We start from the raw sequence: 144,179 nt of genomic DNA, 5'->3' as shown, positions 1-144,179 counted from the left end.
TGTTTCCACACACAGGTATTGGGGAAGGAAAAACATACCGTCCAGGACGCCAATCTCCCTTGCTCCTCGGCGGCTGGTTAAATAGGGCATCAGCATTTACCGTGGGCACTTTACCCACCCCACCCATTTCAGCAAGCAGGGGAACATGGTATTAAGGGAGGATATAGACGGTTATCACCCCATAATTCCTCATTTCTCCTAGAAATTTGCTCATTTTCCACCCAGTTCCACAATCGGGGAAAAATGCTGCAGCTCTTTCTGTTGAGGATGTTAACTGGGGCTGGTTTCTGGTCTCTGGGTAAATCAGGACCTCAAGCAGGTACAGACCTGTCACTCACAGGTGTAGAATGTCTAATGGCTGCTTCATGTGCGGTCAGAGAATAGGGTGACCGGACGTCGCAGTTTTGTCGGGACCAGTCCCGTATTTTCTGTAAGTACTCGGGGGTCCTGACAATTTCCTCAAATTTGTTGAAACGTTGGCTTTCCCCTTTTTGGGCAAACTTTCAATGTTGCCGATGGGGACACGGTGGAGACAAAATGCTAATTGAGCTGGAATATAAACTGAGAAGGTACAGCCAGGCTTGAGACACACACACACACACACACACACACACACTGGGTTGATCGACAGCTGTGTCCCATGGAGACACCCCCAGACAGAGAGAGAGGTCCAGGAGTTCTCACAAGGTCTTTCCAGGCCACTCTCCCGGATGTAGTGTGGACGGCATCTCTTAGCAACCATGCCCTTGCTGATTTTGGAGGATGTGTGGCAGGTGCTTCAGTTCCAAACAGAAGTGCTCAAAGAGGTGGCCAGGGAAAAACAGCTCGGTGCTACACTGCAGTGGGGTATATCTCACATCACCTTAATGTGAAACTCAATATCACCAAGAATTAGGGAATGTGTCCTGGATTTGACTGGTCGCCCAGTTGACGGGTGACCTTCTTGTTTGTCCGTATTGAGTCCGATGGCTGGTGCACTTTGAGCAGAAGTGCGTACATATTTACATCTTGCCAAAAAAACCTCTTCACACAGTTAGCAGTTACGGCCTTGAAATCACTGCCTGGGAGTGTGGCCGATGCAGCTTCGAGCGAGGCATCCAAGAGGGCACTAGATGGTTATTGGAAAAGAAGCAATCTGCAGAGCTACGGGGAGAAGGCAGGAGAATAGCTCTGGGCGAAATGCTGATTCGGAGGGCCGGTGCAGCCACGATGGGCTGAATGGCCTCATTCTGCGCCATAACAATTCTGCGATTTTAAAAATAACTTTGGGGGCTATGTCGCCCCTGAAAAATGGGTGCTACTCGGCCCAATTTGTAGACCTTTCATTTTATCACTTGACAATGTTAGTTGATGTAAAATAATGAAATACTTTCCCATTTTGGACTACATTCTAGGCTATTACTGGGATGGCAATAGACAATCACTTACTGGGACTGCGGGAGATGGCAAAGGAACTGCAAATGGATTCACCTAAAGTGTTCACTGATAAAACATACCTGATGAGCAACCATTTTGCCCTCTCCACCAGCCAGGTCAGTATCTAAGCATCATTGTGCTAAGATTCCTCAATTTGTTTGTATTGGTTAAGTAAGAGTGTAAAAGAGGAATACCTCATTGTCAATGCAGGTTAGAATTCTGTGTCCTATGCCATGGAATGAAAGGGCACAAACCTCCACACAATCTCTTTTCCAGTATTGCGTTGTTGGGAGGCTAACAGCTTCCACGGAAATGAAAATGAAAAATGAAATGAAAATCGCTTATTGTCACAAGGAGGCTTCAAGTGGAGTTACTGGGAAAAGTCGCCACATTCCGGTGCCTGTTCAGGGAGGCTGGTATGGGAACTGAATGAGGGAGGGGAAGGTTGAAAGGCAAATCACACTGGGCATTCTCATGCACTTGTTGCCCATCCCCTCATTGGCCGTGAGGGGGCAGTTGAGCCAACCTCATTGCTGCTGTGGGTCTGGAGTCACATGTAGGCCAGACTAGGTAAAGACGGCAGATTTCCTTCCCTGAAGGACATTAGTGAACCAGATGGGTTTTTGCGACAATCGACCATGGTTTTATGGTCAGCATTAGACTGATAATTCCATATTTTTATTGAATTCAAATTTCACAATCTGCAGTGGTGGGATTCGAACCTTGGTTCCCAGAGGTGTGGCGACTAGGGGCTTTTCACAGTAACTTCATTAAAGCCTACTTGTGACAATAAGCGATTATTATTATTACTAATAGTAAACTGCTTTCAAATTCTTGAAAGGCATCAATTGAGGTTTAAAGAGCAGTGACATATGATGTAAGACGGTGTCGTCCCTTTCTACCAGTCGGTCATACATGTCGCTACCGTTCCCTTTCTCTAGGATACTTGCGTCCAGTAGGTCTTCCAGTAGTGTCTGTCGTGGCGGTTGTGGGTACGTCCTTGTCTCCTTTCGTAGGAAGTTTTTGAGCTGCAGGTACCGTAGCTCGTTCCCCCCAGCTAGCCGAAATTTCTCTGTCAGTTCGTCCAGTGTAACTTTAATAAAATTTAAACGACAACCTTTATGCTCCCCTCTGTTCCAAGAGCCAGTTACATAACTGGTCAAATAAGTATTGCCACTATTAATCTGAGTCATGTTGAACTCTTCACAATAATTGCACCTTTATGTTATTATACTGTCTTCTTTTGTTCCTCTAACTATTCCGTTTCCAGGAAAGGACTGTGTTATTTTAGGGAGAGGATTATTGAAAAACTAGTCTATTAAGCAAGTCTATCTTGTCAAGGACATCTATGCATGGTATATGATGGAAATTTGCCATAGCAGTATTAATGGGACAAAGTCACACAGTTGTGTGTGTACAATTGTGCAGGGACAGCATAAAGGTTGTCGTTTAAATTTTATTAAAGTTACACTGGACGAACTGACAGAGAGATTTCGGCTAGCTGGGGGGAACGAGCTACGGTACCTGCAGCTCAAAAACTTCCTACGAAAGGAGACAAGGACGTACCCACAACCGCCACGACAGACACTACTGGAAGACCTACTGGACGCAAGTATCCTAGAGAAAGGGAACGGTAGCGACATGTATGACCGACTGGTAGAAAGGGACGACACCGTACTGGACGCAACAAGAATGAAATGGGAGGATGACCTGGGGATTGAGATAGGGTGGGGACTCTGGAGCGAAGCACTGCATAGGGTCAACTCCACCTCCATGTGCGCAAGGCTCAGCCTGACGCAACTAAAAGTGGTACATAGAGCCCACTTAACAAGAAACCGTATGAGTAGGTTCTTCCCAGAGGTGGAGGACAGATGTGAACGGTGCCAAAGAGGCCCGGCCAACCACGCCCACATGTTCTGGTCTTGCCCCAGACTTGTGGAGTACTGGACAGCCTTCTTCGAGGCTATGTCCAAAGTGGTGGGGGTGAGGGTGGAGCCATGCCCGATAGTGGCGGTCTTCGGGGTTTCAGACCAGCCAGATCTATTCCTGGGGAGGAGGGCGGACGCCCTTGCCTTTGCCTCCCTGATCGCCCGCCGTAGAATCCTGTTTGGCTGGCGGTCAGCAGCACCGCCCAGAACTGCAGACTGGCTGTCCGACCTCTCGGAATCTCTCCAAATGGAGAAAATCAAATTCGCCATCCGAGGGTCAGACGACGGCTTCCGCAGAACGTGGGAGCCACTCATGCAATTGTTCCGGGACCTGTTTGTGGCCAACGTACAAGAGGAAGAATAGTCGGGTGGGCAAGAATCAGGGGAAAATGGACGGGAATCGGGGGAAGGTAGCCCGGGGGAGGGGGGGGGAGGGTTACAGGTTCGTTATGGGGGTTTGATGGCTAGCTAAGGCCCAAAACCAAACTGTAAATAAATGCCTATAAACATGTGCCTCGGCCATATTGGGGAATGTAAAATATGTATGCAGGCTAAAGGGGGCGGCCACAGTTGTTATTATGAAGATGCTTACCTGTAAATATACATGTTAATTTTTGCGTGTTTTTTTTCTCTAATAATTTGTAATTTGTCGGATATAAAATATGAAAACTCAATAAAAAAACATTTAAAAAAAAAATTTTTTAAATTAAAGTTAAATAATACCCGCGTTCCGAGAGTGTGGGGCAGATAAAGATAGCGAGGCTCTGCTTACCCAATTAAGCCGCCCGCATCATAGTGCAGCATCACTAAGTCCTGCCTTTTGCTGTCCTACAGGTAACGACTACATCAGAAACCTTCCTGTTTTATGGTGCTGTGGTTCCAGATGGCTATGGTGTTTCCTACAATGTGCACTTGGACCAAATCATCTTCTGCATTTCCTGCTTCAACGATTGCAAAGAGACCTCTGCTGCTATGTTCGCAAACGCCGTGGAGAAGAGCTTTCGAGAGATGAAGGACCTGTGTGCAAAGTGCAACGCCAAAGCCAAGCAAAGTTTCACGGGAAACGCAACACAGAAAGTTCAAAATGGGAGGAAATCTTGCCATTAAAAGTTCTCACACTCTGGTTGGACTATGAAATGCACAAATGGTCATTTTTCTATGCAATGCATTAGCATACTCTCATCAGTCTCAATCCATTTGGAGCTTGTAAGGGATCTGATGACACATCAACTTGTTACTGTTCATACATTATGTCTGAAAAGATTATAAACGAGTCAAATTATAACATTCGCTCTACCGTAATTGTATGTTTAAACCATGGAAAATTGAAAACGTTATATGTGCTGCATAACAATCCTGAATAGATGGTCTGCCAAACATAGGATTATTAGTGATGTAATTAAATCTGTGCCATCTGACTCTCATCTCTGTATCATTTATGTAACACATGAAGAGAATGTATTTTGTTTATTGACGAGCTTGCTTTGTGCTGTTGTGGTAACATAATTATAAAAGGTAGAGAACTGAATAACTTTGGCAACCATACCATTTGAATCACATTGAACATAAAATATTTATTTTACGGCCATTTGTTTTTCATGTAAATTGCAAAGTCGCTGTGCCAAAAATGTTGTGTTCCTTGGAGAATATGAGCTTAACTATAAATGTTTCACATGTTTTGGTGTGAGTTCTGCTGGGTGTATTCCTGTACAAGCTATTGTAGCAATAGGATGTAAAACTATAACCCCTGGTGCTGTCACAGCCCTGGCTGCATTCTCACAGTTTCCTTATGGGGTCAAGACATGCCCTGTGTTTCGTTCTGTAAATAATTATGGTGGTGTATAATTGCTGTATAGTGTACCTATATGCCAATCAGATGAAACTATTTTTGTTTAAAAGTCAGAATTGTTGCACTTCTGCTCTTATTTATATATAAATTATGATTATGCAACAAACGGAGCATATTTTACAGACCATCATAGGAAAGTCAAATATATATGTATAGTGAGAACAGTCCAAGAATTATTTATTGTACATAGATACATCTTGTAGAGAAGTAAGGAGATGCAGAGGTGACTCTGGTATTTCATGTTGGAAACTGATAAGAAAAATCTATGTATTTTGCAACGTATGTTATGTTCAGACTGTGTGTTTCTGTCTGAAATGTGAATTAGTGCGAGTGTTATTAACTTTATGCTCATTGTCCTTTGCAAAATCTTGCCTGTAACACTGCCTCTACAGACAGGGTGCTTAAAAGTTGGTGCCAGTGATCAAGTGAAGAGAAAACTATCATGGACAATTGTGTGGTCTTGTTCAATAAAATATTTAATGTGGAAACAGTGAGCTTATTATAATTCCATGCATAACGACTTGTGCTGATCCTGTGTGTTGAAACCTTGTGTATCTCCGTCTCCGAGTAAGCCAGTAATCTGCTAGATGCTAGATGCCGAGCCTTAAAGCATTACCAAAAATAAAGTGTTACTCTCGTACGAGTGACAAACATAAAAATAACAATGTCATAAAAAAACTACAGAACAGTCCTCGTGTTCATCATATATTTTTGTTCCTGAATCCTGATTACATATTTTTAACATTTTGGATATGAAACGTCTTAGTTATGAAGGAAACCTGAAAAATTCTAAGCTTTTTCCGAACTGGAAAAGGGAGATATAAGTGGAAGATACAAGAGAGGCTTTCATAATGATGAAAGACGTTGACAGGGTAAAATGTGAAAGATTGTTTCCACCAGTTGACCACAGGCATTCAAGTGGAAAGGATGTAACCCATTTAGTGAAGAAATTAAGGTGTTAATTAAATTAAATGGAAGTTGAGAAACTAAAGTACACTATGCTGCATTTAAACGGGTACCAAGAAGCTGGTGAAAAATACTACACAGAAGCGTAGGAATTCATAAGAACCTTGAATCCCTTACTGTTGCGAAATTTGACGATAAGAAAGGGCCATCAAAAATTTATATAAGGACAACTAAAATAATGATTGATATGTCTTAATTTTAAAAAATTGCCCTTGAGGCCTGAAATGGACAAAGTCAGCCTGTTTTAATGAACCACAGAGACAAAGCCCATGTCTTAAAAAAAGCCAACACAGAGTCAAAAACAGTGATATAGGTCAGTCATCCTTTGGACACAAAAGGTGGGCTTTATCTTTAACTTCCCTGAATGGTAAAGTAAAAGATACCCTGAATAAATTATACTGGATTGTGAGTATAATATTCTTCAAATCAATATTTGTTTGAATATCTAATTATTAATTAAGGTGAATTTAATGAAAAATGAAAATCGCTTATTGTCACGAGTAGGCTTCAATGAAGTTACTGTGAAAAGCCCCTAGTCGCCACATTCCGGCGCCTGTCTGGGGAGGCTGGTACGGGACACTGTATGTACAGTTAGCAATCATGCTTTAATCATCTTTGATTGATTATGGCTAACACATTATTAAGGGAATGCAGTGTTGAATATTTACTTGTCTTTGAACAGTCAATTTCTGTACAATAAATATTCTTAAGCAAGTCCAAAGGTGTGCATATTAGGTGGATCAGCCATGCTAAATTGCCCCTTAGTGTCCAAAGGATAGGTGGGGTTACGGGGATTGGGTTTAGCTTGGGTGATCTTATGGAGGATTGGTGCAGACTTGATGGGCTGAATGGTCTCCTTCTGCACTTTATGGGTTCTATATCTATAATAAGTATTAAAGAGTTGTAGTCTAATATTTGTATCTTCATGAGCCTTTTTATAGATAACCAAATCCTAGAATTCTTGAGTTAGGATTCCAAATGCTGACATTGGTAAACATAAAAAGTTGTTTCTACTATAATACACCTGTAGATATATTCTATCCTGAGATAATTTTGCTAGTTTGAAAACTGCTAGGAAGGAGGATATTTAATTGCGGGGCCCAATCTATAGCTGACAAAATAAACTAACTTCCTTTAATGATCTGGCATTTCCCTTAGTTGAGGGTTTAAGCAAATAATAAGTCTGACTGCTTAGGTTGGGGTGTAAAGATAGTAGAACCATTAACACAAGTGGTTATCACTAGAAAGGTGAAGGAATACATTTATTCATAGAAGTTGAACTGTCACAAATGACTACTGATAAAGCAATTGGATGAGCATTTGAAGATGAAGACAATGAACAGAACAGGGAGATAATAGTAGAGAGCTAGAATGACCTCCTACTGTGCTATAAATTCTGCACTTCCTTTTATAGTCAATATAATCAAAGGTTTGATTGTTGCATTCTTGATGAGTTGACTTTTGCTTAATTTAAAACGCCGATTAAATCTAGATTTTTATTTTTGTCCAAAAGTGCAGCTTCGGAACAAGTATGTGCAAATTTATGTGGCAGGTTGTGAGATTAAACGTCACTCCTGATTGATCAGAGTGGAGTAAGATAAAAATGATTTTGCCGTAAATCCACTAACAGAGAGCATTGTAAAGTAGGACTGGAAAAGCAAAGTGGCACATTACATTTCTTCATTTGCCACCACTAAAACCATCTTTCTAATCTCTGTATCAGTGCATTCACTGATAACCAGGAGAGGTTTAAACAGCATAGAGAAGGCTTTGCGAAAGTCCAACTGAAATTCAGCTGTCAGGGAGAATCATTGACTGGAAAGGACCCACATTCGGAGAAGAGTGACAGATTAGTCTGTGCGGAGAATTGTCAAAGCCAACTAAAATATCAGGAGTGCAGAGAAGTGGGAGATTCCAATGTCATTTTCACTGAGAGAAACTGTTCTGAATTAATAAGCTTCATGTATTCAAATCACATCATAAAACAACCCACAAAGAACAGGCGTTGATTTTTCTTTTGAATTCCCACATATTATGGTTCAAGAAAATATATTTTGCAAATTGTCACACAGCAGTGATACGCTCTTAAATCGTTCTATTCAGCCTTAGAATTGGAATTTATTGTGATTCATACCTGCAAGTGGATTTCAGCATGAGCTTCAGCTGCCATTGAGCATGCTTTGTATTTTATTAACATTGTAAAATATATTATAAAAATAATATAGTTGTTAGGAAGCAAGGCTGTGATTGAATCTCAGCATCCAGGTGACACCTATAAACAATTCCAGTTTCGCTCTCAAGGCTTGTGTCACCTAAGAGCTGTGTCAAAATTACAGCCTTATTATTCACTTTCAAACAGCTATAATTCTGGTCCAGTTTCAAGTTACAGGCCCAGTCTTTGTCATCCAATAAATAAATACAAAATTCAGGTGATGGTAAATAGAAGGTATTGCAGAAACATGAAGAAATAAACATATATACCTTAACATTTTTATATAATCTTAGCACAAAATAAAATCTCATACACGATTCTTATTTTTATACAATCTCCCAGGGTCATTTTGTAGTTTGGAATGTCCCTTTTGCACCACAGGATACTTAAAAGAAAAATCTCAAAGTTCTCTGGAAATTCCTCAGTATATACGTTCTACAGCAGCCGAATATCAGTTAGCTTTTACTCAGTTACAAAGCCTGTTTGTGTTCTAGTCACCCATGTTTGCAGTCAGCTCTTCACCAAGCTTTCAGGAACTGGTTTAGCAGTTCCTCGTTAATATAATGCTTAGTATCTCTGCCAGTCACGCAGGAAACCGAGGTTCAATTCCCCGACGGGGAGCTTTGTAGCTGTTCAGAAGCTGCACTGGCATCAGGGGCTGCACGGTAGCTCCCTGGCGCTGTGAAGTGATAGTGCTAACCACTGGTGTGAGGGGGGGTGGGGACCACTGGTGTGAGGGGGGATGGGGACCACTGGAGTGAGGGTGACATGGAGTGAGGGAGGGCACTGGAGTGAGGGGGTGAAGGGGGCACTGGAGTGAGGGGGTGAAGGGGGCACTGAAGTGAGGGGGTCACTGGAGTGAGGAGGGACACTGGAGTGAGGAGGTGAAGGGGGCACTGGAGTGAGGGGGTGAAGGGGGCACTGGAGTGAGGGGGTGAAGGGAACACTGGAGTGAGGCGGGACACTGGAGTGAGGGGGTGGATAACTGGAGTGAGGGGGTGGATAACTGGAGTGAGGGATGAGGGGACAGTGGAGTGAGGGGGGTCAGTGTAGTGGTGGGGGGGTCAGTGGAGTGGGGGGATCAGTGTAGTGGGGGGTTCAGTGGAGTGGGGGGATCAGTGTAGTGGGGGGTGTGTAGTAGGGGTGTTCAGTGGAGTGGGGGGGGTCAGTGGAGTGGGGGGGTTAGTGGAGTGGGGGGGGTCAGCGGAGTGGGGGGGGTCAGTGGAGTGGGGGTCAGTGGAGTGGGGGGTCAGTGGAGTGGGAGGGGGGGTCAGTGGAGTGGGTGGGGTCAGTGGAGTGGGGGGTCAGTGGAGTGGGGGGGTCAGTGGAGGGGGGGTGGTCAGTGGAGTGGGGGTTCAGTGGAGTGGGGGTGGTCAGTGGAGTGGGGGTGGTCAGTGGAGTGAGGGGAGCAGCAGAGTGGGAGGGGTCAGTGGAGTGGGTGGGGGGGTCAGTGGAGTGGGGGGGTCAGTGGAGTGGAGTGGGGGGGTCAGTGGAGTGGGGGGGGGGGGTCAGTGGAGTGGGGGGGGGGGGGTCAGTGGAGTGGGGGGGGTCAGTGGAGTGGGGGGGGGGGTCAGTGGAGTGGGGGGGGGGGGGGGTCAGTGGAGTGGGGGGGGTCAGTGGAGTGGGGGGGGGGGGGGGAGTGGGGGGGGGGGGGGGGGGGGTAGGGGGTCAGACTGACGAGCGGAAGTTTCGCGACTTTTTCTCGATCCCGGTGATTTCACTTCCTTGGCAACCAGTCGGTGTTGTGGTGGCACCGGGCGGGCTGTCCACAGGACCGGAGCTCGGAGCGGGGGTGGGGGCAGTGCCGGCTCCGGGGGTCTGGATGCCGCAGGCCGCCTTGGTGACCATTCGCTATGGTCCCTATGAATCGTGCGGGGTTGTGAATTACAGGAGCAGCCGGCTGCAGGGGCTGCAGGGTAAGAGGGAGCAGACCCAGCAACCCCCCCCCAACACCCCACTCTACCCCAACCCCCAACACCCAACACCCCCCTCTACCCCAACCCACCATCCCCCCAACACCCCCCTCTACCCCAACCCACCATCCCCCCAACACCCCTCTCTACCCCAACACCCCCTCTAACCCCAACCCACCATCCCCCCAACACCCCCCTCTACCCCAACACCCCCCTCTACCCCAACCCACCATCCCCCCAACACCCCCCTCTACCCCAACCCACCATCCCCCCCTCTACCCCAACCCACCATCCCCCCAACACCCCCCTCTACCCCAACCCACCATCCCCCAACACCCCCCTCTACCCCAACCCACCATCCCCCCAACACCCCCCTACCCCGAACCCACCCCCCTCTACCCCACACCCACCATCCCCCCAACTCCCTCCCAACACCCCCAAACTGTCCCCCCAAACAAACTCCCCCTCTCTCCCCCAAACTCCCCCTCTCCCCCCAACTCCCCCCCAACCCCAAACCCATCCCAATCCCCAACACCCCTTGCCCCCCAGACTCCCACCCCAACACCCCCAAACTCCCCCTCTCCCCCCAAAACTGCCCTCTCCCCCCAAAACTCCCCCTCTCCCCAAACACCCCTCTCCCCCCAAAACTCCCCCTCTCCCCCCCAAACTCCCCGTCTCCCCCCCAAACTCCCCCTCTCCCCCCCAAACTCCCCCTCTCCCCCCAAAACTGCCCGTCTCCCCCCAAAACTCCCCCTCTCCCCAAACACCCTCTCCCCCCAAAACTCCGCTCACCTCTCATCCCCCCCCAAACTCCCCGTCTCCCCCCCCAAACTCCCCCTCTCCCCCCAAACAACTCCCCCTCTCCCCCCCAAACTTCCCCCTCTCCCCCAAACTCCCCCCCTCCCCCCCAAACTCCCCCTCTCCCCCCCAAACTCTCCCTCTCCCCCCAAACTCCCCTCGCCCCCCAAACTCCCCCTCTCCCCCCAACTCCCCCTCTCTCCCCAAACTCCCCCTCTCTCCCTAACCCCCCTCTCCCTCCCAAACTCCCCCCTCCCCCAAACCCCCCCCAAACCCCCCTCTTCCCCCCCCAAACCTCCTCTCTTCCCCCCCAACCCCCCTCTTCCCCCCAACTCCCCCTCTCTCCCCCCACAAACTCCCCCCTCTCTCCCCACAAACTCCCCCTCTACCCACCAAACTCCCACTCTCTACCCCCCAAAGTCCCACTCTCTCCCCCAACTCCCCCTCTCTCCCCCCAAACTCCCCCTCTCGTCCACCCCAAACTCCCCTCTCCCCCCCAAACTCCCCCTCTCCCCCCAAACTCCCCCCTCCTCTCCCCCCCAATTCCCCCTCTCTCCACCCCCAAACTCCCCCTCTCCCCCCCAAAACTCCCCCTCTCCCCCCCCAAACTCCCCCTCTCTCCACCCCCAAACTCCCCCTCTCCCCCAATCTCCCCCTCTCCCCCAATCTCCCCCCTCTCCCCCCAAACTCCCCCTCTCCCCCCCCCAAAACTCCCCCTCTCTCCCCCCACAAACTCCCCCTCTCTCCCCCACAAACTCCCCCTCTCCCACCAAACTCCCACTCTCTACCCCCCAAAGTCCCCCTCTCTCCCCCAAACTCCCCCTCTCTCCCCCCAAACTCCCCCTCTCTCCACCCCCAAACTCCCCCTCTCCCCCCCCAAACTCCCCCTCTCCCCCCCAAACTCCCCCTCTCTCCCCCCCAAATTCCCCCTCTCTCCACCCCCAAACTCCCCCTCTCCACCCCCAAACTCCCCCTCTCTCACCCACAAACTCCCCCTCTCCCCCAATCTCCCCCTCTCCCCCCAAACTCCCCCTCTCCCCCAAACTCCCCCTCTCCCCCCAAACTCCCCCTCTCCCCCCACCTCCCCCTCTCCCCCCAAACTCCCCTCTCCCCCCAAACTCCCTCTCTCCCCCCCCAAACTCCCTCTCCTCCCCCAAACACCCCCGCTCCCCCCACAAACTCCCCTCTCCCCCCACAAACTCCCCTCTCCCCACCCCTACTCCCCCTCTCTCCCCCCCTCGAACTCCCCCTCTCCCCCCCGAACTCCCCCTCTCTCCCCCCAAACTCCCCCCTCTCTCCCCCCCCAAACTCCCCCTCTCTCCCCCCCAAACTCCCCCTCTCTCCCCCCCAAACTCCCCCTCTCTCCCCCCAAACTCCCCCTCTCTCCACCCCCAAACTCCCCCTCTCCCCCCCAAACTCCCCCACTCCCCCCCCAAACTCCCCCTCTCCCCCCCAAACTCCCCCTCTCCCCCCCAAACTCCCCCTCTCCCCCCAAACTCCCCCGCTCCCCCCAAACCCCCCGTTGTCCCCCAAACCCCCCATTGCAGCGCTGGGGAATAATGAAATTATACTCTCCCTCTTGGTTAGCCCGCTCTTACAGCACTGAGTCCTTCATAGAATAGAATTGTTGAATTCTACAGTGCTGAGAGACGCCATTCAACCCATCAAGACACTTCGAAAGACCACCCTACCTGGACCCCATCCCCCGCCCTGTAACCCCACTCTTAGGTGGCAATGCATCATGGCCAATCCACCCAACCTGCACATCTTTGGACTGTGCGAGGAAACCGGAGCACCCGGAGGAAACCCACGCAGGCTCGGAGTGAATGAGCAAACTCCACAAGGACAGTGACTCGGGGCTGGGATCGAACCCAGGTCCTCAGCGCCGTGAGGCAGCAGTGCTAACCACTGCACCACTGTGCAGCCCCCATTCTCTGAATTATGAGTCAGTGTAATCTGGAACGCACTCTCTGAATTAAGAATTATTATTTGCAGGGATTCACTCAGAGTACAGTTTGAAAGTCGCTGTTGAGGGTGTCATGGCTGACAGATATTGCCCAGGGCTTTGGGGCCCTTTCTGCCTGTGGAATCTTTCGGCCTCGCCTAACCATTGCAGCGGTTCCCCCGGCAACGTGGCCAGATTGTAACACAAATGCTTTCGGCAGTACTGGAAGATCCTCCCGGTGGCCAGTGAGAAATCGCCTCTGGCGCCGGAGACCCACCGTGGCCGGGGGGTGGTGGGAGTGGTGGGCCGGGGGGGGAACTATTGTGTCAAATGGTGATGCTGCCAGGACTGTGGGGATGCATTGTACCACTTGAGCCCTGAAGCCAGTTAAAGGGACACCTAATTCAGAAAAAGTTTGAACCAAACTATTTTTGCTGGCTGTGCATTATACAGTGACAAATCACATTGTGAAAATCACCGCATTAATTGTCCCCCCTGTCATCTTTGAACGACTGCTTTTCAGATGCGGGAAACATAATTCTTAATTAATCATCCATTGTTGCTCTGAATACGTTAAGAGTGACAAATATGCCTAGATGGTAGATTCTCTCCCCAGCGGAACATTTCAAAATTGATCCAAAAGCTCCTGTGATTATTTTTTTCTCACTGTGGAGTATATTTATTATTTATAGTTTCACATTTTGCCATCAATGTTTTGAATTGATCAATACTGGGATAACTCGCCCAGGCCCTGAACCACTAGGCCACAAAGAAACAACCAGTTTTTATAGTTACTTTGCTGCCAGCAGATATATTGAATTCAATTTTACAATTTAAATTGGTGATCTCTAGTTAGTTAGTCCTGTACCGTTCCCACGAGACCACCACATTAAGAGTGAGGTGATAATCTTGGGCTTGGGTGAAGCACTCTTGCTTCTTGGTTGGAAGGGTCTGGGTTTGATCCACTCCAGAGACTTGAGGGCGCTCTTGAACTGGACAGAAACAGAATCCCATTTCAGGCACAGTGCCGAGAAAGACCCCGCTATTTAATTGCCGTTTTTTTGTTGCATCTTCGAGGAATGCATCACCGAGACCAGACTTTACGTCATTTCCTGCACTGACGAAAGTCACTTTCACAGTAACTTCATTGAAGCCTACTCGTGACAATAAGCGATTTTCATTTTTCATTTCATTTGACGAGCAAATGATCGGGGCTTCATTTTGAAATGCCGCCCCGATCTTTTGACCCCCCCCCTCTGCCACCCCACCATGGCTCCCAGACCTCCCTAGTACACCCACCTTACCTCTTACAGGGTCCTCGAGCCCAACCCACCCCCAACCTACAGCTTAAGGGCAAGGCAGCCCGGGTCCTGATCCCTGGAACGGGCAACCATGGCACCCGGGCACCTTGGCACTGCCAGTATGGCACCCTGACAGTGCCTCTTCGAGCCTGGCATTGCCACCCTGGCAACATCTCACGAGACTAAACGGCCTTGTTGGGACTCCAAGTCGGGTGTGACAAGGCCATTAAATTGGGTGCGCTCCATTGTTGTGGATGCCACCTTTGAGGACCAGTGTCCTTTCTCAGGTGGGTATAAAAGATCCCACGTGTGTTTCCCCTGGGCCAATATCTATACCTTAGCCAACATTATTTCAACAACTTCTCTGAGCACGCATCTCATTGCTTTTCTCAGGACCTTGCTGTGAGCAATTTGGCTTTCTAGCTGAATACTTCCGCTAATTTTTTTATATAGAACAGTACAGCACAGAACAGGCCCTTCGGCCCTCAATGTTGTGCCGAGCCATGATCACCCTACTCAACCCACGTATCCACCCTATACCCGTAACCCCCCACACCATTAACCTTACTTTTTTTTTTTTTTTTATTAGGACACTACGGGCAATTTAGCATGGCCAATCCACCTAACCCGCACATCTTTGGACTGTGGGAGGAAACCGGAGCACCCGGAGGAAACCCACGCACACAGGGGGAGGACATTAATTAAGTTCCAAATGTCAATGCCACTGAGGCTTAATTTATTGTTGCTTTTAATTGAAAAGTCAGCGCTAAAATCCTGAAAGCCTCTGTGCTCCAGAACCTCGTTTTATCGATCAATATCTTGCCTGTCTATAGTTTGTAAGTTACTCTCTCACGTTTGATTTGATGTCATTTTTACTCAGTTGAAATTAATGACATTTAAATTCTGTATATTTGGGTGTATCAGGTTTTAAAAAGGTTGTGTGGGAGAATGCTACTCATCAAAGATCAGTTGAGGGCGATTGACAGAGATGAGCCTGTTCCTCAATATTTGGGACTTTTTGGGGCGTATGGTGGTAATTCTAACCCAGCCCACCTGTTGGTAAACACAAGGGATTGGGTACAAAACTGTTTAAATTTTAATCTCTATTGAAGCCAATTGAATTTGGTTAATATTACTTGCAGGAGCTCACATTAAAGTATTCAGTTCTCAAATGAAAGCGTTACATAGTTTAAGAGCACATAATACCCAGTAATCAATGATCCTGCATGGCGTGAGACCGGACCACAGTTCTCAGTTCTGATCGCCATCTGTCTTTGGCAGCCTGGGAGGAGCTGGGTAAAAATTGGACGAATTAAGGATTAATTATTTCTTCTCTTCCACCTTTTCCCTGACATTAGTGGCTTTTCTGCTTGCTTTCTTTCTTCCCTCAACATTCACTCCTGGCTGAGCCCAGGTCAGGGTATTGCAGTTTATCACTCTTACATTTTTGTATCAAGATTTTAAAATTACAATTGATTGCTGTTTTATACAAAGGGTAGCCTGAAGCGTAATTGTTGGTTGTGTGATGGATGTTCTCCAAACCCTCAAAGAAAGAAATAAGATTTCATGGCATTTTATCCCCTCTCATTTTTGAAGCTATGCTGGAGGCCAATGGTCATCGTTGGATTCTGGAACAATTTCTCGACTGGAATACGGTGGAGCTTATTGTGAAAGGAGAGTCCGTCTTCAAGTGTAACATAAAAGATCTTGATTTTGGTAACCAATTATCAAATTTATTTTATACATAACATTATGGGAAACTTAGACTAACAATTATTTAATGGGATGTGGGCATCGCTGGCGAGGCCAATATTTTTATTGCCCATTCCTAATTGCCCTTGAGAAGGCTGCGGTGAGCCGCTTTCTTGAACCGCTGCAGTCTATGTGGTGTAGGTACACCCACAGTGCTGTTAGGGTTGGGGTTTCATGCTTAACATTCTGTGTTCAGTGAACTAGCGGTGAATTATACCAACTAGGCCAATGAATAAAACCATTTATTTGGAATCGTTAGACATTTGAGTGTGAACTTTGTGATGTGATGGTGTGGTTTTTCCAGCCCTGTCACTATTGGGTCTGAAGAGGCATCTTATCGGTATCTACAACTTAACCTTATCACAGCGGCTCCTGTCTTCAATTATGAGGCTTTGATGCTACTGTTTGTGATGTTCTTTGTTTGTTTAAATTAATATTATTAAGGTTGTAGTGTTGCTACAAAGAACATGCAGAATTTGTACAAAATCAAAGTCAATTTATTTATACTACGCTATAAATTGTGAATTCTTAAGTATGCCGAAAAAGCTAAGTATTAGATCAAATAGCTACAACTACTGAAAATCACGACTGTCTCCAACCCTCGCGTCCTAACTCACTCCAAGAGCACGTAGACCACCATGTGGGTTAACAGATGTGCTCTTACTCCATCTAGTGGCTGGATGCTATAATCACACACTATTCTATATGATCATTCATATATACAAAGATGATATACGATATACACAATGATGATATACTAGATATCATTACACTGTTGATTGTTTTAATTTCGGCTCCGATGCTTGACTGTTGGACATGTACTTAAGATTTTTTTAATTTGTGAAATATTGCTGGAGTGCAGTATGTAACACGGTGCACTTAAAAAGTACTTTTGCCTGCGTTCCTCCATATATTACAGCTATTGTCCTGCAATTGAATGTGTGAAAAATGGAGCTCAAAAAAATATTGTATATTTCTTTAACAGGCGGTGTCTTTGCAGGAGTGTTGTAATTAATAGCACAAACTTGCATCCTTTTAAGCCAAATCAGATTTCAGTTTAATCCCAAAGTGCCTTTCCTTCATCAATCAAGCACTGGGTACGCGAGTGAAAACGCTAAGGTCAGAGGGATGTTGAAGTGTCTTACCGCTTCAATACCTCATTATTATAATTGAACCAAAGTTTTAAGTGGCTCCTTCTGATCACTGCTGTCCTTTGAATATGAGCCCATTGATTTTAATTTGATGCTGCAATTCTCCTGCTGTGTTTATAGAGGCTGTTTGACCAAACAACTTTGAGAATGTGACCAAACCAATCCAAAATGCTCACCTTTCTGTTATGAGATAATTTAAATGACGATATGTTTAAAGTCACGAGCCTGATATACCTACCCTGGCACCTCCTCATGACAGCTTGTGTAAATCAACCTGATGTTCACATTCCAGTTTCATTACTGTTATTGACCGTTGGAATATACGCTGCTTGTACGAAGAAATATTTTCTGTGCCAGTTTACCAACACGCAAACTTAGATATAGATTTCATAGAATCCCTGCAGTTCAGAAGGAGGCCATTCCGCCCATCGAGTGTGCACCAACCCTCTGAAAGAGCAGCCCGCCTAGGCAGACTCCCCTGCCCTAGCCCTGTAACCCCACCTAACCTACACATTCTTGAACACTAAGGGTCAATTTAGCATGGCCAATCCACCTAACCTGCACATCTTTGGACTGTGGGAGGAAACCGGAGCACCCGGAGGAAACGCATTCAAACACGTGGAGAAAGTGCAAACTCCACACACAGTTACCTGAGGGCGGAATTGAACCCGGGTCCCTGGTGCTGTGAGGCAGCAGTGTTAACCACTGTGTCACCTTGCCGCCCAATCATTTCATGGTCATCATTAGACTTTTAATTCCAAATTTTTATTGAATTCAAATTCCATTAGCTACCCTGGTGGGATTCGAACCCGGCCCCCCAGAGCATTGCCCTGTGTCTTTGGAATACTAGCCCAATGAAAATACCATTATGCCTCCCATTGTTTGAACATCTACGTGAAATTTGACACTTTCTCTCATCCTTCTTCATGGTTCAGGCGTTTTCCCCATTTTCCATCTGGAAAGAAATTGCTGGCCTCTTTTTAGGATGCAGCGTTCCAGAGTGCTGCCAAATTAATTGTTCCAAAGTTGCACTATATTCTAAACCAATCATATTTGAATGCAGCAGAACTGGCTACAGAAAAATGAGTAACTAATGCTCCGGACATCACAATCTTACTCCTCGCCATATGTTCACTGAGTCTGGGTTCAATTCAGGTTAAGTGGAATCCTGCATTGTAAACGTGGAAGAGTAAAAATCCCTGAATAATGTGGAACATTGACAACTATATTACAGAGTATATCAGGGACACATCAGGGTATCACAATGATGTTTTTCCAAGTGGCCAGCATTTATATGATACCTTTCACCTGCACCAAGTGTCTCAAAGCACCTTACAGCCAATGCAGCATTTTGTTTTTGAAGTGAGGTCACTTTGGTGGAATTTTATGGTCCCTCCCACAGGTGGGATTTTCCAGTCCGCCCGAAGTCAATGGACTTTTGAATGGCTTATTGCATTTTCCAGCCCCGCCCTTTCAACGCCAGGCAGGGGAGTGAGAACCTCCAATCTCTCAATGAAGAACGCCGTGCGTTCAGAGGAGAGGGTGATTGCAGTGCTTTTTCCCTATATGTGCTCCTCCATTGTACTGACCCAGGGAGTGCAAATCCTCCGGAAACTTTGCCAGATTTCCACGTAACTCCCGCTGGACATCCGGCACCTTCCACCCGGTGGACGGCTCCAGTGGCTCGATATCTTCCTGTGCCTCAGCACCTTCTTGGTCTCCACTCCTCCGATTGACAGGGAATGGGCACCCTCTGTCTCTGACAGCTGCTCAGGTGAATGGACATACTTCCCCCAATATGCGTATTTGTGCCAACAGGCTCCACCTCACCGAGTTGCCAGTGTCTAACGTGGTGCGAGGGGCAGAGCGACAGTGCGACACTGCAACACCTGAAGGACTCTCCTTCTCCAATGTTATTGGTGAACTGTCCAGATCCTCTATTGCTCTGGACGATGATCCACCTTATGGATGAAAAACAGCAATGAATGTACACGAGCATTAAGGAGGAAGTGACTGCTGCTAAATTCTGCACATGGGCATGATTCCAACAATGGAGGAACACAGAGGAACATAACCCTGTGTTCCTTACCCCGATCCCTCTATTTCTAAAGCTGTCCCCCCTTCCCCCATCAAAAGTCTACCCTTATCCCCCTCAAAAATTCCGGCCTCTCCTTAACCAGCAGATCTCGTATGCTGCTCGCATGTCAACTCAACCATCTGTTTGGCTATGTTCCAGTCACTCTCCTTCCTCTTCACCTGCGAAGACAGCAGCACCTTCACAAGTCCCTTTTTCTCTATGGCAGAAGTTTCCAAGCTCCTCTCCTGCATCACTGGTCCATGTGCCCAACACATTGCAGGACTTCTTCCTTCTAGGCGTACCTGCCATCCTTTCTAGTCGTGAACAGCCTTGTTGGCACAAGCCTCCTCTGCATCTGGAGCTCATCGTGTAGCACCTTCCAATCCCACCAAATGCACGTCCACACAGATACATTCATTCAGATGTAAAGGGACTTCCTCACTCACCCTTGCAGGGCGGAGGAGATCATTCTCCCTCTTCTGACACTACAGCCAAGCCCGCCACACGATCCTATGGCTGCTCAGTATCGCCGCCCCCTCTGTCTGGGCTTCCTGGGTGAGATGTTGAGGTTTCCTCTTGTCATCCCCTGTCCTTCACTGACTGCCTACAGAATGCTCCGTAAGCAGTCGGCCGAGAGACGAGGGGCTGTTTGTGCGCATCGCCACTTGCTTGGCTTTGTCCTCTGGTCGCCGCGCCGCCCAAATCCCTTCGCACGTTGGCCTGTCCCTGCTGCAGGATAGCAGAGATTTCCTGCCTCTGAAGAGCGCCCGGCCCTCCACCAAGTCCCAAATCTGTTCCCTCGGCCTTGCCACCGTCCTTCCGGGTGTCCTTCAAACCCCCTGCCCACAGGTGGCTTCATGGAGCAGCCGACCCTTGTTCCAGCCCCTCCCCCTCTGCCACCCCCAAAAGCAGTGGCTCCCCTCATTAAGTGATTACCCTGGCCAGCTGCTAATTAGCCAGCCAGAGAGTAATTGCTGTCATCGTCGGGTGGGGTGCTTACATCTCTGTCCGGATCTGCCAGTCTGTCACGTACGCCAAGAGACAAAATTCAGGCCCCTGCGTGGGACTTGGACAGTGTTTATGGACATTAAACATTGAGGCCCAGGGATTCTTACGGAGACCAGCAGCAGGGCCAAGGCAAAATTAGCCAATCAGACCCAGGCTGCTTACTGGTTGCGGGAGTAATGGGTGTTTGGGAGACAGCCGGTCAGTCAGATTGACCAACAGTTTGTGGCCCAGGGGTTAAGGTTAGTCCAGGAGGAGGCACACTCAGGAGCTGGGCAGGCAGTTGCCAGCAGCAGCTGTACAAGATGAAGGCAGCCACCACGAAGGAGAGCATCACCTTCCAGATACCAGCTTCATTTTGGCACACTGGGCTGAATCGCTGGCTTTTAAAGCAGACCAGGGCAGGCCAGCAGCGGGGGGTTCAATTTCCGTACTGGCCTCCCCGAACAGGCGCCAGAATGTGGCAACTAGGGGCTTTTCACAGTAACTTCATTTGAAGCCTACTTGTGACAATAAGCGATTTTCATTTCATTCCGACAAACCCAGCGTTTGAGAGCGAATCTGTGCCGTCAGCTGTATGTGAGCCTCACTGACTGACTCCTCGGGAAACACCAAGAGCTTCAACAGCATTTCAGCTCTAGTTGCCTGTATTGAAATTGAGTCCTGAGGATTTAATCATGGGACCTGTCTGACGCAATTATTGATTCCTGATGATTTGAGATGAATCGATACCAGCAAAGACAGTCATTACCCCTCTGTGATTGTCATTTCAACAATCTGTGCTTCATTCCCGCCCCCTCCCTGTGCACAGCCAGATGCAGTCCCTTAATAACACTGAAGGCTCTCAGTGCTTAGGACAAGAATATTGGAAGAATTAACGTGGAGTGAGAACACAAGGCGAACAGCAAAGTAACTGGGTGGGCTGATAATGTGGCCAGGGTATGGACGGCCCCACACTCTGTGGGAGATTCTATCAGGCTGCCTTCCAGAGGAAAACCATAAATCTAACAGTTAACAGCAATACCTCTTTTCAGGACAGACTGCCTTGCTAAGTGCCAATCAGGTGCCTAACTGGACAGTGTCGGGACTTCCTCAGCATCAAGGAGCTTAGGGGCCAAAGTCTCACCCACTGAGAGCATCCAGACAATCAGAGGCCAGCAGCTCAATTGAATGGCAGTGCCATTGGGAGGCAGTGGCTACTGCTGGGATGACATCCGATCAAGTTGTGATATCATCATTGGATCCCAGGCCATGAGAGATTGATGGGGTTTGCGGGGGGTGGGGGGGGGGGGGGGGGAGCAGAGGGGTGGAAACAAGTTGAGGCATGGCTCTTATTGGGCCCCCTAAGTTTGGGTGGATTGGCCATGCTAAATTGGCCATGCTAAATTGCTCCTTGGTGTTCAAAGATGTGCCGGTGAGGTGGATTGGCCATGATTAATGCACGGGGTTACAGGGATAGAGTGAGGGAGTGGGCCTAGGTAGGGTGCTCTTTCGGAAGGTCGGTGCTGACATGAAGGGCCGAATGGCCTCCTTCTGCACTGTAGGGATTCTATGGATTCCTTTCTGATGCTAGATTCCTTGATCAGGGGGAGTGGGCACCACACTTCCTTTGAAAGAGGGGTACCCACTCCCCCACCCACTCTGGAGTTCACAAACAGCCCCGCACTGTTTATACCAGCAGCAACAGGGTGAGGTCCTTCAGTGGGCATTCGTTTCCCACTGAAGGGCCTGAATTGGAGTGGGAAGGCCGTCCACCAACTTCCTGTCCCAGGTTTAATTGGGGATAACGCTGTTTGTACATTTCAGGCCACCATCTCATCAGACAGAATCGTGCATCCCCCACTGCCACAATACACACCACAGGGAAGGGCATTAAATTCTATAGAGTGTAGTTCAGGCAGCATGAGCACGATTGAAAAGGACATGAGAGTACCGTGCTGGGCACATTTAACCGGATGTTTCCCGATGATTGCAGGGCCGAGAATGACCCCACTATTAAATGGGATTCTGCTTCATTTCCGGGCCTCGGCAAGGAACGCTTCACCGAGGCCGCACTTAGTTCCATTTCCTGTACTAACGAGCTGCACTCAACAGTGCAGGAAGAGATTGGGGTGCCAGCCTTGCAGTGCCACCTGCTGGGCACTCTGGCATTGCCAGCATGGCACCTGGGTGGCAATGCCAGGGTGCCAGGCTGGCAATGCCATGGTACTCAAATGGCATTGGTGTGCCATGGTACCACCCTGCCCATAGCCCGAACACTCAGTGGCCCCCAATTACCAGGGAGAGCAGCGCTAAGCGGCACTCACACGAGGCCTCTAAGGTGTGGGCCTTAGATCCCAAGGCTTGGGTAACTCTAGCGCAAGCATATTCAAGTGAGCCTAACTGAATACTTGAATATGCAAATCAGGATCCCGCCCACTGTGGGCACGATCCAGATTACGACGCCTCGCAAGATCTCATGAGTCATGACGAGGCCGTTAATTCTTGTTATTGGCCTCTTGCGAGTCGGGTGCGTCAAGGCCGGTTGATCGCGGCCCATATCTTTCAGCTCCTAAATGAAACCAGGGAACTTGTGTAAAGGCCCAAATTATTAGGAACACATCAGGTATATTATTATGCATAGTGCGTGTAAAGTCAGGAGTAGATCTGACCATCGCGCAGTGCTAAGAACCGTGCATGATTATCCGGATAACTCCGACTCGGCACCCGCCACAAAGCCTGATTTAGGTCTCTCTTGCAATTCACCCATTGAGCCTCGCTCCGCACCGGACACAATGTGGTGGTAGAATCGCACCCAAAGCCGATCATGTGCCAGTGCTTTGATCGCGGATCTCTCCAGGAACTTGTCTTTTTGGCGGAACAGTGCATCAGTGATGACAAGCTGGTGTCCGTGCATTTGGTGAGCAGGAGAATCCCATTGGAGTTGCAATTCCCAACTCTTTCCTTTCCGGATTTGGGAGTCCTTTCCAACCTTGGCGTTGAAAATCCCAAGGAGGATGATCTTATTGTCCCTCGGAATGCTGAAGAGTATGGTGTCCAGGGTGGAGTAGAAGCCTCCTTTGGTCTCATCATTGGCATCACGGGTTGGGGCGTAGGCACGCATGACCATTGGCTAATGGTTCCTGGCATGCTGTAGAGGGAGTGTCATGAGGCGCTCGTTGATGCCGACAGGGAGCTCTGAGAGTGGGTGGACAAGTCTGTTCTTGATAGTGAATCCAATTCCATACATCCCAGACTGATTCTCAGGTTTTCTTCTCCAGAGGAAGGTGTAACCACCACCATCTTCCCTCAGCTGTCCTTCGCCTACTCTTCGGGTCTCTTGCAGGGCAGCAACGTCAATACTGAAGTTTCGAGTTCGCAGGAAACAAGAGCAGTTCCCCATTCTGGTCCATTGTTTTGCTCAATATCCATAAGGGTTTGTACATTTCAGATTCCGAAATTGAGTTTAACTTTGATTTTCTGATCGCGTGTTGATGGGCCTGCTCGATGGGGTTTTCCAGCCAGGTTGGAGACAGAACTGACTAATTTTAGGGCACCTTTTCTCGCCCTTTCCCCACGCAGGGTGAGTAGAGCGGATCCTGAAGAGAGCTGCCTAGTGGTGAAGAAATTTGCCAAAATAATCTCCTGTTCCTATTTCAAAAGCGAGACAACGGAATCAAGCTCCATCGCCTGTGTGCCGGTCCGAAGCTAGAACTTCCAGATCTCGTAGTCCTGAACCCTTCACCTCTCACTGATGGCCGCAAGGCTTGTCTGTGTGGGGGGTTGTGCTGGTTTCCTCTAGGTAGATACCTGGTGCGGGACGTCTTTTAATGTGGCTTTGCAGTCACTCATCAGCAGTCACACAGTCCATGACAGAGGGTAGGGCCAGTTCCAATGGCAAGGGAACCTCGATGACTGGAGATCTCCCGACTGCTACAGCCTTCATCCGCCATTCCAGCCGTTGCTACCATATGTGTATCTTCTGGCAGATCCGCTGTTGAAGACTTGTTTTGGATTACGCTTTGGCTGGTTCCTCACCTCCGACCGTACAATCATGGGTGACCCTGTCAGGGGTTTAAGACTCCCGACGGCATTGCTCTTGGGATCAATGGAATGTTCAAGCCCCTCCACCCCGACAAGGTGGCAATCCAAGGAAAGGCATGAAATAATGCTTTCTAACCATATCACTCTTTCAGAAAGGGCCTGTGGACATTGGTTTCACTGGGTTGTCTGTGGTAATCCTGTGGAGGGGAGGTTTAATAGGGGGAAAAGGAAGAAATGGAAGGTATACACCTCTGACAGTTCAGTTATGCAGCCAAGTGGATCAGTTAAGAACAATCACCCTCCTATTTGCTAATTTGAATATTAGATACCATCTAAATTAGATACCATCATAGTTTAAAAACTAGCATTAGACCGTTCAGGAGAAATGTTTGGAAGATTGTCTTCACTCAAAGGGTGGAAGAGGTTTGGAACTCTCTCCCACAAACAGCAGTTGAAGCTCGAACAATTATTAAATTTAGAGATAGATTTTTGTTAAGCAAAGATATTAAGGGATATGGGTCAAAGGCAGGTATATGGAGTTAGCCCACAGATCAGCCATGATCTCATTAAATGGCAGGACAGGCTCGAGGGGCTGAATGGCCTACTCCTGTTCCCATATTCCTATAAATTTATGCAAATACATACTTACCTGCAGTATTCATACAACTGGAAAAATACATACATAATATACAGAAGAAAATGTACTGATCTTGGCTTTCAGATGTCCAGTAACACTTTTAGGATTTAAAAATTAAAAGTAAAAGGTTTATTAAGCAGAAGAAAAGACAAGTTCAGCACACAAGATTCCAATTACATAGTTAAAATTAGTCTTACAAAACATTCCCTGCAAAAGATGTCCTACTTCAGGCCCACAAGTAAATACCTTCCAGGCAACTTGCCCTTGTAGATCTTGAACTATAAAAACCTAGTCATAATACCCAAGACAAAGGGTGGGATTCTCCGCCGGTGGGATTCTGCATTTTGCCAGCGCCCAGGAGTTTCCTGACGGCGTGGGGCTGCCCCACAATGGGAAACCCCATTGACTGGCCGGCGTAACGGAGAATCCTGCCGGCGGGTCGAGGCAGAAATGTGGCGCGGAGGGGCAGAGACTCCAGCCCAAAGTTTCTGTCGCTTTAATAAGGTATACCACGCAACCTCTCACACCCACTTCCACTGTCGCTTTAATAAGGTATACCACGCAACCTCTCACACCCACTTCCACTGTCACTTTAATAAGGTATACCACGCAACCTCTCACACCCACTTCCACTGTGGCTTTAATAAGGTATACCACGCAACCTCTCACACCCACTTCCACTCTCGCTTTAATAAGGTATACCGCCCAACCTCTCACACCCACTTCCACTGTCGCTTTAATAAGGTATACCGCCCAACCTCTCACACCCACTTCCACTGTCGCTTTAATAAGGTATACCACGCAACCTCTCACACCCACTTCCACTGTCGCTTTAATAAGGTATACCACACAACCTCTCACACCCACTTCCACTGTCGCTTTAATAAGGTATACCGCCCAACCTCTCACACCCACTTCCACTGTGGCTTTAATAAGGTATACCACACAACCTCTCACACCCACTTCCACTGTCGCTTTAATAAGGTATACCACACAACCTCTCACACTCACTTCCACTGTCGCTTTAATAAGGTATACCACACAACCTCTCACACCCACTCCTACTGTCGCTTTAATAAGGTATACCACGCAACCTCTCACACCCACTTCCACTGTCGCTTTAATAAGGTATACCACACAACCTCTCACACCCACTTCTACTGTCGCTTTAATAAGCTATACCACACAACCTCTCACACCCACTTCCACTGTTGCTTTAATAAGGTATACCACACAACCTCTCACACCCACTTCTACTGTCGCTTTAATAAGGTATACCACACAACCTCTCACACCCACTTCCACTGTCGCTTTAATAAGGTATACCGCCCAACCTCTCACACCCACTTCCACTGTCGCTTTAATAAGGTATACCACACAACCTCTCACACCCACTTCCACTGTCGCTTTAATAAGGTATACCACGCAACCTCTCACACCCACTTCCACTGTCGCTTTAATAAGGTATACCGCACAACCTCTCACACCCACTTCCACTCTGGCTTTAATAAGGTATACCACACAACCTCTCACACCCACTTCCACTGTGGCTTTAATAAGGTATACCACACAACCTCTCACACTCACTTCCACTGTCGCTTTAATAAGGTATACCACACAATCTCTCACACTCACTTCCACTGTCGCTTTAATAAGGTATACCGTACAATCTCTCACACCCACTTCCACTGTGGCTTTAATAAGGTATACCACACAACCTCTCACACCCACTTCCACTGTCGCTTTAATAAGGTATACCGCACAATCTCTCACACCCACTTCCACTGTGGCTTTAATAAGGTATACCACACAACCTCTCACACCCACTTCCACTGTCGCTTTAATAAGGTATACCACGCAACCTCTCACACCCACTTCCACTGTCGCTTTAATAAGGTATACCGCCCAACCTCTCACACCCACCTCCACTGTGGCTTTAATAAGGTATACCACACAACCTCTCACACTCACGTCCACTGTGGCTTTAATAAGGTATACCACACAATCTCTCACACCCACTTCCACTGTCGCTTTAATAAGGTATACCACACAACCTCTCACACCCACTTCCACTGTCGCTTTAATAAGGTATACCACACAACCTCTCACACCCACTTCCACTGTCGCTTTAATAAGGTATACCACACAACCTCTCACACCCACTTCCACTGTCGCTTTAATAAGGTATACCACGCAACCTCTCACACTCACTTCCACTGTCGCTTTAATAAGGTATACCACACAACCTCTCACACCCACTTCCACTGTGGCTTTAATAAGGTATACCACGCAACCTCTCACACCCACTTCCACTGTCGCTTTAATAAGGTATACCACACAACCTCTCACACCCACTTCCACTGTGGAAATCTAAGAAGCCTTCAGAAAGAAGGTTGCTTTTTTGTAGCCCAAGACTTTGTTGGCTGATTCAAACTGCACATCTCCTCCCACCCCATTCCAGGAGGCCTTCTTGAAACAGCCAATAAAAAAATAAACTCAATATCTGTCCTGAAATATACTTTTTTCCCTTTCATCTTCGATTCCATTGTCCTCAGCACTTCTTTGAACCCAACTTTTCCAAAACATAAAATGTTTTCATGTTTTCCTACTTTTGGATCAAATAAAATGTATTAACTTTCCCTTGTTTCAAATGCACAAACCTAACAATATATATAAAGTATATATTAATACTTTGAGCAGAAATAATATTATTTAAAATAAATCAAACTGCAGTAGATGATCAACAGGAGAGGCAACGTCGCTTGAGAAAAACAGCGGTAATGTTTTGGTAGGTGATAGCTATTGATGTCATCATTGACCTGAAACGTTAACTCTGTTTCTCTCCACAGATGACGCATGCCCTATTGAGTATTTCTGACATTTGCTGTTTTTAATTTCAAATTTCCAGCATCTGCAATATTTTGCTTCTGTTCCAGATTATCTAAAACAGTTTCTCCAGTATTTTTTTTAAAAAATGGTTCAAAGTCCAATTTTCCACTGCTTTTTCATCTGCTTTTATTTTTCAGGAGGTGATGGAAAGCTGGACCCAATATGCAAGGAAGCAGTGAAGGCAGTGAGGGATGCTTACTGACCGGTTGACGAATTGCCACTGTAGTTTGTATCCCCACTTCCTTCCAGTGGGATGAAATATGGTTTCCAGTTATCTCATTTTCTGACGTGTGTTAATGATGTGGACCCTTCTCTGGGGATTAGCAGGAAATTGCTGAAATCTATACCAGCCTAATTCAACAGCTGCTCCTTTTGTTGTTTAGAAATCTTAGTAGAATTAAATAAAATCTTTTCATGCATATACTATAGTCACATCATTCTTCAACATCCTGAGTGCAGCTACATCTGTGCAGTTCTAGCTCACTGCAATCACAGATAAAGTAGGTAGAAAGGTGTCATTTTTTTTGGCATTAAACAAGTCTTGCATTTATATGGTGCCTTTAACACGATAAAATGTTCCAAAACACTTCACAGGGATGTTTTCAAGGAAGATTTGACACCAAGCAGCATTTGGCGCAATTTAGGGCAGGTGTCCAGATATTGGTCAGAGGTAGGTTTTTAAAAATGCCTTCGAGGAGAGATCACAGAATGGTACAGCACAGAAGAGGCCCTTCGGCCCATCGAGTCTGCACCGCCGCATGAAAAACACCTGACCTGCCTGCCTAATCCCATTTGCCAGCATTTTCCCAAAGCCCTGAATGTTACGACGTGCCAAGTGCTCATCCAGGTACTTTTTTAAATGATGTGGAGATGCCGGCGTTGGACTGGGGTGAGCTCAGTAAGAAGTCTTACAGCACCAGGTTAAAGTCCACCAGGTTTGTTTCAAATCACTAGCTTTCGGAGCGCAGCTCCTTCATCAGGTGAATGAAGAAGGAGCCATTCACCTGAGGAAGGAGCAGTGCTCCGAAAGCTAGTGATTTGAACCAAACTTGTTGGACTTTAACCTGGTGTTGTAAGACTTCTTACTGTACTTTTTAAAGGATGTGAGGCAACCTGCCTCTACCACTGGGAGGAATCCAGAGATTACAACGCGAGAGGCCCTGCTTTTCAGTCTACTACCTAACTCCCTGAATTCTTGATGCAAGATCTCATCCCTTTTTCTACCTATGTCATTGGTACCACCAATAGGCAGGCGTAAGAGGGACTTCCAGAACTTAGAACTCAGCATCTTGGAGGCACAGCCACCAAGGATTAGAACAGCACAGGGTTATAGTGTGGAAAGGGAGCAACAGGACCAGCGTAGCAGTGAAGTAAGAATGAGAACTATCACAGCACCATGACATGTTTCTGACTTTCTACTGGGGAGACACTCTCTGCTCAGAAGCTTTGAAAGGCTGGGCAGGTGGGTTGTGTAAATCACAGGTCTGAAACCTCCTATGGCTCCCTGTATTCGGAAGCAGCTGCATAGACAGCAATAGAATCTGCTTTTACTGCAGGGAAAGCAAGATATGCTGAAGCATTGCAATTCGTAAACAAGTGCTATCCCACCTGGATCCTTCTGGACTGCGGTGGAGATGGAAGGAGGCAGATGTTAAATTGCTCTCAGTGCGACAGGACCTGGGTTCCAGCGAGTGGCTGAGTATTTCCTCATTCAGTTGAATAATTTATTGGAAATTAAGTGGAGGGTTCAGAATTTGAAGTGGGGGGAATATAAAGAGGGTTCAATGTTTGCAAGAAGCTAGCCATTATGCAGACTGCTATATAAGTGTTGTATACTGCTGAAACAAAGTGAAAATACTACAATACAATTAGATAGACCCTATATCTCCTTCACACGATCAGTTATTTTATTAAATTGTTCCATTTTGAGATACTCACTGCTCACAACAATTTAGAGCAATTTTTTTTTTTTTGAATCATGGCCATGACACATGGTCACGATTCATCAGCTCTCTGATACATTGCGTTTCAGAATTGCAGAATTGTTACATCACACCCTTGGGTGGGAGCTAAGAACATCAGACTTGAAGAAATGGGTTTCCTCTCAGCCAGTTACAGAGCTTATTCCAATTTTCCAGTTCAAGGAATAAACAACATTGAGATGGGGAGCAATGAAGGGTGTGATTTACATTAAAAGAGCGCAATTTTTATTTTGACTTTGGACTTAACTACTACGTATAGTCTGCTTCTCATTCAGCCAATTCAGCTTATTCCACCCTACACTGGCTATTGGCAACATGAGATAAGCTTCATTGGAGGTTATGTTACAACCCCAGTTGATGTTATAGCTGGACAGAAAGATCCGAGAATGGAACACTGGCTCAAAAGACTGTAATCTTTACTTTTTCTTCTATAAAATGTTGAGGAATAGAATCACAAGACTACTAATTAGTTAAAACAACAAGAAAAATACATTTATTAAACATGAAAAGTTGGATTATTATGCGATACTCCTTAACTGCCCCTTATCTTCAAAAAATACACACAGATTTTAAGATTAATACAGATTACAAAGCACATTTTAGGTTACAATGCTCCCATTAAGTCCCTTTTAAGCACACTGATTGGCTGTGGTCCAATACACACTCTGCTCTGAACCCAAGTTAATTTTCTATAGATTTCTCCTCAGAATCCCCCCAGATGATTGCCACATGAGAGTTTCTAAAATACACTCTCAAAAACATGCTTTAAATCAGGGGTGGGCAAACTACGGCCCACCAAGATCAAGTCATAAAAAAAAAAAAAATTTTATTTTTATTTTTTAATTTTAAGGTTAATGGGGGAGCCTGTTGGGTTACTGGTACAGGGTGGATACGTTGACTTGAGTAGGGTGATCATTGCTCAGCACAACATGTGTTTCATGTGAAGTTTCTACTTTAAAATATTAATTAATAAAAATTAATTGCTTTTTTTTCTTTAAACTGAGTTACTTTGTTTTTCAAATAAATGTGTTTCATGTAAAGTTTCTACTTTAAAATATTAATTAATAAAAAGTAATTGCTTTTTTTTCTTTAAAAACCTTTTATTTTGGCTATTTTAAATATTAATTATTTTACTTAATATACTATGCGGCCCTTTAAAATTGTGAATTTCTGAATGTGGCCCTTGCACGGAAAAGTTTGTCCACCCCTGCTTTAAAATCTTCTCAATAATAATGCTTTCCCTCAGCGGTTTTCATTCCAAACCAGTCCAGGTTTTCCAAATGGCACTTTGAAACAAAGCTCCCACTCCATTTTTAACAATGAATCCAGTCCAGGATTTTACACCAACCCTTTTTAGGATTCCCTTGTCATGATAGCTGTACAAACTGCTCACAATTGCTTTAATTCTCAATTCTCAGACTGTATTGAAATGACTGCAAACACCTACCTCTGAAGTCTACTGTCACATTTTAAATATATTTACTACAATTGCCTCTTTAAATCAGAACACTTTGATTACTCTGCCTTGAATTCTTCTGAACGACATCTTGGTCTCTGTTATCTTAACTTCAGGTGTCTTAAACGTTCTTTCTGTCACAATTCCCTGGTTATCTGGGTGGTATCTTGTTCCATAGGAAGCTTGCATCTTCACAACTCCCTTGTCCTGTCTAGCTTCTCCTGACACAGTTGAAAGCTGTTCATTCCCCAGTGTCCTGTTTCCTGAAAAGTCGCCTCCTGTTGCTAAGCAACGACTTGCTTCTATTCACTCTTCACGCCGTAACCCTCTCTAAGCACAATAGAATTGCAATTGGAATTGAAACCAACCCCCACACATACAAACACCTTTCTACAGCATGAATCTAACTATAGGTTTTACCCTTCAGTCACAAAAATCTTAAATAAATTAAACCCACTTAAAACTATGCCTTATTTCTAAAGTTTACCAATACAAATATAAATTCCTTAAAACTACCTTTGTTTTCCTAACAATTGGCTAATCATGTGGATATCCTACACCAACAAGGAGCATTTGGTGATGGAAGGCAGTTCAAGAGATCAATGGAAGATCCCAATTCCAATATCTTAGAAGAGAATCCAGTACTGCACTTTGAGACCTATTCCACCTGAATTCAATTTGTTTAAACAGCAGCACATTGAAAAAAAAAATCCCATGTAAGATACTGTGATAACCTTCACGAGGACAACGGGGGATCACTGATTGATCTTCCCCGCGGGCTCCGTAGAATACGGGTTCCCATGATGAGCAGGTGGAGGCCGGCCCAGCTGAGGCTCATCAGCAACACTTTTAAATGGAGCTCCAAGACCCGAATAGGCACTTCCCGATAGTCCTGGGCTGGCAACTTGTTCTGTGTGCTGTGGTAGTGGCTTTGTTTCCAGTTTTAAAAAAAACAGTTTGGCCATTCATTCCGCACCTCCTGGAATTATTACACTGGCGATGAGGATCAAGCACTGGGTTCTGAGGAGCCTCATCGAAACCCTCTGGCTGCAACTCTGTAAGAAAAACAGCAAAAATAAAAACTGTAAAATGCCTTTGTTTGGGAAGCTCAAGTCTTATGATGTGGTCGTGAAGGACTGGCTCCAGTATGTCGAATGCATTCTTCCATGCCAACGGCATAAAAGGACATGACAGACATAAAGTAATCCTTTCAACAGTGTGCGGGCCCTTGATGTTCAGCCTTATTAAGCGTTTAACTTATTCTGTATCCACTGACACTGAAATGTTCAACGAGCTTGTGGATCCTGTAAAGAACCATTACGTCCCAAATCTGGCCATAATCCTCCAACGTTACCAATTCAACACGGCTGGGAGGACCTCTGGGGAAACCAGTGTCAGAATTCCTGACTAGATTAAGGAAGCAGGCTGAACACTGCGAATTTGGCCCATCCTTGACCGAGATGCTACGCAACCGGCTAGTATGTGGGACCAATAATGTCACGGTATGAAAAGAATTGTTTGCAGAATTCAGCTTAGACCTCAAAAGGGTCTAGAATTAACGCTATCCTTGGAGAAAGCCAGGAAAGGGGCCCAAGAACTCCAAGGGGTGTTGGACAGTGGCATTTACAGGGTGGTGGGGACAGGAGGGGGATTGGGGGGCGACCAACAAAGCCAGCATTCCCAACAAAGGCTCCGAATCGCCTCACCCACAACCAACTGAATATTCAGCTAGGACATTCTGGCATCTCAAAAAATAGCCGGATAGCCCTCGAATTACTAGGGAAGCCTTTCCTGACTGTAGGCCAAAGATCACAACCCAGACAAGGCTGCCAGAATCAGTAGATCAGCAGTACGAAATTCCCCCTCCCTTACCAAACGCCAAAGCTACCTCAGGCACTGGCCTTGCAAGTCTATTAGCCCGTAGAGGATGGCATGATGCAGCTAAACTGCATCATCACCACTAAGGTTGCTCGGATAAAGAAAACACTCTTGGTCAGTGGCCATTCTGTAGAAATGGTGGTGGATAAGGGAGCTGCCGTCTCCATCATCAGGGAACAGACCTTCCGGTATCTCTGGATGGCCACTTTGCCCCAGGCCTCCGAGACAGCAGGGCCAGGTTGGCCTCATATACAGGGGAACCTTTGAAGATTATGGGGACCACTATGACCCCAGTTAGTAGCAGCAGACAGCCCGACCCCTGCTCATTGTTGTACAAGGGTCAGGACCCAGCCTCTGGGGCAGAGAATGGCTCCAGAGAATCCCTCTGAACTGTCCACACATGTTTAAACTAGGAACTGGTGGTCTGTATGAGGTCATTGGCAAATACCCGAGGTATTCCAACAAGGCCTTGGTAGAATAAAGGGAGCAAGGGCAAAGATTCTTTGTGGATTCTGATGTCCTCCCGTATGCTTCACTTACCAAAGTAGGGACCAAAGTCTCACGGTTAGAGAGCCTCAGGATAATATGACCAGTGCAGTTTGCAGAGTGGGCTGCACCAGTAGTCCCTGTCCTCAAGCCCGACCGAGCCTTGCAGGGTCTATAGACTAACGGGTAATAAAGCCTCACATTTAGATTGGTATCCCTTGCCACACATTAAAGATCTATGTGCCAAACTAACATGGGGGTCAAACATTTAGCAAACTAGATATGAGCTATGCCTATATCCCGCTAGAACTAGACACGTCTTAACAGGAATTACATGAAGATTAACACCTAGAGGGGTTTAGATAAATATAATCGCCTGCCCTTCGGAGTCTTGCCGACATGCACCATTTACAGTGCGCGATGGAGAACATTCTCCAAGGGCTACAGAAGGTGGCATTATACTTAGACAACATACTAATCACAGGAGCCACAGAAAAAGAACACCTCGCAAATCTGGAGGAGGTTTTAAGATGGTTTTCTGATGCAGGTGTCCATCACAAATGAGGAAAATGTGTGCTCCAGGCAGGCGGTTATTGAGTTGATATAAAGGCCTACATCCCGTGGAGGATAAAGTTAAGGACATCAAAGAGGCACCGACCCCAGGAAATACAACAGAATTAAAATCTTTCCTAAGTCTCATCAAGTAGGATGGGAAATTGATCCCAAACTTGGCCACTTCATTGTCACCCCTGCTCACATTGTTAAAAAAATAGAAGACATGGTTGTGACAGGATGAAAATAAAGCAGAAGTTACTATCATTAAACATCCCGGGTCATTAAGACCCCGAGAGAAAACTTGTTTGGACATGTGATGTCTCTCCATATGGAGTAGTCTTTCCTGTCGATGGGACGATGACACAGAAAGAGCTAAAGCATATGCATCCAGAACCTTGGCGGATGCGAAAAGACGCTATTCTCAGATCGAAAAGGAGGAATGGCCTGTTATTTTTGGGGTGAAGAAATTCCACCCATATGTCCATGGCTGACGTTTCACAATCGTAACAGACCATAAACCCCTGCTAGGCCTTTTTAAGGAGGATAAAGGTATTCCCCCCCTTTGCCTCAGCTAGGATTCAACGTTTGGCATTATTGTTAGTGACCTATGAATGCCCTCTTGAGTACTGTCCAGGAACACACATTGCCAACGTGGATGCCCTGAGTTTCCCCCAGCTGCCTGCAATCTTCGCCTCTCTGTGGTATTGGAAGAAGCCATTATGATCTTGAATTTCCTGGATACCTTGCCAGTATCCACGATGCAGATTGATCTGTGGACCCAGAAGGAGCCAACACTGGCAAAATTGCGCCATATGATCCTCAGTGGTGAAATCAGAGGGCATCCCACGGATGGCATGGAGCCCTTCCTCACTAAACCACAAGGGCAGAGTGATGAAGATGGCATCATCCTGTGGGGAGCCCAGGTAGCCGTCCCCCACCCAGGTCAGCACCCAATCCTGAAGGAATTACACAATGGACACCTCAGGGTATCCAAGATGAAAATTCTCACAAGGGCCCATGGTGGCCCAGACTCAATACAGACACCGGGAATCTGGTGAAGCAGCGTTCCTTGTTCCAGGAGAACCGGAAGCTCCCACCTTTAGCCTCTTTACACCCATGGGAATGTCCAGGAAGACCATGGGAATGGGTGCATACGGACTCCGCTGGTCCTTTCTTGGGATCGATATTCCTTATTGTGGTCGATGCTCACTCAAAATGGTTAGAAGTACTTCATATTTCTTCCACAACTTCCGATGCAACAATAGGAAACTCCAGCAAAGTTTCTGAAGCCACAGCATACCATAGGACCTTGCATCCGATAACGGTACCCCCTTTACCAGTTAGGGAATTTCAGGCAATCATGAAGTTGAACGGCATTAAACACATCCGAATGGCGCCGTATCATGCATCGTCCAATGGCCTGGCCAAATGGGCAGTTCAAACCAGAATGAAGAAACAGTCTGCTGGTTCCCTGGATCCAAAATTGGCCCAATTCCTCTTTGATTATAGAACTACGCCTCACATGACGACCGGGAGTCGCACCAGTGGAATTGTTAATGGGACAATAACCGCGTACGAGGCTCAGGCTGCTGTTTCCCAACTTGGGGGGAAGGTGGAGTCAAAGCAGGAAACCCAAAAAAGGAACTATGACATCAAAAGACCTGAATGGACCTTCAAAACAGGAGGTGCCGTCTATGTGCGGAACTCTGGAGATGACTCCCAATGGATCCCAGGAAGACTGGTCCGGCTTCTTACAAAGTCAATGTCCAAGAAAAGGCTGTGAGAAAACACCTGGATCGCCTGAGAAGCAGGAAACCCACTCCAGCGGAGATGATTTCAACAGAGACGATGTCTTCGACGCCTGTTACGACTTCCTCCAGCAGGTCAGCTCAGACTATGGGGGACCTGAGAATCGTTTCCCCCACACCACCCCCTGCCAATGGAGATTTGGAGTCCAAAACTCTGGGGCTGGTTTAGCACAGGGCTAAATCGCTGGCTTTGAAAGCAGACCAAGCGAGACCAGCAGCACGGTTCAATTCCCGTACCAGCCTCCCCAAACAGGCGCCGGAATGTGGCGACTGGGGGTTTTTCACAGTAGCTTCATTTGAAGCCTTCTTGTGACACTAAGCGTTTTTCATTTCATTCAAATGGAGTCTGTGGAGATTGATCCTCCAATGGAGGTCAGCATCAAAGATGAGCTTCTCCTTCGGCACTCAACACAAAAACAATGATCCCCATCTCCTTCACAACCCCCCCCCCCCCCCCCCCAATCCAGCTTCACCTGCCTTCAGCCTGAGGTCTTGTGCCCACCGATGAAAGAGGCCTCATTGCTGCGGGAGTGAGAGATGTCATAATATACATCCATGTACATGATGGAGTGCAGACAGGCAGTGATTGACACACAGGATGACCAGTGAACACACAGAACACAGCAGACAATCACCAGACAGGACACGACCACTATAAAGCCAGAGGGCACTAGTTTTCCTGCTCTCTTTCGGGATGCAGCCTCTGAGACAGTCAGAGCCCGTGAGCAGCAACTAGAACAAACACCATGTGGTAGTAAGATAGTCTGGTCAGGTTAGCCTCAAGTCAGCATAGTGTCAACCCACAGTTTAAAGTATGTATTATAGTTAAGTGTTCAATAAAATCGAGTTGCATTTCTTCAAGTGTTGGAAGCCTGTCTCTCTCACCGCTGCAGTAAACGCAGTCGCCGCAGACCCAGCATACCCAACACATCAAGGGGATGATTCGGACTCAAGGGGGGGAGGGATGTGATAACCCTCACAAGGGTCCTGGGGTGGGACTCGATCACGGAGCTTTTTGCTCAGAGGCAGATGCACTGCCCACTGGGCCACGAGACCTCCTGCACACACTGACTGAAACTTAAAGATTGGAAATGAGGTAAGAGCAGTTAAAATGACACTGGCCAACCTGTAACAGTTCACCAGAATTACCATAAAACAGGCCAAATGGACCAGATCAACCAGCAATCCCTGCTAAAGCTGCATATGGATGAATGCTTCTTGGAGAGCAGCCTGAGTCGAAACAATTAGGGCCACAAAAATTAAGCGATCCACCGCAGCAGTGAAGGACAATTGCAGCATCTCGGGCTGAATGCTGTGGGACAGGCAATTCAAGCTCCACCTGGTACTCGAAAAGAACAGCAAATATTGCATTTCATCGGGTCGCCACATCCCAGCCAAATTCAATTTTGGCTCCCACTCGGAGCGGCCAGATTCTCATTCACAGCAATCTATTGATGGAAAGTGATAGCAGATGTTAATCCGAGCAGTGATTACATTGGAGACTCGAATTGGCTCAGAATCCTCATATAGCACAAGATCAAGCACAGCAGATGGTCCCAAACCCACCCTGAAAGGGCTTTGTCACATTTCCCTGGCCAGTGACGCCCACTTACACTGCTTTGATTCTTTTCATCCAAGTTTCCAACATCAATAATAAACCAGGTGAAATTAAACCGACTCAGCCCCCCCCCCCCCCCCCCCCCCCCACCCCCTGGTGATGCAGCAGGAACTCCAGGGCCAATGTACATGAGGCTGGTCATCAGTGCCAAGCACGGAACAAGTTGGAACAGGATCTCGTATCTGTCAGCAGCTGGACCCGTGCACAACACTGGCACGCACAACCAATACAGATGTTGGATTTCGCAGTCTACAGGAAAGGTCAGTGAACCTTCGTAAGTGAACAAATGCCCAATTAAAAATGCTCTGTGATGGCGATAAAGAAAACACCAAGATGCATCTGTTATAATATTTGAGACATCACTGAAATGATTCAGAAATTGTTTAGAGCCATGGATTGGAATTCCTAAAGTGCAGAAAGAGGCCATTCGGCCCATCTTTGAACGTCAGGGGAAAAAGGTTAGATTCTCTCTCTTGGTGGATTGTTTGGCTCTTGTGTGGTGTGAATGTTACTTGCCACTTATCAGCCCAAATCTGAATGTTAGACAGGTCTTGTTGCACATGGACACAGACTGTTCGAGCATCTGAGGACTTTCAAGTGATATTTAACACTGTGCAATCATCAGGGAACATGCCCACTTCTGACCTTATGATGGAGGAAATGTCATTGATGAGGCAGCTGAAGATGTTTGGGCCTAGGGCACTGCCCTGAGGTCCTCCTGCAACAATGTCCTGGGCTGAGAGGATTTGCCCCCAACAAGCACAATCATCTCCGCTTGAGCCAGGTCTGACTGCAACCAGCGGAGAGTTTTCCCCGATTCCCATTGACTTCAGTTTTGCTTGGGCTCCTTGATGCCGTACTCGGTCAGCTGCTGCCTAGATGTCAACGGCACCTCAACTCTTGAATTCAGCTCCTTTGTCTATTTTTGGAGCAGGGCTGAAATAAGGTCTGACAAAGAATGACCTCCATAAGAAATACAAAGAATTGCAGCGACAGACTGACCCTTTTGGCTGCTCCAGACCTTGGGATACAACAATCGAGGCTGGGTTGCAAAATTCTTCAACTTTGGTGGGCCTGGCTCTAGGACTCTACGGTCAAACTTTCAGCCCAATCACGGCTACAGGATAGAGAGTTGTGGAATGCAAATTCTCCACCAATTTTTCTCTGGTCTTGGATGTTTGTGTCCTCTGTGGCAGGAAGACTGGATGGTGCAGTTATTCGATCACCTTAAATGGTAACGCATATATTAACTTCATTATCCCTTGGATTAACATGAATGTGTGATACAGCAATACTACATTATAGTCAATTTATGTATTGACGTGCGTGACGGGGGAGATGATCTTTTGTTAATTGTGTTACATATGATGGGTTTGGTGTCAGGAGAAGGTATGTTGAGGGGAGGGGGGTTTGATGTGGGGGTGTTTGAGGCCCAGTGGGTGCATGAGGTAAAAGTTGTTGGAACATTTGGACAATGGAGAAAGATTGCGATTTATTTTCAATTTATTTTTACGCAGGGTTCAGTCATAGAACCCCTACAGTGCAGGAGCCCACCATTTGGCCCATCGAGTCTGCACCGACCCTATGAAAGAGCACCCTACGTGGGCCCTCTCCCCCGCCCAAGCCCCATCTAACAAAGGGGCAATTTCTCATGGCCAAGCCACCTAACCGGCACATCTTTGGACTGTGTGAGGAAACCGGAGCACCCGGACGAAACCCACGCAGGCACGGAGAAAATGTACAAACTCCAGGTCCCTGGCACTGTGAGGCAGCAGTGCTAACCACTGTGCTGCCGTGCTGTTCAGTCAAAACATACCTTCCTATAACGCCTTTGGAAAAACTCAGAATTGTGGCCATCAAGGTCTAACAAGTTGTTCTCAACCTTCCCCAGGGCTTGGGAAAAGCCGACTGCACACTTTCATGGCTGGCAAACTGCACAGCTGACCCATGTGTGACTACTGCCCCAGCCCGTTTTGTCTTTTCACATTGGGTCGGGTTTGCAGCGCAGTTTGCCAGCTGCAAACCAGAGCGGGCGGAATGTGGTTGCCGCTCAGTTCTCCAACACTATATCCAAACTCCCAACATTGTTGAAAAGCCCCTTAAATCTCACCCCCTTCATCTCTCTGTCTATCCCACGCCCATATCTGTTTATCAGATGACCCATGCCCCCTCCTATGCCCCCATGTATTCTCCATGCCCCCTCTATGACCTCTCTGTATCCTCCATATCTACACCCCCATTTAATAACATCCTCCAGATACTTGATACTGAGAGAAAAAAATGTATTCTGCCCTGTGGGGAAAAAACTTGCGATCCAATCACCTTGTGCCAACAAACCACATCAAAGGCACAATCTGTTATTGCAACTTCTTGAAACTGTCATCCACTGTCAGATCAATGGAACACGTAGGCCTGAAACTCACCCTCCGTGCCGGCAGGTTTTTAGATGGGATGCTCTTGCACCAACTTGGCCCCTAAAACAGTCAACTATTGGCGACTTAAGGACCGTTTCCCGCCCAGCCTCAACTTCGAGGAAAATTGGGTTTTTGCTCCACTAAATAAGTGCGCCTGTTGATGCACTGACACATGCCTCTGAACCCTGAGAGAAATCCAGCTTGTCGCTCCCGTTTTGTTGTGTTGGCTTCAAGAAGCTTTAGATCAAATAAATTAATCACATTCCATTAGCCTCACTTTGTGTTTACAGTTCAATAACCTTACTTGATCTTAAATGCTCAACATTGAAGGCTCACAAACATGTATTGAGCAGGCCCATCTCAGGGACAACAACACATTTTAAGTTTTGAGGAGCGTGGCTTTTCCTTAAAAATTCAAGCATCTATCCCATCCACATTTTAAACTGTCCTAGGATATTAGCATTCGAAACACACAAATGCTAAGTTCACAAGTCTTTTTCCCTCAGTGATTGGAATATAGAACAACTTTCCCTCTGATTTTATGCATTGTTTTCCTACACGAAAGGCAAAGAGGTACCAGATGTATTCATTAGATTATCCATTCTCTTTCATGGCCCTTTTCAACAAAATATGGATCTTGAATATTTAATCTTCATCCGTTTAATTGCAACATGATATATTTAATACATGGAGAATGACAGATGGTTAGGAGTTTATTACAAGGTTGTTGCATGCTTATGGGGTTATAATGACATGAAAAAGGACAGTGAAACTAGAACAGTTTACTCTCACTTGAATCACTGTTTATTGCATCGAGTGAACCTGCAACTCTTTTATTTTTATGCAGATAAATATGATACTTCTGCTCAGCGCTCACACCTTAATTTTCAACATCAATACAGTAATATTTTCTTGTCTGGTTCATGTCACAGCAGGGAAAGGTGTTTATTATTTACAAGAATAATGAATTGATAGAAAAGGAAATGTTTAGCTGCGATGATCATTCTCTGTTTTACACGCATATGTTTTGCACAATAATTGACCCACAATCTAGTTACACATACATCAATCAACTAGTTAAAACAGTAAGCACTGGATGTTATTGTAAAGTGTGTATTAAAAAGGTAACTCAAGTCCATGGGGATGCACAAAATCTACGTGGCACACTTTAATCTTGATGTTTTTGAGCCAGCGAAATTTGAAATTCCTTTTGAATGAATTAAACCTACTGCCGTTTTGACCACATTATCACCATGCAGGTCATTAAACTGGCTCTACGAAAATGACTGTCTAGACAGTGCTGTCAAGTGTTACAAGACAAGAGGAGTCGAAAGGCAGTCACTCGTCTCTTCCTTTTTTCCGCTCCTGTTGTCCTCCTCCAACTAGAAAAATGCAAGCAGTCAAATGTAGTCATCAATGTGCTGTGGCATGTGTCGAGATGGTCGTTTATGAGCAATCGGCCTCTCATATCACAAGAGGGGACACATTAAATAGCTGTCAACAGAATTCTAATTCGCGCCTCCGAGGTGACCAAAACAAAACAATTCCCCAGATCCTCCCAGACAGTCGTTCAAAAAAGAAACAAGTTTGACACTGTCGGTACACGTTCAACGTTTTTGAAAAATTCAAGCGAAGAAACCTGATGTGTTAATTGAGATTTGGGGCATGTGTGTGCACCCGCAATAGTATGGGAGCGTCTGTTGCGGCATAATTAGGAATAAATTACTTAAATGGATAACGGAACAGCAGCAATAGCATCTCGCCCCCCCCCCCCCCCCCAACTCCTCCCCCCTTTGTTATAAAATGGAATTGAAGATTAGTGCTTTGAATTTTCTGGGAAAATTCCATGCAGCAATATTTTCACAAGTTTGACCCAACTTTATTCCATACTGGTTTGCTATGGCTTAGGTTTCAAGATTTGAGGGCGACAGTGGTTAGCACAGTTGCTTCACAGCTCCAGGGTCCCAGGTTCGATTCCCGGTTTGGGTCACTGTCTGTGCGGAGTCTGCACGTTCTCCCCATGTCTGCGTGGGTTTCCTCCGGGTGCTCCGGTTTCCTCCCACAGTCCAAAGATGTGCAGGTTAGGTGGATTGGCTGTGCTAAATTGCCCTTAGTGTCCAAAAAGGTTGGGTGGGGTTACTGGATTTTGGCGATAGGGTAGCGGTGTGGGCTTGGGTGCTCTGTCCAAAGGCATGGTGCAGACCCGATGGGCCGAATGGACTGTAAATTCTAAACACTATTTTAAAAAAAACAGGAATTTTACTTTAGGCAGAGTGTAAATGGAAAACGCCAATCCACTGTACATCTTCATTGCATTGTTTCACTGATTTTAACTCTTGGTTAGAATTATCACTTAAGTTGCCAAACATTTTCCCCACTCATTTAGTAGTTTCAGCAACCTGTTAAACCTCATTCATTCTGATATTCAATGTTGCAATCCAGCTTCAGCAATCAAATTAGCAGTGATGCCTATTTATACTTCATTTTGCCAACATTTGAATGGATGCGGAACATGCTGGCTATAAAACACACAATGGGTGGGCACGTGAATATTTATTTACTTGTTGTCATGCGGAGATGGCTGACAACACAGGAGTGGGAGAAGCAGTAAATAACAGGGTTATGAAACATATTCGATACATCTTAAACAACCACTTATCCGCGCAAGTCTACTGTCAGTGCACACTCAAGCATATCTGGGTAACTGCGGCTGAGGACACTGTTAAATAATCAACTCCTTGGGGGAAACAATGATTATCATAGAATCATAGAATTTTCAGTGCAGAGGGAGGCCATTTGGCCCATTGAGTCTGCACTGGCCCTTGCAAAGAGCACCCTACTTAAGCCCACACCTCCTCCCCATTCCCGTAACCCAGTAACCCCAGCTAACAATTTTGGACACTAAAGGACAATTTCGCACGGCCAATCCACCTAACCTGCACGTCTTTGGACTATTTCAATTATTTCAATAAACAATTGAAGAAACAATATTTACTGACCCAAGAGTCCTGAACACTAGAATAACCTTTTCATTTACTAAAAAAACTCTTCAAAGTTGCCTAAGATATAAAACCAACAAAACATTGGCCGGAATTTCTTCGGCCATTGGAATTCTCTTTTACCGCTGGCAGTGCACCCCCTCCATGGGTTTCCCGGTGGCGTGGGGGTGGCTTCAATGGGAAATCCCATCGACAAATTGCGGGAGGAGAGAAACACGCGGCTGGGGGAACGGAGAATCCAGCCCACATTATAAAATATTACCTCCATAATGTGTTGAGTTAATTCAAATTTTAAAAAACCCAATCTATTTACAAAGGAGATGTGCATCTTCACCTTTACAACTCATGGCCTGATGTAAGTACCTTGAGGTTTTGACAAATCTAGAGGACAGGATTCTCTGGTACGGGATTTGGCTGAGCTCCCAATTCTCAGTTCTCGCTCGCAGTGAGGCAGACTCACAACGGAGAATCCCCGGCCCTTGTTAATTTGTGGTGCACTTGCATTTCTCTTGATGTAATGTATTAATGGTGATGATTGACCTCGTAAGTTTCAAAATGGTTATTTTCACTTTGTTCCAGCTTTCAGCCAGTTTGACTGATTACATTTGCACCTTTGGTTATAAAGTTGTGTCAGACGGCTCGCTGTGTCATGATATACAGACAAGCAGCTAATGGACACAGAGAACAGGACATGACCAATAAGCAGGCAGGACACTCAGGGGTGGGATCTGACTATAAATGACACGAGGCACTCACACTCCGCCTCTTTCCACTGATGAACATCTGGAGAGTCAGTCAAGGATGTTGTTACAATCTCACACCTCCACCACGTGGCTAAGAGCTAGTCTGGTTCAGTCAGACAGAGTAACCCAGGGGTGGGCAAACTTTTCCGTGCAAGGGCCACATTCAGAAATTCACAATTTTAAAGGGCCGCATAGTATATTAAGTAAAATAATTAATATTTAAAATAGCCAAAATAAAAGGTTTTTAAAGAAAAAAAAAGCAATTAATTGTTATTAATTAATATTTTAAAGTAGAAACTTCACATGAAACACATGTTGTGCCGAGCAATGATCACCCTACTCAAGTCAACGTATCCACCCTATACCAGTAACCCAACAGCCCCCCCATATTAACCTTAAAATTAAAAAAAGAATTTAAAAAAATTTTTTTTTTTTTTTTTTTAATGACTTGACTTGGTGGGCCGCATAAAGACCTTTGGCGGGCCGCATGCGGCCCACGGGCCATAGTTTTCCCACCCCTGGAGTAACCACACTTAAGTTAGCAGAGAGTCGAACTCACAGAGAACTGTGCTAACTGTGCCATTAGTTCAATAAACCTGATTGAACTAACTCCAAGGTCTGGAGTATCTTTTTGATTTATGCTGCATCCAGTTGCAGCCAGTGTTATACCAGTGTACCTAACACGACACGCCGATTGTATATAATCGCGTGTTTACTGGTCTTCAAGTGGCGGACATTAACTGGGAATGTCCCTCTTCTGAGATATAAAGTGGCAGGCTGACAAAGTGATTGCTGTATTGGAAATGCGCCATAGTTGAGGTGCCAATAAAATCTTAAAAGTGTATATAAATCAGATTTCAATTCTACCCTTCAGTGCCTGGCCCTGCTGACAGAACTGCTGATTGTGAGAAACTGCAATGATGCTTTAAACGTGTCGTTAAAAAATACTTATTTCTGAATTGTTGATTAACTTGGCCACTGATGGTAGAGGAAGGTGCAGCAGATATTATAACATGTCAGGACTCTTAAAACATAAAAATGGTTGATTTTCTGATCTGAAATCCACTTCACTCTGGCATTTTAGGATCAGTGAGGAGTCTCAATTATAGCTCACTTATGACCTTTATTTTGACATTCTTTTCTTCAATTCAAATCTTGACATTTAAACTTACTTCCAGGGAGGGCATTAGAAAGAAGTGTTTCTTGTTAGTCAATTGTATTAGTGTCCGAATAAGAGACGTTAAAGCTGACTGCAAAGTCCACAGACACATCAACTCCAGACTTTCTATGTTGATTTGGTCGACCCATAAAACAGGCAAACTGAATTGAAGCATTTGGCAACATTACTGTTGCAATGCGAACGTCTGGGAGTGCAAGCTATTGATTGCAGAGTTAGGGGGCAGGATTCTCTGTTGGCCGAGGTCAAAATCATAATCAGCGAGCGGGCGGAGAATTGATTCTGACGCTGGAATTGGGTCTGGCGCTGATTTGACGCCAGTTTGCGATTCTCCGCCCTCTCCAAACCAGCATAATAGGTACGCGTGCTGTACATAGTTGCAATGCTGTTGGCTCGGGGGACTGGTGCGGTGTGGACAGGGTGGCCAGGATATGGGCTATGGTGTTACGGTGGGTGGCAGGTTAGCTTACGTGCATGGCTAGGGCCATGTTGTGCGCTGCGACCGATGCAGCTCGGCCGTGCACATGCCCAGCCCGGAACCTGGCCATTCCCTGGCCATTCTCAACGCGATCAGCAGGCATTTCACACGGCGCCAGTGCTAGCCCTTCACCGGTACCGGGATAGGTGAGGGGGTTCACGCTAATTTTTGTGACGTGAACCTCCCATGGATTCTCCGTTCGAGCCAGCACTTGGCCGCAGGAACGGGAATCTCGCCCAGGAAGTTGCACGAAAGACTAGCTTAAAGGTTTACTCACCTTTCTGAGGCAAAGGTTTTTTCTGAATGATACATTATTATTCAGTTAGAATCATAGAATTTACAGTGCAGAAGGAGGACATTCGGCCCATGAGGCTGCACTATCCCTTGGAAAGAGCACCCTACCCAACCCCACACTCCACCCTATCCCCATAACCCAGTAACCCCGCCTAACCTTTTGGAAACTAAGGGGCAATATAGCATGGCCAATCCACCTAACCTGCACATCTTTGGAATTTGGGAGTCACCCGAGACCGGAATCGAACCCAGTTCCCTAGTGCTGTGAGACAACAATGCTAACCACTGTGCCACCCCTGGCTGGCCTTAAAGCATTTTTTTTGGCAAAACATACAAGTAGCCTAAAATTAAGACTCAGGTTACATATTCAACATGAGTGAGATACAATTGAAATATCTTACAACTGGACACATTTAAATGAGCTGAGAAAAATGTGGGGAGGTCTTGTGGCACATTAGTTATGTCCCTACCTCTGTATTCCAAGTCCCACTTCAGGGCCCGTTGGCCTTGGAAGGTGCATTCATAACGTGGTTTCAAACAGGTTGATTATCAACTTGCAAATTTTTCCAACACCTGATGGCAGGAGGCAAGAGTGGGCGAGTTTCCTGGTCAGTCATATTGCAGAAGGCAATGGCAAACCATGTAATACTTTGCGAAGCATAATTATGTAGCAATCCAGTGGAAGTTCATGGTAGCCAATGTCCTCTTAGGGTGTGTGTAAGAGCCAGGAAAAGTAACCACAAAGGAACGATAATGGATACAAACAAAAAGGATTCAATAAATTACTCTATACACTGGCTACTTCCGGAAGGGTCTCCCGTACCTGCTCCACATTCGTGCCGGGCTATTTATGTCCCAGTGTACCCCAAGTTAGCCCCACCCCCTCATTGGGGGCTATCATACTCAGGTGAGTTCACGGGGAATCTGATGGTACAGACCCCATGGCCTTGCGTCAGGTTATATCACCCCCCCTCTCCCCAAGTCCAGCGCGTCATTCATTCTGATGCTTGTAGGGGCTAGTTCCTTCGCTTGGGACTGCCTCTAGGGCGTTCGTTGCGCCAGGTCCGGTGGCGTACAATGTGTTTGTGAGCGGCGTTTTTGGGTCGATCGCCTGAGCAGTGCACTGGGGGGGTCACTGGATCTGCGGTGACCTTGGTCAGTTGAGCCTCCATGCCGAACTCTGGGTCTGAGGTGTCAGTGTCCTGCATTTCAAAATCATGGAGCATGTCACCCTTGAGGGGCACCAACAGCGGTTGTGTTGGAGGAAGAGGTACCACCAGTTATGGAAGCTCCGGGCAGTCTGCGTGGAGCTCTGAGGTGGTTGCGTGTCTGTTTGACTTTTTTTTTAAAACTCGTTAATGGATCATGGACATCATTGGCTGGGCCAGCATTTATTGCCCATCCTTAATTGTCCTTAAGGGAACAGTTAAGAGTCAACCACATAGCTGTGGGTCTGGAGCCACATGTAGGCCAGACAAGGTATGGATGGCAGATTTCCTTCCCTAAAGGAACATTAGTGAACCAGGTGTATTTTTCCAACAATTGACAATGGTCATCATTAGACTTTTAATTACAGATATTTTATTGAATTTAAATTCCATCAACTGCCGTGGTGGTATTCGAACCTGGGTCTCCAGGTCATTATCTTGGGCCTCTGGATTATTAATCTAGCAACAATACCACTGCCTTCCGCTCCCCTGACTCCTTCCCTTGTGCCTCTACCGAGGAGCAGACAGGTCCCGACTGCTGGATCATAACCCCTGGCATCCATGATGCCCCATCTTCAAAATTCCATGCATTAAACCGTGTCGCCCATGGCAAACTCACGCATCGGTCTCATTTGCCTCGAGTTGGGAGGGGAGGGGAGGGGGGGGGGGTGCCTGAGTGTTGGGGTCCTTCTCCCCAATATCGGACAGCACAAGGCTCAGTCGTGTGAACAACCGATGTCCTAACAGCTACGAAGGAGCCACCCCAGTGGTGGTATGCGGCGTGATGCGGTAATAATAAAAAAAGTCAAATGGGTCTCCGGAGTCTGCGTCCGTATCCCTTTTAAAATAAATTTAGAGTACCCAATTCATTTTTTCCAATTAAGGGGAAATTTAGCGTGTTCAATCCACCCACCCTGCACATCTTTGGGTTGTGGGGGCGAAACCCATGCAAACACGGGGAGAACGTGCAAACTCCACACGGACAGTGACCCAGAGCCGGGATCGAACCTGGTACCTCGGCGCCCTGAGGCTGCAGTGCTACCACTGCGCCACCGTGCTGCCCCTCGTGTCCCCAACTTGAAGGTCTGCGGTGCTCGCTGTTAGGCAAAATCTCAGTTCAATGAGTGAGTCGACACAGTAAGGCTTCAATCAAATAGTTTTTTACTCTAGGATTGTAACACGTACAGCCATCTGAGTTATGGCTGGAGAAGGCGCATTCTGCCGAGCCTCAAGTTACACACACTGATAAAGGTTGTTCCGCGCGCAATGGCCTTGGGCGGGTTACATAGCTGCCCACTCACAGTACTGTTGCTAACATAAATGTTATCTAAACCGCCACCCCCATCGCCCTCCTTAGTCAGAGCTAGAAGCAGCTGCAGAAATATACCTTACAATCCCTCCTTTGTCCTCTTATGAGGACAACAATTACTTCCCGCGCCCCCTATGTTTTGAAACGCACGCAAAAATAAAAATAAAAAACCCTTTTTGCCAAGCGTTCTATACCGCCTGGTTGGGTCCTGAGGTCTCTGGTAGGTGAGGACCCCCCCCATCCTCTTGGCTCGACCCGCCGGAGTCTCAAGTCCTTCCCAGGGGCGGTGTACATTACATACAATTTTTGCCTTGCCCCTTATAACCCGCGCGTTTTTCTTTCGTTCCCTTCCCCCCCCCAGTTTCACATTTCAGCTTCTAAGTATTCTTCTAGGAGGTAGTTCCTCCCGGTTGGCGAATGCCCTCAGCCCACGGGATTTTTCCGGGTTTTCTGATACACACCAGGTCCCCTTCTTTTATTGGACTCTCCTGTCCTTCTTCTCTGTCACCGGCCGCGTTGTTCACCTGTTGCGAAACTAAAGTGACCATGTTACCGAGCATTTTGATATATTGACTCATTTCAATTTCCCTATCTTCCCATGTTTGCACCCACTCCGGGTTGGTCTTGGGTCCTGGGTCGTTAAGAGGGTGAAAATTCAAAACTTAAGATTTGTAAGTTCCAATTAAAATGCATCTTCAGCTGTGTGGACTGTTCATTACTTTATCAGAATTTAAAAGGCCAGAACTCGCAGGCAAACCAGCAACTCGCAGGCAAACCAGCATGGGAGTGTCAAGACATCTTCTGGATTACACACAAAAGCTTGTTGAAAGGGTTGACTGTCTTGCAGAGACAAAAAGGGGCGTATAGTGGGTGCATAAATTGGAATGATGCCATTCGCATCTCGAAACTTGTTTTTAAATTTTTCACTCAAATGGCTGGGAGTAAAAGTTGGAGTGCTGCCAAATTCCCGTTATCAAGTTTTTCAGGGAACACAATATATTATTGAAACTCATGGACATATTTCATTTACCCATCTGTTGTTTATAAGTCATTCTGCAATCTCATAATTAAAACATCTGCGTTGTGGGACAGTTTAGTTTCACCCTACTGATGATTTTTTGTGTCAGGGAAGTTTTAACCCTGAACTAATGAAACACCGGCTTGATCATATTTGTCACATGTATTTCAACTATCCTAACCTCCACTGAACACCATAAAACTAATATTTTCTTATTTTTACATACGTGATTTTGCACCCTGATTAAAATTATAGCCTTTGAAAAGAAAAAAAAATTAACTGTACTCAAACTATAATCTTTAAAGACAATGCGTAGACAATTTGAAGCTTTCAAATAATCACAGCTCGTAACAAGTCAAGGTCTGAAGTCAAAGTCTGAATACAAAGACTGTGAATAGTTCAGAACAAAGTTTAGATGCCTAAAACTCTCTCTCTCTCTCTCTCTCTGGAACTCTTGTCGCTCTTTCTCTTTATCTAACTACCCCTCCCCTTCTCTGTCTCTCCCTGACATTCTCTTTCGCTCTCTCAACTTTCGCTGTCTCTATCAGTCTCTCTCTCTCTACGTAACTCTCTCTCTCTCTTTCTCTAAAATGGAACAAAATTAAAATACTGAACAAAATTTTTCAATCTCCTTCAAAAACTTTATCTGTGTCATTCCATTTAAGTCAATTTCCACTGATTAATTTTAGAGGCATTAGCTATTCTTAGAGATGTATATTTCTTTGTGCAGATGACCTGCTTGCTGAAATGGTTAAATTTTTGTACAGAATCAAAAGTGGTGGAGAACTTGGCATGATGCCATCTCCATCCGTTATGTGACCTTAGACATTACCCATCCTTTCTTTCAATTTTCAATGTTCGTTGTTTAACTGGTTTTTGGAAAGAGACATTACTGGATGTTTATTTTTCTTTTATTTCAAGTGAGTTGAATTACTGCTGAATTTATCTGGACGGCTTGAAACGATCTGAAGTTATTCTCGACATGTATCCATTCTTAAGTTTCTAACCGTAACCTTGTATTGATTTTCCTCCCCATTTTTTTGTTTTGGGAGGGGGGTTAATCATCCTCAGACATTCCTGAACAAAACTAATTAAGTGCTTTAGCCCCTTTCTGATCTTTTGGACTTCACTTAATTTGATTTTTTTCTCTCCTTGAGACATTCTGGGACAGTCGTTAGCCGTAATTGTTGGCAGTTTTGTGAGGTCTTTATGCTAGTTTGCAGAACCTACTGCAGTATCTTTACTCGTTTTATTGACATGCTTAAAGGAGTTAGAGCTCAATTCCTTTAAACCAGCCTGTCTTCCAAATGGTATGAAGGTTTAATTTATCATTTGTGCTTAGAACTTTATTTGTCTTATCTTTACTTCTGTGTATCTCACCATTTTTCTCTGTTCCACAGAAATCACACCCATCTTTGATTATTGTTTTTTTTACCAGAGTAGTTTGCTCTTCAAAAACCCAAATGTTTTAAACTGACTTTTTTACTCATTTGGCCTTGATACTAGATTTATTGGATGTTACCTCACCGTCTGTCCGCCTTGCCAAGTGATTCTAATTTTAGGCGGTCAAAGGTTTGACTACTCGCCTTGTCCACCGGCTCGAGCGGCGTCCAGCTCAGCAAATCCTTCCAGACGTACACTAAATGTTAGGGGTGAAAATATTCACACAAAGGCCTGAATATCAGTAACAAAGCAGTTTACTATGTCAGAATTCTGGGAGATAAGATTTGGGAACTCCGCAGTCCCTGACAGCACCTTATCTCACTTAAGCTTAAACTCACATGGATTAATATACAGATTCAAGGCGGATAGCCTAATGACTTGGTTATTTTCCCATATGTGCCGTCCTTTTTTTTTTTAAGACGTTGGCTGTTTTAACTATTTCTTTCTCTGTCAATTTTATACCCAATTTTAATGCATTAGTTTTCCCCCAGTGGCCATTTTTCTTCTAAATTTTTATGCTCTTTTCGCGCGCTAATGTTACCGGACATTTATATTTCAAGTCTCTTATGAACCGGTGATAATAGATCCAAAACTGTTTTGTTTTCAAATGCGGACATTTATATTTCAAGTCTCTTATGAACCGGTGATAATAGATCCAAAACTGTTTTGTTTTCAATGCCCGACCTTCACGTGACAGATCTCTCAGGCAACAAAACAATTATCCGATTCTAAAACTCTACTTCCTTCTCACTCTACTTCTGAGATCTGACAGTTTTTTAAGTAAAGACTTTGAGTAAATATTATCACTAATATTTGGTCGAAGGTAATAATTCTATTTCCTTCTCACTCTACTTCTGATATCTGACAGTTTTTTAAGTAAAGACTTTGAGTAAATATTATCACTAATATTTGGTCGAAGGTAATGTCCTCTTGTCACAAGGCAACAAAACAATTTTCCGATTCTAAAACTCTACTTCCTTCTCACTCTACTTCTGAGATCTGACAGTTTTTTAAGTAAAGACTTTGAGTAAATATTATCACTAATATTTGGTCGAAGGTAATAATTCTATTTCCTTCTCACTCTACTTCTGATATCTGACAGTTTTTTAAGTAAAGACTTTAGGTAAATATTATCACTAATATTTGGTCGAAGGAAATCATTAATCTTACACCTTAAGGACTTTTAAGTTCAACTTAACACTTACGTGTCACAATCCCAAGGCGTTTGACGTCCGGCTATGGTCGTCTTCTAATTTTGTCTCCTTTTTCAATCACTGAGACAATTATTACACAATTTAAAATTTCAATTTTGGAGTTTTGATTTAACAGGTTTGACTCCGTACCTTCTTTTTAGCCGGCTTTTAATTGTCTCTGCGATCTTAAACGGAGTTGTGTTCGACTCCCCCCCAACGTCGGGGTCACCAATTTGTTAGGCAAAATCTCAGTTCAATGAGTGAGTCGACACAGTAAGGCTTCAATCAAATAGTTTTTTACTCTAGGATTGTAACACGTACAGCCATCTGAGTTATGGCTGGAGAAGGCGCATTCTGCCGAGCCTCAAGTTACACACACTGATAAAGGTTGTTCCGCGCGCAATGGCCTTGGGTGGGTTACATAGCTGCCCACTCACAGTACTGTTGCTAACATAAATGTTATCTAAACCGCCACCCCCATCGCCCTCCTTAGTCAGAGCTAGAAGCAGCTGCAGAAATATACCTTACTCACTCTCCGAGGAGCAGACAGGTCCCGACTGCTGGATCATAACCCCTGGTATCCATGATGCCCCATCTTCAAAATTCCATGCATTAAACCGTGTCGCCCATGGCAAACTCACGCATCGGTCTCATTTGCCTCGAGTTGGGGGGGGGGGGGGGTGCCTGAGTGTTGGGGTCCTTCTCCCCAATATCGGACAGCACAAGGCTCAGTCGTGTGAACAACCGATGTCCTAACAGCTACGAAGGAGCCACCCCAGTGGTGGTATGCGGCGTGATGCGGTAATAATAAAAAAAGTCAAATGGGTCTCCGGAGTCTGCGTCCGTATCCCTTTTAAAATAAATTTAGAGTACCCAATTCATTTTTTCCAATTAAGGGGAAATTTAGCGTGTTCAATCCACCCACCCTGCACATCTTTGGGTTGTGGGGGCGAAACCCATGCAAACACGGGGAGAACGTGCAAACTCCACACGGACAGTGACCCAGAGCCGGGATTGAACCTGGTACCTCGGCGCCCTGAGGCTGCAGTGCTACCACTGCGCCACCGTGCTGCCCCTCGTGTCCCCAACTTGAAGGTCTGCGGTGCTCGCTCAGCTAAACCATTGGGTGATGGGTGATGAGACTGGGCTCCGAAAGCGCGTGATTCCAAATAAACATGTTGGGACTTTAACCTGGTGTAAGTCCAGGTCATTTACACACATACACTCCAGAACACCTATCGACAGTACGATATGCAAAACCAAAAGCTGAAGGAGTTTATGCGTGACTAAAATGTCCACTTGGTCACCTCTCAATTGGTTTGAAAGTATTTTCTAAAGTAAAACAATTCTGTTGGGGGGAAAAAAAAAATCACCCTCTTACAAGAATCTTTTTGGTTCTCTTGGATGAAAGCCTAGCCACCAGAGAGTAACATATTCCACTGTGCATTTGTTGGCATCTTGGTCACACAGTGAGTTCCAAGAACTGCAGGGTTTCATGGCGAAGGAATTCATACACGTGCACATGTTATTCAGGTTGAGCAAGCAAGCTGTGCAGAACTGGCCAGCCAGGTGGGGAGTGAACAGTAGGAGGGCAGGTAGAAACAGAGTCTAGGGTGTGAACAGATTACTACAGAAGCAGGATAGTGTTGCTTCATTTCAAAGTTTCTGCGCAGGCTAATTTTTTTTTAAATGTGTACGTGATTAATTTTACTTTGAAGGGCTGGATGATTACGTGGATGGGGAACTTTCATTTCATTTTGCATGCTGGAATGTGGTGTAGAGCATTTTGGAGTTTAAAGAAAACTATTTAAAATGACAGGTACACAATGACATTAAAAAATAATAATTGGCAAGGAGAAAAACAGACTTTTAACACTTAACTAATGAGGAAGAATAAAATTGATTGACAGCTCGACATAAATAGACTTGATGGCTCAATGATCACAATATAAACAAGTTATATATCAGCAACAGTCGCAAGAAATATTCTGCTCTTAAAACTATCGAATTCCCTCGCAATGGGAGACTTATATTACTGCATCAATTTGTTGTGAATGGTGCCACTTTGGGTATTCCTTTGTCACTAATGGCAGGTATGGTCATCATTTCTACAGCATTGGCCATTTCTACTTTGAGGCGTCACAATGCTGTTCTTTATTACCCCATACATTCAAGCTACTTTTTAAATCTGTTAATCACTTTGTACTCACGTCATCATTTTTTTTTTGTTAAAATCAGCAAACAGAAAAGAAAACTCAATGTCCTTTATAATCATTCTTTATTTTGCATTAAGTTTAAGATGAACAGTATAAACTGCTATGGCTTAAGTGCTAATCTTCCAAATGCGACTGTTCCATTAAATCGAGGAACATTGCTTCATCTCACAAAGGGAGAGCTGCACATTAAGGGATTGGATAGATCTTCATACAGGTTTTCTTTTGACCTTTCCCATAAGATGAAGAAGCTCATTATGATAAGAGCCCCACAGTTTAAACAGAAAACAATTACTTTATGTTTTGAAGTCAGTCAATGTTAGTCGAGGGTGACATTCAAAGTTTGAAATATATCAATTCTGGGTCCGACTGATATGTGCCCAGTAAGGTGTACAAGTGTTCCACTTCTTTAATTTCTAGTGGAGGCAGGGAAGGAAAAAAAGTGAAACAGCTACGCCTTGGCAATTATCCTTCCTCTGTCTGCAATGGTAACCAACTAAATAAATTGTAACTGCAGTGCAATTTACAATGCAGGATCCACAACCGTTCTCTCGGTGTACTTCAGCTTGGTTTTGATCTCAAAACATAGGAGTTCAAGCTCATTATTCGCAAACTTAGAAATTGGCAGCTTGCTATACTTACATAAGAAATAATTCAACCAAGTTTAAAGACAAATCACATGTACTTTTGGAAATTTAAGAAGGATAATTCAATGTCTCACTGATGAAACTAGCTGAAACCGACCCCATTTTCTGTTGTTATTTCCATATTTTAGAGCAGGACAGTAGCTCACCCAGATAATAATGTTTGTAACGCAAAACATATTGGAACAGAATGCTGAATCAATGGAACAATCTAATGTCGAATTCCTTCCACAAGAAAAGCTGTATCTTGAATATTTTCAGTTTTATCATTTATAAAATCAATCTCACTTGCAGAATGAAACTGTAATTTACAATTTCACAGAGTAATATTCTCTCAGTATACCTGTTCTATTGCTGAAAGCTCAATTCTGAAGGCAACTTGCTGGTTTCAATTTATTTCCTGGTTGGGGGTGGGAGGGGGGGGGGGTGGGGTGGGGGGGTGCGGTGCTGTTGGGTAAGGAGACATAAAAGTATTGCACAGAACAATTCCTTAATAGGCTGGTGTATTGTAACTTCTCCTTCCCTACTTTTCTAATAAACTCCTACCGCTCCCAAAACAGGCATGCTCTCTTTGATTGTAGATGCCAGCAGCAGCAATAGGTAGGGACCAATATAATTGCACAACAGGTCAGTGCCTTTCGTTATGTGCTGATGAAGGTGACAAATTGTGCTTCGTTAAGTATCTTTCAACTGTCCATGTGGTAGTGTTTTGTGAGAGACTAACTGATTAATATTCTTTCATGAGGAATCAACTATATATCGTGAAGTACCTATCTGCACTACAAATACAATTAAAAGTATCTTCTCAAGAAAGCGGAATGATATTGTTAAAATGCTTCATTATTGCAGCTACCTCAATAGCATGCCTTGAAAAATTATAAAGATGACCCCAAAAACCTTGACTGATCAAAAGTGATTATAATGCATAAAAATGAATGAAGACTATCTTTCTTTTCTCCTGGTTCTCAGCTTCCGTGTTCGCACTTTACTTAAACACCAATATAAAAAAAAGACTTAGTTTAAATTAACTTGGCAAAAAAACCCAATAACACTTGCCACCACCTTGGAGGCAATTGGGGAAGTGACACCCTCTTCCCATGAACGAAAGGAAAATCTGGGAACATTCATAAGACCTCGTTTGTGTGATGAATGTGAGCAATGGGGAAGAGTATAAGGAACGGACAGCAATTGTTTTTGTGCATTATTTTTCAGCAGTTTAAGAAGCGCATTTCGCTGAACCAACGCCTCGTAATATGTCCTCAAGGATTGGTTTCACTCAAGTCTAAAACTTCAAGTCCTTAAAAGCTTTGAGATTGAATGACATGTCCAGTAGGTCCTGGAGCTCTGTGAGGTGAGTGTTCTTGTTACCAGTGGCTGGCGCTGGCGAAGGGTCACGCCCAACATACCTGTAGGAAAATGAATAAGTCAGTTTAAACAGACTGAGACTTGATGCGAGCCCCAAATAGCTGGACGTAAATATGTAATGCATGTTCTTCACCCCAAAACTCTTCACCATCTGCCAACATAGATATTTGAAACTTAACTCTCACCTGGGGATCTGGATAAACAAATAAGACCGATAGCAAATATCCTAGATTTTAATTAAATTGAATGATCAGCAAGCATGCTTTCAATTGAAGATAGCTTGCAATGACAGGCGGAGAAAAAATGCCCACACTAAATTTCAAATGCTGACTAAATATCAATATCTGGGACTGCACACCAGAGAAAGCCCAATGTAATAATTGTGCTAATATAAAATAAAAACAAAAGCACTGGAAATATTCAGCGGGTCTGGCAGCATCTATGTAATGGGAAACAGTTAAAGTTTTAAGCTGAATGTGACTCATCTTCATAATAATTGTGCTCATGAAATTTTCTTCTAAAAAGTTATGAAATCATGTTAGCTTTTTACGGTTTGACATCTTTCTAAGAATTGCAATGATACTTAGGAAATACAGAATTGAAATGTATTTTATATTAGCACAGTTATTATGTTGGGCGTTCTCTGGTATGCAGTTGTAGTTTAATATTTAGTCTTTAGTCAGCATTTGAAATTTTGTGTGGGAATTTCTTGCTCAATTTCCCTTTCTTAAGAACTCCTTGGCCTCAAGTAGTCTTTCCCACTTCTGGATGCCTAGATCGACTGCAATTCGCATACAGCTGCAACAGGTCCACAGCAGACACCATCACCCTGGCCCTACACTCATCCCTGGAGCATCTCAACAACAAGGACTCCTACATCAGACTCCTATTTATTGACTACAGCTCCGCCTTCAACACCATAATCCCAGCCAAGCTCATATCAAAGCTCCAAAATCTAGGACTTGGCTCCTCCCTCTGCAACTGGATCCTCGACTTTCTGACCCACAGACCACAACCAGTAAGAATAAACAACACCTCCTCCACAATAGTCCTCAATACCAGGGCCCCGCAAGGCTGTGTACTTATCTCCCTACTCTGCTCCCTAATCACACACATACGAATGCATGACAAAATTTGGTTCCAACGCCATCTACAGGTTTGCTGATGACATGACCATAGTGGATCGGATGTCAAACAACTAGTCAGAATACAGGAGGGAGATAGAGAACCTAGTGGAGTGGTGTAACAACAACAATCTCTCCCACAATGCCAGCAAAACTAAAGAATTGATCTTTGACTTCAGGAAGCAAAGTACTGTACACACCCCTGTCTGCATCAACGGGGCCGAGGTAGAGATGGTTCGCGGTTTCAAATTCCTCGGTGTGCATATTGCCAAAAATCAGTCCTGGTCCACCCACTTTGACGCTACCACCAAGAAAGCACAACAGCACCGATACTTCCTCAGGAAATTCGGCATGTTCACATTAACCCTTACCAACTTTTCCAGGTGCACCAGAGAAAGCATCCTATCGGGCTGCATCACATCCTGATATGGCAACTGCTCAGCCCAAGACCGCAAGAAACTTTAAAGAGTTGTGAACACTGCCCAGTCCATCACACAAACCCGCTTCCCATCCATTGACTCCATCTACACCTCCCGCTGCCTTGGGAAAGCAGGCAGAATAATCAAAGACCCCTCCCACCCGGCTTACTCACCCTTCCACCTTCTTCCATCGGGCAGGAGTTACTAAAATCTGAGAACACGCACAAACAGACTCAAAAACAGCTTCTTCCCCGCTGTTACCAGACTCCTAAATGACCCGCTTATGGACTGATCTGATTAACACTACACCTGATGCCGGTGTCTACGTATTTACATTTTGTACCTCGTGTTGCCCTATTATGTATTTTCTTTTCTTTTCATATACTAAATGATCTGTTTGAGTTGCACGCAGAAAAATACTTTTCACTGTACCTCAGTACACGTGATAATAAATCAAATGCAAATCCCTGAATATCAATTCAGGACAGTCAAGCTGCAGCAGAGGCAGCTGTTGCCTCTGGGCCATGGCGTGTTTAAACCTCCTCACAACAAGTCAAAAAGGAACAAAGAAAATTTGTATTTATGGAACGACTGATCACATCTTTCAGACCGTCCTCTGGATTATGTTTTGACACATTACTGACTGTTGGATGAGTAATGATGCAGGCAAAGTGGATGCTGCCAGGTCCCACAAAACGGCTCGTCAAATGAAAGGCCCATTCGTCAATCGTCTTGTCAGACCCGAGGAGGAAACTTTGCCCAGTCTCTGGTCTGCAAACAGGCATTCGGGGCCTCAGTTTAGCATTTCATCCCAAAGTTAGTACTCCCTCCGTGCTGCAATGTAGTGTTGATCTAAATTGTGCATTGTGTTGTCCAGCAGCTTGTATGAAAATTTTTACACTGTTGTAAAGGCTTGCATTTATCTGACACCCATTCATTTTCACAGCGTGCGCCGAAGTGCTTCACTGCCAATGAAGTATGGTCACTATTGTAAAGTAGCCAATTTCTGTACCACAAGGTTCCACAAAGTGATAATAAGTGGATAATCTGTTTTTTTTTTAAAAAAGTATCATTGGGTGAGAAATAAATATGAGGCAGGACATGTTCCAAATTGTCTTTACAAGCTATGTGACCAGGTGCGAGCGCTACCTGAACCGATGCCAAACTCCAATGTTATTCTCTCTTTCACAATCATTCATCTCGAGCAAGATATCTAGACAATGGAACAGAAATGATTTAACTCTACCTACTTACCAAACAGGTCTTTTAAACTGCACTGTCACTCGGAAACGAGGTCTCACATAATCATAGTAGCCTATGTTTTTGTGCTCTTCTTGACACCAGACGAGCTCTGCGTCAGGATATTTGTTAAGCTCCACTTTCAGGAGATCAAACGGAAATGGTGATATCTGCAAAAAGGGGACATCAGAATAAAAGTGTGGGAAAAAAGTTTAAGTCGTAACTAAAACGGTTATCTTTGCACCCCAAGTGCAATACAGGAATGTTCCTGAAAAAAGGCATCAAACATTTTGGCTAGTATCACAACTTGTGCCTCTTCAAAGGTAATTATTGTGAAGACTTAATTATTTCAAGATTTGTGCAGATAATTTAATGGTGACGCCATTGTGCAAGGTGTTGTTTTCATATTACACAACTATAATATTAATCGCTTATTGTCACAAGTAGGCTTCAATGAAGTTACTGTGAAAAGCCCCTACAACTGCCCCTACAACTACAACTGCCCATGGCCAATTGGATTACAGTATAAGGATCAAAACTAACTACAATTTGAAACTACATTCCCAAAACAAAAAGTGCTTCAGGGATTGATTTTTAAAAAATGAACCCCTTGAAATTGACCAACAGTTGTACCATGCTTTACGTTTATGCACCAAATAAAATTCTGCTAAACATCCTCCAGCAAGCAAAAAACAGTCATTTTTAACGGAGTTTGAGAATGCATTCGTCTGGCTAATGGTCCTTTCAGGTGACACGCCATGGCTTCTGAACCTACTTTAAATTGTGAAACAGGCTATTTTGAGCAAAGGACTTTCATTTACACCAAGAACTGGGTTGGCACGTGCCACTCACTATCTTTTTAAAAATTCATTTATGGGAATTAAAGAGATTAACATAGACTGTTGGTCAATTTCAAGGGGTTCATTTGGTTTGGAGTGGTCTGGCAGGCTGAAAAGTAAACAAATCTCCTGGGCCAGATGAAATGTATCCCAGGCTCCTGAGTGAGGCAAAGGAGGAAATAGTAGGGGCCAAGCTGGCATTTTTTTGCCCGAGCATGATCGGGCCGGGCGTACGGAGCGGAGACACTCCCATGGTGCGCTTGGGCTGGGGGTTGGGGGTTGGGGGGGGGGGCGGGGGGTGCTGCTGATCCCTTGCTACACTGGAGAGTTCCAGCGAGCGGAGCACTTCAATGCAGCAAACGGAGCAATGTGCAGCCTCGGCCCTGCATCCCCCGCTGAGGCCCCTTATACAATGTGAGTTTGCTGTATAGCCATGTGAACGACGGGAAACACGAGGCTAAAAGCGCTCGCTATGTCACTTTGTTCTCAATTAGTTGAATCGCGCCCATATTGTTTAAGAGCAGGAAGGTTATGCTGAAACTGTATAAAACGTAGGTTAGGCCACAGCTGGAGTATTGTGTGCAGTTCTGGAATCTGCACTGTAGGAGGAACATGACAGCACTGGAAAGAGGAGATTTACCAGCATGTTTCCTGGGCTGGAGAGTTCTAGTCATGAAGAGAGATTGGTACACACGGCTGCCACTGTTCATCAGTGGTGGAGGGAATCAATATTTGTGGACAGGCTGCCAATCAAGCGGGCTCCTTTTCCTGGATGATATCGAGCTTCGAGTGTTGCTGGAGCTACACTCATCCAGGCAAGTGGAGAGTATTTCATCACACGCCTGACTTGTCCCATGTAGATGATGGACAGTCTTTAGGGAACCAGGAGATAAGTTACTCATAACAAAATTCCCAGCCACTGACCGGTATTTGTAGTCACAGTATTTGTATGGCTAGTCCAATTCACTTTCTGGTCAATGCTAACTGCCAGAATGTTGATAGTGGGGTATTCAGTAATAATCATGGCATTGCATGTCAACGGGAAATGGTTAGATTCGCTCTTGCTGGAGATGGTCAGTGTCTGGCACATCAAATGTTACTTGATACTTGTCAGCTCAAGTCTGGATAGTGTCCAGGTCTCGTTGCATTTGGATATTGAGATGCTTCAGTATCTGAGAAGTTGTGAATAGTGTTTAACAGTGTGCAGTCATCAGCAACGGTGCCTAAGCAGGGAGGGGCTCTGATGAGGGGTGCCAGGGGGATTGAGGATGCTGCTGGGAGATTGGGTGCAATGGAAGAGTCGAATGCCAATGGGAAACGGAGGGCACTCATCCTTGCAGATCATAGGTCATTCATCCTTATTCTGCATTGAACCCCTCTCCTCTTCGTCATGCTGCTAGCACTGACCAGTGTTGCCCCCGTGACCCAGGCAGGATTAGTGACCTTGCTGGAGGGCCTCCTGCCAACACCTGGGTAGATTGTGGCCTGCCTCTCCTCCATGGCATCCAGTAATCAAGTGAGGGCTCTCTCCGAGAATCTGGGAGCTGGTCTTGAAGCTGCCAATCTCCTGACTTGAATGAGAGGGAATGCTGTGGAGCAGTTTAAATGCAGCGCCCCTTTGATTGAAGTGTTCAGATGACCTTTGAGGCAGGCGAATCAGACGCTTTGTGCCTCAGGAATGGCATTTCTCACTTTGGGGAAAAAAATTCAAAGTGCCTAAAGATTGCAATCTGGATCAGGGCCAGCGGGAATAGCATCAATTTTCACGCCGGATATGACATTCTGTCATTTATTTGGGAACATTCCGCCCATAATGTGAGGATCCAATGTGCCAGCTCATTTTTTTTCTCAAACAGTATTAATTAAACTTGCAGTGATTGCAGTCAAATGTGTAGATCACTTCACATTGCAATTATATTGCGACATAAAAAAAAATAGACTGGAGTTTTCTGCTTTTCCACTCACCCCTACATACAAGTTTTCTTTCATAGTAAAAAAAACCATAAGTCATGAAAGTGCAGAAGACCATCTATAACAAAATTACATTCAAAAAGATTTTTAAAAATATATCATGAGCCTGTAAATGCCAAATGTTGGGGGCGATTTACCGAGCCGCGCGCCGAGCCGGAGAATCGCTGCAACTGCACCACGATGCCGGCGTGCCATTTTACGACGTGCGGAGAATCGGCGCCATTTGCTCGGTGCTAGCTCCTGGAATCGGCGGGGCTGCCGATTCTCCGGCCCGAATGGGGCGGGCGCGCGCGCCGATACGACAGAGTCCCGCCGGCACCGTTCACCCCTGGTCGCTGCCAGTGGAACTCTGCGGGAACGGTCGGAAGGGCACCTTCACCGGGGGGGCGGCTCCAATGGGGTCTGGCCCGCGATCGGGGCCCACCGGGGCCTCTCTTCCTTCCCCCCCCCCCCCCCCCCCGTGCCTACTTTCTAGCATGGCCGGCCCGAGCACCGACTCCATCCGGAGTCGGGGCCGGTGCGCTAAAGAAGTCCCTCGTGCATACGCAGGATGGCGTGGCCCAACTGCGCATGCGCGGGATAGAGCGGCCCAACTGCGCATGTGCTGGTTGATGCGGCGGAAAATAGGCTGAAGCAGCGTGAACTGCTCCAGCGCCATGCTGGCCCCCTGTGGGGGTCAGAATCATACGTAACCAGGCCCGGTTCACGTCATCGTGAAATGCGACGGCATTCACAACGGCGCAAACTCTTGGGCCCAATATTGGAGAATCGCCCCCGTTATTTTTGATTCAATGAACCGGATAGCCATTTCTGCACAAATCATAGCCTTTGCTTCCCTGAGTTCCATTTAAACACTTACCTGTTCCAGCCTAATAATAGCCACCTCCTTCTCCAGTTTTCTGTTCACCCTTTCCTTTGCAAGCTCATAATAAACTTTGCCTGCGCAGAAGATTAGCCTCTTCACATCATTTGGATTTTGAGCTGCAAGCCCTTCGTCAGGTATGATGCGTTGAAATTCTGTGCCTGTGAAATATCAGTGGCAAAGATAATTCTTTATTTGGTGCAGCAAACACCTTGCTTCTTCTCAGCATGCATCACTGGACGGGAAGGCACCATGGATCATATTCTTTAACAAAATAGAGTGCCCAGGGTGCAAAGTTAATATAAACCAGTCATCTGATGCAAGATTCGGACCCTGGCATGTTGCTCATCAGTCTAGGAACTCCAACTCACACAAGTAAGTGTCAAGAGCTGAACGTGTACATGATTCATGAAGATTTCTGGGGTATTATGTTAATTCCTTATCTTGCACTGAGATGATCACTCTTTGGAGGTCTGACTGGAAACACTATCGAAGGTACAGTGCTTCTATAGTTGAGTTCTGGACCAAATTTACAGGTGTATCTGTATTAAATTTGAAATATCAGAGGTGGTCCTGGGGTACGGTCAGAATCGCTACGGATGTTAAGAATTTCAGTGCAACAATCTGAGTTGAAGTTGAGAGCCAGCCCCAAGGAGAGTATTCAAAGTAAGTTGTGGAATCTTTTTATGAGCATTTTTGCACTGTATCATGTTCCTCTACCCTTCATCATCCTCAACATAACAAATATGGATTCTATTTGGCTGCCACATTTAATACCATGAAACTCGACCGCACCGGATAACTCAATGGTGGAATTTCACGGCTGTTCCTGCCAAATTCAATGGAGTTTTGAATGGCTCATTGCATTTTATGTCACTGACCCCGCTGCAACAGGGCAGTAAAGTTCCAGCCCCTGTGCTCTCAATTCAACGTGCCTGTTCACGTGGCCCTAGGCAGCGTTTTATAAATGCCTGTTGAGACTTAATCAAAATGAAATAGCCAGTTCTACTTACTGGTGGCACACCTGTTTTGGGGATGGCCGGGTGGGATAGTATCAACTTAAAGGCAGCCAGTATCTCTTACAGTGGAAGTGCATTCAGCTGGGAAAAGTCCCAGACTGGGCACCTAGGTTCTCTGCTTTGGAAGCTCTGGTCCATGCAATGGTCAAGAGAATGGAGCTTCTGCTCTCCTCCAGGGAGCTGTTATCCCAGGCAACACTTCTGTCACAGCTTTTAAATGGAGGTCAATGCCATGTCTCTTTATCTAAGGAAGAATGTAAATGCATTGGAGATGTTTTAGAGGTGATCTACTAGACTGATGCTTAGAATGAGCGAGTTGTCCTTTGAGGATAAGTTGGAAATGCTTGGTTTGTTTCCACTGGAATTTAGAAGAGTGAAGGGTGACTTGATTGAGATATACAAGATCCTGAATGGTACTGACAAGGTGGACGTTGAAAGGATGTTTCCTCCTGTGGATGCAGAACCAGGGAGCACTGTTTTAAAATTAGAGATCGCCCTTATAGGACAGAGATGGGGAGAAATTAGTTCTCTCTGCAACTTTGGAACCCACTGGCTCAGAAGACAGTGGGAGCAGGGTCACTGAACATTTTTAAGACGGAGGTAGACACATTTTTGTTAGGCAAAGGAATCAAACGTTATTGGGCTGGATAGGGAATGTGGAACTCAACACATACAATTCAGCCATGATCTTATTGAATAATGGAGCAGACTGGGGAGCGGAATGGCCGACTTCTGCTCCTATTTCGGAAGTTCATTTGTAGTTTAGCTCCCAGGATGTGACAGGACTGCTGAAGTTTAATGACCTAACCAGACTTGTTAAGGTAAGAATGCTGCTCTCTTACTTTCTGCTCACACCTTCAACCTGACCATCAACAAATCTTCCTGTGCCCAGGTTGTCTTTACTTTCTTAAAATCATCAACCCTACTTCACTCCAATTCCTTCTCCTCAGTCACAAATTCAACAATATTACAGCTCTCACTTCTTACATGTGGCATATCAACTGTTCAAAGACAGCAGGCAAGTTACCTTAACATCTAACGAGAACGTCATCAACACATGCCCTTCTTTTTTGCACAAGGATGTGCATCAGGAGGGAGAGTTCATCTACACATCCAATGCCTGCAGAAGAAACCACGTTGGCCATCATGGGTAGAGAGAGGGTCATTGCTGTGGCATTACCGTCTTACTCCGATCTCACTCTCAGCACTTTGCACAGCAAACTACAGCTGCTTTCAGCTATTTTCACTCTGCTCTGCGTTCATACCACAGTCTAACCCTTACTCCTCTACTTCATTTCACATACTGAAAATGTGGTTACACCTGTGTTGCTTCTGGAAGAGGAGGTCGGCTTACCTACAGATGCAGGTCCCTGATCCAAGCAGGCACGACCTCACAGATCGGCAGCACATGTACTTTAGAAACAAGGCTAGGGGAAGGTTCTTAAGTGGTCACTGGCCAAGTTTAGGACACCGATTTAAATATTTTAAGCACACTCGACGCCATTGAATGTCTAGGCCCTGACCTTAATCTTAGCACCTGATGGTTAATCTAATCATTTGGGAAAAATATAGAGTAATGGTAACTTGATTCTCTTAAAATAATGGTGCCACGAATTGCATGGGAGCACAACTAGACATATTTAAACGTTTTACAAATATTACATCATTTATGAAGAAATTGGCCACTCTACATCCATGAAACTAATGCTTTGCCATATAATTTTTCAAGTAATTTCCAGTTGTTTAAAATCAAGTCACAGGTGGTGTGGACCGAACATAGAGACAACTACACCAAGTTTTAGGTTGATTTCCGATTTGGTGACATGCAAATGGGTTTGAGTGGAAGCTTGAGCAAAAACTCCAATGCAGGAAACGATGTAACTCGCTTGGATTATTGACTGTCCGAGACTGAAACTTTGCCTCGTAATGTCAGTTCTTTGTAAAGCCATTGGTAAAGCTGGTTGTTTCGATACTTTTCGATTTTAAAAGCAAAACCTACCTGTCTTAATTTCATCAAAATGTGATTTGGCCTCTGGATGTCTTAGCAGAGATTTTGGCGTGAAGATAATCAACTGAATTACGGAGAGAGTCAGAAGAAGTTTGAAATTAACATGAAGGGCAGAACATTAATGTTGCATTTTAAAATGAACACACATGCTAGTGATGTCCTATGACAGTAGTTAGTGAACTTCAAACGATTTCATTAAAATAATAGTTTCCTCCGATGAAATTCTAAATGACTATGACCGGAAAATAAAAAGGAACGTTTTTATACCGGCTTCCTGAATGGTAGCAGAATCTGTCTTCTCAACGCATGAAAGTAGTTTGCTGGCGTGGAGCAGTTAACTATAATCCAATTGCAATCAAACAATTGCGTTACTTCGAATTCTTCAGTGTAATCCTGAATAAAAAATCAGAATATTCATAAAATTCAGGCAGAAACCATGTGGCAAAATATTTGCAGTTTTTCTTCAGAAATATTAATTAAGCTTGCTTCAAATCATCACTTGCCTTCATAATCTCAGAAAGCTATCATAATGAAAATCATATGGTAATACATTTTTAAAAATAAAGAGTTTAGCTGAAGCACATTGTAATATTAATTTGCATCGAGTTTTACTTTGAGATTATACCTTTTTAAAATATGTTTCCAATTAAGGGGAAATTTAGTATGGCCAATCCACCTAACCTGCACCTCTTTAGGTTGTGGGAGTGAGATCCACGCAGACACGGGGAGAATGTGTCCACACAGACAGTGACCGAGAGCCGGGATCGAACCGGGGTCCTCGGCGTCATGAATGAGGCAGTAGTGCTAACCACTGCGCCACCGTGTTGCCCTGTGAGATTATATCTTAAATCGACCAAAATCGGACCAGGATAAACAGAACTTATTCTTACTGAATTGAAAATCAAGAGACTGACCGTAACCAGGACATTAAAGCATTGCTTTCGTCTGGCATTTTTGTTCAAGAATTGCTTTTTGAAATTTGTTCTGTTAATTATTCATTTCTTTAAACATAATTTACCGAAACAAATTAAATGGTACAATCTTTCTGTGACTTTGACACAAAAATGTTATGACACCAGAAGCAAATAAAACTGAAAATTTTAATTCATCTATGAAGCGTTTGGGTCAAATAATGGACGCGATCTACCGGCCACATCACGCCCCAATGGGAATGCGTGTGACGCGGATGACACCTCCCGTTAGCTTCCTCGGCACCTCGTTGGGACCAAGCCACGCTCGCATAAGTAGGCCTTAAATCTACTTACCCGGTATCTACTGCCCTCCCGTGATCTACTGGCCTCCCCAAGGAGGCCGTAGCTGGGCACCATTCAGTACTGGTCCACACAAACGCAGACCAGACAGAACGGCACCCGTGGGTTGGGGGGGTCTCCCAGGACTTTGGAGGTGACTGGGTGGCCAGGGATAGTGCGGAGTGGCCCCCTGGCCCTCCCCCTGTAACACAGGAACCTTAGCACTGCCCAGCTGGCACCTTGGCACTGTCACTCTTCCCGAGGATTTCTTTCCCTCAAGGACATTATGAACCAAATGGGTTTTTACGGCAATCGGCGATGGCTTTATGGTCATCATTAGACTTTTAATTCCAGATTTTTATTGAATCCAAATTCCACCATCTGCCATGGTGGGATTTGCACCCGGGTCCCCAGAGCATTACCCTGGGTTTCTGTTTTTTTTAGTCCAGTGACAATACCACAACGCCTCCGCCTCCCCTATAGTCAAATAGCAACATTGGATAGAGAAACAGTTAACCTTTGAATCAATTACTTTTCATCAGAACTCTTCCACTGGTGTCTATTAATATCACTTTTGGTTGCTAGACACAAACTGAAGTGCTTTATATTTTAGTAGGAGTTAAGGATTGAAATCGTCTGTTTTTTAAAAATTGCTCCTTAAAAAAAAAGTGAGGGTGTATAATTTCAGCAGTTCCAGCATTCACATAATGCTGGTTGGCACAAAACTGGTGAGACTAGATTTCTGCATATTTAATGCAAAACAATTGGTTGTAAATGGGATTTGAGATAAGTATAAAAATAACACTTGTACAAGGGATTAGAGAGTACACTTAGGACCATGGCTGATTCAGGTTAGGTCCTTCATATTTACAAGCAGCAAGACGAATATCACTTTAATCCTTTTAATTCAAAAGGATTTTACATAAATAATGAAGGTGCATCAAAGCTGGTTAACAACTAGTCCTTTCGTTTTCTGCATAATCACTTTATACTGAAAGATTTATTCTATATGGATGCCATTTCACCATTACGTGTCTTTTGTGGTTACACAAACAAAATAATGGATGGGCATTTAAACTCACAGGATATATATCCGAATCTTCATTGCACATCTGTAGGAATCGTTCTGGTCTGGCTGAAGAGTGCTCTGGTCCCTAAAAATTATAAACGGCTGATTAAATAATAGGTATGAATGGGAAATTAGCACATTCTGAAATAGGAATGATAAATACTTCAATACCTCACACTGCAGGAAGTTCTTACAACAGGCAGCAGAACTTAACTGATTCAATACCCTTTAACATTAAATCACAATTTTCCAAGACTTGCTACTAGCAGACAAGAGATTGCTCAATTTAGATATTATCTGAACTTGAAGACCTCGTTAAAGCATTTAATCCTTATAACCTTTTTTTAAAAAAAGGTCATCTGCGATTCACCAGTATCTAAAGTAGCATTAGTTGGGTGTTGTGGCAAAATTGAATCTTGGAAACAAGGTCAGATAAATACCATAGTTGGGGAGAAAAAAAGAGAGAAAAATGCTACTTAAAGGAAATTACTTGTATAATAACTTAGCCAGGCAACTGCAAATTATTTACAAAACAGCCTGCTTGATCGCACCCAATCCACCACCTTAAACATTTACACCTTCCATTACCTGTGTATGGTGATTGCAGTGTGCACCAACTACAAGGCGCACTGCAGCAACTCGTCAAAGCTGAAACATCTACCGTTTAGAATAGGGCGCAGATGTTATTTTTTATTCATTCACGGGATGTGGACATCGCTGGCTAGGCCAGCATTTATTGTCCATCCCTATTTGCCCTTGAGAAGGTGGCGGTGAGCTACATTCTTGAACCACTGCAGTCCCTGCTGTGTAGGTACTCCCACAATTGCTGTTAGGAAGGGAGTTCTAGGATTGTGGCACAGTGAAGGAACGACGAGACAAGTCAGGACAATGTATGGCTTGGCGCAGAACTTGCAGGTGGTTGTATTCCCATGCATCTGCTGAGGTTGCAGAAGTCAAAGGAGGTTGCAAGTTTGGAAGCACCTTCATGGGAACACTAGCAGCTATTAATTCCCATCGAAGCCAAACAATATTCTGTCTTGGAAGTATACAGGTATTGCTTTTCCTACACTGTCGCTGCATCAAAACCCTGGAACTCCCTCCCTCCATAACTGTGTGTACCTACACCACATGGACTTCAGCAATTCAAAAAGGTGGCTCCACATCACGTTCGTGAGGCTAAATAGAAATGAGCAATAAATGCTGGCCTTGCCAGCAATGCTCAAAGCTCACAAATGAATAGGAAGTTACTGATTTTATCAAGGTAAATGTCAAAGCTAATTTGCACAGCTTGACATTACAACCAAAACTGATCTGACTAAGCCATTCAGTTTTTTCTGATGGCCCTGATCGAGAGTGAAATGTTAGCTGTGACACTAGGATTCCTCATCCACCTCTTCAAATAGTGCTCTGAGATGTTTAGTGTCTATCTGTACTACTGAAAGGGGCACACAGGGCATTATAACCTGGTACTTAGGTTGAAGTATTAATTGTTGACTGAAGGATGTAGACAGTGGAACCTGTGGCAATTGGTTGAAACTGATATAATTTAGAGATTTTCCACTAGGTTATAACTTATCTAAAAGGATGTACTTCCACAGTTTGTGAAGAAAACCAAATTACATAAAATATTTTCGACTCTATAGTTTAAAAGCACCAATTTAATGAAGATACTTCATGCCCAATACAACCACTTTTCAAATTATGTTTGCAGTAGCTCGATGTATATTAGCTTTGTGATACCATATTAAATAATGTTGCCAAAACTGGTGCTCACTTTAGCAGAATCAAACCGCAGGTTTATCTTTACAATTTCAATTCAGTTTACGACATTTGCAATATTAATTACAAGGCTCTAGTCACAAGATGGATGAAGCTTTGATATTAATTATCTCAACATAAGAGACGCTAATCAACTCAGTAAATTGGAGGAAATAAAAGTGCAAATGTGGCGACATTAGTGATTGATAGTCAGTTTTTTTATTGAAGTAGGTTTAAACCTCAGTGGAAACAAAAATCTCAAATAGCTACTTATTGCTCCTGTTTCTTTGAAAATTAGAACTGAAAACAAGCTACCCCTGGTTTGTCTGCTTCCCTGCATCTGTACCATTTATTTTGATGGCTCTTACTATTTCTATTTTATTTCAAATAAAGGATCAAGGTTTTAATTCTGTGTCAAGTGCAGCAGTATGTGCGCTTGAAAACTAATTAGGAGCAAGCCACTCTGTACAATTGATCTGATTGTAACATCAACTCCACATTCCCGTCTACCCCCAATAACCTCCACTCTCCTTCCTTCCTCCTCCTCCTCCTCCTCCCCCCCCCAGCCCTTGTTCATCAACAATCTGTCTAGCACTGCCTTAAAAATTGTCAGAGTCTGCTTCCACCGCCTTTTCAGGAAGTGAGTTCCAAAGACTTACGACCCTCTGAGAGAAAAGGTTTCTCCTCATCTTGGTTTTAAATGGGACAACCTTTATTTTTAAACAGTGATCCCCTGGTTCTAGATTCTCCCACAAGAGGAAAAAATCTCCACTACATCCATCCAGTCAAGACCCCTCAGGAGTTTGTATGTTTCAATCAAATCGGCTACGACTAGGATAGACCGCACGTGCATAATGGAATGTGTTTCAACTTGCTGAGAAAGAAAGTTGATGGCCCAGAGGGCAGGGCAGTACGACAATTATTTCAAGAAAAAGTATAAAAGACGAAGCAAGTCAAAAAGTAACGGTGAAATAATGCCAGGCTTGGGATGTAAATAAATGACTGAATGTTGTACGAGGAAATAGGGGTGAGGACTTCAGCAGGATCGGGGACAAAATAGGTTTGAGTAGCAGACTTTACAATGGGTCTTGTTTTCAACATTCCCGGAGCTCTAGAGAGAAGATAAAACATAGAACATAGAACGATACAGCGCAGTACAGGCCCTTCGGCCCTCAATGTTGCACCGACATGGAAAAAACTAAAGGCCATCTAACCTACACTATGCCCTTATCATCCATATGCTTATCCAATAAACTTTTAAATGCCCTCAATGTTGGCGAGTTCACTACTGTTGCAGGTAGGGCATTCCACGGCCTCACCACTCTTTGCGTAAAAAACCCACCTCTGACCTCTGTCCTATATCTATTACCCCTCAATTTAAGGCTATGTCCCCTCGTGCTAGCCACCTCCATCCGCGGGAGAAGGCTCTCGCTGTCCACCCTATCTAACCCTCTGATCATTTTGTATGCCTCTATTAGGTCACCTCTTAACCTTCTTCTCTCTAACGAAAACAACCTCAAGTCCATCAGCCTTTCCTCATAAGATTTTCCCTCCATACCAGGCAACATCCTGGTAAATCTCCTCTGCACCCGTTCCAAAGCTTCCACGTCCTTCCTATAATGAGGCGACCAGAACTGTACGCAATACTCCAAATGTGGCCGTACTAGAGTTTTGTACAACTGCAACATGACCTCATGGCTCCGGAACTCAATCCCTCTACCAATAAAGGCCATCACACCATAGGCCTTCTTCACAACCCTATCAACCTGGGTGGCAACTTTCAGGGATCTATGTACATGGACACCGAGATCCCTCTGCTCATCCACACTACCAAGAATTTTACCATTAGCCAAATATTCCGCATTTCTGTTATTCTTTCCAAAGTGAATCACCTCACACTTCTCCACATTAAACTCCATTTGCCACCTCTCAGCCCAGCTCTGCAGCTTATCTATGTCCCTCTGTAACCTGCAACATCCTTCCGCACTGTCTACAACTCCACCGACTTTAGTGTCGTCTGCAAATTTACTTACCCATCCTTCTGCGCCCTCCTCTAGGTCATTTATAAAAATGACAAACAGCAACGGCCCCAGAACAGATCCTTGTGGTACGCCACTCGTAACTGAACTCCATTCTGAACATTTCCCATCAACCACCACTCTCTTTCTTCTTTCAACTAGCCAATTTCTGATCCACATCTCTAAATCACCCTCAATCCCCAGCCTCCGTATTTTCTGCAATATACGTGCAGGATAACATATTTGAAGCTTAGAATTGTTATGGGCCAAGGTTTGGAGAACCCCAAAGTATATCATGGAATTCACCTGACCCATAACTTTTAATAGATTGTGGTATGGGGAGTACACGGCCCACTCTACAGGTGTGGTACAGCATAAATGGAAAAGTATATTTTAAAGCAAAACAATGTTTATTCTATGAACTCAAGTTAAGCTTATTAAAACATACAGTGAACATCTTAGCAACCATCAATTCAAATACAACCCCCAAAGAATACAACACTAAGTAATCCTTAATAACTTCCCAAACAACATCCAGAAGACAGAAGAAACACATTTTAACAGAAGCACATCAGGTTTACATTCACTACTGAAAACATTTCTAATTCGTAATTCACAAAATGATCAAGAGATAGTCTTTTTATGGCAGAGAGATCAACAGTACACCTGCTTGGTCTGGCTTCAGCTCCAACACTGAAAATGAAACTAAAACACACCCTGCAGCAAACAGCCTAAAACAAAAGTAAAAAGCTGACAGACAGTCCAGCTCCACCCACTCTGACATCACTGCAGTAGTAAATAGGTTCTTGATTAATAAGGAGATCAGGGGTTATGAAGAGAAGGCAGGAGAATGGGGATGAGACAAATATCAGCCATTATTGAATGGCGGAGCAGACTCGATGGGCCGAGTGGCGTAATTCTGCTCCTATGTCTTATGCTCTTAAATGTATTTAAATATTAGATGGAGTTGGGTTTTATGAAGAGCTAATGTAGTTGGGAAGGTACATTTTTTTAGTATGAAAGATTTTCATTTCAGAGGGCCAAAAGTGATTAAAAGGAAAAAGATGTCATCAACTTAGTGTGTGTTTTGCCCACATAATAACAGTTTCTAGATTGTAAAACAATTCATTGCATTTTAAGTTCTGAGCCAATTTTTTTGAAGTGGTGAGGTGTTACCCACATTCATCTTTTTTTCACTGTTGCATTTATAAGGAAGTTGAGGGATTCGTAATTAAAATGTAAATCATTGTTTAAAACTTTTTAATTAATATGGCGAGGAAAATTTGCCTAATCTCTGTTCAGTAATTTGATTCATCAATTGTTTGGTTTTTCATTAACACGGAGCTCAGTCACCAACACTATTATCTTAAATCTAATCTATTTTATGCAAACTAGCCGTATCCTAAATGATTAATTGAAAGACCAATATTCAGTTTACTCTCCTTACAGTAATTATACTAACAGAGGATAATGTGATGAATTTTGAAGAATGTCCAAAGACATTCCTGAAACTCAACGAATATGAGCAGTGGACTATTGAGATTGTTTTCAAGATCTGAGTGAAATTGATGTTTAAACTATGAGTAAACTTAAATTTGCACTGATTTAAAAATTCTCATCCTTGTTTTCAAATCCCTCGATGCCCCTGTCCCTCCCTATCTCTAATCCCCTCCATCCCCACAACCCTCGATATCTGCCCTTCTCTAACTTTGATCCCTTGAACATCCACTGGTGGCCTTGCCTGCCGTTTCCCAGGCCCTGATCTCTGGCGTCATCTCCCTACATCTCTCCACCTCTCGAGTTCACTTTCCTCCTTTAAGACCATCCTTAAAACATAGCTCTTTGACCAAGATATTGGCTATATTTCCTAATAAATGTTTTTGCGGCTCAATGTCATATTTTGTTTTATCATGCTTCTGTGAAATGCCTTGGGACATATTCGGATCAATAAATATAAGTTGTCGTTGTAAAGTTTAACAAAATGAAAACATTTCACAAGGGTTATATGTTATAGGAAATTTTTGATAAACAGTCAACCAATATAATTTCACTTTTATGTTATTAAACATGTCCCTAGACATGCATTTTAAAATGTTACATTTTTGTGGATCAAAAAGAAAAACATCAAAATGAAAATTTAGCTTCATTTTTATATTGCATTCCAAGCAAGTAATCAAGGGAAGAAAAACCCTCAAAAGCCGAAACTTTTATTGCTTTATGTGGATATCAAATATTCTAGTTACAAAATTAAGGACAGAAGTATCTCAGATGTCGGCAAAATGGTGTTTAGCCCGCTAATGACAATGGCAGCTTTTTCTGCCATATAGTGCGGCACGTGGTGAAAAGAATTTGTGGGCACAGGTTGATCGCTGCAGTGCTGGCGGGCAGCCTCTGATTCATCCGCCCCACTGTCACGTGAGTGCTTCAATGATGTGGCCATATTTAAAGACCATCCCTACAGACAGCGAGCACATGGGTTCACGGGGAAGTCGAGGCTGCCAGATCCAAGAAACATTCTGTCTCCAAGTTTACCGACACCCAAACAAGCCCGACACAAATTCCGCTACCTGGGGATCCAAATAGCCCATGACTGGAAAGGGATCCACAAATGGAACCTCACCAGCCTGACGGAGGAAGTTAAAAAGGACCGGCAAAGATGGAACACACTCCCGCTCTCCCTCGCGGGGAGAGTCCAGACGATCAAAATGAACGTACTGCCCAGGTTCCTCTTCCTGTTTAGATCCATTCCGATCTACATCCCCAAGGCCTTTTTCAAAGCGCTGGACAAACTTATCATGGCGTTCGTATGGGGGGGTAAAAATACTAGGATCCCAAAGAAGGTCCTACAAAAAACAAAATCCAGGGGGGGCTAGCCCTCCCGAATCTACAATTCTACCACTGGGCGGCAACAGCCGAGCAAGGGGATGGATCCAGGAGCCAGAAGCCGAGTGGGTGCGTGCGGAGGAGGCCTCCTGCATGGGGACCTCCCTCCGGGCCCTCGCCACGGCAGCACTCCCATCCCCACCCAAAAAACACTCCAGCAGCCCAGTGGTGACAGCCACCCTCCAATCCTGGATCCAACTGCGGCAGCAATTTGGCCTGACCAAAATGTCGGACAAGGCTCCCATCTGCAACCACCATAGGTTCACACCAGCACTGACTGACGCCACCTTCAAAAGGTGGAGGCAGGACAGGGGGACACTGACAGTCAGGGACCTATACACGGACGACAGGATCGCAACACTGGACGAACTGACAGAGAAATTTCAGCTAGCTGGGGGGAACGAGCTACGGTACCTGCAGCTCAAAAACTTCCTACGAAAGGAGACAAGGACATACCCACAACCGCCACGACAGACACTACTGGAAGACCTACTGGACGCAAGTATCCTAGAGAAAGGGAACTGTAGCGACATGTATGACCGACTGGTAGAAAGGGACGACACCGTACTGGACGCAACAAGAATGAAATGGGAAGACGACCTGGGGATGGAGATAGGGTGGGGACTCTGGAGCGAAGCACTGCATAGGGTCAACTCCACCTCCACGTGCGCAAGGCTCAGCCTGATGCAACTAAAAGTGGTACATAGAGCCCACTTAACGAGAAACCGTATGAGTAGGTTCTTCCCGGAGGTGGAGGACAGATGTGAACAGTGCCAAAGAGGCCCGGCCAACCACGCCCACATGTTCTGGTCTTGCCCCAGACTTGTGGAGTTCTGGACAGCCTTCTTCGAGGCTATGTCCAAAGTGGTGGGGGTGAGGGTGGAGCCATGCCCGATAGTGGCGGTCTTCGGGGTTTCAGACCAGCCAGATCTATTCCTGGGAAGGAGGGCGGACGCCCTTGCCTTTGCCTCCCTGATCGCCCGCCGTAGAATCCTGTTTGGCTGGCGGTCAGCAGCACCGCCCAGAGCTGCAGACTGGCTGTCCGACCTCTCGGAATCTCTCCAAATGGAGAAAATCAAATTCACCATCAGAAGATCAGACGACGGCTTCCATAGAACGTGGGAGCCATTCATGCAATTGTTCCGGGACCTGTTTGTGGCCAATGTACAAGAGGAAGAATAGTAGGGTGGCCAAGAATCAGGGGAAAATGGATGGGAATCGGGGGAAGGGGAAGGTTTCGGGTTCGTTATGGGGGTTTGGGCAAGCTAAGGCCCAAAACCAAACTATAAATAAATGCCTATAAACATGTGCCTCGGCCATATTGGGGAATGTAAAATATGTATGCCGGCTAAAGGGGGCGGCCACAATTGTTGTTATGAAGATGCTTACCTGTAAATATACATGTTAAATTTTTGTGTTTTCTTTCATATAAAATATGAAAACTCAATAAAAAACATTTATTAAAAAAAAGTTTACCGACACCTCCCTCGCACTCCTGCTGCACACAGTGGAGGCCCCCTGCAATGTATTGTAACCACCCTCTGGGTGAAGAGCTGCAGCCGAGGACGAATACAACATGGGAGGCACTGGCAGCAGTGGTCAATGTCAACTCTCCCACACACACCTTCATCTCCCATGTCGGTCAAGTCCTCATCACCTCCCTCGATCCAAATACCATCCACACATGTCAGGCACCCTCATCATCTGCCCTGGTAGCCATCCTGCCTACACTCTCTTCATCTTCATGCTGGGCAGGCTGGCACATAAGATCCCAAACGGATAAGCTGTTGCATTCCCTGGAGCCATCCACCCAGGTGACTCAGGAGTGCCCCACCCACTTGAAACCCCTCTTTCTGTGACCGTTCCTTTCCTTTCTGAGCTTGGTAATATTTAACCCTAGAATTCTTGTTCACGGAGATGGTTTTTTCCCCCCTGAACATTCCCCCTCTTTCACAAGCCAACTCTCAATTCCACCCTCATTTCAAATCTCACGAATTTTCAATCTGAGCCTGAGCTGCCACCCACATTCTTGCAGGGTGAACCGGACAGACCTTTGGCATCTCACTGCTTTCTCACTCCCCTCTGAATGTTGGAAAATTAACTAACGTGTCTGTGATATTCAGATATTTTGTAAGAAAGCGTGCAACCTGGCATCATAAAGGCTTCCTCGGCATCCTTCCCCAATCCAAGTCCATCACCATGGCAATGTGAATCACATAGACTTTATATTCAGAAGAGAGTACAGATTAGCTATTCTTTAGATCTCAATTGTATTTTATTGTGGAATCAAATGGAAAACTTAAAACATCATTTTTAACAACCTGACATTCTCAACACCTTCCTGGGACTTTGGAGAATACCGGTCTAGCCACTGTGAACACAGATGCTGCTATCATTGTCTCCAAGTCTGAACACCGAACACCTTCTTCCTGGCAAACAATCACGGTCTGCCTCTAATCTCTAACAGCCCTGGTCACTGGTCACCCAGACATGTAGTCTCACAGGTCATCTGACTCCCTTAATTTTACCCCAACTTGAAGATACAGTCCCAAATATAATCTTACGAACCTCATGCGCTGGATTCTCTGCTGTTGGGATTCTCTGTTTCGCCGGCAGTCCGGGAGTTTACCGACGGTGTGGGAAACTCCATTGGCTGGCCGGCGAGATAGAGAATCCCTGTGGTACATTGTGCCTGAAATCTGCGTCAGGACAGAGAATCCCACCTCCTATCTGTACCACCACCAAGATAGAGCTGTGTATGACCTGATCTGGTCCTTTAAGGTTCAGGTCCAACATGTGGTGCTGTGATTTAAATAGGCTCATGTTATTTAGAGGCCAACTTTTGGAGATTGGCAGCTGCTATTAAATCCAATCCTCAGTTCCTGTATGTATATAATATGTATGCAGGCATAAATAAAACCAATCTTACCATCCCCTCCATTCCATGAGGCAGAAGCAGAACAATTCCATTGTTTCTAACCCACTTTGTTTGGCCGGAGCTTATGAACTGATCCAGAATGCACTGCGCAGTATTGTTGAAGTCACCAAATTGAGCCTCCCAACACACCAAAGCATTAGGGTTAGCCATTGCAAATCCGAGTTCAAAGCCTAGAAGCAGAGGATAAGTCTAAATCACTTAAATACAAATAACCACATTATGAATCTTTAGTCTATTGACTCAAAGTTTAAAAATCATCATATCTTATAGCCTAAGTCTTAACTATTGGCTGAGCCCAATGTGAAAAGACACATTCTAATTCAATTACAGAGTTCAATCAAAACAATAAATGCGTATCGTCCCTGATAATACAAAATATGTTTACTGATTCATCTTGCAAACAGAAACAATACTGTTCACTTTGCAACAATGAAGAAAGACCCTTGCTGGATCACATGCAAAACATTTTTAAAATTTGGTTTAACATTAAATAGCTTATCACAACTTGGGCCCCGAAACAGAAAGATTCTGGTTTCTTCAACCATCACTTCTTGAAACCGGTGGCTGTTGGCAACTTGACAATCCTTCCTCTGCTCTATTCCCCACTTCTATAATTTACAATATTTGCTTAAACAGAAGTGCTGATTATATCACTTAGTTGCTGGATGCAATTACTGAGCTGAACAGTGTGACAAAACCGAGGTAACATCAACAGGGATACAGTCATTAACCCACAGTATTTCAGCTTCATCTATGCATCAGTTCAGCTCCATCACGTTGCTGCGCTCGAGGTTGGCAGCAGCTCTACTTAAATACATTTTTCCAAACCAGGAACAACAAAGATTTTAAAATTCCAGACAGTTCTTTAGAAAAGTTAAGTCTTTTTTTTAAAAAGGGGTAGCGAATATCAAACATGTTCTTTAAATTTAATGAATACTTTAAATTGTTTTTCTACAGTACAATGTTATTTTGAGCAGCTTGAATGAAGTTTTAGTGTATATGATCAAAAAGAAGAATCCACCTTTAAAAATCTTATAAAGCTAAATTTCAAAAATCAGTGATGTGGGCAAACAATTACCTTCTGTGTCAATAGTAATACAACTCAGCAAAAAACAGGTGTTCATTTGTGAGCACACATCAGCAAAAAAATCTGCACCCAGTCAGTCCAAAGTATCAATGTTGCAGCTCTCTGACATGAACAGTGGATAGAATTATTAAAATACTAAATGTAAAAGGTTTCTAGTCCGATCCAAGAACTTTAGAAACCGACTGAAAGCTACAGCGTCCTCTACACCTTTAAGAGCAAAATCAACTTGCAAGAGCTCTTGGGATTTTCCATCAATACACTGGATAACATCAGTCCAAAACAAACTGAATTTGGGATCCACGTTTCCAACTTAATCCGTAAAGGGTCTTGCGCATGTTTTACACTCAACCATCATCAAATACAGCCTTAAATTGTCACATCACCCATTGTCAAAAATATGTTTCAAAGCAGATTGAAAACAGTGGATTCCAAAAAAGAAAGAGGGGGAAGGGGTTATGTGTGGAACTAAAAATAAGATAAATTATTTTTTCCCGAAAGTTTCCAAAAGCAAGTGGCCAGGTGAAAAGGCAGGGAGCCTGAGGATAGAAGCGCAACTATAAAAGCATCATCGAAGATGGCGTGAAGAGTGCAAGCACAGAATGAGGTGTATCAAAATCAAAGAAGCAGAGAGCTCACGTGAATATGTATGGTTTTCAGGGATTGCGGAGACACAGGTGCAAAGTTATGAGAGCAAAGATCAATGCCTCTAAATTAATTCCTCAAGGCATGAATCAATTGGCAATGATAGGGGGCACAGTTTTAATTATTGGGTGGGATATTCCAAATTAGTTGAAATAACCTCTCGAAGACTAATCTCAAGAAACAAAAGGTAGAGCGGACTGAAGGTTTTCCACTGGTGGAGAAATAGGGGTAGAGGCAGAAATAATGGAATGGTACGAACACATTATAAAACCCTTGGCATAATTACAATTAGATATTTTTGATTATTAGATTATAAAATAGAATCTTTGGATATAACAAGGTGGCAGAGGGGGTCACCTGATGGGAAAGCGGGAGTGGTTGTGTTTTTGCGAGTACTGGCTCTGCTCGTCTTTTAATCCCTCTTTTCATCCTTGAGCACATTTTCTTTTGCCTCTTCTTGGTTTACATAGTTTACATCATATCCTGAAAACTGTTGGTCAGTGATTCTGCATGATGGAGCAGAGCTAAAATTGATTGTGGTGGTATTCTGGCTGAAAATCCTCAGCTCAGGTAGAGGTCGTCAAGGCCCAATTCCAAGAGTTTCTGGGTGTTTTTATGGAGGCAATGGAGGTGCATGAGGAGGTTCCTGCAATAGAGAGAGAGAGCACTGTCCCTGGTGGGAACCAGCCTCCCTACAGTTGTGTTCCTGAAGCATGGCCTGTCGTTCATCCTGAAGGAGTCAGGAGAAAGAGAAGGGGAATAGGACAGGAGAGGAGTGCTGCTGATCCCGGTCCCCAAGGTTCCCAGTTGATTTTGCGAATTGGGTGTCACCTTTCGGGAATCCCGATCTGGAGTCTGGGAAAATTCAATTTTATGCAGCACAACTAATCCTGTCTTCAAGGTCAGATGTTGATGTGGCCTACCGACCACTGGTCCTGGGTTTTCCTGTCCCAGATGTCAGTCATGAGGGGTTGGGTATGGCTGAACTAGTCAAATCATTCTCCCCCCCCCAGTTGTTGACAGTCTAGGTGAGACAGCATGGTGGAAGTAATGGAGTCTTATTCTTATGCTGTGACCACTGGAATCCTGGAGAGATCCTGAAGACTGCTGATTGATCCTGATCCTGCATTATCCTTCATTTTGGCTTTCTGCGTATATCAGTGGAGAAGTTCTTACCCTGAGGATTGCCTTGCATTTCTGTGTCTCGGTTACTATCCTGGAGTTTGCCCCCTGTTGGTCATGTTGTTGTTTGCTTTATGTCGGCAAATTTTACATGGAAAAAGCTGTTACAGGGAAGTGAACAATGTGGGTGTGATGGCATATACCGTTGATTATCCTGATTTAATAAGTTCATATCATGCTAAGCCAGCTGGGATCTGATGATATCCTTCTTATCCTCCACCCCCATGGTTATCCCCCTCTAGGTGATGTGTCATTGCTTGATGGTCCAGTGGCCTGTTCCTCCTTTGGACCCGGGACCCAATGCATGGGGTTTGAGAGCTCGAATCTTTTCTCTTTACTCTTTTAAAAATTTTCTATGGGTTTGAGGTCTGAGATTTCCTTTAATTTGCGGTACTTGGTCCTCTCCTTGTAGTCGTATGGTGGTTGTCTGCTTTGTCCTGGGCATGGAAGGGAGTTGGATTGCGTTGTGGGTATCAGTCCAATTCCCCCTTAGCTCTGGGATTCTTGGGTTTTTTATTCCTCTGTTACTTTTCTTTGAAATTACGTGTATGATGTGCTGTTGACTATATCCTGCTTTGGTGCAGACAGATCTTGTAACCATGGAGGGAACACGTTGGGAATATTGTCACCAACTCACCCAGTCCTATTTGTTCCAATACTTGCAATGACTTGTGTAAGGTGCTATACTTCTTTTGCATTGATACCCATGTTTTTTTTCTCTTTTCCTTTTGTATTGATGCGATAATTGTAAAAATTTGAAAACTTCAATACAAATACATTTTTTAAAAACAAGGTGGAGGAGGATTTTCACTTATTCAAGCATGCAATTCCAACGTGGAAAAATCTGTGTCAAGCAGCCAACGCTGAGCTGTTCTGCTTTTAAAAGGTTCTATGTTGATCCGATGACAATTAAAACAATTGCGTTTCTATTTTAATCATATGTGTACTAATGCTTACAATTAAACAAGATCAAAACTAAACTGTACTTTAATAGAGAAACTGCAAAGCTCTAGGGATAAGGGAGAGCTGTGGGATCTAGAGACACATGTCAAGCTGTTATCACAAACATAAGGAGTCTGACTGCCCACGTACATTATCTTACAGCACATTTATTAACAAGAGGCAACAAATCACATTAAGAAATGTCTGTGCAGTAAAATGCAGAATAGGCCCCTCAGGAAAAAGAGAAAATGAAGGCAGTATATCTTTCGCAGCTGAAGACCACATGGTTAACCATGGTTAGCCAATCAATACAGCTCACTTACTTAATTTGGATGAATTTTGACAGGCATCATGTAAACTGGATAGCATTTTACAACCTCATTCCTTAAACGATGTTTGCTTCTGGATGTTCTCATGAATTCATTAATATTGGTTGTAGAGATGTCTGTGGACCAAGGCTATCCATATCCCTGACTTTTAGAATATAACATGCTGAGGTAATTGCCTAAATTACAACAACAACTGTGCTTCAACTGTATTTCATTGAGTATTCAAAGGTTCTGGGGAAATCTGCAGGTTGTGAAAGGTGCAATATAAATGCAAGTATATTTTCACGCGCGGGAAGAAAAAGAAGCAGATCACCCCTTCCCAAAAAATCACACCTAATGTCAATATATCGTACTCCATGATACAGTTCTTCCACAAATTGAGATATAGGGCTGAATATTTCAGGGGGCAGGGTGGGGAACCAAATGGCTCACCCAAGCTGTCCCAAGGTGGTCAATTCCTCGTCTTCCGACACCACGTGCTGGTCCAACGGTAATGCTGACAGCACTGACTGCCTCCGCCAGCTTCACCCAGGCCAGGAGCTTCCTGCCCAATCTGGGGGAGAGGGTATCCCGCCTCTCCTCCACCCCATCCAACCAACATTCGATCAAGCTCAGTCTCAGCGAACCTCCGGGCATGTCTCCTTTGTGCCATCTTCTTGTCTGGAACAAGAGTGCGAGGAGAGGGGAGTGCTTATAAGCAGCTCCAGCTCGTCAAGTTCTCCAATACCAATGCTGGCTGCGGCGAATCCAATGCCGGCAGGAATGAGAGTTGCTCTAGATTCACGTGGGCTGGGTGCTGGCCCATTAGCATGTTCTAAATTGCTTCACAAATAGAGGCCCCAATGGGAATGCGAACCGGATGCAATTCAGTTCCGGCGTCAACACTTATTCTCTCAAACGGAGAATTTCGCCCACTGGCTGTAAAAAGAGTGTCAAGAGAGGTGGTGGAGAGGTACAGCTGGGTGTCACTGGCATACATGTGGCATCTGATGCCATGTCTGTGCATGTTGTCTCAGGGCAGCGTATAGAGGAGGATGAGGCGGGAGGAGGGGGGACAATTGTAGATCTTTACGCTCTTTCAGAGCTGTCAATGGCAGTGCGGTCGAGAAGAGAAGCCATTGATGGAGATGCTTTAACAGGTTGAAAATGGAAACGAGCAAGGGCAATCACGCCTACTGGACAAATATATTGAAAAATAAACAAAGTAGCTTTTAACACCCTCTGGAATTAAGATGAATTTTATATAAACTAACAACCTGAAAAATCATCCATGGGTATTTAAGTGTCAGTGAGTGCAATTACTTAATATCACTGAAAATATGAAGATGAGGTCATGTTTGCTGAGAAAATAACAATCAAGAAACATATTTTCAAGTAATTCTCAAAAGATTACTCGATTATTGATTATTTAGATTTTCAACAAGTTTGCAGTTCTGTTAGGTAAGAATTTATTTAACATCCATATTTAGCTTCTCATCATTCATTTCAGAAAATTCTCCCACAGGAGCTCTTTACAGCCCCAGGTACTCATTTTATACTGGGCACTAATGTGATAGAAAGCTTCCAAGTTTTGAACAGGTGCCAGTATTATATGGCAACATCTGGCAGCCCAGCTATTTATACGTTTGTTTGTAATGATTCTTGCCTTGTGCCTTCCACACAAGGTAACTGGAAATTCTTGAATGCTATTGTAATACTTGTTCACTGGGTTACTTTACAGTGTTCGTGAAATTAAATAGCACTAAAATGTTAAATCACTTGAAAATTACCCATACTTTAATCAATAAGTTATTGGGAGATCATTCATTTGACAGAACTGTTAAAATACGCAGAAATTTCACCAGCTCTTCGCTGAAACTTTGTGACACATCAGGCCAGATGTAGAAATATCTATGGTAAAATACAGATGCAAATGGTTAAAACTTTCATGGTGGAGCAGATGAGCCCATTGTACTTTGCCAGCATTTTCTATTTCAGTTGTAAACTTGTTTAAAGTTCATAGCTGATGATCAGATCTTCTATGTTTCTCACTCTGCCATTTTCTTTTGGACCATTAGCTATTCACACGTAAATAAGGTTAAAAAATCTGAAAACATGCAAGGGTGGCCTAGTTTATGCCACAAGTATTTCTTAAACTGGCTCAGTAAGGAATGTTAGAGAATTTCATAGGATCATTGTTTGCAATTAGGAAATTCACACAGTGGTAACACCTTGAAGGAAATTCACACAATTGAAATATCTTAAAGGAAATTCTATGTGCATTAACTATAGATATTCTTGCTGAAATGCGGTAAGGAGACTATAATGATTTATCGTATTTGCAAAACGCACAAGAAGAGAGTAGGGCTGGTTTAGCACACTGGGCTAAATCGCTGGCTTTTAAAGCAGACCAAGGCAGGCCAGCAGCCCGGTTCAATTCCCGTATCAGCCTCCCCGAACATGTGCTGGAATGTGGCGACTAGGGGCTTTTCACAGTAACTGCATTGAAATGAAATGAAATGAAAATCGCTTACTGTCGCCTACTCGTGACAATAAGCGACTTTCTTTAATTTTCTTTTATAGATGAACCCCACATGAATTACTACCTCACTACAATGAAATCTTTGAATCCATATTCACTAGCGCCTGCTGATTCTACACCAGTTCTGGCCCAGCACTAACACTAATCAGTAGTAAAAATTAAAATTACATCAAGAAAAAGGAGGATTCCAACACATACCTAAGACACCAAATTCAGACAGAGAACTGTTGCATACAGTGTAAAGAGCTTGGTCTGGCCACAAATGGTTCATGGGTACACAGGTCTTTTTATCTATGTCTTGATTGTGTAATACGTGATGACGATGGCTGTGGAAGTAACAATGCATGACATTAAGATTCAAGCAAACACAAGTAGCACACTTTGACAAGTAGTAACAAACTTATTGCGACCAAAATACTGCACTTCTGTAGTCAATATAACTCAGACAGCAAAATATTTATCTTTATTGCTCAATTTTCAGCATTTATTGTTGAGCACTTTGCTTACACATGTTGCTAAAAGGCAGTAATAACAAAATGAACAGAAGCATTAATTTGGGAAGATTTAAAAAAAACCCAGAGCAATTCTCAATCTAGTCAAGTTAAAAAAAAAAGGCTCGAGTGGACCTTAGAATAAAATATTTTTTTGGAAGAAAGACAGATTGAAAGGTTTTAGCTGCCTCAATTTTTCACAGTCTCACAAATAAAAGAAAAATGATTGTTTGATGCTGAATACAAACTTAATGTGAATTGACTGGTCTGAGTCAAATCAAGTATCTGAAATTAGTTTGCTGCATTGATTTTTCTACGCTTGGAAGAAAATGACTGAAGTAGAAACTTCATCTCGTGCAGGTCGAAAGCTCATAAAACTTTTATATTGGATCGAATTTCAGTAAAAAATACTAAGTCATCATAATTTAGGCACATTATCAAAAAGAGCATGATGGTTTACATCAATACATGTTATAGTTTTAGAATTCCAGCATGAAGATTTATTGAGAAGCATCTGACTCTTAACCACGGATAAATTAAATACATTTATTTTTTAAACGGTGAAAATCGCACTCTTAAAACAAACTTCAATTCATAATGGAAAAGATTTCATAAAGTATTTGTTCTACATAGTTAAACCAAGAAACAAGAGTCTTTAAATGTAATAATTAATTGTGTATGATCGACTAGCATTTATAATCGGATGCAATTACGCAGGAAATCATAGATCATAGAATTTACAGTGCAGGAGGCCATTCGGCCCATCGAGGCTGCACCAGCCCTTGGAAAGGGCATCCCACCCAAGTCCACATCCCCACCCTATCCCGGTAACCCAGTAACCCCACCTAACCTTTTGGAGGGCAAGTGCAATTTAACATGGCTAATCCACCTAACCTGCACATCTTTGGTCTGTGGAGGAAACCGGAGCACCCGGAGGAAACTCACGCAGACACGGGGAGAACATGCAGACTCCACACAGACAGTAACCCAAGCCGGGAGTCGAACCTGGGACCCTGGAGCTGTGAAGCAACAGTGACACCCACTGTGCTACCATGCAGACCAATCAGTCCATGCCCATGTTTATGTTCCACTTCTAAACCTAAGTGGAAAGATGGAAGGAAGCCCATTGTTGTAACCTAATATTCCCTTTGCCCTTGTAGGTTTGTCTCGCCTCCCCATAAATGCAACTTTAGTATTCACTCTCTGTGGTAACGTATTCCACATTCTCATCATTCTTTGCATAAAGAAGATTCTTTTGAATTGCATTTTGGATTTCTTGGTGACTATCTTATACTGATGGACTCTAAGTGATATTCTTCCTCATAAGGGGAAACATTCTCCGTGTCCTCTCTATCAAAACCTTTCATCATTTTAAAGATTGGTATTAGGAAAGCCTTCATTTTCAAGAGAAGAGAGACTCTGTCTGTTCATCTTTTCCTGATAGTTTTACGCCGGGATTTCTGGTATCATTCTTGTAAATCTTCTCTGCACCCTCTATATCCAATGGCCTCTATATCTCTTTTTATAATATGGTGACCAGAACTGCACGTAGTACTCCTATGTGTGGTCCAACAAAGTGCAACTTTTAATGATGGAGCATTTGTACTTTGAAGCTCCTTTAGTTCCTGTACCCCACCTAGCCTGGCACCTTCTAATAAGTAACTTCCCACCAAAATTAACTACCTCACACTTATCTATGTTGAACTCCAATTATTTGCCCATTCTGCAAGATTATTAATGTCTAATGTGTTGCACTCCGCTTCAGTATTGACTGACACCCAAATTTGGTGTCAACTCCAAATTTAAAGATTGTGCAATTGATTCAAAGCCCAAATCAAAGTGTTAATCGTGAACAGCCCTGGTCCCAGCATTGATCCTTAGATGCAGCACACTTCCCACCTTCTGCCACTCTGAAAACTTACTCTTTCCTTCTACACTCTGCTTTCTGTCTTGAAGCCAACCAGCATTCTGTCACTTGTCCCCTGACTCCACGTCGTCTGGCCTTATTTATTAGTCTGTTATGGGGCACCTTATGGAAGGCACTTTTTAAAAAACCTAGATAAATTACATCTACTGAATTACCAATGTCCACTCTCTTTGTTGCCACTGCAAAACATTCAGCAGGGTTGATCAAGCATGGTTTGCCCTTTTGAAATCCATGTCGACTATTCACTCTTGTGTTTTTCTTTTCACTCTGGATAGTCAGAGGCTTTTCCCCAGGGTAGAGGGGTCAAGTACTAGGGGACATATGTTTAAGGTGCGCGGGGCAAGGTTTAGAGTAGATGTACGAGGCAAGTTTTTTTTTTTTTTTTTTACACAGAGGGTAGTGGGTGCCTGAAACTCGCTGCCGGATGAGGTGGTGGAAGCAGGGACGATAGTGACATTTAAGGGGCATCTTGACAAATACATGAATTGGATGGAAATAGAGGGTTACGGACCCAGGAAATGTAGAAGATTGTAGTTTAGTTGGGCAGCATGGTCGGCACAAGCTTGGAGGGCCGAAGAGCCTGTTCCTGTGCTGTACTTTTCTTTGTTCTTTTGGCCGGATGTTTCCGACCATCGACGCCGGCGGGATATCCCAGCTTTGCCGACGTGACGTGGATTTCCCGGCGGCAATGGGTGCATTCAGCGGGAAACCCCATTGACAATGGCAGGACCAGAAGATCCCACTGCCGGTCAATGCTGGGCCGTTTCCATTGCCGCGAAACACACAGCGGGTTTCATGAAAACTCCCGCCCAATGTTCTCCCATTCTCTGATTGAGTAGGGATTCTACTATTTTCCTATCACTGATGTTAAGCTGACTGGTCTATAATTGCCTGGGCATGTTCTCCTTCTTAAACTTAGGGAGTGAAGAAAAATAAATTAAACATTTTCAAGGAACGTTCAAGTCAGCACAAATGGCTGTACGCTTCAATGATTCTAAAAGCTTAAAATGTTGAAGTTATAGATTATGAAGTGAAGCTCAAGAGTGTGGACAGTAAAAAAATACTTAGCTTTCCACGGGATTTTGATCTGACACAAGGCAGTGTAGAAGCTTGGGTTGCCCACTGAATTTAGCACTCCAATTTACCTGAAGGTGCCTCGTTCAACATCTTGTCCGCTAAGCCTGACATGTATTCCATCTTTCAGTAAAGAACCAAATGCCATATACTCTGCCAGGGCCCAATCAACCATTTGATCCTTGATCATCGCCGCTCGTCCCTTCAGGATACGAGACAAGCCTGGAAAAATTATAAATAGTTGTTCAGGTAAATAACAAAAACAAAAGGTAATAAATAAATTAAAACAAGATTTCAGCATCAATGCTTAACAATCTAATGATCCCTAATCTTCTAGTGTCAGAAACCTTTCAGTTTGGAAAACGGTACCAATTATTCCCTCCTATAAGAGAAGGGGCTGGATTTTCCGCTTCGCGTCACTGGAAGCGAGAATTGCGATCGGGCAGGCAATCGTGCAAAATTGAAAAAAATCCATTTTGTACCCGGCACCGAGTCCAACACCATGCTCTGGTCCCTTGCTGGCGGCAATATCAATGATTGCACCCCACGCTGGCAGATCCATGCAAAACTATCATTTACATGGATTTTAATATCATTTTAATATCTTTGGCAGCTTGGACAGTTCATACTTGGTAGCACAGTGGTTAGCAGTGCTGCCTCACAGCGCCAGGTACCTAGGTTCTATTCCAGCCTTGAGTGACCGTCTGTGTGGAGTTTTCACTTTCTCTCTGTGTCTGCGTGCGTTACCTCCGGGTGCTCCGGTTTCCTCCCACAATCCAGAGATGTGCAGGTTAGGTGGATTGGCCGTGATAAATTACCCCTTAGTGTCCAGGGATGTGCAGATTAGGTTCACTACTTACAGGCTCCTGGCTGCTCACACTTCTGAGTGGTCAGCGTCTCCTGTAAATGTTCAGAGACTTTCTGGCCATCTAGCAGCCCACCCAGACTGCCCCTCTGGACAACCTCATACCCCAACTATATCATCAAGGGTATATGCATGGCCAAGCTCACCAGGTCATGCATGACCAGATGTTGGCACTCTTCGGAAGCGCTGCCCCACTGCAGAGGAAATAGGGGAACAGAAGAGCTCACTTCAACCAAAGGACACCTGCACTGAGGTCTTTGGAACCCCTCCCTAGTTCTCTGCCCTTCTCAGGGCAGACGGTTCGCCAGTAACCGCCCCCAACCCCTCAGGATCACCAGCTGTCTCCTCCTGGTGAGGCTGGCAAAGCTGACTGCCTCTGCCACCACGTCCCAGGTGCTGCTCAGGTGGTCGGGCTTGCGTCTGCGGCCCACCCTGAGGAAAGGGGGGGTGGTGTCCCTCCTACCCTCACTGGCATGGAGCTGTGGGTCTACCTTCGACCCTTGAACCCGGGGGACAAGTCTTCTCTGAGCCATCTTCTATGCTAATGAGAGTGTGGCGAGTGGAGCACTTAGGAATAGCTCCAGCTGTCAACCTCTTTGCCGCTAATTGCGGCCCCAGCAGTTACAACACTGGGCCGGGAATTGCACTCAAGTCAAGAGGCAGAGTGCTGGCCTATTTACACGTCTAGACTCGCTTGTGCCCCAAACGGAAATGCGTATCGCAAGCTATTCAGTCCAGGCAGGAACACTTACTCTCATAAACGGAGAATTCCAGCCGTGATTCTTTACTTTACTCTGAATGTGCATGGTTCACCTTTCTTAAAGTTTGTTTCAGCTTGCCTGAGGCAGTAGCCTCCAAGATAATTTACAAGTGTAAATCACCTTCCAGCACTTGGAGCATAATAAATGTGGACTAACACTTGGGTTCAGTACTGAGCAAGTACTGTATTGTCAGGAAATTAATTTCCATTCAGGGAGATGTAAAAGATCTGAAGGCATTAATCGAAGAAGAGTCGGGTACAGTGGCAGTAACATGGACAATATTCTCCGTTCAGCCAACACCACCAAAAACACACCATCTAATCATTTTATTTGTTTTCTGCTTGTGGGTCGTTGATGTGCACACTGGCTATTGCATATTCCTGCAGAACAATCCTGTCAGCAATGAACAATGTCCTGAAGAGAAATTTAAGCCCTAGATAAATTCAAGTTCTTTCTTCTCAGCACATTAAAATTTAATTTTATTCTTCAAATGGCATGTGAAATGGATAATCTGTTAAAGGGTGTGGCATGATGCAATAGAGTACATATCTTTTTTCCCTGATTAACTAGTGCAATTACTAGCATTCATGAACAGATGGAAAATAACGCTTCTACATATTAATATTCTTGAGAATCCCAGAGTGGCGAGAACCCAATTAAGAGATTTTGAGTTGAGAGCTGAAATATTAACTTCCCCAGATGTATGGTCAAGGAGATAGTTCCCAGCACACTAATTTACAAGACAGACTAGACTGTTTGGTTGGAGCCCACGCAAAACATTTGAGGTTGAACAAAACATAGAACATACAGTGCAGAAGGAGGCCATTCGGCCCATCGAATCTGCATCGACCCAGTTAAGCCCTCACTTGCATCCTATCCCCGTAACCCTATAACCCCTCCTAACCTTTTTTTGGTCACTAAGGGCAATGTATCATGGCTAATCCACCTATAACCTGCATGTCATTGGACTGTGGGAGGAAACCAGAGCACCCGGAGGAAACCCACGCAGGCACAGGGCGAACGTGCAGACTCTGCACAGACAGTGACCCAGCGGGGAATCGAACCTGGGACCCTGGCGCTGTGAAGCCACAATGCTATCCACTTGTACTACCGTGCTGCCCGAAAGGAGGAAAGAGAGACATACTTCTGTTCCGATAAAGTTTTTCACATCAACAAGACAGTTCAAATACTGTACAGCCAAAGAAGTATTTTGTGAAGTGTAGTCACTGTTACCATGTAGGAATGATGTGGAGATGCCGGCGTTGGACTGGGGTGAGCAGTGCTCCGAAAGCTCGTGTTTGAAACAAACCTGTTGGACTTAAACCTGGTGTTGTAAGACTTCTTACTGTACCATGTAAGAAACATGCCGGCTAAATAACTAGACAGTTATAAATATACAGCAAAACAATTTTTGTCATCACTATTTTCAAAAACAGTTTAATAGGGCTGGATTTTATGGGATGCCATGGTCCATGTCCTCATCTGGCTAAAAGGTTGGGGGAGCCGGCCCATAATTTCAGCAGCTGCCCGACAGCAATTTAATGCTGGGAGCAGCGTTAATTGTTTTGAGGCAAGACATCGTCCCCCATCCCAGGAGGATATCGTGGCGCAGAGAGCTCCCGGTCAAGCCGGTGGCCAGCGGGGCCGTAGCCCCAGCAGCACTTGCCAGGGCTACAAGCAGGCCCACCATGCCAAGGAGCTGAGCTAAGTCAGCGGTTGAGTGGGAGCCAAGCTCAACAGGCCGGGGGAGGATTAAAATGGGGAGGATGGCCTGCGGGGTGATTGCCTTTATTAGGCCTAGGGGACCAGCAAAGAAAGACCACCGCCCCTTGCCTAACCAGCCTGCACAGTTAAAGCTGTCGGACTTTCCACATGATGTGAACCTTTCCTGTCATGAGTAAAATATTGGCAGGGGTGGAATTAACTAGCCATTAATTGGGGTGCTCAGCTCTTTTGGAATTCAACCTCTACGTTTGAGCAGGTGACTATGTAATGGAACTCCATCTTATCTTCCCCTGATCTCTATGTAGGGCAGGATTCTCCACTTGGGAGACTGTTCACCCGCTTGAGTAGAATCATTCCTGGTTTGCGCTGGTGCTAGGTGTGGTGCCCAGGAGTGATTCACTCTCCCTTGCTGTTCCAATTTATGCATGGCGGGGAGCTCCCAGGAACCCGTTCCAAATCTCGTTATCGGGCTGTCATTTTGAGTGGGAGGGCCGATATCGAGGTCAGAAGGCAGCCTCCCCCCCCCCCCCCCCCCCCCATCTGCTGACAGATGGGGGTGGGAGAGAATGGCCCTAAGTGGACTGATGGGTCGCCCTCCTGCCCACAGCACATCAATGTTTGACACCCCCATATCAGAGACCCCAGGATGGATTCTCCGGTCCCCAGCACCTATCGTCAATGGGATATCCCATTGAAGAGACCCCATGCCACCGGGAAACCTGTGGGCTGAGGTGCGTTGCCAACAGGAACGGAGAATCCCACCGGCCAGAGAATTCCTGCCCCACATATCAGAGACACCTCCACCTGCCCTTGCACCCCGCTCAAAATCAGAGACCTGTGATGAATGTTGGAATTTTATACACATTGTATGATAGGTAATTGGTGCAGTAAGGGTTAAATGCCTGCGTTAGTGTGTGTATGACTGCTGCAGTAGTGTTTTAAAGAATCCTGGAGCCAGGGGTGCAATTAAAGCATTGTAAAAGCTTGGGCTAATGGGAGGTTGTTTGGATTAAGGCGATTCCCTGTTGAGATATTTCAATTTTAGCTTGGTAAAATGATGTAATTAATGGCTCCCATGGTATCAAGCATTTTGGGGGAAAAAGCAGTTTACTTGAGTGTTTGTTGGAGATGTGAGCAGAAGTTAAGCATCACAGTTCAGTTAAAAGATATGTCTGCAGCTAAGTTAGCAGTTTCTGAGGAAAATCAGCCAGAGTTTCTGCATGGTTCTGACTGGATTCAGGTCTTTTCTTTAAAGCAGTGCCAAAAGATCTCTCTTTCTCAAAGTAGAGTATCCAGACATCTCTATAAACCAGGTATTCCTGTGTTTTAACAGTGGATTGAGAGCTGAGATGGATTTTTTTTGTTATTGTTTGAGTAGCAATAAAAATAGCAGTTAACGGTTATTGTAATCACTGTAATGTTTAGCATTGTTTAAGGGGTAATTGAAAGCTATTTTCAGGTGTGATGTTAAAGATATTTTCATAGAATTATAGAATCCCTACAGTGCAGAAGGATGCCATTCGGTCCATTGAGTCTGCACCAACTCTCTGAAAGAGCACCCTACCTAAGCCCAGTCCCCCACACTATGCCTGCAACCCCACCTATCCTTTGAACACTAATTGGCAATTTAGCATGGCCAGTCGACTTAACATGCATATCTTTGGGCTGTGAGGGGAAACCAGAGCACTTGGAGGAAACCCATGCAGACACGGGAAGGACATAGAAACTACACACAGACAGTCCTCCAGGGCTGGAATTGAACCCGGGTCCCTGGTGCAGTGAGGCAGCAGTGCTAACCACTATTGATTGTGCTGCCCTTTACAATTGTGCCAGTAACAAAGTTTGTTTTAATACACCATATCCCTATTTCTTCGAGAAATCTCTCTTGGAGGGAAGTATCATTTTGTCACAGTGTAACAAAATTAAAATAAAATATTGGCGTTTCTGTCCAGTATCCCAGCCACTGTTGGGGTCTGGTTCGGGATCGTAATAGACTCCCCCCCCCCCCCCCCCCCCTCCATATCAGCCAACACTGACTGGTTGTCACAATATCAAAAATAGTTAAGTGCTTCTGCTGAGAAGAGGATGAAGTGAAACCACTTATCTCTTAGATGTTTATAAACATTGTGGCTAGCTTCATAGCAGGTACTTGAGATGAATTCAAGCGTGATGGGAGATGTAAATAACAATCCAGACACACCACCATTAACAGCCTACTAACAGCTATTTCTCAATGAAAGTGAATAGTAGCCTTGCAGGTCAAAGGGTGAGAGGTTTAAAGCCTTATGATGTGTTTTGATTTTCTATGAAATAGCAGCTGGTGCTTGCTACACGTCTGTCTGAGGCAGGAGGTGTAAGGGACAGGTAAGTGAAAAGGCAGTGATTTTTCACTGTTTCTGCCAGGAATACTCTTTAGCTTCCAGACAGGGGTGACTCATGGAGGTGGTCTCTGATATGGGGGGTGTGGGGTTGATGGAGTGTTGGACATGATTTGCATTGTGGGGAGGAGGGTTAGGGCCCTCTTCTGGAATTTGGGGGCACCTACCTTTGACACACCGCAAAGTGCACCACATCAGGGCTACACTTAATGCTTGCACCAATCCACGGCGGTGTAAATTCTGGCCGAGGGGGCCGGAGCATCACTGTGGCGTGGAGAATTGGGAGACCAGCCCGTTAATTGGATGCAAATGGGTTCAAATGACCCATTTGCATCCTCCCTCCAACGCAGGATATGTAGCTCGCTGCCAGCAGGTGACTGGAGCATTGAAACGGGATCGGTGCTAGTGCAATCCTTTGCCCAACGTGTGATTTTCCACTGCGTTTGCCGGCGACGGGTGGCAGAGGATCCACCCCATTGTCTCCCATTACAGATCGCTGGCTAATGTCCCGTATCCACACCAGATTTGTCTCTTCTCTTGCCAGAGGACACAGAGGTCAACCTCAATATTCCTTCCCCAACTCGCTGAGACTGGCTCATTCAGTTGTTTCCCAAACTGGATGGATGGTTCAGTACCATGTCAGCCTGTGTATTTACTCGTGGAGCCATTAGTGTTTCCGCTACAAATTCATTTTCAAATGAAACTGAAATGAAAGACTAAAAAAAAATAATTTGAACTGGGTTACAAATCAAAAAGAAATCCAATGAGGTGGCATGATTTTAGTGAAATATGGGACAGGACAGAAACCCATTTGCCGAAACATTCTAAGAATATGGAGCAGGGAATTTAATGTTCAATGAGCTATGCATGACAGGCACACAAATGGTCATCAGTCTGTCTATTTTTCCCAACTCCGCCAAACTCACCATGTTATGTGCTAACATACAGTGAGTCACTTTGAATTCAGAGATTACTAGCTGGTGTTGCCACAAACCACAAACTATTTCCGGCATCATTTGAATTCAAATCATAAAATTAGCCCGTCAAATCTTATTAGTGGCACATACTTAAAAATACATCAAAGAAACTAGTGGAGGAGTGTTCCTCGAATACCATTATTACTTAAGGTTTTCTTTTCAGGATTTATGATGCTTAAGGATACATATTATTCACATGAAGATAAGTAACACAATTAATAAACAGCCATTAGCTGCAATACATCATCGCAAAAATCCTTCATGCACATCTGTCACACAGATAATAAATAGCATAATAGCTCTGTTCTTTATGCCTTTTCAGGCTTCTCAGATGATAACTGTTCACCAGTACTCAGAGCGCCTATTCAACTTTGCTAGTTCAAAACGTGCTTCATCGGAATATAATAGGTTGACAGTGCTGTACTCTTATAGTCTTTCACCAAGTATATCTATTTCACACTCTCCAAAACAAAGTAAATTTCATTTACATGCTGTAGATCCAGAATGAACAGAAACAGAATCAAGGCTTTAGTGAAATGTTACCCTGGAGAATCCCCTTAAGCAATCAAGCTATAATGGTTTCCTTTAAATAAATATGTGATTAGCATAATTACGGAGACCATTATCACCAAGGATGTTTTACTGTTTATGTCTCCGCCTGGAAAAATATGTGCACAACGAAATGGAAGAGCAATTTTCTTAGTTTCACACTCCTGGAACTTGATGGATCTCATGGTGTTGGATGAACTTGATAAAACGCAGCTTTGAAAATCAGATTGATTATTGCCATTGCTTCAATTTCACTAGCTCAGTTACAACACGGATGCATAATATTTTTCGATAAAACTTAGCAACTCGCATTTGAGATTATTCAAAAACTACAATGATCTAATGTACCAGCGCTCAAGTACAAAACTGTCAAGCTCTAGGGCCCAGATTTTCATCACGATGGAGTCTCCTATTTTTGCAGGGGGTGGAATTAGAGGCAGTCTGGAGTTCATTCATGTGTGGTTTACGGAGGGCAGCTGGCCTTTGCCTCCCTCCACTGAAGTCGGATTTTGGCAGGGCAGGAGTGTGAAGCTCAATGAGTGCAGATTAGACCAGGTAAGGGCTGCTTTAAACTTGGTGGATTGCCAGGAGAGGAAAGGTATCCCTTTATATATGGTTCTGGGACACCTCTGGGAGAGGTAAGGCACCATTTGGGATTGTTAAAAATAGACATAATTGTGCAATAAAAGCTGCATTACCTCACCGATATTGTAAAAGTTGTCAAAGAATTGTCAAAGCAGTCATACCTTCCAAGTAACTGTCAATGAACTGTCAAAACTCATTGAAACTGCCAAAGCTGCCAAGGAATTTAACTCTGCGGGGTTTACATTTATTTTTAAGCATGCCATTTTTAAAAATTAGTATTTGATATTTCATCGTCGTTGACAGAAGCCTGAGGAAAATCATTCTCGGATTTGTGCTGCGATGATCTCCATTCTCACCAAGACTCTTCAATATGGCAAAAATATGGGTCCTAGATTTTGACATTTTCAATTTTGACATTGAAGTCTTCACCCAGAGCATGTTCTGGGCCCTTGCCAAGCTCAGTGTTTCCTCCAAGTGGCGTTCAACATGGAGGAGTACTGATTCATCAGCTGATGGTAGTTGGTACGTGGTAATCAGCAGGAGGTTTCCTTACCCATGTTTAAACTGAAGACACGAGACTTCATGAGGACCAGAGTCGATGTTGAGGACTCTGACGGGCAACACACCCCTGACTGTGTACCAATGTGCTGCCACCTCTGCTGGGTCTGTCCTGCCACTGAGTCAGGACATACCCAGGAAAGCTGAAAGTGGTGTCTGGGGCATTGTCTGTAAGGTATTATCTTGTCCGTATGACTATGTTAGGCTGTTGCTTGACTAGTCTGTGAGACTTTGGCACAAGTTCCTAGTTGTTCGTAAGAGAACTCTTCTAGGTCAATAGGGCTGGGTTTGGCGTTGTCATTTCCGGTGCCCTGGTCGATGCTGTGTGGTCCGTCCGGTTTAATTCCTTTTTTGTGTTTTCGTAGCGGTTGAATACAAATGAGTGGCTTGCTAGGCCATTTCAGAGTGCATTTAAGAGTCAACCACATAGCTGTGGGTCTGGAGTTAAATGTAGGTCAGACCAGGTAAGGATGGTAGATTTCCTTCCCTAAAGGACATTAGTGAACCCATTGGGTTTTTATGACAATCGACAAGGTCATCATTAGACATTTAATTCCAGATATTCAATTGAGTCTAAATTCCACCACCTGCCATGGTGGAATTTGAACCTGGGTCTCCAGATCATTATCCTGGTCTCTGGATTACAGATCCATCGACAATACCACCAGGCTACCGCCTCCTCCCCCAGCAAACTGACTGAGCAGGAGAGTGTGGGAAAATGGCAAAGACCTGTTGAGTGTTTCAAGCTGGTGTCCTCAGTATCCGGGTGTGCGGCTGTGAGGCTTAGACAATGTATGTCAGCCAGGAACGTATTCCATCTTCGCTGCCTCCGATGAATCCTTGGCATCAGGTGGCAGGACCACATCTCAACATGCAAGTCCTTGAGGTAGCTAACCTCCCCAGCATGTGAGCCATACTGAGCCAGTGGTGCTTCAGATGGCTTAGACATGTGAGCTGCATGGAGAATGGGAGACCCCCACTGGCGTGCACCTATTGTCTCTCTCTAAAGCCACCTGTGACCACCTTTCTCCAACTCTGCCGCTGTTTCAGCCAGTGACAGATTTGTCACTGTACCAAGCACAGAATGGATCGTAGGAAGGGAAAGGGAACAAGCTGCAGATGACCAATAACATACAGCTGTAGCCTCATGCATACAAAGGACCGACGGGGTAACATGAATCCTACTCTATTCAAAATGTATTTTATTTCAAAATTATACTTAAGCGCTTGCATTTGGCTGACTGACTGTGGAAAGTTCACAATTAAAGCAACTCCACATTCATGCCAAATTAGGGAAATAGCTCATCTGTGCTCCTTTGAACAGCAGATGGTGTTTGCTTTGACCCACTGCACCTTTTCAGTCCATCCCCTACTCCACAGGCAGTTTAGTCAGCCGACAGCTAATAGTGCAAAGTTTCTGATACAACGGAATATTGATAAACAAAAACAGAGAACATTCACATGTAAATCCAAATTTAAAAATACATCAGCACACAGCCAATATTATTAATCTCCCAATTATCAAAAGCATGAAATAATTGCATTCACCACTGTCACTTGATAAACGGGATTTGTTAACATATACACCTACCTCTATGAATGGTAAAATCTTCTATAGGCACCGAACTGGCTACATTCCCAATATGCTGCAGGGTTTCCACAGGAAGGCCGGTCGGGGCACAAGTCATACTCTTCGGATCGCCACTCGGAGCAAAAAAGCCTAAGATAAAAACAGTGGGGATTTTTTTTCTAATCATTCACCTGATCAATTTAACAATCTAAAAATTAGTTGTTAATTTTCAGTACTTTGAGGGTATCGTCTAACACTGCTAATATAATCAAGCAATAGGAGAGCAAGGCAAGATCTATGTTGATTTTGAGATGCAGATTAAATACATTCTACTAAGGACTTGAGATTACATTCTAAACTATAAGAGTGGAAGCCAATTTAATAATTTATTTTTGTTTATATTCTATTTGGAACAATATCCTCTTCAACTGCTGTGAGTAGCACGTCTGTTGTGTGCTGTCAGGTCCTACTTGCTTATTTTTACATTTTTGCAAAAAATCATAGTTTATCACTATGTGTATTTAGAATAAGTATGAGAACGTTATCCTCCCATGTAATTTTGCCCACCTGGCCAAGGGGAATCTAGCCATTCTTTAATTTCAAGAATTTTCTCATCCTTCGATCTGGTATAGGCTTCCTCACAAATCTTGTCATAGCCTGCTACCTCCTCCTAGAAACAGACAGATTCATCAAATGCATCTGTTAAGCTTTACAGAGCTTAACCGTCCAACAAAGAGGAGTCACCTGAAAAGAGGCTACAGATGTTTCCCACAAGAGAGGGGGTCGGAGTGGGGGAGGGCAGTGGCCGACCCAGGGTGGGTGGGGGGGGGGGGGGGGGGGGGGGGGGGGGGAAGTGAGGGAAGGGGGGAGTGAGAGAAGGGGATAGTAAGCAACTCATGCACTTCCAGGCAACACTGACAAAGAGTTCTGGCGGCAGAGTGGTAATTAGATAGATGGGGGAGGAGGGTGGGCATACTGATAATGCCACTGAACTATTAATCCAGAGGTCCCAGGCTAATACTCTGGGAATATGGGTTCAAATCCCACCACACCAGTTGGTGAAATTTAAATTCAGTTAATAAACTCTGGAATGTAAAACTAGTCTCAGTCATAGTGACCGTGAAACTATCATTGATTATCATAAAAAGCTATGGGTTCAATACTGAGCTTTAGGGAGGAAAATCTGCCATCCTTACTTGATCTGGCCGACATACAACTTTAGGTTCACAGCAATGTGGTTGACTCTTAATTTCCTAGTGAGCCACGCAGTCAGAGTAATTAGGGATGGGAGATTTGGGAATTCTGGCCTTACCAGCAACACCCACATCCCATGAAAGAATAAAAACATGCCCAAACTTTTGGCTTGTTTGACATCCTCCAGTGATGCACATGAAGTCAAAAAGAAAACATGTGGACTATTAACACTGAATTATGAACATGGACAAAAATGCTAAATTGAAAAACATAGAATTCTAACAGCTCTATTTGGGAAGCCCTGCTCCATTAAGTGCCAATCCTGCACTTAAATGGGCAGTGAAATGAAATGAAAATCGCTTATTGTCACGAGTAGGCTTCAATGAAGGTACTGTGAAAAGCCCCTAGTCGCCACATTCCGGCGCCTGTCCGGGGAGGCTGGTACGGGAATCGAACCGTGCTGCTGGCCTGCTTGGTCTGCTTTAAAAGCCAGCGATTTAGCCCAGAGTGGCGGGTCTTCCCTGAGATGAAGGACCCTGGAGGTGAAAGGATCGCCTGCCGAGAGCTGTGGCTCAGCAGTTCATTGCTTGACTGTGCCACGGGGAAGGCAGCTGCTTCTGCCGGTATTGTACCCACCCACAGCCCAGGATTGGAGATGGACCCAGGCACAAGTGAGTGATGGCTTGGGGTGGGGTTGGTCGGCAGAAAGGGTAGGGGCTCTCAGTCAGCCCCCCCCTTTCTCGATGCTGGGGGTCCCTTCAGGCACCGAGTGCCTTTTGACGAGCAATCCCTCCTGGAGCCCAAAAGTGACCCCAGCAGGATTTACCTTTCAGGCTTCCTGCATGGCAGGTCCCCTGCTGTCTGTTGGGTGAACACCAGCGGCAACGCGATGAGGCTGCTATATGGACATTCGGCCTCGATTGTTGGCAGTGTGGGGCAGTCACCCACAGGCCTTTCTGCCATGGACCTAATCAGGGCAAAGGCAGGAAGACAGCAGGGTCCCTAAACTCCAGCCCGCTTAAACACCCCACCAGCAAACTTGCCACATTAAACTTCACCCAACCAAACTACAAACTTGAGTCACAACTGGTAACTGGTGTAGAGTGCAGACCTCATACTCTTGCAGCGTTAGAACTCCTTCAGATATCAATTTGTCTGCATACTTCTTCAGAACAGGCACCTGCTGCTGGATCTGCTTGTACATCAGCGGCTGTGTGAACATTGGCTCATCCATTTCATTGTGTCCTCTTTTACGGTAGCAAACCTACCAATTGACATCAAAACGAAAGATATAATTATCTGAAATTGAAACTATTTTGTATTGTACATGTGCACACATTCACTGCCTTATAAAATTACCATCACCTCAAATGACGTGCCAAGAATAATTATAAACAGATGTGTTGTCCAGCAGTTACGCCAGAATTTGTTTTCGAAGTTTAATTGAAAACAAATCAAACATGTCCATTTTCATTGCCTTGGTCAACAGGCGATGCAACAAAATATTCGAACACCTTCACAAATTCTCCAAACACCATTTATTGAGCTACTTAAAAAAAACTGAATGTTAATTTTGATTATTTTTCCATGTTTACTCTGTTCTAAGTAGTGAGATTCAGCACATCCAGATGCAAGCTGAAGCTTCCCCCATTCCACCCAAGTCTATGCACTGACCTCCAAACTCTGGGACACCGGTGCAAAGTTTTCCATTTCTCGCGACAGAAAAGCTTATTTCCCTTCTGGAGGATGAACAAAATGCAAGCGGTTTAATGTTGTGGAGCCTGATCTTGTAAATAACCCTTAGCGCCCGCGAGCCAGTATGTCTTCCATTCTGGGCTGCATTTAAATCACAGGCTCCAGAGGTACAAGGATAACCAGTTAAACTACTGTGCTCCCCAGTTCCACATCATCGCCACTCATATTTCAAGAGCAAATTGGCAGCCAGAAAATAACTACATCAATTTCCTAAGGATACAGTCCTCCAGGCATTCAATAATATATCACTGACTATCCTTCCTGTTTCATAAAATTACTAAATTAAAAAAGATCTAATTATACTGAAACATATTGGGCAGGATTTGCTTCCCCCTCGTCGGCATGTTCTACAGCGGCGGGCAGTGGAGGACAGGTCGCCAGTGGCTGGCGGTGGGATCTCCTGATCCCGTCACTGTCAACAGGGTTTCCTGTTGAATGCACCCTTTGCCGCCATGAGCCCAGTGTGGGATTTCGCCATTGGCAGGTACGCAAGATCCCACCAGCCTCAACGGCCAGAAAACCCCACCCATCATTTTGATAAGCGTAGAGAAAAAACCCAGCTAATTTTAATTGACGACTGATCAAATTATACCACATTTCCTTCCCCCCCCCCCCCCCCTCAGTAAGTCCCGCCGCTGTCAAGCCTCTCCCTCCGGCGTGGATCAAACCACCTACCTTACCGGCGGGAACAGGCGGGCTCCGGGGTCCTGGGCGGGGGAGGGGCACGGGGCAATCTGGCCCCGTGAGTGCCCCCACGGTGGCCTGGCCCGCGATCGGGGCCCACCGATCGGCGGGCAGGCCTGTGCCGTGGGGGCACTCTTTTCCTTCCGCCTTCGCCATAGTCTTCACCATGGCGGAGGCGGAAGTGACCCCCTTCCCTGCGCATGCGCGGGGATGACGTCAGCAGCCACTGACGCTCCGGCGCATGCGCGGCTTCCGCCAGCCGGCGAAGTCCCTTCGGCCCCGGCTGGTGTGGCGCCAAAGGCCATCCACGCCAGTCGGCGGAGCGTCAACCACTCCAGCGCGGGCCTAGTCCCTAAATGTTAGGGCTTGGCCCCTAAAGGTGCGGAGACTTCCGCACCTTTGGGGAAGCCCGATGCCGGAGTGGTTCACGCCACTCCATCACGCCGGGACCCCCCGCCCCACTGGGTAGGGGAGAATCCCGGCCCATGTGTCTAACATTTAAAAAAACTGCAATATAACACCTTGTAATTACCAGATCGATGACAACATCCTTATTGTACGTGTTCCTCCACTCGGCAGCCACTTTACACACATAGATCACTGCTTCCGGGTCATCACTATTCACATGAAAGATGGGTGCATTCACAACACGTGCAACATCAGTAGGGTACGGAGATGAGCGGGCCATACGCGGATCTGTCGTAAATCCAATCTGCAACAGCATTTGACATCCAATATTAACAACAGCACTGAACGCATGTCACTGGTCAAAACCAATCCAGCAACTCACTGATACACAAGTCCCTCAGTCTTATTCTATTGTTTATTAGCTTAGATGTGCCCTTTCTTACCTGGTTATTTACAACTACATGGATAGTACCATATGTAGTATAGGATGGGAGGTCACTGAGGTGAAATGTCTCATACACAATACCCTGGCCAGCAAAAGCAGCATCACCATGGAGCAGGATTGACATAACCTTTAAATTTAAAAATAAATTATTTTATGAATTAGTCACTGTATTCTTCAATCCTTTTCATTAAAAAAGGTACTCATTTATACTGATCTTTTAAAAAACCCGTAAAACCTTGGTGAAGGACTAAGTGCGAATCAGATATTGTAGCTTTTTCTAAATCATTTTTAAATGGACAATCCCCATGCAGTCCAAGCTATTATACTTAAAAACTAAATCATATTCCTGTTGATTACTAATTGATAGGATTCAGTTAACTATTCCTTATCAATACTTTTGGACTTCGTAAACAAATATTATTATTCTTTCTCCTTTAGAGCTACTCGAGCCTTATCTGGATAATTTGCCTGAGCTCCGTTTAATGGATCTCTCTCTGTTTGGATACTATGCCCTGAGAAGGTGATGGCGAACATGGACCTCCCATGTTAATCTTACTCTGGAGCCGTGGATCATCTTCTTCTGTCGTACATTCATCCAGCTTGTGAGGCTCTTTAGAAAGATCATTCTTGGTCTACCTCAATCTCTTTTACCATCAATGTTTCCCATCTGCGTCAGACTTTCTAAATCATGATTTCTTATTACATGTCTCTTAATGATCTTTGTCATCAGAGTCCCTTTAATTTCAGATTTTACTGGCACCTCTTTATTGGTAGCGTGACTTGTCCAAGGTATCCTCATTAATTGCCTCACAAACCACAACTTTGCAGCCTCAAGTCTTCTTTCTATTGCTCCAATGATCATCCATTGAGGCTCACTTCAGTATTTCAAAATTGCTGCTATGTAGCATTCCAGGACTCTCAACTTTGGTTTCATGGACATTCTGAGTTGATAAGAATTCTTTTCATTTTTTGAAATGCATCTTTGGCCATTCCAATCCTTAGTGCGACCAAGAAATAAGACATTCTGTCCGATGTTAACATACTTCCTAGATAACAACATTAGTCTACCCGTGTGACCTTTTGATCCTAAATTCTGGTATAACTTTCTTATTGGACGCTACCAGACATTTTGGTTTCTTACAAATTTACATTCAGCCCTTTCTTCTTATTTACATTCATGACTCTATCCAAAATCCTTTACAGTTTCTCTTCAGAGCCGCCATTACGAACGGTGTTACCAGCGTATTTTATACTATTTAAATTGTAACCTCCAATTAATAATCCGGGAGGGTCTTCAATATCCCAAAGGATATTTTCAATATGCAAATGGATAAATCTGGGGAGGAAACACCCTCCTATCTGACCCCTTTTTTGTTCTTCACAAAATTGCTCAAGTTTGTGCCCAATAAGGATTTATTATCACTCTAGGATTTGTCATCGAGATCAAAATACTTTAACATGCTCATCAGTTCTTCATGTTTCACCTTATCAAATGCCTTATAATCAATAAAACACGCAAAACATCTTTTTTCAATCTTGGTGGCTTCTTCTGATCGCAGGCATACAGATTTCAAAAATACCTTGCTTCACTGATCATTTGAAAAACTTTTTTAACAAAACACCAGCTGCCATGCTGGATTATTTTATCTGCACCTATTAAAAGTATCAGGAATTAAGGTTAACTTGTATGGCAGAATTGGCCAGACGTTTCTTGCTGGAAGCTGCTGCCTTTTCTGTCTGCTCATCAAAATATCTGTAGGTCATATTTCAAATATAGACAGCTAAATTTCAAACAGCTACATACTGGTTGACAGACCTAGTTCAATGAAAATTGCACTCAAAATATTGCGAAGCGAATGAAATATTTTCGTATTTCATGATCTCAAGTCTTTTATATGAAACTGTCCATATACACTGTCTCCACACATATTTCTACAACTTTTGTCACAACTTCAAAAAAAAGGTTCAAGGTTCATTAGACATGACCCACTCACGTTGTTGAGTAACTGCACTTCAACACTGACATAGCCCTTTATTTCAAGGCGCTGTGATAACCCAGTATTTATCAACTAAAAGAATATTGAAAGCAAGTAAGCAGCTTAAATGGCAACAAATGTTGATACGAAACAGAACTTGTTTGTAATTTAAAACCAACAGTCTGCTCTCCTTTACCTTTTGGCCTGTGGTGTCGCCACGGTAGAACTGCACTGCTTTGGTTTTTCCCTGTACCACTGGATTCACTGCTTCAAGGTGCGAAGGGTTTGCCATAAGTGACATGGTAATCTGTTTGTTAGTCGTTCGGTTGATCCTTTCATGGTAAACGCCCAGGTGGTACTTAACATCTCCCGATCCCTAAATGATGCATTATGGAGGTGGCACATGATTCCTCATATTGATATAACTGCTCTTAATCCCATTAGTTCTTAAACAAACCATAACAGAAAACTGTAGGCAATTGAGGCAGTCAGAACCATAAACGTTGCATTCAACAAAACAACAAATGCAGAAATATTTCGAGATTCAATGGAAGCCACCAAAATAGAGCAATACAATTGGTAGGATTATGATAAAATAGATATTTTAAGCACAATTTGCAGTAAAATCATGAATGTTACGATTAGTAAATAAATTTGACATAGAATTATTTAGTATTGATTAATTAAACATGAGCTGGATTCTCTGGTTCCCCCAGCCGGGTGTTTCTCGGCGGTGAGGTTTGCTGGAGACGGGATTCTCTACTGCCACCACTTGTCAATGGGATTTCTCATTGCAGCCACCCCATGCCGCTGGGCGGGGGTGTGCTGCCTGTGGGAAAAGAGAATCCCAATGGCTGGAGACTTCCGGCCTATGGCCCCGATTCTACCAAAACATTTGGTGTGTCATTTTGGGTGTGTTTGGTGGGGTGTTTCTCTCTGGGGTTGTGGACGAGATCCACAATACGATTCAACCACACTTGGTCATTTTATTGGGCCTTGGGGAGTTTCTCCCCGGTCAAGCCCACACTTTGAAACTGTTCCAACACTGGGGTGCCCTGATCTCTAAGTGAGCTTGTGGATCCCCCCACCCCCCCCCCCCTCTCCCCAACCACGGGCAATGTCACACACCCACGTACAAATAGGCATTACTCACCCTCCTAAGTGAGGACACCCCACTACGGGGTTGCTGAGTGCCCCTTTTTCAGGCCTCCCCACCCCTCCTTTTGGGCTAAAAGAAATTAAAAGCAGATGCAGTGCCAAGATGCCTGGGTGGCAGTGCCAAGATGCTTGGGTACCAGAGGACGAGATGGGGGCCATCCTACCCTGTCCCCGACCACCTAGATGTCTCCAAAGGCCTGAGAGACCACCTAGGTGCCGTTAGGACCGCAAAGATAAAAGGAAGCAAGGGAAAATATTCCTGTTTTACTGAACTGCTAACTTCAAAACAACAACTTTCTCAAATGACTGGGCAATCATTCAAGAATTCAGGCTGTTTACCAGAGAGCTGGCCAGTTACTTATATTTTGAAATATGGAGAGGAGAATCACTAAATAACTTTCCCTACTGTCAGAATGAAATCAAATGAACTACAAAAGTATTAGATTCCAAGAAATTTGCAGCATATTAAATTCACAGACACCAAATGACTCCCATATCAATTGGTTTACACTTTATAGCAAGCTTTCAAGGGGTATTCTCAATGTTATTGTGTTTTAAAGAAAAACTGGGGAGGGTCTAGTGGTTTCATTTGTTCCCTGTAACTAATTTTAAAATGGATCATGCAACAAATGATTCCCATATTCACTGACATGTCATTATTCACCGATTTACATTAGGCAAGAATATAAATTTTCCATTTGGCACTGCCGGCAGATACCAGCGGTGTATAATGGGTGAGCATATCAGGAAACTATGAACCTCAGCCTTCAAATTTCTGCCCATTTAAACAAATGGCCTGGAACAACACAATGGGCGTGATTTTCCCAAAGGGGAACAAAGTCCCCTAGCAGTGCATTTAGCCTCATGTTTCCCGGTGATCGCAGTGCCAAGAAATACATGGTTATTCAACACGACTCAAGTTGAATAAGGGGCCTGAACGGGGAACGTGCGGTCATAGAATCTACAGTGTAGAAGGAGGCCATTCGTCCCATCGAGTTTGCACCGGCCCTTACAAAGAGCACCCTACTCAAGCCCATATCTCTATCCTATCCCTGCAGCCTAGAAAGCCCCACGTAACCTTTTTGGACACTAAGGGCAATTTATCATGGCCAATCTACCTAACCTGTGGGAGGAAACTGGAGCACCCGGAGGCAACCCACGCAGACATGGGAGAACGTGCCGACTCCGCACAGACAGGGAATCGAACCTGGGACCCTGGAGCTGTGAAGCAACTGTGCTAACTACTATGCTACCGTGCTGCCCCCTCAAGGGCACATATAGCCCCGTTTTGTACAGTGGGGAGCTCCACGCGCCGGAACTCCCCAGTGTAGTGAGAGACTGCCTCGCTCTAATATACAGATTTGCCAAAAAGTGATCCCGCACATTGTGGGCGGGACTCACACTGCAACGTCTCGCGAGATCACATTGAATCTCGCGAGGTGTGGCAAGCCGGGTAGATCCTGGGAGCGGGGTTACCCAACTTTCAATGGCCATGCTGCACTGCGGTAAGCTGCTTTTAGAGCGCAGCGTGGCCGTTGGATCACGCCCATTTCTCAATATGTATTTCCAATGTAAGTCTCATCAATTGATCCATATCCTGAAATGAAATATAGGGATTCTCCGTTTTCTCCCGCTGGAGCTGAATTGCACCTGAAAACTTAAATCAGGAAGCAATTCCCGATCCTTAACTATAGGGCTGCCATTCTGAGCAGTGGGCTCCATAGCAAGGTCCCACGGCTGGGCCCACTCACGTGCGCAACGCAATTCAGCCTCCCTTCTCCTGGGGTTTTCTGTGTCGCCCCTGGACCGCACCCATATGCTTCCCCCCACCGACTAACAACACTTAACTCTGTTTGAAGTGGCCCAGGAGCTGTCAATCAAAGCTCGATGTTTATAAACATTGAGGTTAGTTTCACAGCTGACCCCTTCAAAGTTACTCAACCATGAAGGGAGATGATTGGAAAAATGCTGACATCTGGGGAAACTGTCAATCACAGTCTAGTAAAACCAATATCAAAGCGAAATTAATGAATGACTTACAGATCAAAGATCTGAGGGGGTTTAACGCAACTGACTGATATTCTCTTTCCAGAAATTGATAGGTGCTGATTCCTCTGCCTGAAGTGTATTGCCCAGGTGAGTGTTAAAGCAGTGATGTTTTTTCACTGCCTCTGTCTGGACTGCTCTCTAACTTCCAGACAGGGGTCTCTCTTCTGGGGGGCTTCCTGACAAGCGCCACTATTCTGGAGGGGTCTATGGATGCAGTCTGGGGAGGGGGTCTCTGGAGGGGTGGTGGGCAAGTCTTGCATTGTGTGTCGGGGGGGGGGGGGGGGGTGACCTTCAGATGGACTATGGGGGGAAACTCCCTTAACGTGTTACCCCCAAGGTCCATAGCATCAAATACATCAGGACCAGCACCAATTCTCACCCACATGATTCCTGGCTCAGAGGACCAGAGAACCTCATGGGCCCAGAGAATATGGTGCCCGGTAATTGGATGCAAATGGGTCTTAATGATCCGAACCTCGATCCCGGCACAAGCAGGAGAGGGGAGCATTGGAAAAGGGTCAGCGCCGGTCACACTTTCTCCCCGAAGCTGGATTCTCCGCTGCATGGTGAACTCCGCTACCGGAGCCGCAAGGCGGAGAATCTAGCCCATGGAGTGTGAAAGTCTGCTGTCACATGTTTTGTTCTTTTGAAATAAAACTTTGTGCGCCCTCCATCTTATGTTGCAATTATTTTGCTTGAAGTTAGTTTAATTTTGAAGAAAAGACAAATAAAAATTTCTCTACGTAGCTTTTCACGGTAATAACATCATCCAGAGCTCCCTGGCCAACCTAAAACAATTCTGGACACCTTGAGCATTTGGATAGTATATTACCATGAGTCAAATTAAATCATCTTTTTAAAAAGGATTAAGAATGAAACTTAATATAAAACACTATCTGGTTAATATTTTCAATGAATGGTAGCCCATTAAGCAGAGAGTCCCACAAATAAATGTAAAATTTGCAATCAGGGTGAATTCTCAGCTGGCTGGGGAGGCGGAGAATTCACCCCATCCTTTGTAATAGACATTCTTATTAACTTTGACTATCAATATATCACAGTATGAGCAAATTTCTCAACAATTACCATAAAACCAAAATTGAAAAAAAAATCAGGATACTTTGGAATTGCAAACAAAACCCAAGTATTAAAAACAGATTCATGCTCACCTCCTCCGAAGCTTCCAACTTTGGATCAAACTGGCAGAAAATCTGTTCCAAGTCCTTCCGGATTACATTCGCCAACACATTTAACCGGCCTCTAGAAAGGTTTTAGACAAGTAAGGAAATGCATTTCCTTGAATATTTAAGTGATGTTTTACCAGTGTTTTTATAGGTGGTAAAATTAGTAACAGCTGTAAATTCCCTGCACTAAAATGTAATATCCAGCCTCTGAAATCAGGGGCGGGATTCTCTAATCTCGCGGCAGAGTGTCCACGCCATCGTAAACACCTTCGCGTTTTATGACGGCGGGAACGGGTTGACCAGAAGACTAATTCTGGCCCTTACAAGGGGCCAGCACGGCACTGGAGCGGTTCACCCCGCTCCAGCTGCTGATCCCGGCGCGAACTGGGCGCCATGGGATCCGAGCATGCGCAGTGGCACCGGCCCCAACGCGCTCATGCGCAGTGGCTTCTTTCAACGTGCCAGCCCCGACGCAACATGGCGCAGGACTACAGGGGCCAGCATAGGTGGGCTGCGAAGGCCCCCCCCCCCCGGGGTCAGACACCCCCTTCCCCCCCACAGGCCACCTCCGGACCCTTCAAAGGCGAGGTCCCGCCGGCTGAGAGCAGGTGTGGACGGCGCCGGTGGGACTCGGTGTTTTCACGGCAGCCGTTTGGCCCATCCCGGACTGGGAATCGGCGGGCTGGCCGCGTATAGCGGCCCCTGACCGGCGCCGCGCCAACTGTTGCCAATGGCGCTGTTTCTCCGCTCTGTGGAGAATCGCATGCCGGCGTCGGGGTGGCGTGGCGCAGTGTGCGCCGGTCGAGGGATTCTCCGGCCCGGCCCCAGGCTGAGAGAATCCCACAACAGGTGACTTCAGGATCATCCTCAAGGCCTGTCCAAAATTCCAGATCCCTCTGGGAGGAAAAGAATCACTATGCAAATCACCCCATAATTTTCATAATTCTGCAACACTTCAATTATACGAAGGGCTTGTTAGACCACATTTGATACACAGTGTTCTGCTTTGGGAACCCTAACACAGAGTGGATGTATTAACTTTGAAGACAGACAGTGCAGCTATGATTTAACATGGTCATGTGAAGAATGAAGGGATTGAATTATGATGAGAGACTTGGTAAATCATGTTACATGTTGCATTACTGGAAAAGGAGGTCAGGATAATATGATTGAGGCATTTAAAATGATGAGGGGAATTGACAGGGTAATTAGGGGAGGAATTTTGCTTCAAGCAGATCTAGGGAGTGATCTAATCAAACGAAAATCCTGTCCTGGACTGGTTTTGCAGGCCAATGGCTGACAACCCAGGGCCTTTTGATTACCTGGGACCCCCCCCCCCCCCCCCCGCGCCCGCCATAGGGGCACTGTATGCCTCCGAGCCGGCCGCTGTAACGGTCCGCGATGGCTAACGTGGAAATGAGCCCTCCCCACCTGTGCATGCACTGGGATGACGCCAGCACATGCTGGCGCTCGTGCACGTGCACCAACTCGCGCCGGCCGGCGGAGGCCCTTCGCCGCCGGTTGGCGTGGCGCAAACCACTCCGGCGCCGGCCTAGCCCTTGAAGGTGCAGAGGATTCCACACCTTCGGCACAGCCCGACGCTGGAGTGGTTCACGCCACACCTCCGCGCCAGAGTTGCCCGCCCCGCTGTTTCCGAAGAATCCCGCCCCAGGTCTTTCTGAAAATAAAAACCAAGTGTCTTACCTATGTGGCATTCCCATGATCACATCGTCCACTCCCTTGGAAATAGATACATCAATGATGGTCTTCAAAGCTGGGATTAGCACCTCACATCCCTCCACGCCAAACCGCTTCTCAGACGACCACTTTCTTGCAAGAAATTCTTCAAACCTGAAAACACAGCGACGGCGATTTTAATTATAAGAAGCAAACCAGCGAAGCAACCGAGCCGCCCATCCAATCCCTCTGGCAGGAGATTGGGCCCATTTTGAGGCTGCGACCTAATTGCCAGGGAGCTGCACACGCCAAATGGGCGATTCTCTTCCCCAAAGGCTGATGTGGCTCACGGAAAGTGGTTTTTAAAAAGAATGAAGAATCAAAGGGTGGAGGTGAGGGAATGGTGGAGCAAATCAGTAGCTGCAAAATGCTGCGATGAATGGAGGGCCAAAGGTGGGATGGTGCGTTTTAATAGTGCAATTCTAAGTGAATGGAAGAGAGCTTTTTCTCCAGGAGCGGACACAAGAAGTATTAAAGATTGGGAAGGGGAAGACAAAGGAGAGAGATACCTGGTACATATCGTGACAGTGAGAGAAATTGCTCCTTTCAGCAACAGGCAAACCTTGGTCACATGTTCAAGCGACAGCAAGAACACAAGAATGAAAAACCACTGCAGGTCTCAGCAGCCCAACAGTAACAGCGATTCACCTTATGCTGTAATCTAGCAAACGTACCTGTAAACACAAGAAATTTACTAATAAAGTTTAAAAGGCACAGGTGGCACGGTGGCAGTTGTTAGCAGGGACCCGGGTTCAATTCCGGCCTTGGGTCGCTGTCTGTGTAGAGTTAAGCACGCTCTTCCCGTGTCTGGGTGGGTTTCCTCCGGGTGCTCCGGTTTCCTCCCACAGTCCAAACATGGAGGGGTTAGGTGGATTGGTCAAGATCAAATTCCCCTTTAGTTTTCAGGGATGTGCGGGTTAGGTTATGTGGTTAGGGCTGGAAGGATGGGTGAGTGGACACGGGTAGAGTGCTCTTTCAAAAGGTCGGTGCAGACACGATGGGCTGAATGGCCTCCTTCTGCACTGTAGGGATTCTATACTACGCAGAAGGTATCCACTGATGCACTCTTCAATAAAACTGTTACTTCCAAAAAAAAATCAGAAGTAAAAATGACAAATTATAGGTTGATTTGTGACCAAAGTCAACCTACTTCAACAAAGCTAACTAGCTTCGTGTTAGATGGTATGTTTTTGAAACACTAAAATTATTTTTATTTTGTACCTTGTTGAACGAATCAGTCGAGCCAACAGCCTTCTTTTCTCCTTGTTAGTAAATTTCAATATTCCTGGAGTTTCAAATTTCTCCCTGATCCATTGGCATTGATCCCCATCGTTTATAAACATGAACTCCAAGCCAATATGCCGGCAGTAGGTGTTCTGATTTGAATACGAAAATTAAACCACATGCAACAAACATTTACACCCAAAATTAAGCTATTTTTAATTTAACATTAATACACTTTTGTGGGAAAAGAATGGCAGTAAACCCAAAAAACATCTACCTGTGTGGAAGTAGTAAGCCTAAATAGTAAACAGTAAGTGGGAGGGAGATTGGAACCCATTAGGTACAAAGAGGGCAAGGCAAAGCTACAACATTTAATGAGTACTTTGTAACAGTGCTTACCAAGGAAGCAACGCTGACAAAACATCAGTAGAAGCAGAGGTAATGGGGAAGGGATAGAACATAGAACAGTACAGCACAGAACAGGCCCTTCGGCCCTCAATGTTGTGCCGAGCCATGATCACCCTACTCAAACCCACGAATCCACCCTATACCCGTAACCCAACAACCCCCCCCCTTAACCTTACTTTTAAGGACACTACGGGCAATTTAGCATGGCCAATCCACCTAACCCGCACATCTTTGGACTGTGGGAGGAAACCGGAGCATCCGGAGGAAACCCACGCACACAGGGGGAGGACGTGCAGACTCCACACAGACAGTGACCCAGCCGGGAATCGAACCTGGGACCCTGGAGCTGTGAAGCATTTATGCTAACCACCATGCTACCCTGCTGCCCAAAGGTCACCTTGGTTTGCATCCAAAGTTGCTAAATGAATGGGAGTAAAGCTAGAAGAAGGGTCTGCATCAAGGTGACAGCTTCATTATCAGTCATTTAAATGTACAGTATTCAATAACAAAAGATAGTTTTCATTAGAAGTTGATAATCCATATGCAAGATAACATAGGCATTGAAATTGCAGCACAATCATCCTAATGTTAAAGACATCTAAAATTGAAGTGGGCCGGGGGGGGGGGGGGGAATTAGCCATTGCAATTCTGAGGCAGCAGTGGGATAGTTAGCTGTTCAGAGTCGGAGGTTGGCTTGGAACGGTTAGCCCATCTAAGTGCCCTAGCATTGGACCGTTCCTGGGTTGAAAGACCCTGAGAGACCATAAGACACAGGAGCAGAATTAGGCCACTCGGCCCATCGAATCTGCTCCGCCATTCAATCAAGGCTGATATTTTTCTCGTCCCCATTCTCCTGCCTTCTCCCCATATGCCTGATCCCCTTATTGATCAAAACCCTATCTATCTCTGTCTTAAAGACACTCAGTGATTTGGCCACCACAGCCTTCTGCGGCAAAGAGTTCCACAGATTCACCATCCTCTGGCTGAAGAAATTCCTCTTCATCTCTGTTTTAAAGGAGATTGTGTCCTCTGGTTCTAGTTTTTCCTACAAGTGGAAACATTCTCTCTACGTCTACTCTATCCAGGCCATGCAGTATTGTGTAAGTTTCAATAAGATCCCCCCCTCATCCTTCTAAACTATAACGAGTACCGACTCAGAGTCCTCAACCGTTCCTCATACAACAAGCTTTTCATTCCAGGGATCATTCTTGTGAACCTCCTCTGGACCCTTTCCAAGACCAGCACATTCTTCCTCAGATACGGGGCCCAAAACTGCTCACAACGACGGAGACGGAGTGCAGCAGCTCTCTATGATCGGCGATCATTAGCAATCGGCGAGAAGGCCATCTTGCAGCCTTCCTGCTCCGGACATTGGCTGGAAGCAGGAAGGCAGCAGGGGTCCCCGCCCACTGCCCCGATTAAATGCCAGCCCCTCCCCCTACCCCCACCCACCCCTCGCCTTCAAGCTCACCTCCCTAGTCTGGAAAACCCTGCCGTCTGACTTCGATTTTCACCCTTTCTCTGCTGGAAGTTGATGGGGTGGTTCCTTAGACAAAGCAAGTGGGACACTGTCTGAAGCAGGCTTCCAGTGTAGAAAATTGAGTTGCGGAATGGATTTGGAGTAGCTGACTGCTCTGCTCCTGCCGCAGACCTGGAACAGCTATCATGCTGGTGCCTCAGACTCGCAGCGGTTAATGGTTCCACTTATTGTTAGTTCGGATGCTCCCAGTGCGGTCGCTTTTCATACGCTGTACTGACCTCTAAACGTTTTAGGATTTCACGCAATGAGATTGCAGGTTCATTTCCACCAATGAAGGTTGTCGTAGGCAGTCGGAAAACTTTATCCAGATCGGACTCATGCAATCCATAGTAACCTGTATGAATATGGACAGGAGGGAGCGACAAGAAAAACACATGACACAGGATCAACACAACATGGTTATTAAGAATATGGATTATTATGAAGAAATAATCATAGTAGTGATATCAATTTAGCAACAAATTTTGTTAATAAAGTCAGATTTCCCCTTCCTGCTCACGTCAGGTGGTTTGGCGAAGGGAGCATAAAATATCACGAGAAGTCCAAAATCAAAATCGCAGTTCCCGACGATGTGAAAGCACAACATGATTGCCCCTACACCCCCCCCCCCCCCACCCCCCCCCCCCCCCCCCACACACCCACACACACACACACACCCACACACACACACACGCCGTTTTTCCTGACATTCAAAGTTTGGAACCTTATTATAATAAATTTACATATAATTATCAGATCATACGCCGATATAATCCATCTCCCATCCTGGCTGAACTGCTTGCTAGCTGTGCGCTGGGGTGGCCTTTGAAAATGGTGCCCGGATCTTCCAAGTGTCTAATTAGCTGGCGGGGCTGGCGAGTCAGAGGTGAACCTCCCACCAATACGTTGTGGAACCCACGACTTCAGGATTTTGTTTGCAGATGATCTGCACTGTATGGTGCAGAACGCCACTATTTCCGTTGGCAGCTTCAATGTCGCCTTTCCCAGCAGACATCAGCCTTTGCCAATATCGGAGATATCCCACCCTTTTCTTTTTGGAAATTGCTGCTTAGTGTCCAAAGATGTGCAGGTTAGGTGGGCCTAGGTAGGGTGGGCTTTCAGCAGGTCAGTGCAGACTTGATGGGCCGAATGGTCTCTTTCTGCACTATAAGAATTCTATGACGTTCTATCATTCTATGATGTGCTTAAAATAAGTCACATTCTGGCAATATAGCACATTCAGTTATGGTTCATAACGTAAGTGGGTAGTAGTAAATAAAATGGATTGAGTCGCAGGGAGAGTTAAACCACATCCTAGAGACAGTAAAAAGACATGTTTGACAAAATTAAAGCAAAATAAAAAGGAAAATCATCAGGATTTGGATCTTGTGTGTTTTCTGGTTCAGAGAGATTCAGTTTAGCTATTTACTGTCATTTTAACGGAATTATTTGGGGAATGAAAAATAGGGTAAATTTGGGGAAGAACATAGAAAATGACAGAAAATTCTAATACTTCCCCCAAAATGTCATCTTTCAAACTGACCAAAGAAGAAATGGTTATTAAAATTAAAATGATATGGTAAACAGCAGGAAACTTAAACTTGTTAACTGACAGGCAATCAACTGCTATAATAATAATATACATTGGTGGGAGGTTAATAAATAATGGCTCAGCATGCAAGCTGCAACCAATGTGGTATCTCTAGTTAAATGACATAAAATAAATTACTATACAGCGGTCATAATCTACAAGTAACACTGGATAAATTGGAAGTGAATGACAGGGACTGAAAGAAAGAAAGATAGGAGAGTAATAAATGAAACTTGTACTGGAGACATTTTTAAAAATCCATTACAAGGAAAGAAAATCCACCGTACATCATCACAGGATTTATAATCACATTGGCAGCATCCGTTTTCCTGTCTAAATTTAAGGAATTTCAATCTGCTTTTGATCAGCTGGATGGTAAAGTGCTAAAACATCAAATGTTCACAATGTAGTTCAATGTAGACAAATGCACACAATACAAAAAGAATCAGACAAGCTAACGGAATGCCAACCAACAGCTCGGAACTAAAATGGACAGGCTCCAAAAGGGTGTACAACTCAAAAGCAAATAATTAGGCTCAATAAGGGATGGGATACAAGCTTGTATCATAAGCTACAGATATATCAAGCATTCCTAGCTGTTATTGTAGGTAAAAAACACAGTGGGATGAAAGCAGTGTTATCCATTTTCTGTTCAATGCCAGGGCTGTGTCCAGCCCGGCACAGATCCCAGCTTCTACAATGTCTCCAATCCATTTTGCCATCCACAACTGAACTTCTGATGTACTACTTTATCAGGTAAACTGATTGAACACAGCTGCATACTGCAAGTAGGAATTTATTCTTGTCCACCATGTCCTGCATTCAACACTTCAGCTTTCAGCTAGAAAATGGGTGGCGCAGTGAGGCCACTGTGATTTTAAAATACAGAGTAGATATATAGGGAGGGGGGAGGGTGGCATTCTCCGCCGCCCACCGCCAATAACGGAGTTCCCGATGCAGCGGAGAATCTAGTATCAGGCAAAAAATAGGATCAGCACCCACCACGATTCTGTTGCGATCCTCCGGTCTATCGCTGGTGGCGGTATCAGGTCCGCGCCCTGTGCCAGCAGGAGAATGCAAATGGGTCATTTGAACCCATTAGCATCCAATTAATGGGCTGGACACCGGGTTCACATGCCTCCACAATGCTCTGGCCCTTTGGGCCGGGATTCATGCAGGTGTATTTGCCAGCATGGCCCTGACACGGTGAACCTCGCAGTGGACCAAGAGGGTAACTATTTAACATCACACATCCTGGGCGCGATTCTCCGCAAATGCGGAGAGTCGTAAAGGCTGCCGTGAAACCGGCCATGTTTCACGGCAGCCTCCGCGCCCCCTCCCGGGACCCGATTCACCCCCCCGGTCGGGGCTAGCATCGCGGCCCTGGGAAGAACGGCAGCGTGGGCTTAGCGAACGTTCGCTAAGCCCAGCCGACAAGACTCACGGCGGCTGACGCACACGATTACGTCAGCCGCGCATGCGCGGGTTGGACGGCTCCAACCCACGCATGCGCGGATGACGTCATCACGCATATGCGTCAAACCCGCACATGCGCAGTTCGTCATGCCCCTCAGCCGCCCCGCGGACTGATCCTGCGGGGCGGCGGAGGGACAAAAAGTGCGCGGGAATCGGACCCGCTGCCCGCGATCGGTGCCCACCGATCGCAGGCCCGTGCCAATCGGTGACATGGTTGTGCAGAACGGCACTTTGCGGCCGTTTTCACGAACTGTGATAGCAGGTGTGTTTAAATTCGTGAAAACGGCCGTAAAGTCCTGGGAAATCGGCCTATCGGATAGGCCTTAAAAAAACGGCGAGCAGCGATTTGTGTCGTGGGGCGGCCGTGGGGAGAGAGAGAGAGAATAGCGGGAGGTCGGGAAAAATGTCGGGAAGGCCCTCCCGCTATTCTCCGACCCGTCGTGGGGGGCGGAGAATTGCGCCCCAGATGCCCCCACCAGAGGCCACCTCACTAGATCCCCATTTAGAAATTAAGTGCTTTCACATACTCTTTTTCTCAGCAGAAAGTATTTAACTGCTTTTAATGTGGTCAGGAGCTGTCAATCATAGCTAGATGTTTTATTAGGTTCAAACTAGGGTATGGAGATGCATTCACACATGCAGGGAATGAAAATAAGTAAACCAGACACCCGCTTGTCTGGAAGCCATTAGATTGTCAATTGCGGTCTGCTAAAAGTTTTTTCTCTTTGAAAGTGAATGGGGGAGTCGACACTTGAGACCTTGGTGGTTTTCCCATGCATCTGCCGTCCTTTGTCCTTCCAGGTGGTAGAGGTCACAGGTTTAGAAAGTGCTGTCAAAGGAGCATTGGTGAGGTGCTGCGATGCATCTTGTAGATAGGACACACTGCTGGCACTGTGTGTCAGTGGTGGAGGGAGCGGATGTTGGACCTTGGAGACTCTGACGTTGGGGGGCTTCGACACTAGAGACCTTTAGTACTGGTCTACACAAATGCGAACCAGGAATATCGGCACCTGTGGGGAATCTCCCAGACTACTGGAGACCCTTGGTGGTCGGTTTTGAGCAGGGTGGTACCCTGGCACTCCTGCCAGAACCCAGGCACCTTGGCACCTTAGCACTGCCAGCCTGCCGTCTTGGCACAGTCACCCAGGCTGTCGGGGCACTGCCAGGTTTACTGGCTGGCAGTGCCCAAGTGCCAGGTTGCCCAGCCCTTAAGAGGTGGGGTGAGGGGGAGCTTGAGGAGCCCGGAAGAGGTAGGTTGGGTGCAGTGGGGGATTCTGGAGGGATCGCTGAGTGGGGGGTTGAAAGATCTGGGCTGCCTTCAAAAATGGCGCCCTGATCTACGAATTCTCTTCCTGCATTGGCGAGCTGATCTTGTCAGTGCAGGAAATGATGTAAGCGCGGCATCAATGGACGCTCCTCGCCGAGGCCAAAAAAAATGACATGGTGCCATTGAATAGCGGGTCTTGGCTCTACAGCCCAAAAGTGGGCTGTTTCTTTCTTGTTGAATTGCGCCCGAAGGAACTCAACACTGCCTTTCCCGACAGCGAATAAAATATAGTGGCATGTCAGGACTCCAAAGTCAGGATTCTATTCTCAAATATTACCTTAATCTCACTCACACAGCAAGCAGACAAGGCCAATGCATGCTGCTTCACATTATTCTGGATCTGGCACATGTTCAGAGTGTGACAGAATACTCTCCACTTGCCTGGATGAGTGCAGCTGCATTGATACAAGAAGCTAGATACCATCCAGGACAAAACAGCCCATTTGATCGGCACCCCTTCCGCCAACTACAACATCCACCCCCTCCACCACTGACACACAGTGCCAGCAGTGTGTGCTACCTACAAGATGCATCGCAGCACCTCACCAATGCTCCTTTGACAGCACTTTCCAAACCGGTGACCTCTTCCAGCTGGAAGAAGGGCGGCAGATGCATAGGAAAACCATCAAGTTTTCCAAGGCACACATCGTCCTGACTTGGAACTGTATCGCCGTTCCTTCACTGCCGCTGGGCCAAAATCCTGGAACTCCCTCCCTAACAGCACTGTGGGTGTAACCACACCACATGGACTGCAGCAGTTCGAGAAGTCACCTTCTCAAGAGCAATAAAATGCTGACCTAGCTACAGGTGGCCACGTCCATGAAAGAATATGAAAAATTTTACAACTACACTACAGGTTACAAAGAGCAACTCCGTACTCCCTCCAAAAGTGGAATTTTTAATTACCGTAATGTAATAAATAAAATGATCATTCTCTTACCATGTTACCAAAATCAATGATATGTAGCAATTGAATAGAAAGTTTTATAGCCGCTGACAATTAAAAGAAATTAAATCCATCCGGCAGCCCAGAAACATCAACGTATTCACACAAACCTTTCCAGATAAGCAAGTCAGCTCTAACATGATGGGCTTTTCGTGGATTCCACTACCATGATGTGTCTTTCCGAAGTGAAAGCAGCTCTTCAAAAATACTTTCATTGCCAGTGCCCAGAATGTATTATCAACAGAAAAAAAAACACCCTTAACTGCACTCTTTAAGCACAGCAGCCCGTGGTTTTGCCCTTCAATAATATACATTCTAGCAGAAAACAAGCTCCAGAGACACCTGCTGTGATAGTAAATTATTCACCAAGTCTCTACGGTGCACTTCTCAAATAAAGTGAATACCTTCTTTCACCCAAGTTATCAAAATAGCATCAATACTGCAATGGAGCAGAATTTCAAAACTGTATGACGACACTGCGCGAGACAAGCAAAGTTCAGCTTCCAGGTTTCTCAGCTGGTAACCCTCGGCAACTGCAAGAGAGGGCTAAAATAGGAACAGTGCTTTCATTCAAAACGGGAACTGAATAGAAATATGATGTTACACATAAACTGTAGACTCTCTTAATCTGTTAGAAAGTGTGTAAAAGTTTAATAATTCGCCAACTAGCCTGTCACAGGTATGAGAGAAACATGAAATTTGTTGCTGCAATGGTTATGTGGTTATCGTATTACAGAGGGTAATTGAGTCATTAGAACATACTGTTCCTTCCTAATCATAAAAATGATAAGTGCCTAACCTGGACAGTTGGAGAATAAATGTTCTGATCTATTTTGGGACTGCACGGAAGAAGGAGGATACAATGCCTCTGATTTCTGACGCTCTCTCATTCTCCCTTCTGCTCCACTCTTTCTATCTCACGTTAGCCAGTGTTCTTTTTCTTTTGCCTGCTCTTTTTCTTCTTTCAAATATTCCTGCCCACTTCTGTTCCCTTCCTCATTCCACTCTTTCCCCCTCCTCTTCCTGCACCCTCTCCCATCCATCAATCTCAGCATTCCCTGGTCCGAATTCTTTGCCATCCCTGTGCTTCCCCTTCTCTCCTCCGCTTTGCCATTTAACTCCCTCATCCCTTCCCCACTGTTCTACCAAAGCTCTTGCCACAGCACCACCTATTAGAGCCTTAAAGGTTTACACAAGAGGCTGCCAGTCAGCTAACCAAACCAAACCATAGTCCTATATTTTCCTGTCACAAATGTTTATCAACTTTTATCTTAGAAAATGCAATCGTTTCTGCCTCACCTAAACTCCTTGGCAAACCATATAACCATGTAAGTAGACATTAGAGCAGATTGCCAAATACCTGACCAAGGGGCTGGTTTAGCTCACAAGGCTAAATCGCAGGCTTTTAAAGAAGACCAAGCAGGCCAGCAGCACGGTTCAATTCCCGTACCAGCCTACCCGGACAGGCGCCGGAATGTGGCGACTAGGGGCTTTTCACAGTAACTTCATTGAAGCCTACTCGTGACAATAAGCGATTTTCATTTCATTTCATTTCAAGAAGTAGGTTTTAAGGATCTTTAAATGAGGGAAGAGAGATAGAGTGATGGAAAGGTGGAGAGAGAGAGAGAGAGAGAGAGAGGGGTTGGGTGAGTGAAGGAGAGAGAAAGAGAGAAGTTGAGAGAGAGAGAGAGAGAGAGAGAGAGAGAGAGAGAGAGAGAGAAAGAATGAATTCTAGAGCTGAGGGCCTTGGCAGCTGACACATGGCCACCAATGGTGCACCAAATGAAATCAGGGTTGCTCAAGAAGCCAGAATTAGAGGATCACAGAGAGATCTTGTGGGGTACTGGGATAGAAGGAGATTGCAGAAAAAGGGAGGGGTGAAGCCACGGAGCAACCTGAAAATAAGAGTTGAGGTAATTGGGAGCCAGTGCAAACAACCAAACAACCCTCACCGAGACCCCCTCCCCACCCACTTTTGATACTTGCTGATAAAAAGAAATGTTCCAAAAAAATAAAATGACTAAAGAAACAGGGCAGGATTCTCCCGCCCCGCCTGCTGCAAGAACGCCACGGGCGAGCCGCGTAGAATGGAAAATTCCATTGACCTCGGGCAGGGTTCTCCGGTCACAGGGCGACTTTTTCTAAATGTTCGGATGATTTTTCTCCAGGGTTGCACAGATCCTGGAGATTGATCTTAAATTCCTGGTGACTCCAGGCTAATCCTGGAGGGTTGGCAACCCCAAGATTTACGAAGGCCAGCTATTAGGTAAAAACATTTTCTAGGTTCTCCCAGCAGCCAGCATTACCAAATAGGATAGATTTGCATTGGAGTTGTTGCTGAAATAGCCAAACCTGTGTGCTACCTATAAGGCTTAAACTCCCTATCTAAAAGATCCCAGCACTGCACTTGCCTGTGTTACAGTGGTGGAGAATGTGGGCTTCGGCAGTGTGGAAAAAAAAAGAAAAAAGTCACACACGACGGACCCATGGAGAATCTACTACAGCAACTCGTGGAGGCGAATCTTGTGCAAAGAGAAGGTCTAACTGCAGAATGAGACGAATGAGCTCCACGTGAAGCTTCTGGAGACTGATAGGCAGCTTGGTGAGGTGAAGGGTCAGTTGAAAAACCAGGGGCAGCTGTCTGACAAGATGTTGGAGGACAAGGAACAGCAAGTGGCTGACCTGCTGCTCAACCTCTCCCGCACTGAGGAACAGGTATAGAAAAGTGCAGCTGTTATGATTGAAGTACAGCATCAGTTATACAAACAGCATCAGGCGTTACACACTGATCATCACACCTCAGTTGAGGGAAACACAGGATGACATGGAACAAGTACTGCGGCAGAAATGGGACAAGTGTAAAGGCCCTTCCTGTTGATTCCCTTAGTTCCTATTGCTTTTATTTTGTCTTTATCATTTTTGGTCCACTGATCATTAATTGAGACATAGAGGAAGTAAGGAACTCAAAAGTTGCAAAATAGTGCACTATTTTATGAAGTTTTGTATTTTGGGTCGGAGTCCAGACTTTGAGATTGGAGAGATTCATTTCAATTGGTTGGCTGGTTGGCCAATGGATTGGCCAGGGACAGTATCCTGCCCGGCAACAGACAGCAATTGGGCCCGGCCAGGTGGGGTTTTTCAGAGAGAACCCGGGGAGAAGTCGCTTGACCCTGAAGGTGGAAGCAGCTCTCTCTCTTTCTGCTCTGCTGCCTGTTGCTGAAGGTTGAAGATTCTAGTCTCTGAAAGAAGAAGTTGTCTCTCTCTATCGAATGCTGCCTGCTTGATATTTCTGAGTCTGCCGTGAAATCCATTACAAACTGAAAGAGATAACATCCAACTGAAAGTCTAGACTAACGAAAGAATCTAACTGGACGACATCCAGCTGAAATGAAGACTCTTATCCTTTTACATTCATTATTATTTTACAACCCTCTGTTTGTTTGTCTGTATGTGTGTTTATATGAGGGTGGGGCAAGTCAAAAGTTAGAGATTAGATATTAGTTAACCAGTTTATTTGTTGTCTATTTAATTATAGTAACTGTTAATAATAAAACGTTAATTGTGTTTAAATTCACAAACCTGGTGACTAGTTATTGGGCTGCCAAAGATCGCGGGCATTTTAAGATAAAAGTTAATTTCAATCGTGTTGCGACTCCGGGTCAAGTAGGGCTGGAATTGACCGTGCACTGGCCCAGGGTATCGCAACACAAGTGGCAAAAAATTCACAGCCTGGTGGCTCTGCTGCAGAAGGGCAAAGTCAGCACGGTGCAATGCGAACTGAGCGGCAGGAGCTTGTTGCTAAAATTCAAGATAGCAAGGTTAAGGTGGCTATTTTGAATCAACTACAGAAGGTTGTTCGGTTAACTGAGAAGCGGGAAATCAAACAGTCACAACCGGGCTCGAGAGAATGCACACAAACAAACGCAGGAGCAGAAATCTCAGCTGCATGCTAAGGAAGACTGCGCTCCTTCTCCCCAAGTCTACCATTGGTGAGTTCACCAATCAACTTGGTGAAGCCAAGGAGGTGACGACTCGACTTACAGGTGCAGGGAAAAGCAGAGCTGCTGCCTCACAGTGCCAGGGATCTGGGTTTGATTCCGACGTTTGGTGACTGTGTGGAGTTTGCATATTCTCCCCATGTCTGCATAGGCTTCTTCCGTGTGCTCCGGTTTCCTCACACAGTCCAAAGATGTGCAGATTAGGTGAATTGACCATGCCAAATTGCCCCTTAGTATCCAACTGTCTGCAGAAGCATCCGAAACTGCACAAAGAGCTGAGCTGGAAAACCATTCAGAAACTGCCAAGCACAGCCTGTAGGAGGAAGAGCAAAGAGCTGAGCCAAGGCCCAGGGTCTGCTGGATCAGACTACAGCACTCAATCATAGTCATAGGCCAGAGAATCCCTACAGTGCAGAAATGGACAATTTGACCCATCGGGTCTGCATCGACCCTCCAAAGGAGCACTCTACCTCTGGCCTACCCCCGTAACCCCACCTAACCTTTGGAAACGAAGGGGCAATTTGGCATGGTCAATTCACCTAATCTGCACATCTTTGGACTGTGTGAGGAAACCGGAGCACACGGAAGAAGCCTATGCAGACATGGGGAGAATATACAAACTCCACACAGTCACCAAACGTCGGAATCAAACCCAGGTCCCTGGCACTGTGAGGCAGCAGTGCTAACCACTGTGCCACCATGCTGCCAATGAGAAGACCCAGTATTGCACTCGACTGAGAAACAGCCTTAAAGAGCACAAGGAGAAACAGCTGACCCCTGAGCGAAAAATAAAACTGGAAGCACAGATTAAGAAACTGGAATCTGACATTAAAACAGGTCCGAGATAACCAAAATCAGTTCCAAAATCAGCGCACAACCCAAGCGAGCCATTTCAAAGAACTGAATCAACAGCTCAAGGCTGCGAAGGAAATTTTTTGTGGTGTAAAGCAGGACAAATCAGAGCGGACAAGACAAGGAAATGGGCGCTGGGGTATGGGAAAGTGCAAGCTCAGCTTGGCCTGGGGCTCGAGCATCTGAAGGAGTACACAAAGGGCAAGGGGGAAGAGCGAAGCAGACTGCAAGGAGAGCTCACAACACTCAGACTGGAGAGAGGTTTTTGTCCAAACAGCTGCCAGAAAGCTAGCACAGCCTCACCAAGGCTCCAAAGGCCCTGGCAGAATTAGAGAAAGAGCATCATTCGATGAAAGCTGTGCATGACTGAAAGGAAAAATCACATCAGCAAGTCAAATAAGAGTCGCAGAAAAAAAAAAATCAGAGAGTGCAACAAATAAAGCAGATGAGCTGAAAGAGTTTGGTTCAGAGGAAAGGGGAGGCTGCGAATTGGTTGAAAGGAAACACCGACAGGCTAACAACCATAACGATCAAGCTCCAGGAGAAGCAGAAAGCTGAGCTGCAACCGAAGACACATCGAAAAGATAAAGTGAAATCTCAGGAGTGGCAAAAAGAAGAATGTGAAGCCCAACTGAAAGACTTAAAAATTAAACTTTCTCAAAAGGCTGATGGTTAATTTAAATTACCCAGCAGAGGTGGCAGTGGCGAAGGAGCAGCTGGCTACGAATGAAGGGCTCTCGGGAAGGGTCACCAAGCCTCTCACACCGACTGGGCCAAGCTTCAGCCACCTATCGACGGGAAAGAATCAGGACCGTCTTCAACCGGACACAACCTGAAGGCTCGGGAGGAAACATTGTCCCTGGATGAGGAGGAGGAGCAAGTTACCAGCTGGAATCAAGCCGGCAGCAATTATCAGATTGGGCCAAGAACTGAAATAAGCTAAGGCTTCGCTGGAGACGGGCCTGGCCAGCAGAGAGGCCAAAATAAAAGGACACGGTGAAAGTTCTGCTGAAGGCGGAGGAAGGAATGACTTTGAAAGAAGAGGCATTAGCAAAAGAAAAGCTCAGAAATAACGAGCTTCGAGGGGCCAAGATGTCTCTGGAAAAAATGTAGGGGACAGCAGTTGAATTAATTGGCTAGCTTTTTCAGACCCAGCACAGATAAGATGGTCTGAACGATAATAGAATGATTGTACAATTACCCAGCAACCCTTCAACTCCCATTTGTGCTAATGAGAAATTGTATTTTTAGCAACAGGACGATACAACTCAGGAAATGGGTTTGTTTTGTAATGTCTGAGTCAATCAATGTTGTCAATCAAAAAAAGTGTTAGGATAGGGAGAGGGGGGCGGGGAGCCTCATAAGCAATGCTAAACTATATATTTCTTGACTTCACTCATCAAAGTTAAATGTGGGATTTCAGCCAACATTTACCATAGGTAACAATTTAGTTTGAGCAATTACTATCACCTTTGCTAGAAAAATTATAAAATATTTCAGATCACATACTGCAGTTTACAGCAGAGACTAAATTACTCTGGAACTTCGGAGCAGCTGGATTATGAGGAAAGTATAAAAAATATATACATTTGAAAATCGTTGTCAATTACGGGTCATGAAAACAAACGCAGGAGGACAAAGATTGACAGAATCACTGAATAGGATAGTTTAGTTAAAAGGTAACCTTTACAAACAAGTGTGTCAGAGAAGTCTTGTTATCATTAGGTTTTCATTTAATCTGACAGGATGAGCAGCTGGTAATTTCATTTTACTTTTTCCCTTTGTAATAATTATAATGACACTGCTCAAAGGGGGCAGGATGGAGTATTCATTGTGGAAAAGGGGGTCAAAGATCCAAGAACTGCAATTTAAAATCAAAAGAGTAATTCTACCATTTGTGATACGTGCGTCTGCATTTTATTTCATGCTGGGTTGCACTGCGTGTAATTAAATTCACTAATTCAGTTCAGTATCTCAAAACTTAAAAACACATCATCCCTTGAGAGAAAAGCAAATTACTGTGGATGCTGGAATCTGAAACGAAAGAGAAAATGCTGGAAAATCTCAACAAGTCTGGCAGCATCTGTAGGGAGAGAAAAGAGCCAACGTTTCGAGTCCGATGACTCTTTGTCAAAGCTAACAGACAGAGAAAGTGGGAAATATTTATACTGTGGAGTGAGAATGAAAGATAAGTCATAGCCACAGAAACCCAGGGAAACCGGGTGCTAATGGCCACAGAAACCAAGGGGAAAGAGTGTTAATAGCAGTCCCCAGAGAGGACAAAAGATGTGAAAGTTCAAACAGCAGAGAAACTAACATCAGAGGATGAACTGTAGATGTGGGGGGAGGGGAAGGGGGAAGCAAAGAGGAGACAGGTGAAGGAAAGGTGGATAAGACTGGAGGGGGGGGGGTTGAATTAAATGTATATATTAAGAAAGAAATGGTAAAATGTTAAAATGAAATGAAAACAAATGGGTCGAGGTGGGGTAGAGCTGATCATCTGAAGTTGTTGAATTCGATGTTCAGGTCGGAAGGTTGTAGCGTGCCTAACTGGAACATGAGATGTTGTTCCTCCAGTTTGCGTCGCGCTTCACTGGAACATTGCAGCAGGCCAAGAACAGACATGTGGGCATGGGAGCAGGGTCTTTTGTTAAAATGGCAAGCAACAGGGAGGTCAGGGTCCTGAATGTGCACAGACCGAAGATGCTCAGCAAAGCGATCACCCAGTCTGCGTTTGGTCTCTCCGATATAGAGAAGACCACATTGGGAGCAGCGAATGCAGTACATCAAATTGGATGAGATGCAAGTGAAACGCTGCTTAACCTAGAATGAGAGTTTTGGGCCTGGGATGTTAAGCATGGAAGAGGTAAAGGGGCAGGTGTTACACCTTCTGTGATTGCATGGGTTGGTGCCATGGGTGATAGGAGAGGTACTGGGTATGGTGGAGGAGTGGACTAGATTGTCTCGGTGGGAACGGTCTCTGTGGAATGCTGACAGAGGGAGTGAAGGGAAGATGTGTTTGGTGACGGCATCACGCTGGAGTTGGCGAAAATGGCGGAGGATTATGCTTTGCATACAGAGGCTGGTGGGATGAAATGTGAGAACGAGGGGAACGCTATCCTCTGGGAGGGAGTGGAGGGGGAGAGGGTCACGGCATGGGAGATGTACCGCACACTGTTGAGGGCCCTGTCCACAACGGTAGGTGGGAAATCATGGTTGAGGAAGATTGAACACATTTTCGAAGCACCATTTTGGAAAGTGGCATCATCGGAACAAATGCGACGCGAAGGAGTTGAGAGAAAGGGATGGAGTCCTTACAGGGTATAGGGTGCGAAGAGCTGTAGTCCAGATAGCTGTGGGAGTCAGTGGGCTTGTAGTAGATATTAGTGGATAGTCTATTGCTGGAAATGGAGACAGAAAGATCAAGGAAGGGAAGGGAAGTGTCTGAGATGGACTAGGTGAAAGTGATGGAGGGGTGGAAACTGGAAGCGAAGTTGATGAATTTTTCCAGGTCCAAGCGAGAGCATGACACGGCTCCAAAATAGTCATCAATGTATCCAGACTTGCTGAGATTTTCCAGCATTTTCTCTTTCGATCCCTTGAGAGAACTTTAACTTAGGTCTCCAATTGCTGTATTTTTACAATATCCTAATTTGATCACATGAACAAGCACAAAAAAAATCCAACGATGAAAGAAAATATAAAACAGTTAAACTAATTTAATGTAAAGACCCAGACAAATTAGAGAGGAATAGCAATGTGGAAATGAAGTAAGATACAACCTTCAGTAATCACAGAGCAGTCGGGAAGGGAGGATCAAACAAATGGTTTATTACCAAAAGTAAAGTATTTACAAGTAACAGTCTTAATCCCAGTCGGGACCACTCTCACCTTGGGTCCTACCTGGGCCGGCTTTTAAGGGCCTGAGTTAACTGTGCCGCTGATGGGCCTCTGCCCTTCAGCGGGGGAACTCATACTCAACGAGGCTGACAGGGGGATTAATTGGGTTGTCCCCACGAGTCTCATGGGGATTATAGCGCAACCCAACATGAAACAAACATTGCATAAAACTGGCAAAAAGCGAAGTAAAAGCAAATGAGAAAAATTCTCCTCATATTAATTGCGTGAAATAAACAGATCACGTCAATTTTATAATGGTTTACTCAAGATCAGCCATTTATGACACTGTTCAAACAATGTAAATGCATTTGTGAATTATGCAATTAATACCACACAATGGCATTAATTAGGGGGATGATCTTCAATTTACACAGAAGATTCAAACTGGCACCTTAATCTATTCCTTATAAATTCCTAACTCGAAGAATGTCCTTATAAAAAAAGGTTTTGGAGCTCATTTTTTGAGATTGATTGAAGACGGAACGGAATTAGAATACTTTCAGAAGCAAACCAGTTTGTTTTGGAAGAAGGAGGATGTTACAATAAGTTGACAAACTTTTGAGCAGAAGTATGATGGATGCTTAGATTGAAATTGCAATCCAACAGTCAACTCTGTAAAATAAGTTTCCAATTGTGCCAGAAGTATAATGTTCTAAATTTCAGAATATGCCGGGTGTTACCCAGGAAAAATATATAAAGAAAACAATGACCAACAAACCATGAAAGATACTGGCAGGTCAGCTGCCAAAGACAACCCAGAGTTGGAACCGTTTCAAAGCAGCAGACTAAAAGAGGTGATGTATGACCTTATTCTAAAATCAATCTAATAGACTTGAACAGGAAACACACAATTGCTATTGCTGTTGCACTGATAAATGAACTGAAAATGCCCAACTCGGCGAGAAATATACCATAACCTGCAAAACTGAACTTTTCCATTATGATGTTTTAAGTCAAACTCAAACTAAGACGATATTTTGGCAATGCCAGAATTTATAGTCGTATTGTGTTAAATTGAGCCCAGCTTAGCAGTAGAACTGTAATTCTGTAATTAAATTACCTCGTCCGTGATCATTGTGTTGATGCTATACTGTATAATCATGGTCGTCAGAGAAACAATGAAATAAAACAGTCCTTAATGTTTGGTAACGCTGAAGGTTTTTTTTCTTCATTTACAGGATGTGGGTGTCACTGGCTAGGCCAGCATGTAATGCCCACCCCTAGATATTTCAACCAATGAGACCATGGGCGCGATTCTCCGAAATGCAGACAGAGTGTTCGCGTATCGTGAAAGCCGTCGCATATCACGACGGCGCAAAACGGGCACGGGTACGACCAATTCTGGGCCCCACAGTTGGGCCGCACCAACCCGCGAATGCGCGGGGGACTTCCTCAACCTCCCAGCCCCAAAGCAACATGGTGTGGGGGTTCAGGGGCCAGCCGTGTAATAAAATAGGGCCGGGGCTGGAGAGGCCGGCCCGCCGATTGGTGGGCCCTGATCGTGGGCCAGACACCATCAGAGCCCCCCCCCCCCCCCCCCCCCCCCCCCACCCAGTGAAGGAGTGCTTTTCCCCGCCCCACAGGCCGCCACCGACCCTACACGCAGAGTTTCCGCCGGCTGCGAGCAGGTGTGAACGGGGCCAGCGGGACTCTGTCGGTGCCACATGGCTGCTCGGCCCATTAAGGCCGGAGAATTGGCAGCCCCGCCGCAGACAGTGGCCCACGACCGGCACCGCGCCAAACGGCGATGATTCTCCATTCCTCGGAGAAGCGGGCGTCGGAGCGGCGCCACGGGAAAAAATGGCGCGAACGGCAATTCTCCCATCCGGCGCAGCATGGGAGAATCCCGTCCCATGTGTGCGTTACTGCTGGCAGCTGTACAATATTCAGTTGGTTTATGCATGACGAGTCAGAATTAATAAATATTTAAAGCCTTGCTTACAGATTATACACCTCAATCCACTTATTTTATTACGATTTATTCTAGGTAAACCTATAAAATTAGACTGTATGCCAGATAGACCCTTCTAGTGCAAGATCATCAGAGATTTAACTGAAAATGATACAGCACGAACATGACTTCAAACAAAAATTGTATAAACATCAGAAAGTAGATACGAATGGAGCCTGCACAAAATTCCCGTACCAGCCTCCCCGAACAGGCGCCGGAATGTGGCGACTAGGGGCTTTTCACAGTAACTTCATTGAAGCCTACTCGTGACAATAAGCGATTTTCATTTCATTTCATGAGGACTCAAAAATGGCTGCTCTAATCTCAACTAAGATTACATCAATTTTATAATGGTTTACTCAAGATCAGCCATTTATGACACTGTTCTAACAATGTAAATGCATTTGTGAATTATGCAATTAATGCCACACAATGGGGCTGATCTTCAACTTGTACGGAAGATTAAAACTGGCACCTTGATCTATTCCTTATAAATTCCCAACTCGAAGAATGTCCTTATAAAAAAAGGTTTTGGAGCTCCTTTTTGAGATTGATTGAAGATGGAACGGAATTAGAATACTTTCAGAAGCAAACCAGTTTGTTTTGAAGGTGGATGTTACAATAAGTTGACAAACTTTTGAGACAAAGTCGAAAAAAACCTGGGCAGAAGTGTGATGGATGCTTAGATTAAAACTGCATGCTAAAATTCATGCTAGAAAATAAATAAGTGCATAACCTTGCAGCCAATTAGGCATTCAACAGACGACCGTGAGTCACAAAGTGGCAAGAGAGCAAATGAGGTGAAACAAACTGGATAAATTGTACGAGGCCCAAATGGTTACTGAGATAATAACAGAGCCTTCAACCTCACTGCATACAGACAGCATTTAGTTTCCATTTTGCTCCTTTCAGAAGTCAGACCTTTTTTTATATTGACTAATTTTATATTAATGAAACACTCCGATATTACAATGGACAAAAACATCTAATATAGGCACAGAGTTGTGTAGGACAGAGGTACGGAATCCTTAACAAATACATTACACAAGGCTCACCAAATGCCAAATTTTGCACTAACTTGTGCCCAGAATCACATCATGGGTGGGATTTTCAAAAAGGTTGCACAGAGTGCTGGATCAGGTGAGAAAAGCAACGTGAAACTCGATTGTCTCGGGCCCCTCGGCAGACAAGGGAAACACTCCTGACCCGCCAGCACAGCCGGCTAACCTCTGCGCCCCCCCCCCCCCCCCCCCCAACCACTCAGTGGTCGGGTCACCGCCCTCCCCTGCACCCCGCCGCACCACACACACATACACCATGCAGGCATCAGGGTGGTGCTGAACATGTTCAATGATGATTGCAGCATCCCCATCTCTGACGTTATGATGCAAGAAAGATCATTGATGAAGCAGTTGAAGATGGTTGAGCCTAGGATATTCCTGGAGTGATGTCCTGGAACTGAGTTGATTGACCTCCAATAACCATAACCATCGTCCTTTGTACCAGATATGACTCTAACCAGTGGAGAGTTTGGCCCCTTGCCCCCCCCCCCCCCCGATTCGCATTGTCTCCAATTTTGATAAGGCTCCTTGATGCCACACTCGGTCAAATGCTGCTTTGATATCATTGCCCAATTGGATGATGCTTGACCATCAGCCAAACAGCCTTTTTTTTCCCCTATTTCACATCTGGTATAGAGAGGTATTCAAAGAAAAATGGAAAATTGAAACAATCTGTTTTCATATCCCAATGGGTTTTCTCCAGGGTTGCACAAAACAGTATCTAGGAGATTGATCTTGAAATCCTGGAGACTCCAGGTCAATCCTGGAGAGTTGGCAGTGCTCATTTTTAAACCTGATTAACTCTTGACGAGTGCCTGCCTTTAATTTAGGAAAAGATAAGGATTGTTTTAGATTGTAAATAAAAGAAGTGTCTTCCGCTTTCCACATTTCAAACAGAAAGAAATCCTGCAGACCATCAGCACATTGCAAGAGAAATATATTTCAACTCAAAGGAAGCATAGGGAGAAGTGGAAGGAGACCGCATTGAACATTTATGGCACAGCAGGAAGTTCAAATATTAAATCTTCCTAGTTAAATGCAAGTAGCCTGGGCTTTTCATCCAACAAGTGGTTGATAGAGGAAACTTGCACAACGTGCAAATTACATAAGTAACAGGCAGCACTCTTGAAAAACAGTAGAAACACCAGCAGATAGCACTCACCAAGTTTATCAATTGAAGTGATCAAATCAAATGGAATAGTTGAGTCCAAGTCTGCATGCAGAATTCCCAATGGATCCAGATCAGCCACATGATGCCCTCGGATCTGTAAATGGGGGGTGGGGGAGAAAACAACTTTTAGCAAAATGCAGTTTTGCCATCGTAAGCCACCTGAATCCAAATGTAGGCTATCTCACACTTTAAATCATTTACAGCTGGAGTGTACAAGCTTTCTACCTTCACAGATTGCTGAGCTACATACGGTGCTGGAAATCAGCTGCCGAAAACCTCATCCATGTCCTTTCTATCTCCAGACACGACTATCCCAATGCTCCCCCAGTAAAAACACTGCTGCACAAAGTCTATCCCACATTGGCTCTGACTGACCGATACTGACTCCCAGCAATATTAATCCAATATATCCCTATATTGCTCTACCCTTTCCCGTCCCTTGCCTGCAGTCCCAAAATACCTCATCTCAAGAGTTTCATGGTCCACTTTGTGTCTTTGCAACCCGTGCCTTCACCCCACAATTGGTGTCCATATCAACTGGTCTTCCCTCACTAATCCTGTTCCATCTTTCCACCTTCTTCTGCCCCTTCAAGATCCTTCCTAAATTTCAGCTCTTCAACAAAGCTTTCAATCATCCATCTTAATATCTCGTTCTTTGGCTCAGAGTCCAGCTTTATCCGATTATGCTTCTGTGGGATGCATTGAGACATTTTTTTTCCTGTGTTAAAAGCACTATGCAAATGTAAGTTGTTGTTGATACTGGAACCAGAAGCCAAAGGGGAAATTAGTTCCAATCGCCAGAAGAGAAACCCCTTTCTTCAGCTTTGCTCAACAAACTTTCACGTCGAATGGTAACACATCTTTGCTTAAGAAGTTGCAATTTTTGGTTACTTTTGCTCAAAAGCTTCTTCTTTATATCATAATGTTGCTTGGTAAAAAGACCATTGTGTCACATGAAAAGTGAATTTTATCCAGTTTGCAAACGTGAACAGCTACCCAAGTGCATCAATTTTGTTCCTGTTTGCTAAGCTTCTTTAAAATTTCTGACTCACAGGGGAGTTCACCAGGCATTCACCCAGATGGTACAGCTTACCTGATACGCTCTAATCAATGACTGAACAGCTAGATGATCTGCAACAATCTTGTCAGCTCTGGCAGATATTTGTGTTCTGCTCTGACTGTGAGCTACAGCTGGAGGTGCATTTACACTGGAATTTTGAAAAAAGGTATCCCAGGACTGCAAGGAAAGAACAGAAGACAGTTTGTGAAATGAAGAGTTGATTATACAGCAAGAAATGTGCCCACTGCAGTTTGTTAAATCCTTACTCGACAATAAACTCAGCTGAGCTGAAATGGAATACATCTATTGAAATATTAAAATAGGCCGCATTTTCTGAAAACATCTCCAGTAATTAACAAGATTTGCAGCTGGACTCTAAGCAGTGGGAAAACGTTCATTTAACACTTTGTCTGGAATATTTAATTTGATTCAAGAATACTACTAAGTACTAACTATACAACAGGCCCAATTCAGGAGTTCCTCTATTACAATTCTGTGGATTATTAACTGTAACCTAGACATTTGCCAATACCCTTAGGAGAGACAGGGAGAAAAAAATCCTGAGTGAGAATGAAATTATGGATGTGTTTAATTACATCACCAGCACCACGTGGAGGGGGAGGATACCCGCTCCCAGTGGCCGTCAAGGTCGCCTGTGGGATTCAGAGCGGGACGTCAGCAACCCTCCAGCAGGTCCATAGCTGATAGGAAGAGTCTCAGAGGCGCAGGAGATGGCGCCGGCAATGCGAGGCACCGAGGCCAACACTGCTGGGCAGTGGAGAGCCTGGTGTATAAACAGGGAAATATCCCACATTCACCGCATTGGTCCTCACACTCACCATGGGGACGGCATAGAGCAATCATATCCAGGAGATGAACGCTGGGCCAGACACAAAACGTCCTCGGACCTCGAACAGGTACCTCCATTCCACCTGGTCAAACGCCTTCTCTGCATCAATCGAAATGATTACTTCTGACAACTTCCCCCTAGACGTGGTCGCCCCTTGACAAAACCTGTCTGATCCTCAGAAACAATCTGCAGTACTCACACCTCCAATCGCCGCGCCAAAGTCTTCACCAGCACATTTCGTATTCAACAAGGAAATGGGCCTATAAGACCCACACTCCACCGGATCCTTATCTTCTTTTGGCCTGCACCAACATGGCTGGCAATCCACCCCCGTGCCCACAAATCATTCATTATACATCCACTGGAGATGTGGTGCCAGCACGGCGGAGAACTGTTTATAAAATTCCACCGGAAAGCCATCCGGCCCCGGTGCCTTCCCCGATTGCATCAGCACAATACACTCACTCCCATTATCTCCTGCAGTCCCAATGATGCCTCCTGTCCCACTCCTTCCTCTCCTCCACTGGGAATTCCAACAGGTCTAGGACGTGCTCCATCTCCGTATCCTCTGACCAGGGCTCACACCTATACAACCCCCGATAAAATGCCTCAAATGCCCTGTTAATTTTTTCTAGGGTCGTGCCATGCGAGCACCCGGTGAACTGCCAGGGTGCTCAGATAGCACATATAGTGCCAGATACCACCCTGCCAAAGGACATGCAGCTGGGAGACCCCCCCCCCCCCATCAGCACGTTCCCCCCCCAATCAAACCTCCCACCCTACCAACCCCCCACCAACGCTGCCTAACCGCACTGCACCGCCCTCTCTTCCTGGCTACCCATTGCAGCCCCCTCATCCACACTGCTTTTATTTGCTAGCATGGCAACCCCCCACCTGGAGATCCATACAAAGAACCCTGCCCACGACGCCCATACTACCCTTCCCCCAATCTTCCACCCCCACCAACACTACTCGGTAAGAACTAGTCCTGGGACTCCTCCCATGAAGCATCCTGCACCTCCCGTCTCCAGCAGGAGAAAGAACCCGGGACTCGGAACCATCCCACCATTGACCATCACAAAAAAATCCAACTCGTGTAGCAATAATACTTCCCAACGCTCACATTACAAAAAATCAACAAATAAGATTCACATTCCCTCCATGAATCCTCCACCCAACCATGCTTCCTGACAAAGTCATTCTCCTCCTCTGGCGCGCTCAGATAATGTTTTTTGCCCTTGTATGTTACCCACAGTTTAGCTGGGTATAACATCCCAAAAAGGACCTTGCTCCGAAAGAGCACCGTCTTGGTCTTATTAAAGCCCGCTCGTCGCTTGGCCAGGGCAGACCCAATGTCCTGATAGATCCGTATTCGATGGCCCTCCCAGCTAGTCCCGTTACCTGATGACCCTCCCAGCTATGGTCCCGTGTGGGCTTTGCCCACCTCAAAATTTGTTCCTTTTCCTGGAACTTGGGCATCCGTAAGATCCCTGCTCACAGCAGGTCTCCAGCTCTCGGTCTCTGACGCAGCGAGTGGTGGGCCCGATCCACCACCGGGGGCTTCTCGAATACCTGCTCCCGATCAGTTTCCCAAACATCTTTGCCACTTAGTCGGTGGCACTCATATCCTTGACCCTCCCTCCGACAATCCGACGATTCTAAATTTTGCTGCCTGAATCGATTCTCCTGGTCACTCTTGCCTTCAACAACTTGTGGGCCTCTCCCAGCATTGCCACCTCCGCCTCCAGACACAATCCGCTCGCTGTGATCAGACACCGCCCTGCCCTCTACACCTCTTGGATAGTCACGCCCTGTGACTCAATAAGCTGCTCCACCCATTCCAAAGTCACGCGAAGAGGGGCTACTGCTCCCTCCATTGCCTTGGACAGGTCCTCCTGCATCTCCTGCCTAGGCTTCTTAAATTCCCCTTTGATGATCCATAGGTGATGGACAACACGGCAAGCTCTGCTATACTCTCTGTTGCTGTGCCACGAGGTTCGCCCACCTCTTGAGCCTAGGCTTTATTCGATTTAAGTTGGGTATTGTACCTAGCCGACAATCCACATTGGAGGAGAAACCTACAAGCTCCAGTTACTTTGCGTATTTCCCACCAAACCTCCGATAAACCGGATAGAAAGGGCCAAAACCCAAGCCTCCAAGTTGGAGCCACCTTGTGTGTAGCCAATCAGCTCATGGCCGCCACCCAAAGTCGAGACATTATAAAGTGACTCTTAATTATTAAATTAAATACGGTGCACTCACTGTTTATGGCACAACGCATCCCAAAGCTCTTTATGTGAATTAAGTATTTTTTACTGTCGTGTTATGTTGACTGTCACTGTTATGTTGGCAACAAAGCTTTGGGGGCTGAGGGTGGAGGGGATTTTCTACGTCCCCTGCGGTGCGTTTCTAGGTGGTGGGAGGTGGCCCACCGTAGGCTGGTGGCGGGATCTTCTGGCCCCATTCCCGTCAATGAGATTTCCCATTGAATCCACCTCACGCCACCGGCGGGGGTTTGCCATCACCAGGTCTGGAAGATCCTGCTGGCAAGAACAGCCAGAAAGTGTCCCCCCCCCCCCCCCTTTGTGTAAAGTGCATGAGTGGATGTTAAAGAAAGTTAATATCTTATACAAATTTGGAAGGGAAGGACAAAGAGAGGCTTAACTTATTGAAACAATGATTTTTTTAAATTCAGCAAGATTTCACCAAGTTGCCACATTAAAATAACAGCAATTGAGGGGTTAAATTTGAGTCACAAAAGCAGCTGAATAATATTACAGTTTGCTACAATAGTTATCCTAATGTAATTAAAGTTCTGCAAGTTCTGCAGTGGTATTGTGACTGGAATAGTAATCCAGAGACCCTGCATAATGCTCTGGGAGCCGGATTCCAATCCCACCTCATCACCATTGTCGTTAAAAACCCATCTGATTCACGAATGTTCTTCAGGCAAGGAAATCTGCTGTCCTTACCTAGTCCGGCCTACAAGTGATTCCAGACCCACAGCAATGTGGTTGACTCTTACATGCGCTCTGAAATCGCCCAGCAAGCCATTTATTCCAAGGGCAATTAGGGATGGCCAATAAATGTTGGCTAACCCAGCGACGCCCACATCCCACGAATGAATGAATAGAGAACATGAAAAAAGTCTTTTTCTTTTAATTATGAAAGTTTTTGGATAGAGTAGACAGAGATGGAGCTTTCACTGCGGGAAAAAGCAAAATAAACGTAAGATAATCACCAAGAAATCAAACGGGGAATTTAAAAGAAACCTTTGCACCCTGAAAAAATGTGGAAGTCACTCCCTCCGGGAGATGTGCTGCTCATGGGCAGGCTAGACAAGCAACGAGGGGAAATGGAATAGAGGATTACATTGATAGGTTTGGATAAGGAAGATTGGGAGAAGCATCAAGTGGAGGATACATGTCAGCGTGGACTGGTTGGGTTGAAAGACCCGCTTCTGAGCTGTCGGGCCGGAACGATAGCACAGTGGTTAGCACTGTTGCTTCACAGCGCCAGGGACCCGGATTCGATTCCCAGCTTGGATCACTATCTGTGCTGAGTCTGCACGTTCTCCCCGTGTCTGCGTGGGTTTCCTCCCACAAGTCCCAAAATAAATAGTTGTTAGGTGAATTGGACATTCGGAATTCTCCCTCAGTGTACCCGAACAGGCGACTCGGGAATTTTCACAGTAACTTTATTGCAGTGTTAATGGAAGCCTACTTGTGACACTAATAAAGATTACTGTATACTCTCCATAATTCTATTTAATATCGCTTCTCGACCTTTTGGCTAAGATCAAGCATGAGTTTAGGTGTAATACCTCTTCTTGTCAGCTTTGATTTGGTATGTCCCTTGTCTGGGGACCATGAATAAAATTCAATTGTTTTTTAGAGCAAGCAAGTTGCTCTAAAGGCCTTGCCCCATCCACTCTGGGCATTAGCTGGGTAACTGAGACAAGGGTAAATTACATTTGAACAAAATAATAACTCCTCTGAGTAAGCCACGTTAGAAAGCAAATCAAAAGTTACAGGTAGCTTGATGCAGAAATAAGCTGCCTGGTTTAGTGCAAATTATAGACATCTTTTCAAGGCAGGAAGATCTAACTCTTAATTTTCCAAAGTAAATTTTTCAAAGAAAGTATTTGTTACATGCCATTCGATCTAACCCCTCCCCCGAGTCCCACAACAACCATAACTGTATTTTAGTACTAAATATTGTTAAAATTATCACAATAAAGCTTATATTGGCACAAATTACATTATTTGATCGACTGTAATCCAGTTACTGCAACACAGAGTTCTTTGTCTAAAAGCTGATCTTAACCTGTGTACTATTTGTTCTGAGTATGTTATATATTCAAAAAGTGTTAAATAGCTCAAGGGCAAATATCAGATGCAGCATGTCTAATATAGTAATCCACAATTGCAAAATACTTTTATAAAGTTAAAAACACATGCACTGTTCCTTCCCATCAGCAGTGCAATTTACTAAAGTGGATAAATGACAGCAGTTAAACAATAAAACAAAATATTGCAGTTAATGGAAATTCTAGAAACAGCAACTAATGCAGTCCCTGTGCCAAAGTAACTGAATCATTGCGGTGTAGCTCCTTGATACTTCCCAACAAAGAAGTTATGATTATTTTAAACAAGAGAAAGGTCAACTTTATCCTTCAATGGTATAGCCATCAGAGTCTCTGTAGCACCTTGAGAAGTAATGGGTGATCAAGGAGTGAACCAAGCCAGCCATATCCACATTGTGGGTGCAAGAGCAAGCCACAGCCCTAACATTCTGTGACGAGTGGCTCACCTCCTCAAATTCACTATATATAAAGGTTCAACGAAATATGTGATGGAATACTCATCACTCAGCTGAGTAGTACCACTGTAAAATCTATATAGCAACGTTAAGGCAAACAAACATTCCAAGGTGCTTCAATGAGCGATGATCAGACAAGAACGGACGCCAAGACAAAAAGAGATACCGAGGGACGGGGATGGTGGAAATGGCTGAGAGTTCATCCAAAGAGCTAGGTTCTAATGTGGTTCTTAAAAGAGGAGAAACAGCTGGAGGCAGAAGGTCCGAGAGCATGAATTCCAGACTGTGGAGTTCAGGCGGCAAATATGGAACAAATGGCGGGCATACATGAGGTTGGAGGGTACAGTGATAGAAAGTGGGGGAACCACAAAGGAATTTAGACACAAGATATGAATTTTAAATTGGAGACATTAGGAGAATGATGATAAATGCAGGAAAACAGACACTGAAAACAGGAGCAATAAGTGAGCAAGACCTGGTGTGGAATAGGATATGGACAGCTGAGTTTTGGATGTGTTTGAGTGTGGGAGCATTGGAATGGTTGTGTCTGGAAGTCACCTTTATGTCACATATTGTTGAGGTCACACAATGCTCGTCTGTATTTCACTGCTTATGGTATTATACATCACACTAATCTTCACTGCTTACTTTAATCTAAACCAGTTTGCGACATAAATACTCAAAGTATTATCTTCAAGATTTTTTTTTTAATTGTAAGAAACAATGAGCACCGTCAAATTCAAATTGGCAAATAACATTTGATCATCATTCCAGGCTACTGAATGTTCACATATTATAGCTAAACTGTCAATCGTGGATAATACAAGGTGTTTATTTTGCACTTAGTTTCTGAATACAACTAAAATCTACATATAATTATACATCAGTTAAGGCAGGATTTGAGTTTAATTTACAAGTTGCACTCCTTTGCTCGAGTAAACTACAACTTTGCAATGAAATATGTAAGCAGAGAAATGAAAAGTTTTGACTTGGGAACAAAGCAACAGCTCTTACCTTATGAACACTTTTTGGATTTGCAAGCCAGGCATCATACATTTCCTCAAGATAATTTGAATTGCTACCATTGAGGAACGGTTCCAAAGCCCCAGGTGCACTGTGTCTATTCTGTGATACCGCCCTCATGGCCGCATTGTGCTGGGTTAACCTCTTGACATTCTGTGGTTTAAATTTTGCAGTCAATGCCCTCAGGTGATTCATGGCTGTTTTTCCTGCTATGTGCAATGCTACGAAAACAGAGAAATGGGAATTCAGAAATTATAAAAATAACAAATTGTAGTTCTCGCCCATTTATCAACAGACCTTGCGTAGCTTGCTTCGCTCCACATATTGGTAGCTGTGGCGCTACAAATTGCTTTGGCAGTGACCTTAATACCCACAGAAAGATTAGTCTCACGGCACATTTTTGTTATGACGGCTGAGTGAGAGATGAGGTCCAACATAAGCAAAATCAGCACTGGGTAGATCCTGTTTTTCTTTGTTCCCCCGCCCCCCCCAGCTACAATAACATTCACCGTGTTAAGGTAGGGCCGGTGCGCTGCTGGGCCACCGCTAGTGGGAACAAGTTGAACAATGGGCAGCTCGGTAGCAGTCCCGCCTCAAAGTCAGAAGGGTGTGGTTTCATGTTCCACTCCCAAGGCCTGACCACAACAACGCAGGCTGACACTCAAAAATGCAGAACCGAGGGAGTGCTACATGGCCAGAGGTGCTGTCCTTGCTATGAGACGGTAGATGGAGGCGCTAAGTGTCCTTTTCAGGCGCTCCCATTTTGAAGAAACTCAGAGGAATTATCCCTGTCTTCCTGGCCAATATTTAACTCTCAACCAACATCCCAAAAACAGTTTGACTGGTCACCATCACAGCGTTATTTGTGGAAATTTTCAGTGTGCAAACCAGTTGTTGTGTTTTCCTGCATTACCACAGTGACAACACTTCAAAAGTACTTAATCGACTACAAAGCACTTTGGGATATCCTGAAATCATAAAAGGCACTATATAAATATAAGTATTTCTTTGGAAGATAACCAGAGAGAACATGAACTCAACACAAAATCCAAATAAGCAGAATCATTATTCCAAGTTCCAGAGGAACAGCAGGAATATATTTTAGTCCATTAGTATCTGCACTCAATATTCCACCAGTCCCAGATCATGCCTAGTTCACAATAAGCACATTTCAACCAACCTTATGCAGATTAGAGCATGTATCAGTCAAAGGTACTGTATAAGCAGTAGTGATGAAACTTAAATATACACAGGTCACCGTTAACATTTTGAAAGTCAAGCATTAGCCAGTGTTCTGCAATTATTGGCTTAATTTCAGAAATATGTTATTCCCCAATTTTCATTCCATTACAATGCAGCTGGGGCAAATTGTTAAGACTAAGACACAAAATCAAATGTATGACCTGTATTTTGTGTGCTTCTATATTAGTCATTGCAAACTTGCATTTTTATAGTGGAGTAATTTAAAGCCAATGTTTTATGACAAAATATCTCTGATACATTACTAAATGCAGCACACAAATTAACTCATTGCCTATTTCACAAATATCAGCTTAGTGTATACAAATAGGTTAATTTCACAAGAACAGCAGTCCACAAACCCCTGCAATAAATGAGGGGAGGGGCGGGTAGCTCAGTTGGCTGGACAGCTGGTTCATTATGCAGAGCGAGGTCAACTGTGCAGGTTCAATTCCTGTACTGGTTGAGGTTATTCATGAAGGTCCCGCCTCCTCATCCTTGCCCCATGCACGAGGTATGGTTATCCTCAGGTTAAATCAGCACCAGTCAGCTCACCCCCTCAAAAGGAAAAGCAGACTATGGTGACTTTTACATGAGATAATTACATAACTATGTGCAATAAACATGCATAATAACATAGGGACTTGGTCACTGACACAATGCTGGAGCTATTACAATCAGAATGCTCATGGAGCACGAATTGGAGCTGTATGGAGGGAAGGAGAAGACTGCAGCCATAGAGAGGGGTGAGGCCAGAGATAGATTTGAAAACAAGGATAAGAATATCAAAATTGAGACTTTGCTTAACCACAGGTCAGCAAGCACAGGGGTAAAGTTCTAGATTACCTCACGTTTACAGGGTGTGGAGACTGGCCAGGACTGCATCAGAATAGTCAAGTCTGGAGTTAAGAGGACATGAATGCCTGTTTCAGCAGCAGAGGAGCTGAGGCAGGGCAAAGCTGGGCAACTTTACATTAATGGAAACAGGCACATCTTAACGCCTGTGTTAACATGAATTTGTGGTCAGAAGTTCCCCTCAGGGTCAATAAGGACACCATAGTTGCAAAGATAGTCTGGTTCAGGGCAAGACTGTTAGCAGGGAAAGGGATGGAACGGGTGGACCAGGGAATGGAGCAGGGACAGAGGCACTGGCTTCGGTCTTCCCAATATCCATTTAGTTGGGAGTAAATTTGCACACATCCTGTGCTGCCTGTTGGAGGGGCAGTCTGGAAATTCAGAGTCCGGGGGGGGGGGGATCAAGACTGGAGCATATACGTGTGGAGTCTGCAGGTTCGCCCCGTGTCTGCGTTGGGTTTCCTCCGTGTACTCCGGCTTCCTCCCTGTCCAAAGATGTGCATCCATTAGATTGGATTTGCCATGCTAAATTGCTCTTAAGTGTCCCGAAAAGTTAGGTAGGGCTACTGGGTTACAGGGTTAGGGTTAGGAGGAGGTGTGGGCTTAGAACATAGAACATACAGTGCAGAAGGAGGCCATTCGGCCCATCGAGTCTGCACCGACCCACTTAAGCCCTCACTTCCACCCTGTCCCCGTAACCCAATGACCACCCTCCTAACCTTTTGGACACCCAAGGGACAATTTATCATGGCCAATCCACCTAACCTGCACACCTTTGGACTGTGGGAGGAAACCGGAGCACCCGGAGGAAACCCACGCAGACACGGGGAGAACGTGCAGACTCCGCAGACAGTGACCCAGCAGGGGGGGGGAAATCGAACCTGGGACCCTGGCGCTGTGAAGCCACAGTGCTATCCACTTGTGCTAACCGCACGCCCTTAAGTAGGGTGCTCTTTCCAGGAGTCAGTGCAGACTCGATGGGCTGAATGGCCTCCTTCTGCAATGAAAATAAATAGGAGAAGGGGGGGTCCAAGGAGGTGGGAAGAGGATGGAGCCCCTGCAGATGATTCTGCTGCATTGAAACCAACACTAATAGGGATAAAGTCACAAAGTGCTGGGTGAGCCCACAGAGGGGGGGTGAGGTGCCCAGACACTGAGTTGGGGAAATGCCGATGAAGGAGCCTCAGGGACAGGACGGGCCAGTTTCTCAACAGGAAAAACAACAACCGCCACCAGGATGGAGTCATCCAGCAACCAATCGGGCTTAAACCTGTTCAGGAATGAGGATATTACAGCCCGGCTCACGGGGCCGCAAAACAGGGGAAGCAAATACAGAAATAAATAAATAAAAGTGGGGATGTTTAAACTAGTGATGGACGAGAACGCGCGAAGGCGGGTGTAACTGACCGCCCAGGAGGTGCTGAAACCCGGCGGCGAATCGCAGCCTCGGCAGGGGGGGGGGGGGGGGGTTTACTACCGTCAGCGGAAAATAATAATTGAGTTAATTGATCACCACTCGCCCCCACCCCACCCCGTCCAGTCCAGTTTTTTTTTCTCTCAGACACAGGCAGGTATTTCGGTTGGGAGCGGGCGGGCCTCCCGCCTCACACCGGCCGCTCGGCAAACTCGCTCCCAGCCCGTGGCACGAGACGGACGCAGACGTCACAATGTGCGTTGCCCGAGTAACCCCCCCCCCCCGCGCGCGGCAGCAGCTCACCTGGCATCGCACCCAGGCGCTTCACGTGACGCTCCGGTTCCGCCAAGTCCCCTGGCTGCCGTCCCGCCCCGCCCACAGCCCATAGACCCGCCCCCAGTCCCAGACCCCACCCACTCAGTCCATGGACCCGCCCCCAATCCCAGACCCCGCCCCCAATCTGAGACCCCGCCCCCCAATCCCAGACCCCACCCCAATCCCAGACCCCACCCACTCAGTCCATGGACCCGCCCCCAATCCCAGACCTCACCCACTCAGTCCATGGGCCCGCCCCCAATACCAGACCCCGCCCCCAATCTGAGACCCCGCCCCCCAATCCCAGACCCCACCCCAATCCCAGACCCCACCCACTCAGTCCATGGACCCGCCCCCAATCCCAGACCTCACCCACTCAGTCCATGGGCCCGCCCCCAATCCCAGACCCCGCCCCCAATCTGAGACCCCGCCCCCCAATCCCAGACCCCACCCCAATCCCAGACCCCACCCACTCAATCCATAGACCCCGCCCCCAATCCCAAACCCTCCTCCGCCCCGTATCCCAGACCACGTCCCGCCCCAATCCCAGCCCCGCCCACTCAGTCCATGGACACGCCCCCAATCCCAGCCCCGCCCACTCAGTCCATGGACCCGCCACCCATCCCAGACCATGCCCCCAATCTTAGACCCTGCCCCCAAACCCAAACCCCACCCACTCAATCCATAGACCCTGCCCCTAATCCCAGACCCCACCCACTCAGTCCATACACCCGCCCCAATCCCAGACCCTGCTCCAATCCCAGACCACGCCCCAATCCCAGGCTCCCAATCCCAGACCCCGCCCCAATCCCAGACCCCACCTACTCAATCCATAGACCCGCCCCCATTCCCAGACCCTGCTCCAATCCCAGACGCCGCCCCAAT

The 144,179-nt window shown here is 45.2% G+C and overlaps 3 protein-coding genes and 1 long non-coding RNA gene across 9 annotated transcripts in view; 2 read left to right on the top strand and 2 right to left on the bottom strand.

The window, feature by feature from the left end:
* chata (choline O-acetyltransferase a) overlaps positions 1-5,681 on the top strand; it is a 42,171-nt gene extending 36,490 nt beyond the window's left edge. For both annotated transcript variants that reach the window (XM_038782912.1, XM_038782911.1), the window contains exons 14-15: positions 1,395-1,532; positions 4,179-5,681. In XM_038782912.1, the coding sequence (XP_038638840.1) occupies positions 1,395-1,532; positions 4,179-4,451 (411 nt within the window). In that variant the 3' untranslated portion in view covers positions 4,452-5,681. The remainder of the gene's footprint in view (positions 1-1,394; positions 1,533-4,178) is intronic.
* Positions 5,682-10,126: 4,445 nt separating this feature from the next.
* On the top strand, positions 10,127-28,283 carry c22h10orf53 (chromosome 22 C10orf53 homolog). The gene is made up of 3 exons (XM_038783043.1): positions 10,127-10,287; positions 15,925-16,044; positions 28,000-28,283. The coding sequence occupies exons 1-3, from the start codon at positions 10,194-10,196 to the stop codon at positions 28,062-28,064; spliced, it is 279 nt and encodes a 92-aa protein (XP_038638971.1). The 5' UTR covers positions 10,127-10,193; the 3' UTR covers positions 28,065-28,283.
* Positions 28,284-48,102: 19,819 nt separating this feature from the next.
* LOC119956186 lies at positions 48,103-52,591 on the bottom strand. Its single transcript, XR_005458600.1, has 2 exons — positions 51,934-52,591; positions 48,103-48,802 (listed from the first exon to the last, which is right to left on the bottom strand). It is a non-coding gene; the product is annotated as an uncharacterized LOC119956186 (long non-coding RNA).
* Positions 52,592-54,180: 1,589 nt separating this feature from the next.
* On the bottom strand, positions 54,181-143,349 carry ogdhl (oxoglutarate dehydrogenase L). 5 transcript variants are annotated; one of them, XM_038782655.1, is made up of 23 exons: positions 143,283-143,349; positions 139,463-139,692; positions 132,811-132,954; positions 131,709-131,811; positions 113,684-113,799; positions 111,515-111,669; positions 110,261-110,407; positions 108,542-108,632; positions 104,362-104,541; positions 102,188-102,316; positions 101,869-102,048; positions 100,009-100,161; positions 98,271-98,373; positions 97,725-97,853; positions 87,807-87,957; positions 84,442-84,569; positions 77,532-77,710; positions 67,957-68,028; positions 65,892-66,017; positions 65,616-65,688; positions 62,595-62,758; positions 58,941-59,095; positions 54,181-56,184 (listed from the first exon to the last, which is right to left on the bottom strand). In XM_038782655.1, the coding sequence occupies exons 1-23, from the start codon at positions 143,287-143,289 to the stop codon at positions 56,061-56,063; spliced, it is 3,039 nt and encodes a 1,012-aa protein (XP_038638583.1). In that variant the 5' UTR covers positions 143,290-143,349; the 3' UTR covers positions 54,181-56,060. The 5 variants fall into 5 exon arrangements, with proteins under 5 accessions (XP_038638583.1, XP_038638586.1, XP_038638584.1 ...); XM_038782658.1 differs by lacking the exon at positions 143,283-143,349 and adding an exon at positions 143,079-143,210; XM_038782656.1 differs by lacking the exon at positions 143,283-143,349 and adding an exon at positions 142,973-143,201.
* Between the last annotated feature and the right edge of the window lie 830 nt (positions 143,350-144,179).

Source organism: Scyliorhinus canicula, chromosome 22 (assembly GCF_902713615.1).
Source record: "Scyliorhinus canicula chromosome 22, sScyCan1.1, whole genome shotgun sequence".
NCBI classification, from domain to species: domain Eukaryota; kingdom Metazoa; phylum Chordata; class Chondrichthyes; order Carcharhiniformes; family Scyliorhinidae; genus Scyliorhinus; species Scyliorhinus canicula.
This window is presented reverse-complemented; position numbering and strand designations above follow the sequence as displayed.

Bases quoted from the DNA above. Each gene is read 5' to 3' on its own strand.
- c22h10orf53 (XM_038783043.1), top strand. From the start codon at position 10,194: ATGCCGCAGGCCGCCTTGGTGACCATTCGCTATGGTCCCTATGAATCG. The intron at 10,288-15,924 runs GTAAGAGGGAGC...TCATTTTTGAAG, and splicing joins CCGGCTGCAGGGGCTGCAGG to CTATGCTGGAGGCCAATGGT. The intron at 16,045-27,999 runs GTAACCAATTAT...TTTATTTTTCAG, and splicing joins CATAAAAGATCTTGATTTTG to GAGGTGATGGAAAGCTGGAC.
- ogdhl (XM_038782655.1), bottom strand. The intron at 110,408-111,514 runs GTACAAAATAAA...CTGTGTTTTCAG, and splicing joins CGACTGATTCGTTCAACAAG to GTTTGAAGAATTTCTTGCAA. The intron at 68,029-77,531 runs GTAAGATTGGTT...TATAATTTTTAG, and splicing joins CTCATGGAATGGAGGGGATG to GGACCAGAGCACTCTTCAGC.